Here is a 144,179-nt window from a genome sequence, read left to right as displayed (position 1 = left end):
TTGACTGGTAGCCGAACACAAAGCCTGCATAGTCATCATCTCTGTCCGTGTTCACGTACATCGTTCCACTGAAGTCCACAGCATTGAACTCATCAAAACCTGTCGGTGTGAAAGAAAAGTGATGTTAAATCTCAGGGCTCAGTTCAGCCAAATTAAGCCTTAAATGTTTTAAGAGAAGTAAATTAACATCAAATGGTTAAGAAGAAACATGTGCTGCTCACCGACTGCAATGCCTGGGTCAGAATTGGCAGTCTGAACCAACTCTTTACCCTGATGTCTGACCACCCAGTTGGGATCAATTTGAGTAGTTCCCTTGGGATCCAAGTGGACCATCTGGAATTTCCTGAAGTCTGTGGCACTGATGGCACTGTTCTCCGGGCACACATCAAGAATATCCGGGATACTGTCGTTGTCAAAGTCATCTTTGCAGGCATCCCCTCTTCCATCGCCTGTTAAAATAAGATATCAAATGAATAGGTTTGACCCAATTTATTTTTGATAGAAGCAAAATTTTTTCCTATTTTTCCATATGTTGGAAAAATCACTATGGCGGCTAATGCGAGTGTCATAATACTCGCACTGCAGTGAGCTGCTCCAAGCTAATATGAAAAATGAATGGGGAAAATAGCAATTCCTCCCAGGAAACTGGCTTTAATAGCTTTGCCAAGTCTACTAAGGAAAATCAGTCATCTTTTCATGCTGTGACAACTTCCACTGATACTTGTAACTATCTGAAGCCTGACGTCTATTAGAGCCAGACTGCAGGCCAAGAGCTCACAGTGGAAAGGACGCCAGTGGCTAATGAAGGCCACTGTGTAGAAGTAGCTAGCTGCTTTCTGTCATCATCTTTGTTATTTCACAAGGGGCTAAAACGATTCTATCACATAAACACTATCTGACGAGCTGTGAAAAAAGTGAACGTCAGTGTCCACGGCCTTCCTCCTTCGCGGTCTGTTTTCAGTTACAGACAGCTGTAAAAACTCCAGGTAACCCTGCTTAAATTGGGCACTGTGGATTAATCACGAGCGAAAGCCTAAAGGAAATAAAAACTTCACAGCCTGGCGTGTGCCCACCTGGATGGCTCGCTGAAGTCATACAGAATGACATCACCCATGCCAACCCAGTCGTTGACTCTTTCCACAGCCACCATATTTCACACCTGCTGCATGAAGCTAATTGCTAACTGCGAAAACATCTGGGAGAAGGCATACTAAAGCAAAATGTGAACATTACAGAGTAATGAGCGCAAAGTCTGAGTGCATGGAATCCATGGGAGAGAGAGCGTATGCAAGCAAACAGATGGACAAATACTGGCCCATTATACAAGCTATAAATCTAGCTATAATAATCAGTTCCCAGACTGACAAGTACAACTACAGTCTTAATCAGTCTCTCGCATCAAGCTAAATTACATTTAAGTTAATGTGTGTTGGCAAGTGTCATGAACTGGTCATGTGAGATTAATAGTTGTAATTAGCTAATGGTATTAAATGGCAATTAACTCATTAATGGTGAGTTGTTGTTTTTTTGTCAACTGCTGTTCCCAAGCTCCTTTCAGTGCTCATAAATATTCAGTTCCATGACAACTGGGCAACTTCTTCTGGTGATGAAGCTCATGATACAACTGAAAGCTCCAACAGCTGCTGAGTGGACCTTTTGTTGAGAATATTTTATTCAAGTGGAACTTCTGTTATCTCAACACTGTCATACTGTCATATTGCATGAAACCAAGAAATAATGTTTACTAACTGTTTATATTTTAACTGATACCCTCATATTACACTTAAACTTACAAAGTACAAAATTGTTTGGTTTTCCATAAACACTAACTGCTCCATAAAAATTACAGCTGCATCAAACCTTTTTAAGCCTGCAGCACTGAGTATTATAATTCCACCATAATGACAACAAACTGTATTGGATAGGATCCCTAATCTTTTATTCAACCTAAAAGTGCACCATCTACATTCGTTGGTTTATTGTTAGTTTTCCCGTTGCTAACTAGTTTGCTAATCTCGTGATATCATGCATTAAAATAATACTACCCCAACTTAACACCTAAAATTTCAGGACCCTTTTTACTGCCACTGGGCAAATGTGCAAAACAACAGCTGAATATCACGGGTGATTCAAAAGCACATGGCACACAGACTAGTGCGACCTCTAAACGATTTAGATGTTACATTCTCACCATCAGAGTCCAGCTGGTCTGCATTGGGTGTCAGTCTGCAGTTGTCCTTGTCATCAGGTATACCATCATCGTCATCATCGTAGTCACATGCGTCTCCTTTGCCATCCTTGTCATGGTCAGCCTGGTTGGCATTGGCCACGTAGGGACAGTTGTCCAGGTTGTTCTGATGACCATCTTCATCAATGTCTTGGTTATTATCACAATGATCTCCAACCAGGTCATTGTCTACATCAATCTGTTGGATAAATAGAGATGTTAACACTATTAACACTTCCTGCCCCTACTGTTGTACTGGAACATGTCATTATATACAGTATAGTTCAATACCTGATCAGGGTTGTGTAGCAAAGGACAGTTGTCACACTGGTCACCAACTCCATCCATGTCAGTGTCCTTCTGGTCAGTGTTGTACACATAGGGGCAGTTGTCGTTCTCATTCATGATTTCTTAGGACAAAAAGGGTAGTTGATGACATATTCTTGAGAATTTAGGTATAAACTGAGTAATTAGCAGTCCTAGAGGGACTGATTATGGTATTTTATCTGCATAGGCTTGGCTATTTTACCATCTCCATCAATGTCCACTGCACAGGCATCCCCTTCTCCATTGTGGTCAGTGTCTATTTGAGCAGGGTTGTGCTCATAGGGACAGTTGTCGCAGCGATCGCCGACTTCATCCTTGTCAAAGTCAAACTGACGAGGATTGTAAAGGAGGGGACAGTTGTCCTGTGGCATAGAGTATATGATTGTTAGGGAATTTTTCAATTATCATGAATACGATCAAAGAATAAAATGTTTCCATATGTCAAAAACTCTCGTACCCTCTCATCTAGAATTCCATCGTTGTCGTCATCCTTGTCACAAGCATCTCCTTGTCCATCTCTGTCAAAGTCTTCTTGTCCAGAGTTAGGAAGGCTAGGGCAGTTATCCTGAAAAAGGAGTGGAAAGTTCAGAAGTTTTACAGATAGGCTACATCAAATAAGGTGCAGGAGTTCAATGAAATACCTTCTTGCAGTGGTAAGTGGCATTGGCACCACACACAAGGTTCTGATTGGGCCAGCCATCCAAGTCTGAGTCTTCCCCACAAATGAAACCATCTCCTGCATAACCCGTCCTACACTCACACTTGTACATAGGGTCACTGAAGTGGCTGATGTAGATGCATTCGGCATATTTGTGACAGTTGTGGGTCTTGTCCTTGCATGGGTTCTCTGGCTCGCACACCTAAAGAAAAAACAGAGAGATTATAAGATTTGCCACCACATTCAACATGGAGGGAAATTGTTATCTGTCTGAAAAAGAAGGAAGACAGCCCTTTATGCCAATTTTGTTGTCAACTTCTGATGACATGTCCAAGCACGTATTTTACTACTCCTTGTAGCTTTTTTGTTTTGTTTGGAAGGCCACTCAAAATTTAGGGCTACTACAGGTTATGGGACAGATTTTGGACCAAGCAGTGTGGGGCACTTTTGGTCACAGTTGATTTTATGAAATCCCACTTAATGCATCATACATCCCACTACGACCCACTGTTTCCCCCTTTAATGCAGCACAAGGTATCCACAGCTGCCACTCATTACCAGAGGATGAACATAACTCCAATTTGGATGCCACTCCATGAGCTCATAGAGCAGAAAGTGACAGCAAGAACAAGCCTTTGATCAAAATGGTGAAATGGAGCCCCTTAATGCCAACAATGACACAATTCCCTTTTCCCGAATCAATTAGTAAAATTGGAGCATCATATCAAAGACAAGCAGCTGCAGAGGCTACAGAGTGACAAAATGGTCCACTAGGGATGTTGTGCAGATGCCAATCAGAGTGGCATGGCAAGTCTTTCAGCTCTTTAGGTCTCTGTGAATTTAGTGCAGAAGTGTGTTCCAATCAAGTAATTAATATGACATATATAGAAATTACCTGTAGCTGCTATGGCAGGAGTTGAAAGTGGATATACTGAGCTGTTTTCAAGATCTAGTGGGCAGAGCCAAAGTTAAGAAAGAGCTCCACATCATAAAAGCATTGATCCATTCAACATCTACAGTAAAAATATACAGTATAAAGAACTGTTTCAATCTGCCTGATCTCTACAATGAAACTACCAGAGATGTTTAACACATGTTTGTTGTTAAGAGTTACCCAACTCTTCTCCCTCTCCTTCTGCTTGCTGATACTGGGTCAAGGTGAGTCAAATTCATATATGGTGGCCCAGGGGCTCCCCTCCAACACTGTATAAACACTCTCACTGCAAGAATGAGGCTTATAAATCACCTAAGCTGCTGCTCCCATCATTCATAAATCTGGATCTGACATACAAAAATCCACACAACTGCTTTTGAAAAATCTGCCTGGAGCTAAAGGCCCAGATTGTTTCCTTTCCTTTACCACCCTTTGAACAGCATCCAATCAGTAGTATGTTATTGCCATTCGATGAGAGTAACTTCAACTCACCTGTTTGTTCTTCTTGGCAGCCTCCACACCCATACCAAAAGGCTGAGTGCCCTTGTAGCGCTTTGGACAGGGCAGACAGTGGAAACCTGGATCTGTGTTGATGCAGCGCTGAGTTCCACTCACTTTGTAGCAAACATCAGACACCATGTCACACTGGACGTGGGAAAGAAAAGCATCAGTAAAATGCAAATAATTATATGAATGAAGTCTTAAATACACATCTGGTATATGCACGTAAGAAAAACAGAAACCTTTACCTCATTAATGTCTTCACAGTGGGTACCATTTCCACGGAAACCAGCAGGGCACGGACCACACTCCCAGGATCCATCTGGAGAGCTGTTGCAATCCACTCCCCCAAAGCATGGATTAGACAGACAGCCATCTGCAAAGGATTTAGATGTCAAGAATGGATATAAACAAGGGATATTGATTTAAATATCACTGGACATATCTGTATAGTGTGTCTCCAGATGACTAAACTTTTAATTTGTGTTTTTTTTATCTCAAGATAAAGCCCATAGGGACATACTATTCACCCAAATGATAAAAAAGAAGGTCCTTTCTCTAGATATGCAGTCATGCAGAAAGTTTTGGTTTCATTTGCCTAGGTTTGGGATTTTTACCACCACAAAGATACAATAGTAACCAATGGAATATGATATTGGTTTCAGTTTGTGGCACTCATAGCATAAAGCATAGCTTTTAAGCCTGCGTTCACTCAAAAATATGTAATATTCATAAAGTTCAAAACTTAAAGTAACAAGGCTAAGAGTCTATAGCCATGCTAGCTATGATACTTTGCCATAGCATGCTAACATGCTAATGAGAATGTAATTGGTTTTACCAATATTTAATAGGTTATTTTAAGTCCAAACTAAACACATGGACGTTCACCAAAAGTAAACGTTTGGACTTAAAATCAGGGTGACACTAGAGGAAAATTCATCACCAAAGAGTCATATATCTTATATCTAGGCAGATTCACCCTCTGAGGAGCATGAATGTCTGTACAAAGTTCATTGCAATCCTTCAAGTATTTGGTGAGATATTTCAGGCTGTACCAAAAAGGTGGACCGACTGACTGACCACCCCAAGAGTCTGACACTTACATGGCTAAAAATATCATGTAACGTCACTGGTGCTCACCAATAGGACAGTCTTCTTTGTTACAGCTGTCACTGTCGTTGGCTTCCCCGATACACTTCTTGCCACCATGCTGAGGATGAGGGCTATTGCACTCACGCATCCGACTTTTGACACCCCCTCCACATGTTGCTGAACAGGTTGCCCATGGGGACCAAGGACCCCAACCACCATCAACTAAAAAGATACAGAGATAGATGTTCAGTAGTTATTCTTGGAAAACAAATATATAAATTCTTTGTTTTAAAATTTAAAGTCTGATATAAAAAAAAGCAAAGAGAGTCAGTAGCCTGGAACTTAATAGTACAAGAGAAAACATATTGAGCTGATTTGAGTCAACATTTCCTGAAAGACAGACAGAAGGCTTGTCCAAAACACATCGGGAATGTTGCCTCAGGAGAGACATGAGGGAGTCTGGTTGTTCAGCACAGACGCCGCTGAAATGAAGATGCTGCTTTTGAGTGTTCCCCTCACAGGCTGAAATACTTACTGGGACAAGGCTGGGCAGTGCAACGCTGAGTCTCTCTCCCACTTCCCTCACAGTCTTTGCCCCCTAGTTGTGGCACTGGAGCATTACAGTGTCGTATTCTGGTGATCTGTCCTTCTCCGCAGGTCACTGAGCAGGAAGACCATGGTGACCACAAACTCCACCCTCCATCCTGGCGAACTGGGTATCAAACACCAAACATATCAGGCAGAGATCACCCAAACACACATTGTATATTATCCTTTCCACTCAAATGAAAAATGGCCACCACATTTTCAACAAGTAAACATCTTGTCATTCTGGCGACAATGGCTCACTTTTAAAGATGTTCTAAGATCCTTGCGCCAGTACTTATGTCATTGTGAGTAAACTATGCTCCAGTGGTTAGAATGATTTAGTCACTTCCACAGATGCAGTGTAATGTTAGCTGCAACCAATAACACAAGCTAAACCAGCAATTTATCAAACACCCAATTCATCAGTTTCAAATCAAGTGAAATCTCTTGACACTCCACCTCATATATAGCACATCTAATGATCAAATTCATTAATAGTTTATATAGCTGCATGGTAGGAGGCGGTGAGTCATTGCCCTGTGGAACACCCTCCCAATGATTTATTTGGAATTAAGTTGACTGGGCACACCCTGCAACTCATGCAACCATGCGATCCAGCTCTTCACTGGGATTCAGCAGCACTTAAATGGATCCATTTTCAAGAGATTTATGGAGGCGTGAACTTGGTCTTTTTTCACTTTGGAGGATCTCATCTCATATTTAACTCAGTGCTGAGTTTTTCCACAGTTCCATCATGTGCCTCCCTCTTATATGTCATGCTGATGTTTGTTTTAGATTATCGTGTAGTTGAGGCAATTGCAGAAGCATACTTTAGATCAAAAAGATGACAGTAACTACTGGATGCCATATATTTAAATGAAAAATGAGGACTGGGAAACTATTTCAAGAATTTCTCACCACGGCTATCGCATTTGCCCAGACTGCACTTTCGTGTCTGGATAGAAGGTCCAGTGCACGGGTTACTGGTTGCATCACATGACCGACCCCTTTGTTGAGTTCCTGTCCCGCAGGTGACTGTACACTCTGTCCACTCTGACCAGGGGGACCAGCCATCTTCACGGTCTTTAGCTGGGAGAAGTAAAAGAAAACATTTTGAGAAACACTCTCATATCACCTCAGTGTAATAATAAAAGTAGCACAAGCTCACAACTGCACTCTTTTTATTCTTTATGTCAGCCTGTTTATCACGTGACCTAGTCTGAAAAACCCACAGTAGCCATTCTGAGCGTCTTATATTTTGACCAATAAATATGTGGTTCATTCACAAAGACAAACTGCCTGCAACAGTCCTGTGGTATTAAAATTTAATATGTGTGCAATGTTGTTTTTATGGCATATGAGCCATTCATTTAAAATAGCATACATGCATAAAACTGTATGTGTTTATAATTGTGTTTATATGCTGGAAGCAGCGTCTATTAAGAGGTTCTAACTACTTACATAAACACACGGGGCAGCACTCGCCGTCAAAAAATGAGGGGCTGGCACAGGCCACTGGGGGGCATGTAATTTGGTGACACACAATCTTGGACTCCTGTCATCAGGTAATATGACATCTATTAGGGTCATTGACATCCACAGTAAATCTGTTCATATTTTCACATGATTTGGCACTACCTGGCAGGTACATTTGGTGCAGCTGTCCACAACCCAGTCTTCCTTATCGTCAAACAGGCGGCCATCCTGCCAGCACATGTTTTTCTCTTTAGAGTTCTTCATCCTCCCAAGGGCCTCCTTCATGACTGTGTTCTCCTCTGTCTGAACATACAATAACAGACAGATTTGCAGTCAGAAAGGAGATCAGTCAGAAATGATTAGGACGCACTCATGAGAAAGGTAGACTGCATTCCATTAAGCATATGAAGGTATACACCTGCTGACAAGCCGATTGATTCTTTTAAGAGAGCACATGTGAGGTTACTTTTCACCAGGTGGAAAGAGGAACCAGCAGGAGAACTCACTTAAATATAATTCACACTAAAGTAACTTTACGTGTTGAAAACCAGTAAAGTCAAGGTACATCACCGTCTAACACAACGACCACTATACAAATCATAATAATTAAGTGCTAACTGTAGCATCATGTCACCCTTTCAGTGAACCTATCCTACCAACATATATCCCTTTCCACCTTAGTGATGCATCATATCATTTTGAGCCATCTTTCTTTCACATGAGGGAAAAGAAGTTCAGAGAAAACTTTAATGGACCAGAAAGAAGAAGTCAAAGAAGTACACCTACACAAAAAGCTACTCCATTGCATTAGCAAAAATACTTTTTCTTAAATATGCTTCTCATTAGTGCAAATTGCAAACAGTACATTTCTTCATCATTAATGCTTCTAGGAAAAGTGCTGTTTAGTTATGCACTTTGTAACCTCCAACCCAATTGGAGATCACAGGATCTCTGGCTGGACTCCTGAACACTTGGGAACTGTCAGTTGATAAACTACTGCCAAAGGTTTGTGTGCCTTTGTGCATTTGTGTATATGTGTGTGTGCGCATCCTCCCATTTGGAAAAGGGAGGCAACAGTTTGCAGCACTAAAATCTAAGACACCACTTGGTCTGGAAGAGCCTCAGGGACCCTTCTCATCCCAGCGTTTTTTTTTTTTCTCCCAAGGTTCATGCCCAGACTCTCTTATTGCTGGGAGGCTCCCAGAGGAAACACATGGGCTGTTTAAACACAGCCAGACATTAGACTGGACCCCATCGCTGCCAGGGGAACACTTCCTATATCCACATGTAACATGTCATAAAATCTGTCTGACTCACGCTGCCACAGATAGCAGGAGTCAAACGGGTTCAGCCATCACAGTCCTGACTCTATAAACAGTCCTGCGGCTACTTACTGTTTGCTTTCAAACCAATGTAGGTTACCTAGTAACCTAATTCAAACCTATTACCTACTGGCTGCCACGCTAAGAATGGTATAATTTATTTTCCTCAAATGTCAATTTTCTCTAAAATGTTGATTTTGTTCCCTTACACAAAGACAGATTTTATTGCTTTGACATTCATCACTGAAATTGGTCTATAAAGCATGGCGAAACAGGCAGTAGCTTGTCGAAAACAAACACAAGTCAAGATACGTTGATTTACGCTATGTCACTTCTACTACTTACCACTTTTTGCAAGCCATCAATAAGGTTACTGACAACTACACGAAGGCCGTTGAGCTCCTGGAACATGGTGCTGAGCTCCTCACAGGAGCGTTCGCACATATCTGCGCCAGCCTCGTCCGTCTTCTGACCTATAATGTTTGTAGTGATGGAGGGACTCACATCCACAATTTCTGTGCTCTCGCTCACGATATTAGCGTCATCTGTAGGGAGCAAAAAAAGAGACATTGTGGTGAACATGCAAGCAAGCAAATGAACGAGCAACACAGACTTGTGATGAAAAACATACTTTAGAGATATGATGATTGAAACACAAGAAGTCTGATTTCCTGTTATTCTGTAGGCGGCCAAAAGATCACAACAATGCAGTGATTACGATGTTTATTGTGTTCCCCAAAACAGATGTTCATTCAGCGGTGCTTGATTTGAAAAATGTATCTGTTTGAAATGGTGACGGTAAATTTTTCCACCGGAGATGACAGCAGGGTTGGCTATGGGAGGACGGGAGGAGATGGCATTGTGGAGTTCAAAAAGCAGAAATCTGGGTGTTCCTCATGTGGAACAACACAGTTGTCATAAATCTCCATGACCTTTTAGATAAGTGGACACTAGTATGAACTTAACAGACCGGAGTGACCACACAGATGGAGTTTACAAGGAGCCTGTGAGGCTCATGGTCTTGTCTTTACAGCTGATCAGTAGCACAGACACTTGAGAGATCCTTGTCAACACAGCAGAATCCAAAGTGTGTGAAAATCCCTTGAGTTGCAGCATTTATCATTCATTACTATCACATAGGGTTTTACACAAGGAACCCCTCCAGCGCATGATGTGAAAAGGAATGCAATCCTAAACCACATGGTTGTTTGAATGGCATAATGAGGCTAAACGTTGAGTCTTTGTACAATCTGCAAATCTGGAACAGGAAGTCCAGCCCAGAGTAAAGCGTCTGCCAGCTGTGATCTTTGTACAACACAGACAGGATAAAATACAACACAGTGAGCAGGAGAGGGCATCTTTTGTGGTGTTGAGTTGACATTAAACCATATGAAATTCTGTGACTCTGTTCTTTACGTCCCCCAGTTTATTCCCTTAATCTGTGATCTCAAAACATTGAACTTCAGTCATACCCGGATGAACTTTTACGAATGTGTGATGCACAAAAAACAAACACACAAGACACATATCAAATCTCCATGCAACGCCTGTCATTCAGCCAAAGCACAGCACATTATCTGCAACTGGTTTGAATCTTGCTATGTAAATTGGTGAAGATTAATAGTAGGCTGGGGACTCTAAATCAAGAAGTCATCCAAATTGCCCAATGATGTCCCACTGTAGCCAGTGCTATGTTTTCTTTCCTTTTCAGTCTGCTGGATTCATTCAAATCTCAGGAGGGCTTCACACTGTGCGTGCGTGTGAACGCGTGCTAGCTTGTCTGTGAAAGCGTTTACACATTCTTCTCCCCATGATAGACAGTCTCTTTTTTCCTCTCAAAGCAGATAGAGGAATTTTTTCAGCGCAAAAAAGCTTGGGTACTTTTAATACTGCTCATTAATGTCCAACATGACAGTTTTTATGAGCATGGGTTGTGTGGGTTTATGAGTGACTTTTGGCATTAAGATTGCTACCAATGCAGAACCTTGACTAGTACCAGCCAGTGTGCAGAAAACTTCCAGACCATAGTGACATTTGTTAAACAAATAAACTCATTCAGCTGGAATTCAACACTGCTTGTGGCAAAAGAAACGCACCGACCTCTCTAACACGCACGGCATATGGATTTGCTTTGTCACAGTGACCCAAAGACTATCTTTCTAGATCTGGTGACCCTTTCGCTTTTGTGATAACGGATGATTATCGACGTATTTTCTCAGATATCTGTATCTTTTTAGTTGCAGCCGCTCTTTGTGTGAGCCCCGCTGAGGATCACGAGGTACTGTTGCTCATGTGACCAAAGCCTCAGCTGAGAAAAGCAACCCAATCTGCCAATTCATGACTTCACCGTGTGTGTGTCGGTGTGTGTTTGTGTGTGCAGCTGGAAGTGGAAGCTCCTCACTCTGAAGTATAGCATTCACATTCTATTTTCTATTTTCTTTCCCAGGGCATTATCCCGAGTCCACTGCCAATGGAAATAAATGTAAGCATCTGTATCTCCTTTTGTTCACCACGCACACTCTCAACCTCAAGCCACTGCGTCGACACTGCTGTTTCCGTAAACATGAAGTAATGGTGGGAGATCTTGCCACATATCAAATATGCACGCTTTCTGACTGACTTCACCAAAAGAGTTAAATTCATACAGAGGGAGTTAACCGAGAATGCTAAACTGTTTGCCTGGAAAGTTACTGTGGTTGATACTTAACAAAACACAGATACCATGCATGGGAGGATCGCATGTGAAACGGTTTCCCAATCACATCTGCAAGGTATCGGTCTTGCAAATATAATTGTTTTGACTTATCATTTGGTTGATGAAAATCACACAAATAGAAATGGTTCCCACTGATCGTAGGAACTGTACAGTGATTGCTGGTTTAAACACCTTTAAACACACAAAAGAAATTTGTCTCTTACCTTGTTTAGTTACCTCGCAGTCTCTGCTCAGCAGGATGTCTTCCACTGTGGTGTCAAAGATGAAACGCACATTCTGCAGGAGGCCCTGTTTGGTAAGAAAAGATTTCCCTTGATTACTCTGGTTACACATTTTGGCTACTTTGGCGTATTTCAGAAGTGACATAGTGTGCATTTACTGCTGTTCAAGAATACGTTGTCTTACAGACAAACACATTTACTTTCAAGCATTGGCGTTCACTGTTGACATTGTCACACACATCCACACACATTTCTACACACAAGGGGCAATTTAGAGACTAAATATAGACTCCTTTCCACACAGAGAGACCAGGGTAACACTGAGCGTCTTTGCCACACTTTGAAGAGGGAGTATGTTAGTCTCTACTCCTGGAAACTCAGTTAAGACCACAATTTTGTTTCTTGTTTCTCATGAGGGGTGACAAAACACTGGAGGACAGCTGGAAAAGTCTCAAAGAGACTGAAGTAGAAAGGCAACATAAGCTCCTAAATCTTGGGAAATCCTACCAAAGAGACATAGTCTCTGTCTTACCCTGAAGTGGTTCTCCCTGATGGATCCCTTCGCAACATACATGCGGCTTCCCTCAGCCTGCAGGTGTTCATAGAAAGGCTCATCCAGGATGAAGCTGTCTATCAGGCTGCAGCCCACAAACAGGTTTGCATTTTCCCCATGAACATGAAGTGTGATATTCTTCCACTGTGAGTCCGACAGGTCCACATCCTCGAATGAAACCACGTTCTGTGAGCCGTCCACCCAGTATGTCAGGTCCAGTGAGTTGGCCCGTCCGTTGGACACAATCTCAAATTGGCGCCGGCCATCAGGACCCTCCAAACCAATCAGGGTGCCCCGTGAGGCGCGGTCCTGGCGTATGCTGGCCACAAACACAAAGCCCTCATTGTTTTGGATCTGACGTAGTATTTGTTTTAGTATGGGGGGGCTCACTGGGGGCAGGTGGTCGAAGCGGATGAAGCGGTAAGCAGGGGCATCTGAGTTTTGGCCCCGGAACTGTTTGGCCCCCAGAGTCTTGCGTGTGATGTGGCTGATTTCAAACAAGTCAAATGACGTCTCATCCTCCTGCTCACCTTCTACAAATCAGAGAAGAAAAAATGGAAACGGACTGTTAGCTACTTTTATTGCAATAAAAGGAGGACATATGGCAAAATGTTTAGAGGTTTAGAGATTTCACCTTTTCACTTTCAAAATAACTTCACTGGAGTAAATGATTGCACTTCAAATAGCACTTGGTTTCAATATTAATAACTATAATTATTAATATTCAGCATTGAAGTCATTTTAAAGTTCTGCACTTACCTTCAGTTATTGCATGGAGGAAGTGAAATGATAAAAGCAGCAAGAAGAGACTTCTGAGTATCATATCTCCTTCAAAACAACAGAAATGCTTTTTATTAGTTTTTATGTCGCTCTTTTTCTTTGGGTCCATCCAATTGCATTTTAGCCTCTCAGTGAATAATTCGTAAAAAGTGACATATAGAAAAAAAACTATTAATAATAATGCTACAATAGAAGATTAAACAATTACAATTCTGGTTTATCTTTTAGCGCTTTGAGTCAACAGGTCATCACTTTGTCTAGTGCTTTACTCTCCTTATCTCTCTACACATAAAAGTTTAATGACAAACAAGCCGCCGACAAACTTACCTGATGAATGCAGGTCTTATCTTTAAAATTCAGTCAGATGTCCGACAACAAGAAAAATAATTTTAAAAAATGAAATCGAGGGGGGAAAAAGACCTAATATGATGATTTTAGCCGATGATTATATGAATGAGACGTGGTATCTCCTGCTTTTTTCCTCGTGCGTAAAAACCGTAAAGTCCACTTTGATTCACTACATCCACAGCCCGGAGGACTTGAGGCGCAACTGTGACTGAGGCATCCACCTCCCTCCTCCTTATATAGAGGCTCGCAGATAGCCTGTCAATCAAAAAAAACTTTTGGGTATGAACAGTTTGAGGTCGGTTGTTAAGAGACAGAGTTACATAATTATCTTCCGATGGCGTAATCTTTCTTATCCGTGCTCACACACAGAGGCTGGTATGTGGGATTGAAGACCCCTCCTCTCCCCCCTCTTTCCCTCTCTCTCTCTCTCTCACCGTGATGCCAACCATCCCCTCCCTATCAAACCCACCTCCCAACTGTGTGTGGAGCTAATTCACTTTAACTCGGGGGTGGAGAGGATGGAGGCTATTTTACTCTGGGGGGACAACGTTCTGGTGATAAAGACCCAAAACCATGTTCATAAATGAATGTGGTCTTATGAATTCAAGGATTTGGCACCCACTTTCCCAAATAGCATATGTGACTCTTAAAACAAATGAGGCTAACTGTATTTTGACTAAAACAATGTTATAATTCAAAAGTAAAAAAAAATATATATCAATAACTCAAGGTGAGAATCCCAGCTATGTCTGCAATGTGAGACAGGAAAAAAAAACATGAAAATGACCTCTAATACAATAGATACTTTGGATGCTTCCACTTTGCTGGCAGGCAGTGTCTTGCGTCTGGAGATCGTCTGGTTTATGCCAAGTCTTCCCTCTGCGGTGTCAGGGAAAGAAAAGCTGATACAACGTCTCATTCTTGGAGCCCTGTAGAAGGATCGTAGGGCTGGATGTGGGTAGGCTTTTGTGTACCAATAGGATACGTCTCAGGGATGGTTTGCGTCAATTGGAAATGTGCATTCCATTTAGAGGAAAAAAAGAAGAGGGGGTTGAGGAACAGACAGTTTCTTACCAAATGGGGTGATTGCTTTTCAACAACATGGATTCACTAACCTGACAGAAATTAGAAACAGTAGTGAACAGTTAGTCAGACACACAAGATTATGACGATGCTCTCTGATGATAAAAGCATTCTGCAGTGACCAGAGAACATCAGATTAAAATTGTCAGGGGTGGAAAAAGTTGAAATGCTTTACAGACCTGCACTCATTAAATGTGGTAGTGCAACTGTCAGTTGTAGTTTCTCAACATGAGTTTTAATCAGTTTGAATAATGTTCCTTTTATATCATTAATCATTAAAGTTATAATGTCAGTAATGGAGGAAAAAGTCTTTAATAGCTGGTTCATTATAAAGCTGGATGTGACTGCAGCCTCAAAATATAAATTATACTAGACTATTTAATAGTAGGCTTTTTTATACAACAACCATTATTCTAAGAATGTAATTACTGTCAACAAGGTGCCTCCACTAATACCTTTCATTTCTAAAATATGCATTTACCCATTTCTGCCTGTACGACAAAGAGCAGTACAGAGTAATGAGGATCTACCAGAGAAGTGGAAAACAGTTCAGATAAAAAAGAAACTTTGGCATAATCTACATAACTTTTAAAGAGCGCAGAGCTACTGCAGTGCAAATGTAGGCAGTGGAAGTGAAACAGTAATGAGGTTTGATCCGTGATCCGTCATGTAATATTTAGAAATGAGAAGAGAAGAATAAAAGGTAGCCACCAATCTATGTTAGACTTGTTTACACCGAACTGTGCCATAAAGACTGTTTAGTGTCTGTTACTTATAAGATATTTGTGAAAACTTTCTGAGTCATTTGGATCATACCACGATCCAAATCCAAAGGAAAGCTTCCCTAGTATGCAACACAAATCCACATATAATGCTACAAACACCAGAGAACTGGAGGAGCCACAAAATAAAGGTGATGGATGTCAGTTAGGTTGATAAACAACTATAGTTTCCAGTTCTCTTCTCCAAGCTGTGACTTCACCGTGAAGGTTTATGTGTTTAAAAAAAAAAAAAAAAAAAAAAAAAAAGGTTCAGTGTGACTCAGAAGCACAATCCAAAAAGGAAATCTGGCACCTAAAATGTTTAAAGTACTGAGAACTGGAGAGAGTGACACATGTAACATGTAAATCTCACATCGTCTGTAAAATACAATAGTTTTGGGAATGATGAAAACAAAGAGGTCAGGTAGAAATAGTCTTTTTAGTTAAGATTCACTTCAAATAGCCCTTTTGAGTTGATCATGCCAACAGTTGAGTAATACCAATGAAACAAATCTGGCCAGAATGACTGGCATTGTAAAATATCGTTGCATAATCTCCCCCATGGAATAATGACTCTGATTGCATGACAGTTGCACTATAATGTACAGTAAGTATTTAAATATCTGGAAAGAAGCACCATTTTCTTGGGATGGTACTGTCCTCACTACATATTTACAGTGCCTTTTGCTTAATACAATGGTGTTAGTTTGTTTGTGGTTATGGCATCTCCTCCCCATTAAACTATTCTCTGGACTTAAGTATTGTGATTAGTAGCTTTCAGATTGTTATTGTTTCTTTCAAAATGTTACAGGCAATCTTGTCAAAACAAATCAAACTTTACTGATAATGAATTTGAGTGAAGTGTTTATGTTTATGTGCGTTTATCAAGGGGATTAGTTCTCCCAGCCAACTCAGATTCTTTGAGAGATCCCTCAAACAGTACAGTCTTTTCCTCCAAATATATAATCGTTTTGTATAAATGTTCTGAAATCTCTGAAGTTCAAATATTAATGGTAGCAGTGGTAACGCTAGCCATGCAAGCTGTGTGGCTTGGAACAAAACTAACTTCTGAAGGCTTGTGTTGATTGGTTGGTCCATGAAATTTGGTTCATGCATTCATTTTCCGCTCAGAGTAAAGAATAGTGACTGTTTTAGTATCAGGCAAAAATTTTATGTGTCCAAAAACGAAGTGTACTTTGAGTTTGGTGCTAATTAGCGAACGCTAGTATGCTAACATGGTAAACTGAGATGGTGAACATTGGCAATGTGGACTTGTTGACATTAGCAGTGCTAAGTACAACCACGCAGATCTGCAGACAATTGTTCAGTGATGCTACCTCGAAGAAAAAGATTTGAGTGTCAGACGTTTTCCTCTCACAATAGTAATTTGCACTGTCAAAATATTATAGCGTTTTCCTCGCCAAACACAGGTCATATAACTTTCACCGTCACTGACATCATTTGTTTTTGTCTCTTCCCTCACTTTAAACATGTGTGCTTGCTAGCTTATTTTCTTTTAGCAAACTTTAGACAAAATGTAGCTTCCTACCACGCACGTTCATTTGACCTCATGACACAGTTTACTGTTTATAGCTGATGTATGGAGCCACATCAGAGCAACCACCAATTAGCCTCTGGGCTCCAGAAAGCTATAGAAAACTGACACTGTTCTGAAATAGACCTTAACTAGCAAAATGATACCAGATACCATATTTGTGAGTGCAAAAGCACTAAAAGTGTTATACTGGCTCATGCGATGTTCTTGATTTATTGATGCAATGGCACCATGATCTCTCAGTCCCTCAGAGGTATCACCAGAAGGGCCTGCCTAAAATCCTGTCAAAAAGTCCTGATATTCTGTCTAATACGGGAAATACAGAGCATTTCCTCTCATACTGAGATGGATTATTACCGGTAGTAATTTACAACAAAATTGGAGTCACTGGACAGGACTCTTTTTACAGAACAGAACTCGATGAATTGTTCTCATAGGTTTTGTGAGGCAATTGAGACGTCAACGGGGAGCAAGAAAACTGTGGAAAACATTCAAGCTGATCTGTACCCACTATTAATCATTAAACTGCAACACTGCAGGACTTCTAGTTGACTTTCTGGCTTCGAAGGAACTTCTAACTATGTATTGACACACTAATGCTGTCCACAAGTCATATCACACTTTCAACAAACGTCATTGATGACGAAAGGGTAACTTTTGCTGTCATCAATGAATTTTACAGTGATTTGGAGCACCGACATAAAGAAATTGGGTACCTATGTCATATTACCATACATAACACATTATCTAGAATTGAGTACGTAACAAACAAAAAGAAGAACTTGCAAAACTTTTCCAGGACACCACATGTTTGCTTTCAGAGCATCTAATTCCAGTTTTCATATAAAAATGGCTCACATACTTTGGCTTGGACCAGGCATTACATCAAAGTGAGATAACCAATGTTTGACTTGTACTCCTCTCAAAGGTTTATATGTGACCTATGTGGGTGGAGTTTGTTGATACATGATTTGTAAATTCAACACAACTGAATATTTCCTGGGTGATATTATCCCTGGGATCATAACAGCATCATGGGAACACCTCAGTGTTATTGTCACAAAATCAGATGCTGCTGCTCAAAATGTAGACATGCCAAACCTTTGTTTGTGTTCTTAGCCAATATCCTAAGCGGAAGGATGAACAGAGAGAAAACTTGTTTACTTCCTTTATTGCCTGCAGGACTGTCGGAGTATGGCAGGCTTTGAGAACCCCATTAATTGCCTGCTGGTTGCTCAAGCTTTATGCTTTATACTTTGCTTGTCATTGTGATGTAATCAGGCCTCAGTCAATCCAGTGGGCTCAAACTTATTCCCAGATGTCTACTTGAACTGTTGGACTTTAACACAAGCAAAATGCCCCAAAATTGCTGGTCTGAAATACAAGCTGAGTTCCGAACGTAAAAATGAATGAAAGAAAGTACCATTAATATTAAGTGTTTCCCTAAATTTACTCTGACTCATACTTACCTACATTTAGGTTAATGGGTGGGGAATTGCCTAAAAACAATCACCATTTAGCTTCCACTCTCTTTCCTCACAATTGCATTTTCATTTCTGAGATGCAATCATTTGGTAATAACTTCCAGATTCCCATTTTCCTCCTTGTGCTGATGGGATGTGTAGAGTTATGGCAGAGCAGTAAGATATACTAAGCTAATTTATCTGAGCTTGAGCTTTTGAGAACCGGGAGAACTCTGTGCTTATTTCACAGTAAACGTGTACTAAGAAACCTAGAGGAAACAACAATGGGGCTGAAAAAAAGATTGATGTGTATGGACAGTTAAAGCAAGCACCGTGAACAGTGTTGTGTGTGAGAGAGAACAAAGTGAGACTGAGATCTCTTCAGTGTAGCAGAGAGGAGGAGGAGCTCTGGCCTTGGGTCCCTGGGCACAGAAGGTGCTGCAGCATAGCTAAAGCTCTGCTGCTTATACAAGCTCAACCTGCATTGTTGTCGCTCTTGGAGGTGAACTAAACAAGTTTATGCTCAAGTTAATAATTATATAAAAAGTACCACATATTTTTCACACCAAAGCTCCCTACACCAGTGGTAGAAAGTACCACTTTATACTTGCACTTCCCTACATCTCAGAGGTAAATATTCTACATTTTATTCCACTATATTTATTTGACAGTTATAGTTTCAAAGTTACAAGTTATGTGAATTGTACCCAAGTACCAGAAAGCTATAGAAAACTGACGCTGTTCTAAAATAGACCTTTACTAGAAAAATGATACCAGCGTACCAGCATATGGCTTTCAATAACTAGCTATTAAAATAATCTTCAGCCAGTGACACTTAAATCCTGCTTACACATCAGTAAATAACCATATGATATAATACAAGATATAATAATATAACACCAAAGGGTCATTCTGTCAGTGCTTACACTTTTGATACACAGTGCATTCTGTTGCTAAATGTACAGTAGTTTACAGAGCTTTAATCAAATTAAATTAAACAATGGATCAAACCACTGTGTAATGTAAAAGAGGCAATAATGACAAAACCAGAGAAAAAGCATTTTAGCATCTTTCAGCTCATTGCTTCAGTTTTTATGACTCACAACAGTTCTTATAAACACACTGTACCAGTTTTAGCTGGCCACCACCAAAAGGCAAAGACAAAGTCAATGCCTTACTATTTGGCACTACAGGGACCCCATCTCCAACATAGCAACCATACACACATAGTCACATCCAGTTCTTCTTCTTCAGACTATCAGCGCACATGCTGCTCATAAGGCCTTACAGAAATAACATCTTAGGACGTCATGGATGAGGACAACTTGGGTCCTTTCTCTCTTTAACTGTCTACACTTGTTATTGCATATGCTTAACCTCAGTCCCCAACATCTGGACATTGTAATCCCCCAGCATAAAGAGATAGAAATTAACCCAATAACTATCGTCCAAATTTCAGATGCCCGCCCAATCAAAATTCCTCAAAGCTCCAGTTTCACGTCTCTTCTGTTCAACATCTATATGCTCCAACTAGATCAGATTATGAATAGCAACAAAGTAGTCTTGCCAGTTATGTAGACGACAGATCTATGATATCACCAGGTGACTATGGTCACAAAAAATCAATCAATCAGACTTTATTTGTATAGCACTTTTCATACAAATAGAACGTAACATAAAAGCTGATTGAAAGAAATCAATAATTTGATGTATTAAAACGTTTTTTCTGTTAAACAAAGACAGAAACTAATGCCGAAGAAACTAAGCCAGAAATCTTAGTGTAGTCATGGACCTACATTTTAATAGCCACATGAAGACAGTCATAGAATCAGCCTACTATCACCTTAAGAATATGAGTTAGAGGACTTGTATCTCAGCAGACTCGACTCATGTAATGCTGTCTTTCTAAAAGTTGATCAGACAGCTGCAGATCAGGAGATGCTGCTCCATTATGAACAATCCAGATATCTCAGATCGTGTGACACAGGTCTGCTTAAGGTCCACAGAGTCACAAGAAACCCGGAAAAGCAGTTTTCAGTTTTTTTCCACCACATAGTGCATGTGGAACAAACTTGAGATTTGCTCAACTGTCACTTCTTTTCAAATCAAGGCCTGAGACTTTTCTGTGTGCCACTATCTCATCTTATTTTTATATTGCTTTTATAATGCCCTTTATCTCTTATGTAAAGCAGTGATTTGCCTCACTGTCGTGAGGTGCGATACAGATAACTTTCTTTAAAGTTTAACTTGTCTTATACTGTGTTGCTGAATCTGTCCAACTCTCCTTTGATGCACTGCAGGATGCCCTTATAAATCTTAAATTAGTTCTCTAAGTTCATGCTGGTTCCAGATCCAGATATAAGAATAAATAATAATTTTATATCTCCATTCTGACTGATTCTTGTTTTCAACAAGAAAGATCACAGAATACGAATATTTTGGCATCTGGCTTAAATGTTTGTTTAAGCTTGGCTTTTTGTACAGAAACAAATGCAGTTTCCCGATTTGTAGAAGATGATTGTTGAAGCAGTTCTCCTTTCAGTTCTGGATCAATTTACCATTCTGCCCTCACATTCGTTACTGAACATAAATTACAACACTCACTGCATTCTATATGATGAAGTTGGTTGGACGTAATAGCCGCTTACTTATTTATCTACTTATCTTATTTATCTTTGTTGCTCTAGCACGACAGCCCATACATAACACACTCCAGTGATTGGTCTCTAGGAACTCAGTGCCAGCACTGATTTAGGAAAAACTTTGCTCTCAGTGCAGCAGTCTCATGAAATAGTCTGCAGTGTCAACTAAAAATCAGCCCATTTGTATTTCTGTATAACTTCAAGAACATTCTCATTAACAGTTCTCTACTTGGCTTTCACTAAGCCTTTGTTTGATTTTAAACATGTGGCTGTTAATCTTTAATACTTTAATTATGTATTTTATTTAACTGTTAACAGGGCACACATGCTCTACCAACCTACTCTTTACACAACCACAGTGCCCTCTTCATCATGATGGAACATGTCAACCAATGCTTGGTTGGCAACCAATGGCTTGACTGATTAATATGTTTTTTTCATGGAGGTCTATGGCACAGAGAAATAAGATACAGTATACCATGCTGTGGCTACGCAGACAACAGTAGGATCAATTCATTGCTGAATTAGTCTTTTCATGGGATTTGTTGACAATAAGAGTACCTAATTATCCTTAAGAACAATGGCGTATTTATATAGCTTTAATGACAAAATGTGATACCATTTTGTTCTTGACATGGCTATTAAACGAAGCACCTGTGTTTAGTCAAGTTAAGAAGAGAATGTACGGCATTTTGATACAAGAGCACACTCATTGAAAACACACTGAGGATAGGTGCAGTTAGCAGGAATGATGTGTTGAGGAATACCAAATGTTCCAGGGGAGAATTTCCTGCTCATTATTGACTCCAGGTTTCGTAGCTGGCATCCTGCTTCTGTCGGTACACCAAAAGTTTTAGCATTCAGGGTAAACGAGTGTGATGCAGCCATGGTGAAGGAACAACATATGTCTACTTCCCTGTAACAGTGCCGGAGCAAACTTGATTTTGAGTCATTTTCCTTGCTGTTGAAATGTAGTTCATTCGAGGGTATGAAAACTTGGCACGCTATGAAATAGAGTAATGCCACAACCTGAAGTTATTCCTTAAATTTAAGTTAGTCAGGCAGGTGATAACCATGGTTGGTTGGCAACCACACAACCTGAAAACTAAGTTCAAGTAGAGAATGACAGATCATACATTTGGACTTTTATAATGCTCCCTTTGATGCGTTTTCAAACGCTGTCGGCACACTGAAATCTGAGCACTAACTCTGATCACATCATTGTCTTTGGAGCTTTTTTTGTCTGCAGTAATATCACAAATTACTAGCAGAAAGATTAACAAGCCATACAGGCTGACATGCGTACCAAAAACAACCATACACTGAAGTGGAGCTCAACACATGTGCTGTTAATTTTGCAGCATAGTTAAACACGATTAGTGAGGAAAACATAAAATTGCCTCTTTGAGGAAATAAATTCCGCCATAAAAACAAAGGAATTTGCTAATGGTAGAGGTTGATGTTGAAATGCTAACTTTGTGTCAGTGAAAGGTTGGAGTTAAGGTTGATGGGGCGAGTTAATGAACCTGAGATATGTGCAGAGACTTGATGGTTTATACTCGGGTGCCAAACTATCATCTCATCTCACCCTTGCACCTTGGCTTAATGGAGCTGACGAAGTATTTCAACTTCATGGAGAACCTTGAGAAAACATTGGTTCTTTGACTCTGATGATAGCCTTTTCTACAGCAATATTCTCATTATAAAGAGACTTTGTTTGGACTCGAATATGGCTTTGATGGGTATTTGCCAAAGAGGACTAAAAGTGAGTCAGGAATTAATGGAGCCAAATTATAATTTTATTGTATTTTTCAGTTTTTTAAAGATCAAGAAAAAGTTTCTATTTGAAAAAAATTCCCAAGTATCCCCAGTCTCGTTCAGTGATCTGGCACTTCGTGTTACGTGCTCCTGTTTTCCCCATTTTTCCCATTAACTCCATGAGGGTCTTGTGTTGATTTATCTGAGTGTTGAGCACCCGAATGTTTATGCCTTGTACCCTGGATGACACCATCTGCTACTAATCGGTATTTCCGTCGTTGTCTGCACAGAGCATCCAGGAACATCTCGGGACTGAGTCAATCAAGTACAGACACTAATTTCCCTGTCTGGATCTTCCCATGTGGCTCCATCTGGATATTTCACCGGTATTTGCTAGTCACTCTACAGTTTACCATTCATGTTCATCCTTTACAGTTATCTGTATACGGGAGTCAGAAAGATTGCTGTAAGAGTTACTGAACACTGGGACATGTGCTGCATCATTCAAGCCAAATATATGACTCTGTAATTTGTAGACCACATAAGGAGAAACACAGGCTGGATAACACTTTAAAGAAAAAACATGAAATGCATTTGAATAGAAACATGAACATGTATGGAAAATGTTGCACATGCAGACAGTGAGAGTTTGTATTGTATTCAGTGGTTCAGTTTATCTCCCTGTTACCAATGCAAGTTGTTGTACAATCATAAGACTAAGAACTTAGTTGCTGTGCTGTTTTTGCAAAGCTCTTTTCAAATATTTATTTTGGGCGCTACAGTGTCAGGACACAACAGCATTTTCTTTTGAGTTTCTGTTGATGTAGTTTGACATTCTGCAGATTGAATTGTTTTCTTTGTTTAGCTTCAGTGACTATTGCTGGATACAGTAACTACCACTACAACTATCAAACTACTGCTGCTGTTGGAGCTGTAAAATCAGTGTACATAAGTAAAAGTACATACTTTCTTTTATCAGCACAAAGTACGTCAAGTATCAAAAGGGAAAGTACTCTTTATGCTCACAGACAATCACTTTGTAGTTGTCTAATTAATCCTTGTATCTGATAATAGCTTGTCACCTTTCACGACTCCTGTGACATAGGTGATCAGAGAGGAGGTGTCATGCATCAGGTTTACTGCTCCGCCTGACAGCACTAACAACATTTTACCTCTTTTGTTTACAGTTATGGGTGCATTAGTGCTCTTTGCTCCTGTGGGACAACCTCACACAATATATCAAAGCTGTCAAACTTGGAGAGAGAAGGCAAAAAAACAGTCCCATACAAGTCTTTGGGACTGTCAGGGCAAAACAGTCAATTGTTGCAACCATTGCTCAATTTTGTTTTTTGCTCCTCGACTTTCATGCCAGGACACCGGGCTATTATCAAGTAGTCTGATCCTGGAATTAGTTTACACCAAGTGTAAACAGGTTTTGAAAGCTCTCATCACGGAGGTCATCTATAAGCTGAATCACTGTTGTCGGCAATAAAAACTATGCGTGACTCATCTTGTCAAAGATATTCATCATCACCCTGGCTACTTCTCTTAATTGATTCATAGAGCATTATATAATATTCAGAAAAAAAAGTTTGCGTAGGACTTGCATGAGTCACAGCTATATGACAGCAGTTTCTGACACGTGCACAAATATTCCCCTCCCTTGACTTTGGGTTTCACTGAGTTCATGAAAACAAAAAAGCAGAGATCCTCGGATGTCTATAGGGGTTCATTAAACTGCAAGTGCCTGTTGATGTATATGTTGGTTTTCTTTATATAAAGTACTCATGAGGGAAGGCCTGCATTCAGAGTTCAGGCCACAGAACAGGGAAGGACCAAACACTTTACAGACAATGTCGCAGGCATGCACAGACTATACTTGATGCTGCGATGGAAAATGAACATCTTGATGTAGTGAGTTCTGCACTGTCTCTTTCTCAAGTGTGTAACTGCTCTGTTCAGTGCCGTCTCTGCAAAGCTGGAGTTCTTCTCTCTGTCAAATTGAATGACAAAGGATTGTGAGAGATCAAACTTTCGGATCAGATTGCATTATGATGTGCGGGTGTGGCCATCCTTGAAATCCTTTTATTTGCAAGTAAAAACATGTCATTCTTTAGTGGTTAGATCAATGCAGGGAGTGCCCCCAAAACGACCTCACACAGACAAGGAATGCGTGGTTACACCAATATATCACTTTGTTTTGTGAACGTGTGCTTGTGTGCAGGTTAATTCATTCAAGAGGAGATACTAACTCCTAAACACACATGAGCACAGACACAGACACACACACATTCCAGCACATTAAAATGGAGAAAGAACATGGCTTCATAAATTTACTCCATAGACAATTTATTACGTTTTGTTCCAGTACAAAGTCTCTGGTGTTTGAAGGAACACTAAAGCTCACCGTGACAGGGCAGACTCATCCTTGCCAGTACATACCTATCTTTGTGGCATAAAAAACACGCGCGCGCACACAGACACAGACACACACACACACACACACACGCACACACACACACACACACACATAATGTGGTGTAAAGAATAGGTACCACCCCATAAATCCTATGCAGCTCTTCAGCTCTGCTTTCTTTAATGTATAACATCAGTTTTTGTGATAGGAAACCTGGCAGCTGATATTGTGGAACTTCAAAGCTATATTTCATCTAAACTAGCTGAAGCTGGTGGTGCACACAGAACAATCTTCACAGGCAACCTCGGTATCAATTAGAGCGCACAGTCCAAAAAGACAAAGTAAATCAAACGCAGAATATTGGACATGGGACAAGGCAGAGATGAGCAGTCTTCTGAAAATTCACGTCCGTCTGAGGGAGTTAAGACAAGACAGCCTATCAGTGGATTTCCCATTCTATCATCAGCGTCAGATAATACGTCAAATACAATATCTTTTCCTAACGGACATGGGGTGAGTGACGCTTGAAATTTTCATTCCATAGCAGATAGGTAGAGTTTTCCTCCTTCAGCCTGTCTTAAGACAGCTGTGGGTTAGAACATGTCGCCAGTGATAATGGCAGCATAGTAGGAAATTAATAGTAGGAAGAGTTTTTCTGGGCAAGAAAAAGTAAAAATCGTGGTTTAAATGTCAAAGAGAATAAAGTGATTGCCAGTGAAATATCCTTGGGATATTTTAATTAGTTAAATTAAGTTTATGAAATGAATCTAAAACCTAAACACATAGATGATGTATTAAAGTAGTTGCTTTGGTATGGCATATAAACATGACAACGAGCAAGTGTCAATTTATTAGTACAAGGACATTCTTAAAATAAATAAATAAATAATAATTAAGCAAATATGTAAAGGTAAATTATTCTGATTGCTGATTCTCAGTGGTTGATATATGGGTAGTTAAAATTAACGCATTTGAAATTTGTAGATAAAGAGCTCATCCTTCTAAAAATAAATATATTATAGACAACATGAAGAGGAGGAAGATTGGCTTCAAAAGAATTTTGTTCAACAGTGCCATTGTAGTCCAAAATCAGTTGTAAAGTTGTCAAACAAGTCTCTCTCTGACATTGAATTCAAAACAATTTCTGGAACAATACTGCACCAATTAACGTTTGTTGTAATATAGTCAGTGTGTGGTTAAAGGTCCAGAGTCAATCCATAAATCCAGTTATTTAATTTAATCAAATTTCTGGAGAGTACCGCCATTACAAACTAAAACCAGAAAGTTGGATTTGTAGTTAGGACTCTGCCTCACAACAAAGACCGTTGTGTAAGACTTTGTTTTATTGAGTTTGTTAGCTGACAGCGAACTTTGTATAATGTTAGAGTTAGATTGAACAGTTTCTTGATGTTATATGGTAAATAAACTTCTGATGTATATATGTGATGTATAGTATATAGTACGGGATATCCAGGACCATATTACTGCATTTGTCATTTTTAGTTCAAAAAGTGAACTCAATTGCAGAAGGCAGAGTGAACAAAAGAAGCCTTAATAACTTACTTAGAGGCAAGTAAACACAAAATGACAAAAAGGTGGCTGAGAAGTCCATGCAAAAACAAACTAAACCCATAAATCCAAGAAAAGTCCAATGAACAAAAATCCAGAACTTAGAAAAACTAGGAGCAGGAACACGGGGAGAAGCACCAAGATGGAACACAGGATGTAAGAAAAGATACAGATGACCTGACGCTGACACCAGGGAACACAGGGACTAAATACACAAGTGAAGACGGGACAACAAAACAAAAGAAGAAGAAGAGGTCCTAAAGTAGAACCTTGAGGTACACCTCACATACTTCTAATACAAACAAACATGTGGTAACACAACTGCATACATACCATGTAGAAAACAGACAAATACTTTGGAAATACCAACAGTTGAGTGTAGCTGACATGTCGTTGTGACCGAAAAGTAAATGTACAGCTAAAACAATGAAAACGGGTGTGTCAGTGTGAACAGTAGTAGCATCTGTGTGTTTGGCAGCCAAAGAGGTTGCACCCAGTTGATGTCATAGTATACTGATCTGTTAAGTAGTGGTCCCAGTCAGTGATATAGAAGCACATCTGTTCCACATACTGAACAAACAAAATTTAAGACTTGACCATCCAGAATGTTAATGAAGGATGAGAATAACTGTCAATAAAATTGTTTTTGGCAAGTTTAGCTGTAATCATCTGTAACCGAATAAATATTGCAACACAATAATGTGGTTAAATGAAAACATATTCAATCAAACTTCTGATATCTAATGATGTACACACTGGAAGTTGAACAAAGATGAGTGAGTTGAAATGGGCGGCTCCTTTTGGCAATTTGAAAAGAACTGAAAAAGCACGTATAACCAGAAAAACAAAAAACCCTTTAAACGTGTATCTATTTTTGATCTTTATTTAACCACCAACTAAAAACAAAACCCTTACGTTCTTCTTCCCCAGTAAAATCCTTGCCAGGGGGTTGGAACTGCTTTAATGAAACCTGCATGGTCTTTGCAGCAGCCTGCTGCAATTACGCAGTCATGTTGGGGACGCTATGCACAGCAGCACTGGTTTCATGAGACAGACGGGCCCCACTGCTGGAATGAAACAGTCTCAGCTTCCCATCCAGGGTCCCGCTCAGCAGCTAGGAGAGAGAAAAAAAAAGATGACATCACATTCAGCTTGCAGATGATATTTCCCAGGAACTGTGTCACACATCACTCTCCCTTTTTACGACTCTCTATTTAGAGGACCAAGTTGCATAACAGAACACCTGCTGTCTTAAAGAAGACTAGCAAGGTCAAGATCCATACTGTTCCTTATATCCTTGATTTTCCATACCTGTTATTTATCACAAAAAAACACAAAGCCACCTGACCTGAACTTTGTTATATAACTTTGTTTAATCAGAATTAGAGCTTGAGGTTCCTGCAGGCACTAGTAATGGTGAGTCAACTGTTTACAGATTAATAAGACGGCCACACATCAAAAAGCTCACAAGCTGCACACCCATTTAAATATCCACGTGTGCAGTCCCACAGTCTAATCAACGTGTGGATGTGGCGCACAGACAAGCACATGTACACAATCACTTTTTCACTATATTTCTTAAGAAGGGAGGATTATCTCATTTGTTTATCAGCCAGTAGACCAGATGAGCATGAAGGAACATTACCTCAACACTCTGACAGTCGATCAGAAGCAATAGCAATAGAAACCCGAACAGAATGAGGTTCATGATACATTTCCATATCTGCAGCTGCTTAAGGTATAAATAGTATTTGATATGATGGAACAGTCATAATTCAAGACAGGTGTTCACAAACGACTCATTTTATTTTCATATTTTCATACGTGATATGTAAGACCGGAGTGAGTAACAAACCATTTTAAATCCATGATATACTACTTCCAGCCACGGTCGTTTGTACTAGTCTAATCCCACTTAAGGTTATAAGGACTTCCCAAATCCTACAATGATGAAAAATAAGTGAAAACAACCCAACAAACTGCAAACTAAACGTGAATGCTTGGGTGAACGTCCAGATTTGCTGTGGAGCATCAGTGTCATTTACGGTGATTTTTAGGTGGCTGTAAAGACAGAGTATCTTTTCAAAGTATACTAACACTGGTAATCTTGGAAAACAAAGATCTGCCAAGCGGTGATAAAAACCACATTTGGTACAACAATAGTCCAACATTTTTTCCCATGTACTAAAGTTGTTTTATGCAGGAGAAATCATCTTTTACCAGCAAGCAGATGCCTGTGCTGGGAAAGGGAGTCACAATAGCTGAGGTCTGACGATGACTCAAACACGCAAAGGCTAGACTGGGGTGAATTTAATGTTTGTTTAATGGGTGATCGTCACAGTCTTTCTTATATAGACACAGAGGTGTGTGTGGACCCCAGAGACGAGAGGATTTCTCCAAAGACTCATCCAAGTTAGAGCACAAACACATTACACCTACATATGCAAGTTTTACTTGTCTTTTACTTGTCTTTTTCAGTGCATGAACACGTCTGAGACTCTGCCAAGAAACAAACAGTTTGACAACTCATTTCACTGGCTCTTCTATTGTCAAGGAGTGTTCTTTCACCATGACCTCCTGCTCAATGACCCTAATCAACAATAGTCAAGCTGTCTGGGTCCTGCCCCTGAACGGCTAAAAAAGCTACTTAAAACTTAAGAGGGTCAGAGAGCAGCTCCATTAGTAATTGCAGCTCTGTTCATCAACTCCCATCCAAAATCATTAGACTGTGTAATCGCCTAGGCATGACACCCCTCCCTGCAAACACACGAGTGTAGAGTTAAAACAAACAATCATTTGCCAAAAATGTAATAACGTCATTAACTGATTTACTACATTATATGCTTGCAGTAAATGTCTATAATCCATTACATTCCATCTGTGCAACCTTCAACCTCTGTTCACTAAGGCTAAAGCAAGCTAAAACTGGTGAGGACCGAAGGCTTCGGGCGACCTTCAGGGTCAGAAGTCTGAACTTGTTTTGAGCTGATTCACTGTAGACACAGCATGGGGTCACGCTGGGCCATCACAAGAAACACAGTTTCGTAGATTTAAAGATTTATTTGCTATGTCAACTGTCCTAATACAACCCTGTCACCACTGATATCAGTTTTCCAGTTATCCACGAGCATATGTTTGTCAAAAAAACCCAAAACAAAAAACATTTGACCTTTAATAAGCTCAATAAAAACATGGGTCATGCATGAGACACAATGTTAAACATTTGGGCTGCATCTTCTTTTACGACCTTTTTAGTATTTGTTTTGTTTATTGAAGTCTCATTCAAAACTTTTGAGGAATCATAAATCAGATAAAGAATCTGCATCCATCTGGTGTGTCACGTGTGTTACGTAATCTAAGTTATAGTCAGACGCACTGGCTCAATACCACGGAAAAAAAGACCACAAATCAATAGTTCAAAGCAGGAATAAAAATGATGATTAAGAATGCAATGTGGGTTCGATTTTTGGGGGATTTCTGGACAACAGAAAGTGTCCATCTGCACAAGCTGGTATGGGCAAAAACTGAGGCTTTGAAGATATGAGGAGTGATGTGTTTTCCCTCCCAAAGGATACCATTTGTCAGCACAGACTTGACAAATGCCAACATACCATGATGTTCTGTACTGTACATGCTGAGAGGGAAAGGAAGATCTACATGAGAGATTGAAGCAAGAGCAGAGGGTCACAAGGGTCACCCATTTTACAACCTTACAAGTACATGAACTGTCTGAAGCCAGTGGTGATAGTATTTGTAGAAATGTATGTATATGATCCCATGGAGATCTCTTTAGGCTCTTATTCATCTTAATGTATTCATAATAGTAATATACAAAGTTCTATATATCTTCCTTGAGTTTTATTTCTGTTTAATTAACAATTAGGAAACTGGTAGTGACGTAGGCAAAATTAGTAACTTAAAAGGGCAATGACTGGTGCTCATTGTCAGAAACTGTCCATACTGTCCATTATCATAAAAGCCGCAGAAAATAAACCGATCACTTTGGAGACATGCTATTCTTCACATATTTTTGGTATTAATCTAATGTCAGCGCTTATCAGATTTTTTTTATTAGTAAAGGCAATTGAAACAGTCCAAATAAGTAACAGTAACAGTAAATTTAGACTCGATGCTGTTCATCTATCTGCCATCTTAACCATCTAAAAAGAATGGTTCATGTTTATTAAGTCTGACACAATCACAGAACACATTATCATTTCAACGTGACAGTGTTGGAGCACTAACCCTGTCAGTATCTCAGCCATTTTATGTAATGCCATCACCAAAAAAACTGTATAATGAAATCTGTATGTCATTTACCCAGTTTTTTTAATGCTTATTCAGATTTTATTTTATTTTTTAAATCACATTGTAGGAAATATGCTTGTTTGCTTTCTTGCTACATGAAGAGGTCAATACCACCCTCTACCACTCTATATGATAAGTATGTAGTGGATTATCTTAGCTTAGCATGAAGACAAGAAACATGGGGAAACAGCTAGCGATGAGAGGGTATCAACATGCATTCAAAATGCAAAATATGAATATGTGAGATAGTTTAATGCATTAAAGCTGCACAGACTAGAGAATACACTGCATGCCATTACAAATTTACTCTACAGTGTCCTTTATATTTTGAGTATACAGGCAAAGAAAGAGCAACACTATTAACTAACACCAAGGCCAACTAGGAAAATACTGTCTGCTACATGTGAAAGGTCTTGATACTTAAAAATGTCTCTTGTGACTTTGCAACTGGACCGAAACTCTTTATTTTCTTGCTTCCTGCTCATTGAGGTTTCCAGCTGTGCTGAACACAGGCCAGTTGATTCCAGGGAAGCTGTCTCAGCTCAGTCTGTGTCTCACTCTAATGTGACATTCTGGACCAAACAGCAGAGTCCAGCTCTATATTTGCTGTCTGGCCACTACAGAGCGTTTTGCTCTCTGGGGTCGGGCAAAGAGGAAACGAAGAGATAAAATTTTAAAAAAAGGACGGAGGAGTGCAAATAGTTTTTCAAATGCCAAATGGCCACAAATGAAAAGATACAGTAAAAAGGTCTGGTGGGACACCAGCTGCATGCAAAGAGCAAAGATGATACATGCTGACATATGGAGACAAGAGTGCACCGAGCCTGAAAGCCAATGAGATGATTCACTCATTGTTCATCTTCCTAGTTGGGACGATGGAGCATGTTAACTTTTCAAGACAGCTGCCTGTGTCATTAAGCGGTCACAGTCCTGCACTAACTCCAAGGCATGAAGTGCAAATGAGGTCTAAAGTACTTGAGAGAAAGAGTTCTGAAACTTCTCACTTAATCAAAAGACTGAAACAGAAAAAAACCCATTTCATTCTGATTCTATTGTTGAATTTAAAAGAGTATTTCTTTTCCTCTTCCCACACACATGCATGCATTTAAAAACCAAACAGACATGTCAGAGTAAAGCAGCGTCTCCGGAAAGGGGGTATAGCGGTTTAGTGTTTTGCTCAAGGATGCTTTCACTGAAACAAACACACTTGTTAAACAACAGGAGACCCTTTTCACTATGATTTAAGTTTCCATCCTTTCAAACTAAAACTTTTTTCATTGGACATTTTTATATCAGATTACAAAACGTTCTTTTGTTTCATAGTTTCACAACGTATTTTTTTGTCTTTTCTCTTGCTCTTTTAAAAACTTCATCAAGAAGATAATAATCAATAATCAAATAATTTTCTTTTAAACCTAAACCAAAGAAATAAAAAGAGGCCTCTTTGCATTGTAATTTGATCTTTTTCAATAAAGATGATGATATCTTTAGCTGATTTAGTTAACACTGAAACATGTGTAAGAAAGTTTAAAACTCAGCCCCGAACAAGAACACCTGGTTTAGGATTATCCAAAGCAAAACCCCTATTTTATTTACTTTGGATTGTAAACGTAAATGTCTCCAGGAATGAATGTGCATCATCCTGTGAAAATGACTTTTCACAGATTTTCCAATTCCTATAGAATGAGTCATGTCAAAATGAAACATACAGAGACTTTAGTGCCAATGTAAAGATTTGGTCTTTTCTCGAACCACTTTGCATTACAAAATCTTTGTCATTCTTCATTTATATTCACTTGTTTTAATGTTCAAATTGCAGAGATTCCTTATGGTCTCCTGCTTTTTATTTACTGTAACATTTGCTTGACCAGAAAACGGTCATTAAAACTGAAAATCTCTTCCTACCCAATCAAAGTAGCAGAAACTCAAGTGTCAGCTGCTGTAAAAAATAAAGGGGAAAGAGAGGGCACTCAACTGGCTAATATCTGGCAAATACCACAAAGGCATTTCCACTTCTGATGTGGAACAATGTAATTGGAGCTATCGACAGCTTGGGGTGAATCAGTACAGAAATCTGAGTAACCCAAATAGAGCACAGCCCCATGAAGTATATTTCTCTAGTCTGACCTAGTAACCCATTTCTCTGAAGTCACTGTTAATTTGCCTCTGGCCAGAGCATTTCTTATTGCCTTTACTTATGTTTCTAAAGCTTGGAAGTCCCCCAAATCATTGAACAAAGTCACCACTACAGTATCACCACTGCTTTGTTTTCAGGCATTAATCAAATTGGACAGAGCTTAGTTTGCCTCACACAAATTTGTGTGTTGAGCCAAAAGAGACAAAATCCCTCATTACAAATGTGAAAACAATACTTTAAGTCAACTTTTATGGTGGCACATTTATGTGATCCCACAAGATTTTACAAGACAACAAACTGAAGTGACAGTAAAAGTTGGGATCTGTCATTACATACTAAAGTACAGGAATAAACCAGAAGGAAGGAACCCTGCAGGTAGATCTGCCTGCTTGATGGTCTCAGTATTAGGGTGGAAAACATGACTGGAAAATGAGTGGAAAAAATCCTTTGTATTATCTGTTCTCAGAGCAGTAAATATGGTGAACATCTGGCCCTCAAATGTGGCTAAAAAGCGAGCTGAGCACAAGTTGGGGACACTTTTTGAAGGCATAGGCTCAGGATATGCAGCAACGTTATCATAATATCACATAGACTGTGAGTCGGATCAGCCATTTCCCAGTACTTCATGAACCTCTAATCATTTTTCATTTAGACATCTCTATTTTGGCCACAAACAAAAGTAAAATAAAGACAGACATGCTGGCGTCCATTCCAATAAGAGATAAGAACAACTGGATCCACATTACTTAGAAGGTGCCTCCAAAAGCACAGAGAGACCCTTAATCTATCAACAGGTCAACTGTCTGAGGAATAGGAAAGGCACACCTCAGTAACCTTCTGTGTATATATCTATCAGCAATTTTACACTCAGTAATATTTGGAGCTAAGTAGGTGCTCATAAAAATATTGAGGACTTCAATGAGATTCTGGACTCTGTAGAGTTCAACTTCTCAGCATCTTGAACTACTTAGATACTGTACAAAAGTATTCTCTGACACAAACTGAACTATTGTTTCCAACAACCAAAACCATGTCATGAGGTTGAAATGTTGAGTTAAAATATTTCAAGCCATCAGTGAGCCTCATGTGAGAGCTGTATAACAAGACCCAACCATGTTTAGCAGCAGCATAAATCTACAGCAATGTGGGATGCATCAGCAACATTTCACTAATTCTCTACAAGTGTATTATTCCCATCGTTGAAATGTGGAGTTGTAAGACCACAGCATACTCTTCCATTTCCATCAGTTCATTTCAGGTGAGCTCAAGCCCAGGAGTCATAGCCCCAGCAATGTAAATGCAATGTGACTATGATTATTATTCAGAATGAATCCAAATGTCAATGATATGTGTTTAGATTTCAGTATAGATATGATGGGTGAGATCCATCTGCATGAACAGCTAGTGCTAAAAATCTGGAAAGTGTTTGTAATCCCAACTCGACCCCACCGTTTCCAAGATAAAGAATGAGCTGAACGTCTGTTTTAAACTTTAAGCGATCAGACAAAAAATCATAAATCAGAACATTTAGTGAGCTCACATATCAACAGATCCATCTCCATGACAACTGAGTAAACTCCCTTTACTAATGAAGACTGTGATACGGCTGAAAGCTTGTAACTAGACCTCAGGTTGGAATTGTTTAGTTAAACCACAATTAAATTTATTTTGGCAAACTTGTGTCCAAAAATAAAATTTTAGAGGATGTGAATGTCATACAGTTTTATCTCAATTCAAGAGGTCCTGAGAAAGATTAAATAGGGCACAGTAAATGTTTAATTTACTGATCAAGAACAGCTCTGTCCCTTTGGGGCTTGAAGGCAGGCAAAAGGTAGCTGTGCAGTGGTGAATGGACAAAACTCTATTCATATTGCTTGACAATAACTAGAGCAGACAGTTTGCAGAATACAATATACAATAGGTCTATACAGAATGGTTTGTGTAATAAGAAGCTGAAATTTTAATAAACAACAGTACAGTATTACTGGTCATTGGTTAGTATGATTTCATGAGCAAATATTTTTGTACATACTTATTCAGTATGTGTCAATGTAACATAAATCATAAATCAGGATGTGTTCATGTTGAAATCCTGATTTTTAGGGTGGGAAGATTTGTCAAGGCTCTTTATTCAGCCGCAGACCCTCTGGAGCCCTCCACATTTTTCATACATTTGTAAGTTTTACGACTTCAATCTGGTCAAGTCTTAGCAGGTTCTTGTAGTATGAGATGGTCAGTGACACAAATCTGAGAACAGAAACAAGTGATGCCCAATAGAAGATAAAAAAAAAACTGCGAAATTACACTGAAGAAAAAATTGTTTTGGTTTTTTGCACAAATTTGAACATTTTAAAGAAATATGGCCAGATTTCCATGTGGAAATAATTTGTTACAGCAACTATTCATATTTGCACCCTAATTTATCAAAGAAATTTTTAGTTTAATAAAGATTGAAGCAATATTCTGCATGTCCTATCAAACAAAACAAAATGTGCAGAAGTAGAAATGGGGAGTGAGCATGCTCTGACTGATGAAGTGTGTCTTCAAACTCTGCAGATTACTGCAATTCAGCCAGTAAATGGCCATGGATCAAACTTTCCACTTGGAAATCTGAATGTATCATTGTGCAAAGTTTAAATGAATGGAGTTACAGAGATGGACATGCAGATTTAAAACATGTGCCTCAAGTCCAAAAGGCAGTCAACAAGAAGTCTCATGAGACGTCCAGCAGAGGATATGATATTATATTTTAAAAGCTTTCTTTTTAAATTCGACTTACTTTGAGCAGTTCCAAAGAAAAATCATTAACTGGACAATAAAACATTTTCAAAAGGAATTGTTTCTCTGTAAGAAATGCCCTGGAGATTTTGTTGGAGACATTTCGAGGATACTGGTATGAAGTGATGCAAACTTTGATTTCTTATTTCCCTGTAATGGCAATTCAAGATAGATAAAGGTCTCTGTCCTCTGTCAAACTTCCGTTTATGTTTTTCTTTTCCAAGACTCCCTAAAGCCCTATACGTTTCTATCATAAATCTTCTACATAAATCTACCAGTTTAGATTTATAACAGGCCATGCAAAGAACAGATTGAAATTCATTATGGGGACAACCTGAAATACAGAAATCACACATACAACACTCTCATTCCATCAATGCTGAAATTAGTCTCTGTTGCATCCCTTTAGACAGAGTGCAACAAAGTGGCATAACATTAAACAAGAGGGGCGCCAGTAAAAAATGCTACCCAATCAACAGGAAAGTTGGAAAACAGTTCCTGGACTGAACAAGCACAAAGCTTGTATACATCTTTTGTCGACCGTGGTACCATGCAGCCAATCACAGGCTGGAACAACCCTGCAGGCAGCCAGTCATAAAAGTGGATGAGCACAGTGCACAAAGTAAGTCAATAGATCCCACAGGGTTATGGAACGGAAGAGCAGTAGTCATTATCTGATTGGACTACAAACCGGCCACCACTAGTTAAACCCACAGAGTGATTTGGGGGGATATTCATTTTTAATGAAAATGGTATTGGTCCAGGAGAACACTAAAAAAGGTTTGTTGTCTTAGTAATGTTTGTAGATGGTAGAAACCTTTTTGTTTGGGTTTAATTCTAGCAAGAGGAATTTATTTTCTTACTATACTTTCAATATACTGTGCAGTACAGACCAAGAAGCACATACACATACAAGCACACACTTCCATATATGTATATATGAAATGCTACAAAGAGTTGAGCTTTAGCTGTTTTTAGCTAAATAGTTATATTAAATTCTTTCACTTTCCAAAAAGAAAAAATCCACCTATCCTGAACTCTCAATAAGCCCTGCTATGCGACCTCAGTCTGAGGATATCAATTCTTCTTTGAAGTTCAGGCCAAGAAGAGATGATGCATACGTGTGCGACCAACTGACTATCAAATATTTGTAAAAAATAAAATAAAAAACAAAAAAACAGTATTTATTTTTGTTATCACAAAGTGCACTACATGTTTGTATTGGATCCTGATTTTCACTTTGCATTTCCAAAGTGAAATTCTTTGTTAAAACTCCACAAAGATATAAAGAGGTAAGTCGATTTTTTGGATTGAAGATGACATGTCGTCTGACTGACAATACTTTTTGCTATAACTTGTTGCTTCAAAACATGCTTCTTTCATACCTTTGAGAGATGTTCGAGATGTTTGTTAAATAACAAATCTGGTCAGTAGCTTACTGGGTTGTCAAGAAAGACTTATGTTTTATTTGAGATGATGAGTTTCTGTGTGATGGTTTTTTTAATAATTGAGGAGTAACAAGAGAAAGGAATAACAGAACCACAAAAACAAATGTTAAAGAAAGATTCTTACCTCTGGTGTGGCCGGGTTGAAAGTCACACTGAGCACTGTATCTGAGTGTTTATGAAGTTTGTGGAGGTAGCTGCTGCTTCGGATATCATACACATAGGCCTGGAATTAATGAGATGGACTACATGAACAAAAGCAGGAATGAACTGTAACCATGCAGTGATGTAGGACACCCATATAAAACAAGTGAACTTGTTTTAGATACAACAAGCAGCACATAAATGTGCTACACTTTTATACGAAGTCAATGGAAAGATACAAGCTGATTTGCTTTAGAGACTGTTTCAACTTTGAGGGAAAACTTGATTGTTATTTTATTATTACATTGCTTCAAATTTTCTTAATGATCAAAAGGCTTTTGCGACTATGTCCAGATATTGGCTAGACAGTGAGACATGGCTCTTGATGTTATCAGTAATCAGTCACGTAAAATGATGCAATACTGCGGCAGAATCAGTTAACATAATTGCTGGACTAAATCCAAATGACCCTGGAGATTTCAACTGTGTATTAAGAAAATGTCTGGGCTGGGTATCAAACTTAATTACGATTTGAGTCATAAACAAAACATGAATTGGAAACTGTTTAGTATCAAACGTTGCGGACAGAAAACTGTCTAAAATTAGCAAAGTTTCCAGATCAAAGTGCTTGTACAACTAAAGCTCCATTGTGTAAGATTTGGGGGACTCCAATACGGTAAAAACGGAATATAATATGCATAACTATGATTTCAAATAAGTATTATTATGGTTTTGTTGCCTTGGAATGAGCCTTCTCTCCAGATGGCATGGGTTGAACCACTATATTTGCACAATAGCCCAGAACCGACAAATTAAACACTACCCCTAGATAAGGTTTTTCGTGGCCACTGTAGTTCACTGGACCTTTAAGGCCACATTAAACACTGATGCACGAAGCAGTTTCAGTAAATTGATTCCAGACTGCACTCTCTGGTTGAACGTTTTGAAATGAGTTGTATCCAGCACCCAGCATCACTGATAGGTGTGGTCAGAAGTTTGCTCTGTTACATCTGTCACCACGCCCGACAGTGATGCCTGGCTTTTTTTTTTTTTTGGCAAAATAAAAACTCTAGGCTATTAAAGCTTGCCACACACTCATAGCACTCAAACATTGAGCACTTCAAAATTAAGACCAATTAACAATCCTGAAGAACCCTTATGGATATACAGTATTATTGTTTTTTTTATTGTATTATTTTCTGCTTTGATACAGTGAAAGTCGTGCTAGTAATCCATTTATTTGTGGGTGTAAACTGTGTAAAAGTGTGGATTTTATACTGTTTTGTGTGTATACGGTATGTGTTTGCATACCGCTTGTACACACATTGTAGAATGGTGATAAATGTGAAATGCGTTAACAGCTTGTTAGCACAGTTTCTAAATACAATCAGTGTATTTTAAAATGGTTTGCTTCAGTGCCATGAGCACAGATAAAAACAGATGTGGGGATGTTTGTTACCAGACGACGACTCATCAGATTCCTGCAGCTGTTTTGTATTATGTTTCCCTGCAAAATGCTTCAAGTGAGCTCTGTCAAACGGTCCGTGGGTAGAGTGTCTCCTGTCTAAGACACATGACGTGTGTGGTGCCTAACAGGGCATTAGATACTTTAAAGAAAAACGTTTTTTTCAGGAATAAAATATCACATGGATCCCCAGATATATCAACTTATATCAGTAACAGCAGTAACTGAAGCAGAAAGCACGGGTGATGTCTTGATATGTCTTGATTAAAAATCTAAAAAAAAAAAACAGCTATCTATAAGATAAATTTCATATCAGCTGATACTGTAAGAGGGGTAGTCTGGTGAAAATAATATATATTTTAAATTAATATAAAAGTTAATATCAATTATACTGAAATCTTACTCCACTTGATGGGTTTTGGCTTTATACTGTTTGGAAAATGTGTAATATGATCTAGGGAGTCTTTATTCAGGAGTATTCAGGTTCTATTTTTCCATGATTGCTTTTTGATATATTAGGACAAGTACAAATGTGTCTGGCTTATGGAGGTCTCAGGGCAGCAACAAATAAATACGGTGTAGCTCACTACCATACACTCTCCCGATTTCCCCGAAACGTTGGAATTGTCCGATCTCAACAGAGATGCTCTCAAATGTCCGTGCTGAGCTGAGTCCCCATAATTAATAATAACCAGCAGCATGCATATATTACTTTACTGCTTTCCACAAGCACATACACCAGAAGAAAAGAGAGATGGATAAGGAAAAGGGAGGCAGTCTTTTGAAAACGTCCTGAAAGCAAGTAAAAGGCACAGTCTGGAAAAGCAATTAAACAGTTCTGCTTCAACATGAATGCTGAATTTGACTTCTATGGAAAAAGGCTTGAGTCCAAATAAAAATCTCTGAGTCAAGCACAAACAGTCCTCACCTTAAATGGAGGTGAAACTGATAAAGATATGCTGCTGTTTTCCTGTTGTGATTCCCTTTTAGAACGTCAAGTAATATAAATTATATATAAAGTAATTTGCTGTAGTAGGTAAGAATACTTTATTCTGAGTTCAATCAGTCAAACACTGTTGATAAGTGGCTTTAATGGACTTATTTGCTTTGTCACCCCCAAAAAATATTACCGGTATGTCAAATTGTGCTTATAGACTACGTGACCGTCTGAGATAATGCAAAACTAGAGATGTGTATATACCACGAGTTTTACAACTTACACAGTTATCTTCAGAGCCTGAGGCAATGAACCGGCCACATGGTGAGATGGCTGACGAGCATGGATGGCAGCGATTCAGATGGTTCTCATAACGACGTACGCACCTGAGGAAGAGATGCACGTAGTGGTCAGATATTAATGAGGTTTATATTTGACCCTGAACTCTATGTGAAGTTGAACTCTACAACATAATCTAATAAACATTGCTTGAGAAGTGAGGCATCTTTCACGCAAGTGCAAGTTGTTGAAGTCATCTGTCATCCTGTGAAAATTCAAAGTCTATTAGTGTACAAAAGTCACGTTTTATAAATCTGAATCAGCTAAGGACGTTGAGTTGAGCATGACTCAAGCAAAACACAGGAAATAGAAGCTAATAGATGACGAATGGCCCCCTCATGCAACTTCTGCGCTGTTTGTTTTGGTTTGCAAAAGCATGTAATGTCTTTACAATGCCACTCACAGCTAGCTGGATTTGGGGCTCTATATGCACTGGCATGTTGGCAGGAAAGGGCCTGCGGACAGGATCTGGTGAGAGCATGTCTTTGACATTCACATGCTAATGTCATTATGCTGGACTAAAAGTAGGTCATATTCACTGGTGACCATAAAGAAATTTGATACACCCAGTACCAGTGAGCAAGTTAATACAACCACTAAGCAATAAATACAAACTTTATGGACCTTATGATGTTGAACTGATGTTAAGACTGTGTCAGAGAGGTTTGCAATGTTGCATTCACTGGCATTACTGAAATTTGTAAGGCATCCCAGTTGACGAGGCTATCTGTCCGTACAGCCTTTAACAGAGTAAGCCTCACTGGCTGCACTGGATGTAACTGAACACCTCATTAGACCAAGCTGGTTCAGCCAAAAACCTAGAGTGCCTTGACAATGCTGCAAAAAATGGCCACCTGAGTGAGGAAAAAGGGTTTGGACGGGAGAGAAGGCAGCTACAGTCAGATTAAATCATTCAGCCACACATGCTGGCAAGAGTTTGTGCACATATATTTTTTAAGAGAGAAAACTGGGGCTGACGCATAAAAATCAGGCATGACTGACAGCTAGTGCAGCCAATCAAATGGGAAAAAAGAGAGGGGGCTCAGTTGAGATTATGGATTTTTTGTTTTTTTTGTTTATTGTTTTAAAGACTCAATTTTTTTCTTCTAAATGTGTTCAGGTTAGGCTTGAATTTACACCTTATTTTCTGTGTAAAAACTACTCATGACCTCTTATCATTTCAATGCTTAGCAAGATGGATGAAAAGTATCTGCTTCTAAATCCCTACTAGCAAATTTGGACATGCTGACACAACCTGTCACTACCACACGGATAAGAAGTAGTTTAACAAGTTAGAGTAAACACTCATCTGGTTTTCTAGGTCAGAATGTGGATCTAATGTTTTGACGGAGAGGAGAGGAGATGCTGGGTTGAATCCCCCATACACACATATTCTCCGTGTTGTGTGAGTGATGACTATCCAGCATTTGCCTGATGACTAACACAGACTGCACCGGAGGGTCTGATCCTCTTGAGTGGGAGCCTATGCGGTTACTGAATCCACCTGGGTATTCAGTGTCACTCATCAAGCTAATCAGCAGGCTAATCATAGCTCATTATTTGCAGCCAACATATTTCACCTAATTTAACCGTGTCAATGCAAATCAGGTTAAAGTTTGCTTTTTCTTGCACAACTTAATATTTTTTAGTATAAATACGTAGTAAGTATATAATGTATTAGTCTGCATTCTTGTATAAGATGAAGGAAATTCCTCCGGATTTAAGGAGAATACATCACAAAACTAAAGAGAAACAGACCACCATCTGCTCTCTCTATCTTTAGAATCAGTATCTGAGTGGGTCTGATTTATGCTAAATGCTGGAGTGTGGACTTCTAAACTGGAGCGTTGTACACTTAAACACATGATTTGGAAATACAATGGTGAGTGAAGGAAGGAGGATTTAAAAATAATTGTTAAAAAGCCAGTGGTTTACATTTGCGAGTGTGGCAAACATTCAAAAAAACATTACGTACTGTTTGAGTAAAGAAAAAGGGTAAGAGGTGCTGGGGATTCTCAGGTAACACAGCAAAATAAAATGAAGATTGAGTTTCAGGAGTTTCCACTGAGTGAAATGTACATTTCCCATTGTGGTTTTTCTGGAACTTCTCTAGTTTGAGCAAAGACAGAATAGAGGATTAACCCAACTTGGTCCCAACTTAGAGCTAGAGCTTCTGTCCATGCAGTTCTGTGTCTAATAAGAACAATGTTCTATTAACTATTCTGTATAATGTCCATGGGAAAAAAACAAGTGTTTATGGACAGGCACAATAAAGTCATTAAATAAGTTAATGGCTACAACTGCAAAACACTACAAATTTTCTCAGTTTGTTTGTTGAGAGTGCCTGGTCTTATTGGTGTCCTGAGTGAGTTAATGTTACTCTCTGCCTGCGAGCCAGTGTTATTTGTTCCTGGTTGGATTAACATAATTACAATAGCTAAGGTTAGTATCTCAGCTTAAAAGGTCAATTTAGTACAATCAGAAAAACTCTCTCTTGCACCTGAGTATATCGAGCTCTTCAAATAGTTTTGGTTTTATGTGCTGAGTTTTTTCTTGAGATGGAATTTTCTTTGCAACGCTCAAATCATCCAAAAAAATATATTAAAACTTCTGCTAAGAATTTGCTGTTAACAGATTTCATTGAAATGATCAAAAGTTCTGATACATTTTCTTTTATAATTTATAATTTCTTCTTTTAATCTCTATCATGCCACTAAGTTTTGTTTTATTCTACTACTAAAATAAAACTGCTAAGAGTTTCTTCATGCTCCTGTTGTCTCTCAAAAAAAAGTTACACTGAATCAAATAATCTGATTATCATGACAAGCGGTCACATGACCATCTTATGTAAGCTTTACTCATGCCACACATTATCCAAGAATTTTTATATAGCTGTATTATATCATGAGGAAATTCTGATTAACATAAAACCTAGCACTGACTTAACTATTCCCATTAACTGAAAGCCTCACATAAAAAGAAATACATGGAAACGTTAATTTAGGGGAGCTCTAACTCTTTTTGTGGTTAGCACTGGCTGCAGAAACAGACACAAAGGGTTTATCAAAGAGGGAAATAAAATTAACAAGGAAGACAAAAAAAAAGTAATTCTACATATTGTTTTCAGACCTCCATATGTTTCACCTCAGAGGAACGGCATCTGCTGAGGGATGCTTGATGACAGCTCTCCTAACCAGAAGTTGACCTGGAAACCAGGCACAAATATTTATCAGATAGCAATAAGGTTTTGATAGAATCTGGGATGAGGAGTTAAAACATGGGAGCAGTCTCAGACATGAAAGAATGAGATACTCAATAATGCCTTCTAGCAGGCCAAAAAGAACATTTTGAAATCCAAGAGAGCCTACTTGAATTATCTGCCTTATATGGATATCTGCTACCATGGGCCAATGAAAAATATTCTATGCTACGTACTTTGGAAACTGAACAATTGCCGATTCACTCATCAACTGAGGAATGTTTGTATAAGAAGAAATGTTGATGTAATTTGAATATAAGGTAGTTTTCACTTCCAGGAATAGCAGAGGACTAAAAAACAATAATGTTTTTTTTTCCCTTAATGTGCATAAACATTTATTGCTCTTAAGTAATTTTGACTGATTTGATGAAGCAATTTTCTAGGCAGAGTATAGGGATTAGGACAGTAAAGCGAGCATGTAACTAATGGGGCACAAATTACAAACAGTTTCATTAAAGGAACTTATCACAACAAATGTAAAAGTTTTGTTTGAAAAATAGATAATACAAAAATAAAGAGGAAGTTATTTCAGTATGGTATTGTTCAGAATAGCACTATAAGCATTCAAAATGCCATGAAAAAAGTAAATATATAACGTATTAGTCTCTTTTGTTTTGCTTAAGTTGCCATACAGTACTGTACTGCCATCAATGTTGTGTTCAGGGATTCTGAACATATTTTTCCTTCTGAAAAGCATTTTTAGTAAATGTCCAGATATATATCTTTAAAGATATGCTGCTGTTTATCACATTTTTCTGGCCTGATTTTCACATTAAAGGTGCATCGATTACAAATCCAACAATAGACCATAGTTATAGTACCTAAGTGTGCGGAGGTCCCAAATCTTCACACCATCTGTGACTGCACTGGTAAGGAAGAGGTTGTATGAATCCGGTGCTTGTGTGCTGAACATAGAGCCCTGTGAAATATGCACAAAAAAATAAAAGTGACTAGTCAGCACATGCTTGACTGAAATAGATTGTAAATCAGCTTCTCTTATTGTCCAGTGCTGGAACATTTTGTTGCTGTATATCCTGTTTTGGCAAATGTTATCATTATTATTGTTATTCCAGGTAGCAATAAAAGCAGGATGTGATATTAAAGACAATCTGAGCCCACTGGGACTGGAAAGAAAACTAGAATGGAAGTCAAATTGTTGTTAATTTGTCTTTGTGTGTCATTTTCCATATTTTATGTACCACAGTGAGATAGGTTTCAGCTAGTTTCCACTGCACATCTATGCATAAATTCCATACATGACTTTCACACCAAGCGAGAAAGAGAGAAGAGAGAGGGAGAGAGTGAGAGTGAGAGTGAGAGAGAGAGAGAGAGAGAGAAAGAAAGAGAGAGAGAGAGAGAGAGCAGCGGTGGGGGTGTTTTTTGTTTAGATTTCCATTAAGAGTGTGAGAACGGGAGTCTGAGAGGGCATTTCCAGTTCCATTTTCCGAGAAGTCCTCTGCTCTGATGAGTTCCAGGTGAATTTTGCAGAGGAGGCGATGGAAATTTGAAGTAGGAAAAGCTGCTTCACATGCTGCAGTTCCTGTTGTTTGGTCCGCATCGGGACGAGAAAGCAAGGCGGGAGGGAAGACTGATGTTATGTGTGCAGTCTCCAGGCAGGGGCAATCCCTCTGATCCACAGGTATTAACCCTACAGGCATCCAAAGGCCTTTGGGCAGCCAAGCAGAGGACCCCACATTGACGCAATAGTCAAGCTGAAACAACACACTGCAGGCTTTCCACAATGTATGCCACACAATAGCTGGCGTGACAAAGAACAGGCACCTACGTGTTGAAGGAGTCAGCTGTGTGTAAGCATGCATCGCAGTTGAGTGGGTTAATGCCTTTAATCCATGCCACTAACTGCAGTGTGTCAAGCTAATCCAGGCTCGCCTGAGTGTCAAGCATGCACAGGTCAACATGCAGAAGTCAAACAGGGTCACTGTGTTGAAGCCTCTCTCTTGCACAAATATGCACTTTTTTGTATTCCAATAAGTTATGTAACTGTCTGTTAGATAGTTCAACATTTCCATAATTGTTATGATTAAAATGAATGCCTTTGTTGCTTTGACAAATCTGGAGGACAATCATATGACTATATATGGAGCGAAACCTGGACCTTCGCTTCTCTATAAAAGTAACAGATAGCTTATACAGAAATGTAAAGAATATGCAGAAAGCCCAGACGTGAACACATTAATTCATCACCGATATTTATAGTTTCATTTCAAGTGAGGCAGTATTACATTCTTCATAGCACTATAATGGATGTGGATACAGGCCTAAACTGTCTACTTGTTAGACACCAGCAAATTGGGCCCACATTGGTCCAAGACAGTGATGTGGGAGTAAGGCCACATAAACCCAAACTGCATCATGGAACACCATTACTCCAAGGCCATCATCCAGCATGGAATCTCCTCCTGCCATCTCCTATGGCAGTCTTAATCCTGATGCACCAGGGATTTACATTCAAACACTCAGCAAGATGAATGATACTGATGATTGCATGTCCTGTCTGTCTGTCATGGAAACTTTTGGGTAACCATGACATTTTTTTTTAACCACGACCTTCTTCATTCACACCACAAACTAACACTTTTATTCCCTCTTATGTAACACTATAACATCTGCCAAATAATAGTAGACCCTTCAAAAGCAAAGTGGAAGATGAGGCTCACACTGGAAATTGATGCCAAGTCAAGCAAATTCTTTGCTGTGTGGGTGAGGTCTAAACGTCACTCAGCCTGTCTGTGAAGTGACGAGATGTCTTAGCCTCTATCCGAAAGTTTTAGTAAGTTAGTCAAACTACAAATGTAGAAAAAGTCTGTGAAGTGGATTTGTCAAAAAGTCAGAAGCATAAGAAACTTACGTGTGACATTTTGAAAACAATAAACGTTTGCCTTTGAAAGAAAAGTGCTGTTTCTAGGATACCAATATGCAGCCAAAGTTTCTAAGATTAGAAAAAGGAAACAATGGAAGAAATGTTGTAATCCAATAAGTATGAAATAACTGTGCATTTTAAGAATTGCCCTCACTGAAACTGCTGTTGTTGAGTTGAAGCTGCAGACTGCAAGATAAAAACATTTCATGTAATTTTCACAACAGAGGGAAAGCCAGCTTAATGATTTCCAAATTTTCAAACAAAATGCTTGATCTGGTTACTTAGCCATAGGAACCATCTACAGCTATTTCTCAATATCCACTATTTTTAAATCTATATAAAGGCTTGAGATAATAAATAATTAGAAATATTAAATCCTGCTTCATGTACTATTTTTTATCTCTGAAGAATCCAAGCACAGAGGCTATTTATTGAACAAATGTCTTGTACTGTATGTCACATATGCCGTAATTATTGACATTACAGCTTATTATGTGTACAAGAAAGATCATTTTTACGTATAATACATGGAACTTGTAAATTCCAGTTTGGACAGTCTGTTTTTTTCACAGGAACATTTGAATGGCCTCACCTTGTTCTGTGTAACACAGTGGATGGCTCTGCTGTGGGCATCAGGCAGCTCTGCAGCAACTGTACCCTTGTTCATGTCAAATACTTGAATGGAGCGATCTGAGCCACACACCAGAACAATGTCTGAGGTAGCTTTAAGGAAAAGTTCTAATACTTATGTTTTTTTCTAAACTGTAGGCCTTATGTCAAGAACATTAACTTTCCCTCATTCGTCATGGCCAGTGGTAACTTTGAGTGCTGAGTTCAGCAAATAGCTGAGAACATCAGTTTGTTTTCTTGAAGACAGCTTCTATCACTCCGTGCTGTGACGCAAAAGTATAAAGCTTTTAGATGTCATCAGCTGTCTGCAAGTTTGCAAAGAATTCTTTTTAGAAATGCCTTTTGTATTTACTGAGTTTAAACAAATGTGGATTTTAGCAAACAATATTTAAGCAATTGAGAGAGACCTTCTTTTTACATGCAAAGTAACTCCTGACAGGATCTCACTCATCCCAACGCAGCTCGGTTCAGTGGATTTAATGCAAAGTAAATGCTCTGTAAACCCTAACAAGGGGTTGGAATGCAGACATTCCTAAAAAATTAAAGACACTTTAATGATTTACAGGTAAAATCAGCAGTGAAAGCCCCAAGGCAACATATGAAGACTTCATGAAGCACAGGCTGATTGCTGTGGTTGACATGGAAGTGGTCCAACGAGATACTCCAAAAAAAAACCTACCTAAGTGATGGGTTCACTTTTTTCTCAAAGTGGCATTGGTGCAGTTTAAACTTTAACACTTCTGCTGCTCATGAACAATAATAGTAAAAAAAAAAGGATACAAGAGAAGAAGTCACTGATTGCAGACATGGCAGTGATGTCTGTTTCTGATGTTGTTGTAAAGAATCTTGCCAGTTTGACGACACTCCGTTGCTCATATCTAAGAAGAAAAAGAAGAAGCTGCATCATTCTCTAAATAAATAATCGTGACTATATGATCAACATGTTAACATCATCACTCTGCACACCTATCATTCTTATTTCTGTCTGAGCTGTAGGAGAGAATTCATTAAGAGGCACTACCCTTAAAAACTGATTTTTACTGACACAAATATCTACCTAAAGAGAAAAAGGATGCACTACTGAAATAGGAGACCTTTTATTGTAATTTCCCTGGACTCCAGAATAAGCCCTGACAGCTTACAACACACAGACAAACAGCAGTTTGGGTGGTAATGAGTGTGGTAGCAGTTAAATAAAGCCAGGCCCCCAGTCAAATTAGTAACAAAGCTTGTTTCCATTCCCTTTTTACCTGCAATGCAAAGTTGTTGCAATAAAAAGCCCTTTCTATCCTGCAAGTATTGTTAATGTTCTCTTGAGCAAAGCATGCAACCTCTGATGTGTCACTGTACAGAGAGGCCAGCAGGCCTGTGGTCCTACTGTGCAGTTTTGAGGTTTGAATGTATGCCATTGTGATTGTGTAACACAATTTTTTATGTTCTGATGCTTTGGTCTAAATACAGAACGTGTAGTTGTCTGGACACAAACACAATCTGTGATTACAGTACCATGACCTATATTTCTTTCAGCTGTATTCTACCAATGGCTTTCAGGGAAGACAAGTTAACAAATATTAGAATACCAGGAGCACAAACAGGAATATAATATTTGAAAAAGAGTACATGCAGAGATCATACAGAAGAATGAAACAACTAAGATGTTAACACTGTTGGTTGACTTGTTTTATCAGCAAAGTTTCTAGGTAAAAACTGACTCAGCTTGGCACCAAAAGAGAAGAATCACTTATAATTACCTTTTGATGTCATCACGTGTAGTGTCCACATTATACAGGTACAAGTACAGAGATGGTCCAGATGCCAGAAGCAGAAATTTATCAAGGTAGTAAAACTGAGCACTTCTGATGGGTTTGGAGAATATGCTGTCGCCCTAAAGGGAGAAAGAACACAAAAGTCATTATTATCTCTGATTATCTCTTGAAATTATGGAGACAATAAAATAAAAACGTAACCTAATTTAATGTATTAGCAACATTAACTAATAAGAATACATTTTATCAATGTTTCTTCTTTTCTTGTTTAATGTTATCTTTTTTTTAGTTATTGGGAACTTTATTGATTATTACAAAGAAAAACTCCTAAATGTCTAGCTCTGTACTCCACATTGCCTGAAGGTGATGCAAAGTACAGTTGTAGCTCAGTCAGAAAGCAATAAAAAACTGTAATAGAAGGTACTGTTTACCTCTATAGATTTTTAATTGCATAAAATTATACATGCAACACCCTCAATTGTGAAGTAATAATCTGCACATACTGTAGTGTAGTGTCTGTTTTCCCACTAAACTGGTTAATATTGGCATTAATGGAAGAACATATACATCTTGAATGTTTGCTCTAACAACAAACGTCTCCTTATTTTTGCAGCTCATAGAGAAGTATTTCATACCATGTAGAAAAAGACAAATGTGTTACACAAAAGGAAGGAGTGAACTGAAGAATAAACACTCTTATGTTCTGGATCTGCCATTAACATCATCCTCCTTAACCCCCAAACTGCATAGTTCGAGTAAATCAGGGTAAAAGAAGTCAACAGTCCTGCCAGATCTAGTATCTGACATCTAAACACTTCCAACAACAAAAGCATTGTAAGAATACTACAATTACACAATGGTCATTTGAGGTTACTCATTTCAAGAGTTTTCAAGTATAACTGTGCAAAACTATGTGTAATTCTGGCTCACCCCGACAGAGCTCCTGTCACTGAAAAGACTTGCATTTGTTGCCAAGTTGTTTCACAAGAACACCAAGCAGTCAAAGGCTGCAGACCCGGCCAAGCTCAAAACAATCTCACAGAGTGGAGCAAAGCAGGGATGGTTAGCATCAACTACGGGGAGACCCCAGAGTTTTCACTTGGCATGGGGAAGCAGACGCACTTCTGACTGTCCCATTAAATGTGATACCCAATGAAGTAAGTAGGCTCTGCAAATGATCAGCGTTTTGGATGTCTAGCAGATGCGTTAAATGTCAAAGTCAGTATCTAAGAGTCAAGAAACACACCATTTCATCATCCCAATTAATTTGGCTTTCTCTGTTTTAATTCCATTGGGCTATTCTAATTAGAGAAGGAAATTAAGCAAGTTTTATATCAATATGTCAAAGACACAGAAATACACAGAAAGTTTCTCACAGAAGGTGTGCCGTGACTCAGAGTTACAGACAAAACAAATTAGATCATTTTCATCACAGAATCTCTAATTAGGCTACTTTATTTAATAATATGGTGCACCCTTTCCATCACCGCAATACACTACACACATCTCTCAGTATAGTACCCAAAACCTGAGACATTACACGTGTTCTTGAGAACAAATGAAAGCATGAGGCAAAACATTGTGGATACAGTAGCAACCACTGTTTCACTGTCATTCGAGTGTGGCAGCATTGCCTCATTTACAACACTGCAATTAGGGGAAAAAATCCTTCCAGCCATCACAGTCGTCCTGGTAGACAGGAGTGAGAGTGAAAAATGTGCATTGCATGTGTCTGTAGTTATTTGGTTTTATTTCTAAACCAATTTGAGTTTTCAGATCTTCAGAGTGAGGACATTTTTACAATATGAGGTCACTCTGACTGGTCCTCATTTCACTGTTTTTTATGGTTAGGACTTGGGCTTGGATTAATAAGTGAGTGAAGGTTTGATTAAGGCCTAAGGCATGTAGGCATGTTGTGGTGATGGTTAAGATTATGATGACAGGGACTGGATGAAATCCATAAAAGAAAATCAGAAAATACACAAGTGTGTGTTAGAGAATGAATGGGGCATTTACCATGATAATGGCAGGCTCTGGGCTGCCATGGGTCCAGATTCGGAGTGACTGGTCTTCTGATGCACTCAGCCACCACTGTCTATTGAGGCTCCAGCTCACACTGCTCACTGGCTTGTCATGCCCTGCATATAAAGAGAGGTTTGAAACCAACCTGGAAATACAGTGTGTGGCTGCAACATTTACTTTTATGGTGCTGTTCAGAGAGTCAGGCAGAGGGAAGAGACGAGGCTCTCGGTGACCCGCTGGTCACCTCGACTTCTAGCCTCTTATCTTTGCTGCCCCCTTGTGGAGACAGTGTTCTTGCTGCACTCCGGCCACTGAGCGAAAAACAGAGGCTTGACATGAAGGGGTATCCTTTCTCTGCCTGTGACTGCTTACTTTACTTTACTCAGGTCGCTCTCAGTAATACTTTAATCTTCAATAATGTGCAGAAGAATGAGAAATTATATTCGCTCGAACCTATTTGGACTCAAAAGACAATGTGCCATTTTCATATTCCTTTCTTTGCCATCACCTTGGTTTTACTGTCTGATGAAAATAAAGACAGCATGTACCGAAGTCTTCCTTTGGAATATCACCAAACCCTGATTTTCTGGTGAAACTCTTCGGTTTTGACAGTGATAGGTGAGTAAGTGACTATCTGGATTTTCCTGGAGTCTTTTATCTTAAGTCACGGATCTATTTCCAAGTATGTTAATCGGAATAGCCCATATAAATCAGACCTAAATCCAAGCTGAAGATAAAGTTCTTAGTATTAATGTCCTCCTTATCTATTGAAAACATTTGAAGAAAAAGCTTGAATTACTCTGTAATGCAAGCATAATTTTTGAGGAGGCAATTAATAAAGCCTGGCCATAAAAAACATATCAGGTTCATAAAACATAATGAATAATTGTTTCTGTGAAATAAGCACTAACATTCAAATGCACTGCTGACAAAAGGCCCACTGACTGAGGGAAATACTGCATAACCCGGAGGTTTTTAAGGTATGGATACTCATGTCTTCTTTATGCACCTGTGTAGACAGTTGGATTGCCAGTAAGGGAGGACCTGTACAATAATACTGAGCTGTCGCCAAGACCACACAGGATTTGTTTTCCGTCACCTGGGAGAGACAAGCAGACACAGAATCCTTTTATTAGGATTTGCCAGTCAACAGCTTATTTATTTCTGACAAAATTATAACAGGGGTTTTTAAACAGTGGGGAGGTGAAATGTTTTATCTGCAACACTAATACTACAGTGTAATATAACAACAACAATGAACCGTTCTTAATATATTACCAGTCATATTTTAGGAATTACTGTTTTATGTTAATTCATCCTTCCAGTGGAGGATGAACAAAGCTGAATGTGGTGTATAACTCTTTTTTATTTTATTTAAGCAATATGTCAACCTGTTACTGCTGATAAAGTATTAAGAATTCAGGCTCTGCAAATTTAAATAAATGGAAAATACCTATAACATCATGGAGGACTCTCCCGTGCTCCTGTTGAGCAGTTCAGATTTTCATAGACATAATCAGAATCTACTGTTTTAGGACAAGATCTATTGCTAGTACCTGAATAATTCAGCTGCAATGACACTGAATCCAGCCAAAGTGTTCATCAGGACATCTCTATTAGTGAATGTATGTATGGCTGCCATTTCTCACTGTAAAACAGACATACTTCACTCCTTTGCCTGAGAGTTATCTCAATGCATTCTAATTTTAGAATTTCCATAACATTACTGACCTCATATTTAAATATATGATTATATTATGTTTTATTACAGTCAGTGTTGCAACATCAAAACTGCCTCACCTGAATACTGAAGGCAGTAGACTGGTTTGTTGCCAGTGCTCAGCTGACTGTGTGGAGTAGTAGGTGGTGCACCGTCTGCTGGATAATCCCTGAGGAGTAAGCCTCTAAATGAAGAAATTTAGTATTCATATCAACATTAACATTTTAAAACTTTCTCAACATTGTATTTTAAAGAATGAGACTGCTTACGTATTTTTGGTAGCCTTTTTAGAGGGAGGATTCTTCTGAATATTTGTTTTAGGTGAAAACATAATTCTTCTGTAAAGCAAAGACAAAACAAAAAAATGAACAAGATGTTTCATGTGTGTGTGATTTCATATTGTACTTTTTGGATTGTGGCATTACGAAACAAGAGACAAGCCTGGAGGTTTTGTAAGGAATGCCTAGTGGAGAACTCTGACAGCAACCAGTGTAACCACCATTTCCAAGTGGCTCCTGGCGGAGGTTAAAAACTCTGTTCAATAACTCTGTCGTTGAAATAGCTGCAAAGCACTGTTGGCTGAAAGTGGTTTATGTTCAACATGTTAAAAACTTTAGACCCTGTGCTGAAAACTGGCAATGAAGTAGATGAATGTGTGGCAACCAGTTAAATCCAGGAGAATCCCAGAGTCCTATTACTGCTAGTTCACACTGAGGGGGATATCCAGGAACCTGGTTGCCTTCATAAAGTTACATTAAGAATGGCCAATTGGGATCCTGAGAGGATCCTGGGGTACACCAGGAACAAGTTGCAGGAAGTACATCTACTGGCTAAGTTTTGTATTATCTGAAAATCCCCAGAAGTGTTACTGTAAGTGCTCTAAGTCAAGTGTTATGACTTGTATAGAGCAGAGAATACTGTGGATATGTTTAATCTAGTGTTTTATAGTAATATGTGTGATACATTGTAACATGGGAAGTCCTGGGAGACAATGAAACATCACATCAGTGCAATGCTGAACCTAGTAAAGAATGAAAATAAAGAAAAATAAAAATAAAGTTCCATTCCTCACCTCACTTGAATTCACTTTACAAAGGTGCTCTTTAGCCTTGTTCGTTTTTTTGGCAGAAAACTGTGATTTTTTTTTTGTATTAGACCAATAGTTTCTCTGTGAACCTACCTTGGGGCACTGGTATATCCAGATGACTTCACTTTTGAGTGGAAAACCAGGGGCTGCTCTTTCATTCCTCCTTTGTAAAATAGATTAGAGGACACAGACGGATAAACACAATTAATCACAAACTTAATGGTCGACAGGATGTATGCACAAAGCATAGATAGAAGATACTAAAACGAAAGAGTATCATTCACAGATGAGTAGATGTTATAATAGTCAAAGGTCCAGGAAAAAAAAAATCTGCCCATTACTTTCCATAGTTAGGATAGAACTTTTATTGTTATACTGTGTTATGTTTTTAAGGATTATACTAGAAAAGGAGGACACAATATTATTGGATGACCACTTTGTGCTGTGAGCATTAAGTGCATCAGCCACAAACTGTGGGATGGTTCATTCTGCTCCCTGTTTGCTGTCAGTGCCTTTACTATATTACAATGAGCTCACTTTTTCCACAACCATTAAAATGTGTGAGGCTCTCCAAAAACTGTTCTCCTGTCAAATACAGGCAAAGTAAGAAGAAGTCACATAATCTCTGAGCAGCAACTTAGGACTTAAGTTGCATCAGAAAAAAAATATACGGATTTGGTTTACAGCCTTGACTCCAATTCAACCTAAGCCTAATAGATTAAACTGTAAAAATGTAATTTCCCAGGACTTATCCAACATTAATTCATCAATGGATTTAGTTGACTAACAATACTACAAACTACAAGCAAGCGTGGCCAAGTCAACTGTGTGAGTTTCTTTCCACGCAATCATATATTTTACACAGCTATGGTTTTTTCCAGTGACAGTAATTCATTTTGTAAAGCATTGCAGTTTAGTGGCAGCTTGTTATTGAACACAATTCTGAAAAACACAGCTTGAATGGTGCTGTGGTCTGACCCAGTCACACTGATGCGTTTACAGCGACAGCTTATTTTCTATATGTCACAATGACAGATGACATTTGAGATATTCTTTGAAGCTTTTTAAAAAAGAAAGGAGACCTATGGTTAATAGGTTTATATGAAGAAAAAACAGGTGTTATAAAGTTAGCTGTAGGAATACCACATGCCAGAAGTTTCAATTTATTAAAATATCATTAAACTTACAAAACCTCAACAGCTAACCAGCATCACCTGACTGTGATGTACCTCGTGTCTGAGTGCCAGACACCATCAGTTTTTCTGCTTAGGCTCTCATACAACTCAATGCAGGCACGGTCCCAACACAATAAATTTAATCCAAGTGAAACCAACCGGTTAAAATAAAAAAGAAGCACATCTGGATCTTTTTTTCCAATCCTCTCTTATCTGGGAGTGCTTTTCATCTTTGATCATCAGTGCCAGTGTTTGCTCCAGTTTTGACTTGAAGGGTATTTTCCTGTTAAGTACACTTGACAACCTAACAATTACTTTGTTCCCCTTTCCTTGGATTTTAAATTGTTTTTTTTGTTTTTTTCGATGTACAAGTTGTTTCTTTCTTTGTTCAGCCACAAAGTACATTACTGCTGACACTATTTATCCAGTCTTACTTCTGTAAAAGCAAATATCCTTGCTTCAACTTAACAGCTTTCATTAACCTGATGTTTAGCTCAGGTCAAGTACCAGTCAGTAAAAAGTTTTAAACATTTTTTTTTTGGTTTGAGAACAAAAGATCTTGTAACACTGCTTGCACACATGTAGCACCTTCATCCATTCTTCCACTGTACTGTGTGTGAGGTGATGTACTGGAAGTAGCATTTGATCCATAACAGATTATATACAGGAAACTAAGCATTTTAGGCCAGAAATCTAATTACCTGGCAACACAATCACTTGGTAATGCTCAGCAACCCTATTGACCCCCTGCTGATGTATAATGGTCATTTAGTTTTATGAGGCAGTAAAAATCTCATAATTTACGCTGACTTAAGACTAGACGCTATTTGAAGCAAAGTGAGAGTTTCAGACAAGTTGAGTCACATCTGCGTAAAATCACAGCGGTGTGTCTTTTACAGCTCTCATCTCATTTATCAGATTTAGCCTAAGCTGTCTTAACCATCGCAGTAAAAAGGTTTCATAATATTGAAATTCTTCAATGTAGCTCAAAACATTAGGATGTTTAGCTTCTGATGCAACAACTAAAAGAGCAAAGAAAGTGATAATTATGATTCTGGTTCTGTCTACAGTCACACAGTTCAACTATCTGCTGTGTTTAGATCTGCACCCGCAGACTAAGCAACTATAAGTGGTTGTTAGGATGGATGTTAGGATTAACAACATTCAAAATGTTCATCACTTTTTAAGTTTCTGCGCTTTTAAGAAGTGACAAGGCTCAGGCGAGCCCCAGAGTTTATTCTAAAATAAACCACTAACCCTTGTTCTCAGTCAGAGAGATGGCAAAACTCAGACCTCCCTCTGAGCTAGTTGTTGAATGTGACCCAAGAAAAAGACTAAATAATTCAAACTTCTAAAAATATATAAACCATAGCAGGTACATATGTCTCTAAAATATTGTTTTGACTGTAACCAGACTCTCTGGTATGAGTTATTGCCTTACTGACCTGTGAAAAGTGGGGCACACACAGTAGGAGAAAGGAGCGAAGGTAGGACTAAAATCAGAAGCACAGTAACTGGAGACTGGCAGGAATTACAAATATGGAGCCAAACTAAGGGTCTGACAGCCATAGAAATCATGTTGCACCTGAAGAATGTTTGGAACATATGTGTAGCATACTGGGCGGAAATGTACAAAGATGGCAAAGAATGTACGACTACATGCAGCTATATGAATCAAACACTTACCACAAAATCGCAAGTTAATTGTGAATAAGATTCACTAAACAATTAAGTACTCAGTACTGTATGGAACAATAGTCTAGTAGTAGTCATTTAGATAATACTGTACATGAGCACCCAGTATTTTTACATAAATCTGTTTCTTTGTTTGTGTTTCTTTTGAAATCATATCATTTTTTTAGATATCTGTGGCAGTTAGGGACACATGAAGACACCCGTTTTTCAATAGACCTACACAGTATTTACAAAGAAAAACATGAATTTGTTGATGCATCATTATCATCTGCATTTTTATGTTTACTGTTATTACTGATTTGATCACTTTCTATACAAAACAATTCAAAGAGAGTTTTGAACATGCAATCAAGGCTATTCAACTGCTGCTTTAGTATTCCCTTGATATCCAAACTATAAAACAACTTCCAGGCAACTACTCTTCACAATAAATAAATAAATAAACAAATAAATAAACCAGTGACATCATGTAAAGAGTAATGGCAGATAATTTTCTTCATCTCAAAAAGCCAACAGTCGTGGTTTACTTCATGATTATGTTACATGGCAGTTCGACGTGACAACAGCTATATCTAATCTGCACTCTCAGTTCTTTTTAAAAAAAAAAAAGCTTGTCGGACTTGTGCCACACTTAAATTTTCCTTTCCAGGAGTCTCAAAGGTTTATGGTGTATTTTGTATACAATTCTGCAGATATCGTTAAGAATACAGAGATGCATGGGGAGCAGCATGGTGAGTTTCACTGGTCCGTAAATGTCTGTGGTTTTTGGTCTGACATTGCAGTCACGCAGCACCTCTAAACTCCCCTGAAGATCTCCTACATAGTTTGGCACAGGCAGCTCCCTTCACTGCAGCTGTGGGGAGTCTGCCTAATACTGGCTTTCTCAGCGCTAACTCTCTGTAAGAGCAACATGTAAACCACAGTATACTGTACTGTAGGTCTCCAGCAGAATGTTTTGAAGCTGCCAGATCCCAATGATATGCCAAAGACCCACAAATCAGCTCACTTTACCTCCATCCACTACTGTAAGAAGCAACCGCACAACAAACCAGGCTAATAAGTGAGAATTCATCAATCTAATAGGGTTGTACGCTTACTGCTACATAACTTGAAGTACCTGCCTATGTGGCAAATGAAAAGTGAAGGGAATTTTTATTATGAATGCCACATCAACACCCCCCACAATGCAAAGGATGGAATCTTTTCCATGCTCTATATTTACAGATAATGAGGAGGTTCTCAGTAACTCTTGTAATAGCCAAACAGTCTTCTATAAACCTACAATAACTACAATTTAAGAGAATCATCTGTGTCCAAGCCAAACAGACAACGAGCCAGACGTGGAGTGAACTATAAAGTGGGTCATACTTTTAAAACCTAGAGTCATCAAACAGCAGTAGCTCCCTTTATTATTTTATGTGCATGAACGTAAGTGAGAGGTGAGTGAGTGTTCAGACGTCGACAGGGATGCTGACCTTTCTTTTTAGGATGGTTGGGTTCCTTCTTCTTGAATTCAGCATTCAGAGGAGAGTCAGGCAGTGGAGGAGAACTTAAAACGAGGGAGGGGTGAAATGGGGGGAAAAGAGTTACTGGAAATGAAGGAGCACAGCATTTTCCACCGTTGTGGATTATTAGTCTTCTTTTTCTCAGTACCATGATATTGTTGACTCATGAAAAAACAGATGGCAAGAGTGGTTATAATAGTTCGAGTTAATATGGAAATGTCAGAGTCAGAAGGAGTTACAGGCGGGAGGCCAACTGAAAAACAGGCCCGATGTCCTACTGCTGGTGAGGTCAGGTGACCTATGTCTCAGAGAAAGCAACACGTCTACAGCTGCAGTATTTCTGCACATTTTAACAAGCTGACATGATTATACTTTGGCTCATAAAGTGCAAATTTGTTAAAACAGAAAAACACAAAAGGTTTATTATTATTTAAATTATCACTCTTTATTGGTGCTGCTGGATTCTTCTAACTAATCATTTATGGAGGTACAGGTAATACCTGAGTGGATTTCATTCCTTCCCCAGAGGACGATTCTAAATTTCTGGCGTTTCTAAAGTGGTTCTCTTGTGAGAGTAATAAGCATTATTTTCTGGATTAAGGAGTACATCCAGCATGGAGAGCGTTATTAAAACTTCTGTAGATTTAAAAGCTCAGACATAAAATGTCTTTTCAGTAATTCACTGGGCAGAGAAAATTCAGGCTGGAATCAAATGATTACATGAGCATGATTCATGGACTGTTTCATAACACAGAATGCACTATTGCTATTAACTAACAAATAACAGAATAACATATTATTTATAACACAAGCAGCTGAGCTCTATACTACAGTAGGTAGGCAGGTAGTCCATAACAAACAAAGATTCCAGCCCTTGTTTAAGAAAAAAGGACCATTTGTCCTCCGGGGGGTCAACATACTGTACCATCACCATGTATTGACCTTGAACTCCAGGTTTACCTTGGGAACACTGAAAAGCCTTCACCACAAGCTGAGATCCTTTCTAGGTCACACAGATGTAACTCCAACAGGGCCACGCATGGAGTAAACAAAGAGCTGACTAAAAACACCATCTGTGTGACAATGGATCCAAGAACAAAAACAACTTGATTAAAATCACTGAAAGGCATATTTTTCATTTCTCTATTAAAAAGAATTGCAGACTATTTTTTTTTTTGCTACACTATAACACATAATTGCTTTTGTTTCCCAAGTGATATTGTGGAAAAACACAATCAAATCTTGTAAATAATAATTTTGTATGGTTATAAAAATAATATAGGAGCACCTTAACTCATAAAAACCTACAAAGATCTAGTAACTTCATAGGGATTGATTTCAGTGTTTCATATTAGGGGAAAGGAATTTTTTTAATAAATTCAGCAGTTAACACTTTTATTGTTATAAATTAGTCACTGACTGAAGAGATGAAGCAAGGTCTGACTCAAAGGATCACTTGAAACACGAGAAAAATCAGACAAAGGATTGATTATGATTGATTATTATTTGTAGTCCATACTATATTATTGGCCAACTAAATGACAGAGGTCCAATTGAAAGGACAATTCACCGCAATGTCTCACGCTTGTTTGTCAAGTTATTTTTGGAATTACTCACAGTATCCCTCCCTGGAGAGACTGACCATGACCCAGCCATTGTGATGCTCAGGTTGGGGTAATCTAGAAGAATGAAAATCAGTCATGGGTTTGAATACACTCAATTTCCTTCTTGTATCATTACATTACACAAATTTAAAATGTAAAATAATTTGGAAAATCAATGTAAGCAAACAAATCCTATCATTATTATTAGAGGATATAAATATATAAACGTCCTATCTTAGCTATCCTAGCTACTTAGAGAACTAGGGCTACATAAGTGGCCCGTGACTGAGATGCCTTTTGCAAAAGGTCATGTCATTCTCCTGAAAGACAATTCACAATCCAAAAACTGTGTCAATGCTAAAAGCATATGGAGAAAAAGTAGTACATTTCCTTTAGCAGCGTTTCCTAAAAGGAAATATAATCTTATGATAACATGTTAAATATTGAAACGTCAGAGTCACTCCACTAGTAACCTACCTCTGAAATACAATACTGTTAGGAGTTCTGAGGTAGCCACATCCACCACATACAGGCCATCAGAGCTTCCAATACATAACCAGCTGTTGTCCCTGCAGGGGCCCACACAGAAATGTATGGAAAAAGTGTTACAGGATTTCCCTTAAAAGCATTTTTTCAGATCATTTGGGGAAAGACGGTCTAACCACATACTAAAGAAAAACATACTGATGGGATGGAGTGGCAAGACATGCAACACCATAGGACTATAGGTTTTTATTCAGGTTTCCTTTGACTTCTTGTAGTCTAAACTATGCACACCCAGTGAGATGGAAACTACTGCCACACAGAGCAGAAATAAGTAGTTGAGTCTGATCGTTCTTTTTTATCCACTTCCAGCACTGAACTACATGCTGGGTGTATGTTATTGCTAGACACATTTGATATTTTAGTGCATCATTATTTTCATGCTGGGCATGTGCATTTGTGCAGGATGGTGACAATTAAAGGTATTATGTGGGGATTTTTTATGTGATACAGGCATCAATCCAATTGTTCTGAAGGTGTAAGTTTATGTTTGCATGGATGTTTGCAGAAAAATGAGCAGTGTTCATTATTGCACACCACAGTGGCTTTTTTGTTTTACCACTGGGGGCGCAAATGTCTACATTTTAAATTGTACACATGGTGGCTATGACAGACAGACAGACAGACAGACAGACAGACAGACAGACAGACAGACAGACAGACAGATAGATAGATAGATAGATAGATAGATAGATAGATAGATAGATAGATAGATAGATAGATAGATAGATAGATAGATAGATAGATAGATAGATAGATAGATAGATTGTATTGATCCTGAGGGATATTTTGAAGAAGGTGCTATAAATATTTAGATGACACAAAACTAGATATTAAAAAAGCCATAATATGTGATGGCTAAGCGTACTTTTATTCAACAATGAAGTTTTTAAAAAAGTTTTGAAGAAGTAACAACACTGACTACTTTGAGTCATCAGAACCATGTTTAGTCCTTTGGCATATCCAAATCATCATGCTTCGATTAAGGCTTGCAACAAACAATTATTTTCATTATTGATTAATCTTGTCTGACTTGGGATTTTATTTCAAGACCAAAACTAAAATCACACGCACTCCAAGACTGAACTACGATGAACTAGATTTTACTCCAAAGCGTCTGTTTGGGTCAAGAGTTAAAATGATGTAGCTCTGAGATCATGTGCTTTGTCAGAGCAATGAGGAATAAACGTCCATTTCATTCTACTGGTCTACAAAATACACACAGAATTATGTCTGTGCTTTTTTAAGTGCCTGCTTCCTGTCATAATATCAAATGTTTTAACAGCCTGAAACAGTTTATGCTACGAGCCTGCACAGTTTCCTGTGATGTGTGAAGTTTCCTGTGACTGTGTGGACACGTGCAGCAATTAGCCCATAAAGATGTGGCATTCTTTCCAGGCTTTTGTGACAGTATGACATCTATATGGTGTTAATGGCAGAAATGTGCAGCTTTTTGTTGATTTTTTCATGATAACTGCATTTGAATTGCTTTTGTAAGATTTTCCTGGACCATGTACAATTTTTACCTTGTGGAAAGAAGAACTAAATGGAGCCCTTGAGAATAGCCACAGTGTTGACAGTATCATGTCCTGTTTCAACATTAAGATTCCTTGTGACAAATGAAGTAAAACACTTCTTCCTCATGGTGAAGTCACATGATAAGTCTATTAATCCATTTCGAGCACTTGAGAGTGAGACTGGTTTTTATGCTGACACTGTGAAGTCAACCTTGGATCTTGTAATTTCCTGTGACGGATGAATGAAGTAAACAGTTCCTAAACATTATAAGATCCACCCCTGTATATGAAACTTATCCAGGTCTGCCAATTCAAAGTAAATTCTCCTGGGAGTCACACAGCATTACAAAGATGTGGCCTTCAGCACCAGGTTATCACTAACCCCAGCTAAACAGGGCCTATTTGGTGTGGCATTAGCTCAGCGCTGAGTTCATGGGTGGACAAAATGGTGCAACACATCCTATACCTACTATTAGCTATTTCACATTGTTTATAATTGCTATGGAGATTATTCACTTACTTCTTATGCTCATTGCTGGTGTTGGTGAATGAGCTACACACAGCCATTTTGAGGACAGGTTTTGAAGTCTCCACTTTATCTGCAGCTGATTGTTCTGGGACCCCTGGAAGAAGATATCAAAGGAGGAGTGCAAAGTAATAAATTATAATCCATTTTCTCTTTTAGGCGGCTTAAAGGAAGTATAGGATGTTTAGGAAAAGGCACAAAATCATTACTAAACCTATACTAGATATTATATGTCAGAGATCACTGACTATCATCACCAGTGCCCTGGTGCATCTGATGCCTTTTTTCCATCTTCTGAAGGTCCATTTTGGTCACTAGGTGACATCTATGGTCCTCAGCAAGAGAAAAGCACCACACCTAAACCAAACAGATAGAAGACAGCTTGTTGAATTTCAGTCTCTGATAGTGATTATGACCTAATGGGGCCGTGTGCCTCAGTCACTAACCTGTCCATCAGTCGAGCCTGTGATAAGGTGCCTATTCTCCTCCAAGAAGAACACACTGAGAAGTGGAGAGGCTAAAGAATTGAAGAATTGGATTTCAGTAAGCTGGCAGAGAGTATGACATTTTAAATCATTTTGCACACCTAACTACCGCAGCCACTATACAAAACATGACATGTCTTACTCACCAGTGCTTAAAGATAAGCCTTGACACCTACTATATATTTGAATACAACTAATTTACAGTATATACTAACAGATTACAATAATATTTGTGTTTTTACTATGCTGCACAAATCTAGTGGCCTTTACATGCCATGGTAAAATGAGTGATACCATACCTGAAAGCACAAAAGACTGGTAGCAAATAGCTTCAGTTTTTAAATCCCACACCTTAAAAGAGACAAGACTTACAGTTATTACAGAGTGCGTAATATTTGGCATTTCATCATTATCCCTAAATTAAAAATGTGATAATTTTGTTATTTGTAAATCTTAAGTCAGGACCTTAAAAGTGCGGTCCTCTGATGCGGTGACAATAATGTCTTTATTCCAGGGACAGAACTCTGCTGATGTTAAAGGGCCGCGATGGCTGGTCAGGGTAGAGATCACTTCGTGTCTCTGATATGGAAAAAAAATAGTGACATTTGGATAAGATCAATAACCTTTGAGAGATACTACGATACTAAACCATCACAAAGAAACAATATTACACATCGTTCGACAAAGTACAGTATTTGCGAACCATATGAGCAATAGAAAGCAGCACATTGACTCAAACCACAAGCCTAAATATTCAGCAAGTATGCATCAACAGTGTACCTTTGAGCTAAGAACATATAAAGTTGCTCCTGAGCATGCAGCCACTCGTTCATCAGAGAAACAGAAGGACAGGTGGACGATTTCACCAAGTAAAGTTCCGATAACTCTTCCAGCTGCGACTTTACCTGCAAACAAATCAATGAGTCAATGAGTAAGTTCATGAGCAAGGCAGACATGAGTGACTGATCTGGTAATATTTCACTAGGTGGCAGGCTGGTAAAGAAAATGATCACACTCAACAGAATGCAACATGTGGCATGTGTGCAATGGTGTCCTCTGCCGTTTAATTTGAGTAACAGAGGAGAAACTTTTTTTTTTTACTGCAGTGCATTGCATGCAGAGCTATTTTCTTACCCTCCTGTGTTCTCCTCTGGCACAGCTCAAGATCCCAGACGATGATATAATCAGCAGAGGCGGAGCAGAGGACAACAGGTCTGCTTCCTTTCCCAAAAGTCATGGCACTGATCTCACCATGATGGCCAGTTAGCTGCAGGGGCTGTGGACACACAGTTAAACATGCAGAGACATTGTAATAAATGCATTGTGTGCTAAAAGACTTTTGTTAACAAACCTTTAGCTCGGTGTCCACGTTACTGTAAATCAGTATGTCCTTTCCATGCAATGGTAGGCCACAATATGAGTGACAGCATGCGAGCTGGCGGTGTGACAGGAGTCTATCACAGGTCAAACACAGCTTCTCAATCATCTTTGCTCAAGCCAAACCGTCTGTGAGGTGTGTTTCCGCCGGCAAATATGACGCTAATTAAAAATTCCAATGTAATTAATTCCAGCTAAACATGGCTGGCTGTACTTTTTTGTTTGAAACAACAGTTAAAGTTACAACTGGAGTGTGTTTGGCTCATGTTAAGAGCAGAGGGAGCTCCTTCCACGAAGAAGTTTCAGGTGAACTATCGCTGCGGGTTGCTAGGACACCGACACACACCACATCATCAATGTCCGTTAGAGCAGATAGTCTCTGATAAAGCGACGCTCCACACACACAAGTAAAAACGTGGTCGGTAAATATATGCAGCCTCTCAAATTGAGTCATTCAAGAAAAAAAACTAGGTCAGTACTTTCTACATTCTGTGACGTACCTCTGAACAACACACGTTTCTGAAAGTAGTTGGTACATTTATCATATGTCTGTTTTTGTAGGCTATTTAACCGCGTTGGTACTCGGAAATACGGTCAGAGTGGGACATCCTCTCTCTCTCTCTGGGTTCTTGCTTGCTTGTACCTCTGTGTTTAATCGCAAGATGGCGCTCACTATTTACCTATATTCTACACAGCATGGACATGATGGTAGTCTAATAGTCTAATTATGAATTGTTTATTAATAATTGATTAATAAAACAGTGAAATCTGTATAACAAGTCGTATTTGATCATCCCATGATGGACTGATAATTATTATTTATTATTATTATTGTAATTATTCAATGGGACCATGTACAGTATTAAACATAAACATAAACGATTACATTTGATGTACTCAGTAAGCTTACAGCTACTTTTCATATGCAGTCCCTTCGACAATTAAAACACATTACAGCACAATAACAAACAGTACAAAGCAAAAAAACACAGGATACATTATACAAAATACAAAGTTACACACAATAGCACATAACGAAGATGATGGTGTAGATTATTGTTATTATTATATTATTATTATTATTATTATTATTTTTATAATTAAGTTATGATAATACCTTTTTATAATTATGTGCGTAATTATTTATAATAATTTATTGGCCCCTTTTTAGTGACTCACTGGGTCACGAATAATCAATCTACCAGACCATGCCTGGTATTTTTTTTTTTTTTCCTAAAATCATAAATAATTGTTGAGCAATTATTTATATAACTATAAATAGAAAAGCACCCGAGGACTCGAGCTCTTAAGTGGATTTAAAGTCATCCTGTTGGAGTGGCTGAAGGATACGCGTTTATAAAAAGCATGAATGGAGAGCGGCATTCTGGGAAGTGGAGTCCTCTTGGCAGCGAGCGGATATGACGGCCGCGTTGAGTGGGTTGTAGCTGGGTGTCGTCTGCAGTCTGCTGCGCCGTAGTTGGATGAATCAGTCGACGTTGACAGTCCTTGGGACATGACTGTGCTTTTGTAGTAGAGAGAGAGCTAACTGTAGCTAGACCGTTAGCTGGTTGTCAGGTTTTTTTTTTGGGGGGGACAACATTAGCCGAAGGAAGCGGTGTCCGAGTGCCAACGCGTTGTCTGGACAAGTGTTTTTTTTTTGTTGTTTTTTTCCCGTTAGCCTTAATATTTTTTTATACAGCGGCGTTGATGATGTTTTCTGAGAAAATAATCTAACTTAACTTTAGCTAGATGGCTAGCTAGCTTGTCATCAACTTGTGAATCTCATAACTTGGTCACCGTGTGGGCCACAACAAGCTCACAGGCTGTCAGCTAGCTGCTAGCCGTCATTTAGAAAGCCCGGTGGCATAACAACGTGCACCGGGAGACCGATCGGTACAGCCGGCAGTAAAACAAACAAACAACAACAAAAATTGCTAGCATATTGAAGCTAGCCGGTTAGAAATTGTACTATGAAAAAAGCTCAGTCTGACACATTGGGTTTTGCTCCTCAGAAAGACATCGTATACAACAAACTTCTGCCGTACGCGGACAGGTTAGACGATGAGTCAAATGATCTTTTGAGTAAAATCAAAGGGAACTTGTGCCGAGCTGTTCAGCTCAGAGAAATATGGCCCGGTGTTTTGTTTTGGACGAGGAAACTTTCCACGTAAGTAACACACTAATCTTTGCTATCCCAACAGGTGTTGCTCACCTCGAGTCTCTTGAAGTCAGTAAACTTTTGAATATTATTATTATTAATATAATAACGCTCTGTACAGCATTTCTCTGTGTGTTTATGTGTTTGACTGGAAGGCAACATTGAGTTTCTGTTTGCTAAGCTAACAGTTTGCTCTGTACAAACTCTCTGGCTTATCTTCAGGTTGGTGTATTGCTCAATAACCCGAGGCTTTTAAAATGGCTTATTATATGTGAGCTAACCTTAAGGGTTCTGCCTAGAAACTACAAGTTGCCAAGTGTATAATCGGCGCAATATAGTGTCGTTGACATTACGCTTTGCCTGAGTTCCGGTTTTAGACATTTGCTTTTTGAACCTGCAGGTCAGGTGATAAGTCACCAGATGAGTCCAATAGAAAAAGAGCAGTTTGATGGATTAGTGAGTTTCCTCAAGGAAACATCTTATGTGCATGTAGATAAAATATCTCTTGTGCTTCACTTGGTTTTAATATGAGGCACCTGTGAAGGTCAAGTCATACTGCCACTTCATTGAAGCTTCACCCAAAGCCAAAAAATTGCAACATCATATTTGACCCCCCCCCTCTTATATATCACACCGTGCCAGCTAAAATATTGTCAATAAGAGCATGGATTATTTAGAGTGTTGTTTCATTTTGTTGTACTCGGTTGCCGGGCTGTCTTTAATCCGTTTCAGTCCCCAATGCTGGCGCATTGCTCAGTCCAACAGTGAGTCACTGCCGGCTCAGAGAGATGGAAAGTTTACTGTGTGGATGACCCAGATTCTGTTCACTGGTATTTTTGGCATTTTAACAATGATACAGACACTTTTGTAGTTGTCAGTTTCAAAGGTCTCAACAAGGATGGGTGTTTGTTATATTATTTAAAAATGACAACAACAAAAAAAAAACAGTTTGCTTTTATTTATTTTTTTTTACATGGACATGAGCGTATGTTTGTGTTCACGCTGCTCACAGGGCCACTGACAACTCACGGATGTTGAAACTGAAGCATTAACCCCTAAAATCTGTACTTTTTTTATTTAGGTACATGAGACTGTACGGGCGGAAGTTCAGCAAAGAAGACCATGTGCTGTTCATCAAGCTGCTCTATGAGCTAGTGACGATCCCCAGGCTGGAGATCAGCATGATGCAGGGCCTTGCTCGGCTCCTTATCAATCTCCTCAAGTAAGAATCTGCCCCAGATGTTTGACTCAACAACTTGTTAAGCAGTTGTGACATTACATGTTCAGTACACTTACACTTTTCACAAAAAAATATTATTTTGAGTGTTTTATCCACCATAAAAATACTCATACATTGTGTGATCTTAAAGATTTTTTTTTCCATAGTGTAAGGCTCTATGATGAGCTAGGATGTCTGTGTTTATTCTCATCTATCTGTTTGTGGGACTCATTCAACAGGAAAAGGGAACTACTGTCAAGGGAGGACCTTGAGCTGAGCTGGAGACCACTGTACGAGCTGCATGACAGGATTCTTTTCTCCAAGACCGAGCATCTGGGTCTCAACTGGTTTCCCAAGTATGCCTCTGTTCTTCGCTGTTGCTGGTTGTGCGGCACATCAGATAATGTTTAGTAGACATACATGGAAATGAAAGTGTCATTTTTATTCAATCAATTACAAATGCAGCAAGCATTTTGTCTGTAATTTCCTACAGAGCAAACAGATTTCCTGTTACTTGAAAAGCTAATGAGTAAGAATGAAAGTGAAATGTATTTAACCTCAACCTGAACATACCCAGGGATTTCTGTCTTGTTGGGATAGACTGTTTTTTTCCCCTAAGTCCAACATTCCAACATTTCCTTACTGTCAGGATTACTTTTTTTTACGCACGGCACACAAAGGCCCATCTCTTTTAATGTGAATTAGCTGCCTTAGTAGCTAAGTAATCTTCCACTGATGACTTCTCTTACTATAATAATTTTCAAGACTAAACATTGTTAAAAGGCAAGGCTGTATATTGTTCACTTAGTTCATTTTGTGCTTTCACAGCTTTAATGAATAGATGGATAGATGTACAGTAGGTTATGGGTTTTTATTAGTTTGAATATGATCTAATTGTGCTTGTGTAATTGGACCGTATGTTGGAGAACAAGAGGAACATTTGCGTATGCCACATACCTGTCATAACTACTTTTCACAAGGAAAAATGTCCACTATGACCTTTTACAAGTAGCACAGTTTTGGGGAGAAGTTTAAATGTCTTTATACCTTGTGGAACACCCTTTAGAAATTCCCTATGAAGTTCTTAGCAAGCAGTGCGAGGTGCTCTTTTATGGTGCTATGGGAACATTGTACGCTGCACATCACTTTACGTTGACAGCCGATGGAAGCAAGCTGCTTCGGCTGATTGCCGGCTCACCTCTTTCAAAACTATACTGATACACACCAAATATGGTACTCTGATTACATGATAAGTTGTATAAGTTGATGCATAGTATTGTTCATATTTCTCAGTGATTGGCACTTTTTGTCGTGTGCTGAATGTGTTCTTTATGCCTTTTTCTCCTTTCACATTCAGTTCTCCACGGCCTCGTTCATCCTTTAAACTCATAATGCTAAAATTGGTTCAGAGGTGGTAAGGACAATACTTCTCTTTGTGTTTTACTTTGAATTCATTTTTTGAGGCACTTACTTGTTTTTTTTGTTTTTTATGTATTTATTTATTTTATTTTTTATACATTGCATGTGAGAGCCAAAACTGGACACCCCATACAGTATGCAGCTTGTGACAGAAGACTTAATCAATGTTAACATTTCACTCATATTGGAGACTGTCGCACTGCAGCTAATAGGCTTTTTTTTATTTTTATTTTTTTTATTTTTTTACCCCTTCTCCTACCTCCCATATCAACTATAAGAGAGTGATAATAGGCTTTTTCTGGGATTTCTGTCAGGTTGTTAAGGGCAGTATTTCACAAAAGGATGCCCACCATATTGGGATTAATTTATTTAAATTAATGACATCCCAACAATTATCTATACTGTGGCCCATGTTCAGGGGAGTTTTTGCTGTTGCATTTCCCTCCTCTCAGCTAAAGTTAGCCGTACTTGCACTACCACTCAGCACTTTTAGGTGTTACAGAGGAGTGCAAGCTCTTGTCACGTTTCCTGCCCTCCTCGAGTCGGGGTTAACGTGATGGTTCATTCCAACACACATACAAAGGTCATGTAGTGTAGTCTGGGTTCCCCTTTCTTGTTGGATTTGCAGTGCATGAGTTTTGCCCCTGGTCTGTGGCCTGTGTTTTGTGGGCTTACAGCGCTAAACATCAGGTTTCAGGAACTTGCATTTAGATAGCTGCAGTTTGGCTTGCAGAGTGTTTCCCATAATTCAGCTATTGTTAGATGATTAAATGTGGAGTATGTCAGCTACAAAAAGACTGAAATGATGTGGAGAAAAAACAGTCGCTGAGTGGGATTGGCAGGGCATTTCCAACAAGGCATGGCTTGAGCTTGCATGCGAGCAGATCGGTGGGATTGGGTGGGGAGCTCAAAAGCTGTGGTTATATCGGTCACGAGCTTTCAACACTGTTATGTGATCACAGCCCTGCGTTTGCAGCCTATATGTGAAGATAATCATGTCAGGAGTTTGTGATGTGTAAGATGTCTGATTAGTTTTGAATCCCAAACCACCTCTAACAAACTGTTATGTTATGAACGGACAGTCAGTGAATCTATCGAGCTAGATATTATATCGTGTGCGGCCTGTCAGGAAAGTCGACCGCTAATGGTAGCAATTACTATGTTTGTTTGTTTTTTCAGCGAAGGGATCACTGTCTATTAATGATGCATTATTCCAGCTTTCTCACTTACACACTAGCCCTTTTAGATTTTCTTGCTCACTGTACACCAGTCAGGTTTGTAAAGAAGTTTCTGTGTGCATGCAATCAGTGTCAAGTTGCATTGACGTGAAGATTGTTTAACTCTAACATCAGTGTTTCAGCCGTTGTTTTGACATGCCCTGACATCCCTCTGTCATTTTGTTTATTACAGCTCTGTGGAAGGTGTACTGAAAACACTCGTGAAAAGCTGCAGACCGTGAGTACATCTTGATTATGTGTGTCTTCAACTGACTCATCTTTTGAAATGTAAGCCACTGGAGGGTTTTAATGAGACACTGGATATTGTTTTCTGACATTGCATCCATAATGATTTTAGTAACTTGACAGATTTAATAATAGGGTGAAAGAGGTATATCCAAAACTACAATTTTCTAAAAATGTACCAATAGGAAAGAAACCCCTTGAATGTTGGCTGTGTTTTGGATGCTGTGGTGGGGGACGAATCCAAATGTTTCTTATTAAAGCTTCACTGAATTACTTCATCATTACTTCATCATTCCACTTTGCTGTCACCAGCAAGTCCCCGATTGTCTTCTCCCTAGTTGCACTTGTGCAGATATCTTAGGCAAGCACTGTGACTCGTCCCTCACTTTGCACACACTAATCCTATTATCTCATCTAATTCTGTCTTGTGTGAGAGTTTCCTGTTTCTGCGAGAAGGGAGAGTGATTTGTTGGTCAGCTGTTGAGACACCGTGGATCAGCTGTGAGGCAGAGGGAAGTAGCCTTTGGTTGGAAGTACCATTTTTTTTCAAGGTCTCCAATGGATTTGACTTCTCCGAACAGGTTAAGTGACCTGAAATAACCTGCAGGGGTTTACACAAGCGCATAATAAACCATGAAAATCCCCCTGTGGGACTATGAGCCTAGTGGGACTACAGGATTTACCCTAACAGTGAAAATGTGCCAGGTGTGTGCCTTGTAATCTCTGTTTGTGGAACATGGCACTCCAACATTGAAATTTCAGTAGCTGCTGGTGCGTGTGTATTACAGTCCCCTGTCTGTAATGTAAACATGACACAAACATACTTGATATCACCTCAAGACTCGATTACTGTAAGGCCCTTCTGTCCGGTCTTCCCAAAAAAACACTAGGCCACTTACAACTGGTACAGAACTCTGCAGCCCAAGTACTAGACCAGACAGACCAGACAGAGGGCACATATAACCCCCATTTCAAAATCTGTGCACTGGTTGCCCATTAGTTTTAGAATTGATTTAAGATTCTCTTACTGTTTTTTAAATCACTGAATGGCTTGGCTCCGACCTATCTTTTAGACACACTACAGAGATATGTACCAAGCACGTCCCTCAGATCCTCAGCAGCTGGACTCTTAAACTTAAGATTTACAGTTGTGGCCAAAATTATTAGATTATAGAACACTTGGCATACTTAAGAGGTTTCAGTTGTTTTTGTTGAATAGCTCATTAAAATGCCCATAAAATGAACCAAATATCTACAATGTCATCATTGTGCTCTTTAAACTATAGAATAGAGCCAACATAAGAAGATTTAGGTAATTTTCCTTTAAAAAACAAAAACAAGCTAGGCCTGTGTCTTGAGATGCAGTCCAAGCACTGTAAAGTACACTTTGGACCACCATGATGCCACCAATTCACCCCAGAACCAAAAAGGTAGAAAAAAAAGAAACATTCAAACAGACAAGTGAAGCATCTCAAAATTCTCAGTCTTAAGGACTGAAGACAGACCTCATGAGAACTGTGTGAAGAGATAAACGCCGCAATGACTAAGGGTGCAACAGTGTCTTCAAGAACTGTGCATTGGAAACTGGGTGAAGAACAGTTTGGCAACAAGTGAAGAGTGTATGTTGGACAAAGGCAGGGGGGGAGATATAAAAATGAGTGTCTTCACAGAGGGGGTTGTATTATGGTGTGAGTTGCCATTTCAGCCTCAGGTACAGGTGACTTAGTGAAAATTAATGGCATCATGAATAAGAAAGTATACCACAATAATCCGATGAGACACAGAATAGCATCTGGGAGTTATCTTATTGGGCCTGGGTTTATTTTCCAAGAGGACAGTGACCATAACCATTCTTCTAAATATTGCTGGAACTACCGGTGACGGAAAGAATCTGCTGAAACATCGAAAATGATGGACTGGCTCCTTCAAAGTCCAGACCTCAACCCCACAGAGCAAATTTGGGGTGAAATGGAAAATAAACTGGACAGATCTATTGTACATTCAACGGAAAGCCTTTGGCTTGAGTTGCTGAAGGCATGGGATAACATTAGTTTTGAAGTTGCGAGAGAGATGTGCTGCTTTAATTGCTGCAAAAGGTGGACAAAGTTCAAAGAGGATAAAATCAGTAGGACTCACTTCATCTGATGTTTGTTGTGTCTGCATGTTTCATGAACATTATGAAATGAAATCTGTGTTGTTTTGGAGCTTTGGAGCTTTTTAGCCTGGCTTTTATTTAAGGCCTTTCTTTCTTTTACTTTTTATCCTCTGCATTTATTATATACATTCTATTTGTTTTATTGTTGTAGTTTTTATGTTTGTTGACTTGGTTTAAAAAAAAAAGAACATTTTATAATTGTATGGCCTAATTTTATCTTGTTTTATCTATTTTGCTGGACTCTATTCATTGTTGTCTATCTCTGTTGTATTTTTGCTCTGTGAAACACTTTGGTCTGCATGAAAGGTGCTATATAAATAAACACATTTTGAGTTTGATGATTCACAGTTGTATGCTATCACTTACATTCATATGAATCTAGACAAGATTCAAAGTGCTAAGTTGTGTAATGATGTGATTTGTAAAGAATTTAAGAGGCTTGTCCATCTTTGCAGCAACTTCTAAGCTGTGAAGCTGGTCAGGATGTGCTTCAAGTGTTCATATACCTATTCATAAGCTCAATAACAACACCTGTCATCGACTTAAGACTACAAGAAATCTAATTGTTATTGTCTGTTCAGATACTTTTCAGAGTCTGCTACTCAGGAGATGCTGGATGAGTGGAGACCCCTCCTCTGTCCCTTTGATGTCACCATGCAAAGAGCAATCAGCTACTTTGAGCTCTTTCTACCTACGACTTTGCCTCCAGAGCTGCACCACAAGGGGTTCAAGTAAGAAACTTCTCATCTTCTCCTATGTATGGTTAAGATCCAAGATATCGCTCCAGTCTGAGGGCAGTTTTAGCGAGTCAGCCTTGAGATCCGATAAAGAATCACTCGGCTTCTGAAGCGAGAAGAGATGAATGAATGATGTGCGACGCAGATGACTGCCAGCCACTCACTGCTACATAATGAAACAAGCGCCTCTGTGAATATGTGGCGGGTGTGTATTCCATAAAGACACATTGAAATGAGCGCTATTTTAAAAAAAGAAAAAAAGAACCAAGACTCATTTCTAGTTTTCCGAACCAATAGGATTAAAAATCACACATTGATTCTTGTCACTAATTTCCAGTTCTACCACTTGTTAAAGATTGATAGAGCACATTTTTGTATTAATTATCATATTGGCTGACTTTCCATTCCTCCCACGTCATGATTACACCACGGTGTAGAGATGTGGTGAGTGATTTCTGAGGCCTCTTAATGCTGTTGGAACATCCCTTAAATGTCACCGCCTACCTAATGCCTTAACAATGTTGCAGAGTGCTGACCACATGCATCCCCTCATGGCCACAGTCTCTCTAAAACATTCACTTCCATAAGGGGAATGAAGCAAGTGATTACTCTGAGTTTTTTTAGGATCATGACTGTGTACAATTCAAATCTCATCCCAGTAGAAATCAGCCCTAAGAAATCTGTGTAGCATCTTGCATGCCTTGAAGAAAAAAAGGGCCTACTAATTGGGTAATTCTTTATTTTGAGGGATCATTATATCTTAAATATTTCCTGTGAATTATTTATTGTAAAAGAGCTACGTGATTTGGCCATAATCATTGTGGGAATTTAGACATTTTAACTTACCTCTCACCTTTGATTCCCCTTCTTTTAGAACATTCACCATCACCTCATGTATCCCTAATGCTATCATTATATTGGGTTGCTGGTAAAAAGCGTCATGATGTCTATACATGAAACAGTGCATACAAAAAAAAGTAATATTTCTTTATATTGGCATGTTCCTCTGACATGCTGTGCACTCAGACAAAAAAAACTAAATTAATCGTAATTAATGTATTGTATGAATATTATCTGTAGATCTCATATAATAACAAGCTTGGAAATCATTTGCAAATTATTCAGAATTATGGACCCATAAAATAAAGTGCTACTCAGTCTTGTTTTATACAGGTATGCTATTGAAGTAGCCACTGAGGACTGTAAATGAGTCCTCATGGTGAAAGATGACATTCATTTATTATAAAGCACATTATCTTGCTAGTCCCAGTCTTCGAGGACCCACTCCTTACCCTACTTTGACTTTTACCCTTGTGTCTGTTAAATGTTACATGTGTGTATTGGTTGTCTCCTGCTTTTGTAAACATTTGTTGTCGTTGACAGGTTGTGGTTCGACGAGTTAATCAGCTTATGGGTTTCTGTGCAAAATCTTCCAAGCTGGGAAGTGGTGAGAAGCCTTATTTGTTTTTAAAAAGCCTCAATGTTCAGCAGTCAGTATCTCTTCTCTCTAGTACGTCTTCCCAGTGTAACACGTTGTCTACATCTTTGCAGCATCTGGTCAGTCTCTTTGCCCGCTTGGCCAACGACAACATCGGCTACATTGATTGGGACCCTTACATCCCTAAGGTTTGTTGTCTTCATTTCTTTCCACCACCCATTACACAATTTAGTACTCCTTTTGAAATTCGTGGCACAGGCTATCATGTGCAGTGTGACCTTTGTAATTTTGGCTCATGGTGTATGTTTCATGGCCACTGCTGCTCATCAGAGAAACAAACTATCAAGTTCCCTTGTTTATCTTCCTTCTGTTTGTGGCTGACAAGAAGTGACTTGCATCATGGTTGCATTTCTGCTGAGTAACTGTTTTGATCGGTGCTTTTTGACGACACCAGCATGCGTTACTGATAAACATAAACATGAACTCCTGACCCAGTTATATCAGTCACGAGCTTTGATCACGTTTAGTCCGCGTATAAATAGTCAGACATGGAGATCACGTAGATCAGAATTGTTTTTTTGTTTCTCACGTTTCAGATTTTCACAAGAATTTTGAGGAGTTTGAATCTCCCTGTGGGAACCAGTCAGATGATGGTACCTCGATATGTCACCAATGCCTACGACATCAGCCATGTGGTGCTTTGGGTCTCATCCCTCCTGGTTAGTTCATTCTCATAAATGATACATTATATATTATATAAAGAGTTATACTTTAACATACTGAATTTTACAATGACTCTCATTGTGTCGATTTCAGGGAGGACCCAGCAAACAAGCACAAGCACAGCTCAGTGGCCTTTTCAACAGTATCGCATCCTTCTTCCATCCGTCAAACCATGGCCGCTGGTTGGTGAGTCACCTCTTTATTTCTTTTGGATCATTATGGAATCGAAGAAAGAATGTGGACTATATGAGCGACACTCAAAATTACAGTTTGGAAAAACAAAGTTTTAGTTTAAAGTTTTAGAGTTTAAAGGTACAGTGTGAAGGATTAAAGTGTGATTGGAATTTTCAACCAACTGAATAACCCCTCCCTCACCCTCAAAAACATGAAAGGGCCTTATCTAGCGCTAGTGTTTTTAGTTCTGTGTGTTCTGGGCTGCTGTAGAAACATGACAATGCATCATGTTGGACTCTCTGGAAGAGGAACTGCTCTCTATACATATGAAGGGCTTATTCAAAGACAACAGATATACAATGACTTGTATTTTTTTGTGGCGTACACAGTGCTCTGCCGTGTTCTGTAAGTAGAGGCTCCTAAATCTGACACACTGGAGCTTTAAAACTAAACAATCCTGTTTGATTCAAATATATCTCAACTCTGATTGTTGCATGGAAATACATGACATCATCATGTTTTCCAACTGAGGCCCACCCGTCCCCAACTAATAAGTAGAACACAGATAAAACAAATATACAGAAATCTCTGTCAGAACACCTTATGGCATGTTTGAGCCAATCGCTAATAGTAAGGTTTAATATAAGAGGATAAAAATATTAGTCAACACACACGCACACAACATGAGAATGTTTAATCATTTGCAGTTTACATTTAACATCATGTGTATGCCTGACTTGAGCCTCTGTGAGTAGCAGGAGAATTTCTAAATAACTAAACTCATGAGGGTTTGCATACTTCCAGTGAGTTTAGATACATTACCCATCAAGATTGTTCCCACTAGAATTCCAGCACAATGTTAACACAGCATACCGTGGCACACGGAGGCAGTGTTTACAGTAACAGAGGGCGTAGTCGCTTGTCGTCATTTTTTTTTTTTTCTAGGAACGTTCCTGAATCTCGTCGGCCGTCAGAGTTTACGGCAGTATCAAATTTCAGAAATGATGAGAGGGCATGTGACTGAGACGGTTGCAATGCTATTAAAGGTCACAAGGCCGCATGCCTTTCTGTTTTGAGGATCCCCCCTCTGCTAGATTTGAAACAGCACAGGCAGCAACGTGTCCTCATACACAAACCTTTATTTTTGGCAGGGGGGGAATGAGTTTGTGTGTATTCTGGGCTGTTGCTTGGATACACGTGAGATGTTCATCCACTCGGCTGTTGTTGTATTACATGTAAACTCTGTGTTGCAATCAGCCAAGAGTAAAAAGTGCTACTGAAGTGATCTATCATGTGATGTATCAGAGCTAACCAAGAACACTCGCTTGGTTTGTGTTTACATGTCCATTATGTCAATTCGTCCAGACTACATGGATGCACATTGTCCCACACATGTGTTTCCACACAGGTTGGTCACACCTGTGTGTCATGTCTCTGTCCTTACTGTCCCTCTGTCCTCATGTCCAGATGAAACTCATGAAGCTGCTCCAGCGTCTCCCGGCCAGCGTGGTACGCCGGCTCCACCGAGAGCGCTACAGAAAGCCCACGTGGCTAACACCAATACCAGACAGTCACAAGCTCACAGAGGAGAATATAACAGACTTTGTGGAGAGCATGATCCAGCCGGTCCTGCTGGCCATGTTCAGCAAGACGGGCAGTCTGGATGCAGCACAGGCCCTGCAAAATCTCGCTCTAATGAGGCCTGAGTTGGTCATTCCCCCCGTGCTGGAGAAGTAAGTTTGAGAATTTCTAGGATGAATCTATCACCCAAGTTCTGTTTCTTCACAATCCACACCACTGTTACCAGTGTTCTGCTCCGGATAAGAGTCAAGGCCACATTTTGAAATGAACACAAAGAGATGACTGTTTTCTGTCTTGACCGTAGAACATACCCCGCTCTGGAGACTCTAACAGAGCCCCACCAGCTGACAGCCACTCTGAGCTGCATGATTGGTGTGGCCCGGAGCCTAGTGTCAGGTGGGCACCGCTTTCCTGAGGGACCCACTCACATGCTGCCCCTGCTCATGAGGGCTCTGCCAGGCGTCGACCCGAATGACTTCAGCAAGTGCATGGTGAGCTTCTAGCATTACTCACGTCTATCTTCTTCCTGACTGTTTGGTGTTTGTTTGTTGTTAAATTCTAAAATCTGACATAAACATCACTCCTGTCCCAACAGATCACATTCCAATTTATTGCTACATTTGTGACTCTTGTGCCTTTGGTGGACTGTTCGTCTGCCCTACATGAAAGAACAGACTTGACAGAGGTGAATCTCTCTTTTCTTTTTTTTTCTTTCTATTTTTCCTCTTTTTGCCGTAATTAAATGCAAGGTGTTAAATCCTTGAATATAGCCATTTATGTTTTTTTTATGACTTTCAGGTAGAAAGAGAGATGTGCTCGGCCTCAGCCGAGTTTGAAGACTTTGTGCTTCAGTTCATGGACAGGTACGTGAAGTTTTTTTCAGCACCAAAAGTAACGCAGTTATGACAGCAGATTACATTTTATGTATTTATATGTAATGTGAATGTTTTTAGTCGTGGGTTTATGTTCACATCCTGTAGTTTTCAATTCATTTTATTTATGGCTGACATCAATTGAGTAAACATATATGGAAGGAAGCTCTGTAAAAATGTTGTGCTCTCAAGTTTACGCAGCAAAAGTTTATTTGAACACAGTTAAATATGCGTGTATGAAACCAAACACTTGTTCCAGTGCACGATTGTAGGATTGATGGATGTAAACAAAATGTTGCAATGTTTTACGTAATGAATTCATACCATTTCATAGCATCCTTGGATCAAGACTCATAACCAACAGTATTTAATCTGCTCAGTATTAAAGTGAAAAGATAAACATTTTAACATTTTTTTTCTTTATTTTTTTTCTGCACAGATGCTTTGCCCTGATCGACAGCAGCACTCTGGAACAAACACGAGAGGAAACAGAAACAGAGAAAATGACTCATCTGGAGAGTCTGGTAGAGCTCGGCCTGTCTTCCACCTTTAGCACCATCCTCACACAGTGCTCCTTGGACATCTTCAAGGTTCACACACTCGTTTCATTTTCTCCTTTGTGTGCATATATATATGTACCATATGTTTGTATCCATATGAACTCATTTGTCACGTTGTTTTAACAGGTGGCACTGGATAAGGTGTTCAACTTTGCGACCACAAACATCTTTGAGACGCGAGTGTCTGGGAGAATGGTGGCTGACATGTGCAGAGCTGCTTCCAAGGTGAGTCTTGGCGGCTCATGCAACTCTTGCTGTGAGATCAAAGCCTCAATCTCTTTTACCGTATTAGTTTACTATCTTCATCCTGGGATCTGTTTTCAGTGTAACCCCGCAGAGTCACTCAAGAAGTTTGTGCCGCACTGCTGTAATGCCATAAACCAAATCGCTGTCAGTAAGTGCTCATCACACACAAATCAGCGTTTCTATGAGGAGTTTTTTTTTTAAGGCACGACAAACATTTTCCTCCATGTGTCTTTGACATTTGCCTGACACGCCATTGTTGTTATAAATAGATGAGGAAGTGTCGAATGAGGAGGAGCTCGACAAGGAGCTGTTGTGGAATCTCCAGCTACTGTCCGAGGTGATTAACACGGCTCATTTCTTACTAATTCAATCCCTATGTTCCGGTATTTGCAAACACCTATCTATAATTCTGTTCTCCGCTATATTTTCCCTTCAGGTGACTCGGGTGGACGGTGACAAGGTCCTGCCCTATCGATCAGAGCTGGTCCAGATTTTGCAGTTGACGCTTCACCTCAAGTGTAAGCAGGGCTACACTCTAGCTTGCAACCTGCTGCACCACATCCTTCGCTCCTCAGCCCTCATCTACCCCACAGAGTACTGCAGTGTGCCAGGAGGCTTCCATCAACCAATCAGTGACTACCTACCCATCAAGGTACGAATTGATTGGTTGTACATTTAAGGAGCTTAATCAGTCTTATATTTTCTTTAGCAGCAACAGTCTTGCTTTATTTATTGTAGTTGTCCCACATATCTATCAGGGAAAAACACTCACCTCCCCCCCAAAACAGGCAAACTCTTTATTATTACAGACATTTGTCCTTAAACCAGGTAAACCAAACAACTCTCTGTGGCCCGTCAGTGTGACCTAATTTGATAAATTGTCTGCTTCTCTCTTTAGACTGTTGGTAAGTGAAGATAGCCGGTACTTTGATCCCATTAAGTCTCTTCCTTGGTAGAGACATGGATAGTAGATCACTTGGCTGGATTACTGTCTCTTGTACCACTGGAGAGATAAGACGTCTCACTTAAAGATGCCACAATTGCAGCACTAGTGCAGGCCCTGGGCAATGTGTTATGTTGTGCATCAGACTTGAACTGGTTTTAATTTCTTTTCAATACAGTGATATACCTCAGACCTTTTACTTAATCAACATTATAACCGCAATGTCAATCAGGATCCTGTTTTTCAAATAATGGTTTTATTCAGTAACTGTTAGTTTTTGTTTGTCAGAGAGAGACTTGGCTATATTTTTAAGTGCTGGAAATGTCTGCATAAATGTCTGAATGATGAGCTTTGCTCATTGTGTTCATTCCACGTAGGACTGGGGTCGGCCTGGGGACCTGTGGAATTTGGATATCCGGTGGCATGTGCCCAGTGTTGAGGAGACCTCCTTTGTTTTTTATTTACTGGACCTGATCCTCCAGCCTGAACTTCAGCGCCTTCAGAGGTTTGCACAGGGAGAGCAGGACATGAGCAGGTGAGGAGGAACAAGTCTAAAATGATATTGTGATGTCTGCTAAAGTCACTAGCTTGTTGCACTGGATTCAGTCAATTTCTGTTTGTTTTGTGTGGTTCAGTAATGTGTATGTATATATAATGTGTATAAGAGTTCATTTTGTGGTTTTTCAGAGACGATGTCCTACAGAGCCTGACCATTGTTCAGCACTGCCTCCTAGGAGCTGGGGGTCTGATGCCTCCACTAAAAGGAGAGCCCATCCCTGAGCTGTAAGCAGTTGCACTCATACACTATATGTCCAGACTATAAAAACCCGACACTGTTGGTTAACAAATGTTAGGTAAAGTCTCCTGTAGTACCCTTCAGGAATCAAAGGCTCTCTGGATTTGCAAATTGAACGATTGGCTTATTTCTGAGGACAGTATGATGGACTTAATATGGAACATATGATGTTTTTAGACCAGTTTTCAATTCTGCAAAATGTATTTCAAATTGAATTAGTTAATTTGGCTTTGAACCTGCTTTTTTTCCCCTCAGGGTCCACAGCATGGTGAATCTAGATGAGACCACCCTCTACACGGGAACAGAGTATGGTGCGTAAATCACTTTTTAAGACCTTTTCGGATAATAAACATGTTGCTCACAATAGATAAACGATAGCGTTTGTTATATCTGTATAATCTGACACCGGGATAGTATCTCTTCTGCAGATAAATCAAGAGAAAACTACAGAGATGCCGTCTGTGGTGTGATGAGACAGCTGCTACGTAAGTTTGATCTCTCTTTGTTCTACAGGCACATCCCTAACCAAATTGTAGTCACATTGATGTGAGCAGGCACGCTCACAATATACCTTTACTTCATCTTGCAGATTACATCCTGGAGCACTCTGAAGATGACACCAAGTCTCTTTTCTCCATCATCAAGGTGGGCAGGCACTAACATAATATCTTTATATACATTTAAGTCTTGACAATATTTGTTTGTGTTGAATAATGTGCTAATTACGGGGTTCAGTCTATAGAGTGAAATTGCTTTGTTCCCACGCATTGGTTGATATATTTGGCTCATGTCCACACACACGTGATATTTTTTTTTTGGAAAACCACAGTGGGAGCAGTGTGTGTAAGTTGTCATACGGTGAGTAGGACATAGTGTAGATATAGCCGGACTTGAACTAAGTTTGTCATACTCACACACACACCTCTGGACACAGGATGGTGTTAATAGCGTGTATTCCCTGTATCCCCTTGTCCCATACTCATCAGCATATGTGCCTATGATACCTTTCAGATCATCAGCGACCTGCTGCATTTCAAAGGTTCTCACAAGCACGAGTTTGACTCCCGCTGGAAGAGCTTCAACCTTGTGAAGAAATCAATGGAAAACAGGGTGAGAAATCTTGTCATCCTGTGAAGGCATTAAAACCCATGCACTCTCCCCCTCAACGTTTACCTTAAAGTTTAGCTTTAAAGCTGACATTTTAAAATGTACATTTTTTTTGCTGTTGTATTTGCAGCTTCATGGCAGAAAGCAGCACATCAGAGCTCTGCTAATAGACAGAGTCATGCTCCAGCATGAGGTAAGTCCTTCATAGAGAAATGACTTTTTCTTGTTTGATTTGTATTTTACCATTTTATAACTTTATAACTTTGTTTTATCAGCTGCGAAAGCTGACAGTGGAGGGATGTCAGTACAGGAGCATTCACCAGGAGCTGATGAGAGATCTGTTGAGGCTTTCCACAAGCACCTACAGTCAAGTGAGTTCCACACGACACGGCTTCAACAATTAGACATCCAGGCATTTATTAGCTCTTATGAAAAAGTAAAATAATACAATAACTGAGACTTTTTATTGCCTTCCAGGTTCGCAGCAGAGCTCAAAATGTGTTGTTCACTGCACTGGGAACCTACAATTTCTGCTGCAGAGATCTTATCCCCCATGTCCTGGAGTTTCTCAACCCGGACAATGGCAGCGTCACTCAGCAGCAGTTCAAAGTATGTCCGTCCTCTCTGGCACATCTGTGTCCTGCCCTACAACATAGAAGCTCACAGAAACGAGCTTCTATACATCTCAAGAATTCAATTTTCTCATTTATATTCTTTCGTATGTCTCCAGGGTGCCTTGTACTGTCTTCTGGGGAATCACAGTGGAGTGTGCCTGGCAAATTTGCACGACTGGGAATGCATTGCTCTCACATGGCCCGCCGTTGTCCGCTCTGGCCTCAGCTCCGCCATGTCTCTGGAGAAGCCCTCAATCGTGCGGCTCTTTGATGACCTCGCAGACAAAATCCATCGCCAGTATGAGACCATCGGCATCGACTTCTCTGTAAGAAAAACATCAAGAACACAAATGGAAGAAGATAGTTGTGTGAGGAAAAGCCAATATTTCAATAGTCTCCCCCTTGTGTGTCTGCTCTCCGTCTCTCAGAATTTAACAAAGCACTCTCTCCTCGTGGGGCTTGTTTTAAATTTCATTCCTTGCCACATATTTTCACAAATTATTTCTTACACTATACATTTTTATCTTTTTTAATCCCTCTAGGTCCCTGCTGAGTGCTGTGCGGTGGCCAAACAACTTATGATTACGGGAAATCCTTTTCCCAAGGATCCTGTTCCTTCAGAAGAAGAAGCAGCAGAGGGTCTAAAGAGGCAGGAGATCAAGAACTCTGAGTCTGTTGAGTAAGTTCACATCAGCAACAAGATACAAGAAACCTCACTGCACCAAAGACCTCTTCTTTGAGCAATTATTTTGATCTAAAATGACTTGACATATAGTGTCCAGTTTGCCATCACAGTCTTTTGTCCTCAAAGAATGAAATACTTGAAAATATTGACACATAACCTGTTAAGATGATGTCCTTACTCTCTACTACTGTGAGCCAGATGGTTACATCAACAGATGCAAATACTAACATTGTTCTATTTCTTTGTAGGAAATACAAACAGCTCATTGGTGATCTGCTGGGGTGCATCAACAACAGAAACATGTAGGCTAACTTAATATTTTATAATAACAACATTTAATATGGTTTCTTTTTTGAATGTATTTATTGCTGTGTGTAACCTCTGCTTTGTTTATCGTTCCAGGCCTTGGAAGTTTGAACACATTGCAATCGGCTTCTTGTCATTGTTGCTGAGAGACGACCACCAACTCCCACCGCCGGCCATTACATTCTTTGTCAAGAGCCTCAACCATGACTCCCTCTATGTCCGCAAGGTATGTCACGCATACATTATGAGACATGTCGTAGTGTTGTGATTCTTAAACAAACACACAGATGCTTTCCTGTGGATGTTTAGTTTTGAAATGTCTTATTTTCTCCATTAGGTGGCGATATCAGCTGTGGCAGGGATAATGAAACAAATAAAGAGATCACATAAGAAAGTCCCCGTCAGCCCCTCTGAACTTTGTAAGCATTGTTTGTTTTTTGTTTTTTGTGTGTGTGTGTGTGTGTGTGTATGAACATTACAGTTTTTGTATCTCATTTTCATTCTCATGATAATTTCTAAAGATCATCTCCAAAAATCTTGACTTATCTTTGGTAGGTGGAGTGAAGGAGCTAAGTGATATGGTAGCAGGGGACCGTCAAGACAACCAGTGGCTCCAGTACAACAGCAGCAACCTTCCACGCACACAGCAGGACTGGGATGGCTGTGTGTTTGTGGAGAAGACTCACTGGGGATACTATAGCTGGCCAAGGTTCTTATTTTCTAATACTTGTTGTTTTATTTACTTGACTGTCTTTTGCTGTCTTGGTATATTTATTTGTTTCTCTCTGTCTGTACAACAACATCGTTTACCTTTATTTATTTACCCATGTCTTCTTATTGTTCTCTAGAAAACTGTTGATGTATGCACCCCAGGAGGAGCAACCCAAACACAACCTGACCAGAGAGGAAATGACAGAGGTTTGTACACAGCCATACACACGCAATAATGTAAAGTAATGTTGACTGCATCTAGGAAAATTAATTTTCATGCCCTTCCCAACAGCGGGAGCAGATCATCTTTGACCATTTCTCGGACCCAGTGTTCATCAACCAGTTCATTGAGTTTCTCTCTCTTGAGGACCGTAAAGGCAAGGACAAGTTCAGCCCTCGCAGGTTCTGTTTGTTCAAGGTGAGACTCCATGAGAGTAGTGTTTGATGGCAGGAACTGACTTAAAAAAAAAAAAAATCAATAAAGACATTAATCTGCTCACTTTCTCTGCTTTTCCAGGGATTGTTCCGCAACTTCAGCGACGCTTTTCTACCTCTGCTCCAGCCGCACATGGAGCGTCTGGTGGCTGACTCCCACGAGAGCAAACAGCGCTGTGTCGCAGAGATCATCTCTGGACTGATCAGAGGCTGCAAGCACTGGAGCTACTCAAAGGTATGTATTCTTACATAGTAATGTGGTTTGATGTTCCTTTCACACGTGCTTTGCAGAATGTACTCTTACATACACTTGTGTTCTTTTACAGGTTGAGAGCCTTTGGGAGCTGTTGTGTCCACTGCTCCGTACCGCCCTGTCCAACATCACAATTGAAACCTATGCAGACTGGGGCACCTGCATTGCCACGGCCTGTGTAAGATTTTCTCGTTTGTTTCCATCATGTCTTTATCCTTCCATCTTTTAAACTTGTGTCACTCGTATTTCCTTCCATATGACTCTGTTTCCGTTCATACAGGAGAGCAGGGACCCACGTAAGCTACACTGGCTGTTTGAGATGCTAATGGAGTCTCCAGTCAATGGAGAGGGGGGCTCCTTTGTCGATGCCTGGTGAGTTGAAAGGTTGCTGCCTCAAGCAGATGTTGCTGTGACTGACAAACTGTGATGATTGTGCTTCATTTTTTCCTTTGCAGTCGTCTCTATGTGCTGCAGGGAGGCCTAGCTCAGCAGGAGTGGCGTGTTCCAGAGCTCCTCCACAGGTTGCTACAATACCTGGAGCCCAAACTCACACAGGTCTACAAGAATGTGAGGGAACGAATTGGGAGGTGAGGTCCTTTTTTACCCCCATAGTGAACATGAATGTACTATTTCTCATTATAAACTTTTGTGTATTTTTTTTGTGTCTCATGCTCTGATTTGCTGTCCTTCCAGCGTGCTCACATACATCTTCATGATTGATGTCAACCTGCCATACACTCAGCCGACCACCTCCCCGCGCATCTCTGACTTCACAGACCGAATACTGCTGCAGCTGAAGCCTCTAACCGAGGGTGATGAGGAGATCCAGAATCACGTGACTGAGGAGAACGAGGTGGGAGTGCAGGACGAGAGGACGCAAGCCATCAAGCTACTCAAAACAGGTGGGTCAAGGGTCTATCGTCTAAACACAAGCGTCACAACGAAGTACTGTTTTTTGTAGCAATGGTTTAGGCATTAATTTGAAGCAGTGTTTTTTTTTTTAACATTTCCTGTCTTCATATATTTCCAGTGCTGAAATGGCTCATTTCAAGTGCTGGTCGCTCCTTCTCCACTGCTGTGCCAGAACAACTACAGTTGCTTCCTCTGCTCTTTAAGGTGAAACATTCACTCACTCATTCATAGCCTTGATCCACTAGCTTTGGTACTTCCGACTTTCCCTGGATACACACATCATAAAAATGACGTCCGCCCTCCCGTTAATCTATCTTGGCGCTCTGTTCCAGATCGCTCCAGTTGAGAATGATGACAGTTACGATGAACTGAAGAGAGACGCGAAGACCTGTCTTTCTCTGATGTCTCAGGGACTCCTCTACCCAGAACAGATCCCCATGGTCCTCAGTGCCCTACAGGAGGCGAGTTATCTGACACCTGTGGCTTAGTCCACTTTTCATCTGCATCACACATGGCACATGAGTTTCTTACAGGCCCTCCTGTTTTTATAACCAGTAACCAAGAAGTTTTTATAACCAAGAAGCAGAAAGTTGAAAAATCCAAAGGGAATGACAACTGAATGAGACTTTTCAAGTCTGCCCTGCTCAAAATTCAGTTTTAAATGAGTCTGTGACATAACATATTGTGTCAGTACAGTAGTGTGCAGCTCCCTGAAGAACAACTGACGGTATAAATTTAATCTTACTTAAAAATAAAGATGACCAATAATAATAATATAATATGCAAATTTGATTATCTAATGATTAAAAACTGAAGCTATGGATTGGTGTGACACATGCAGAGATCACTTCGACTTGTTTTTTTTTTTTCTGATTTAATTGTTGTGTAACCCATTTGATATTGTATAAACTTGTATGAACCCAAAACAGGAGCTCCGTTGCAAAAAAAACAAAAAACACCTAAATGTTGTATTCATCCAGGGCATGATCTGTTCTTCTTGTGGAACAAATGCTCAGAGCATATTATTGATGTAGGGTGGGTTTGTTGTTGTGTGTGTGTGTGTTGCAGATTGCTGGCAGCAGCTCCTGGCATGCTCGCTACACGGTGCTCACATACCTCCAGATTATGGTTTTTTACAACCTGTTCACCTTCATGAGTGACCAGAAAGCGGTGAATAATGTCCGGGCACTGGTGATAAGACTGCTGGAAGATGAGCAGCTGGAGGTAATGAAACACTGTTTAACCTGAAAATCATTCAAATGTGAAAGCTGAAACATGTAGTCAGTGTGGAAAAATGGTCACTAGAAGATTGTTGAAAGATGGAACAAACATATGGCGGTCTGATTATATAATATTCACCAAGCTATTGGACAATACATGCTGGTTTATGCTCGCAGGCACTCACACTGTCTTTCAGCTCCACTGTAGTGATTCAGCACTCTCCTCCTGGCTCTCCACTCCCCCCCTCCGGTCCTCTAGCTGTTGCTATGGAAACCACAGGCTGCAGTAATCTGTTGCTATGGAGATAACGTCCAGATTGAAGAAGGATGAGAGGGAGAGGGATGGAGTAGAGACAAACGAGAAGTGGGGGATGGATGAAAGTAGCCATTTTTATTTGGCCTCTTAAACTTACCTACGCCTGATATATAGGCCTGAGCGAACTCACACTTTCATTACGCTCATTTCTTCAGAATCAGCTTTATTAGTCAAATAGAATCTGACTGGTGCAAAGATACATTTTATGCACACAGTAACTCCTTTTTGTCACCTTCCCTTTTACGAGAGATTATACAAAACTGAAAAATGTGTAGAGGAGGGCTGTCTGCCCTAGTGATCCTATTCAATATAAGAAGCCTATCCTCACTGCTCAGAGATTTGCATAATACCCGTTTAAGAGTTTCCCTCTGAGAATGGAGACATATTGTAAAATGGGCAACAGACCATTTTCACACAACACACACACACACACACACACACACACACACACACACACATCCACCCCCAGTCCCCAGCTGGCTGCTATTTCCATTCAGCTGGACACGAGTGGAACACCCTGCCTAATGACATTGTTGCTGTGGTGTGGGTTATACAGTGCAGGAAGGTGCTTGGGTTTGTGTGTTAGTTTGGGGAAGTAAATGCAACAAACAGAGTTGCTACGCAAAAGGGAAATTATGCCATGATAGCCAAGAAGAGCATCTTACTAGTGTAATAGGACTTGATTCCTGATTGAGGATGCATATGAAGTTTGTGTCCTTGTAGTCCAAATATTTATTATTAGGGAGGGTAATTATTAAAATAATAATAAAAAAAAATTGTGGAACTGTGGAGCAATGATCTACTCAAAGGGAGGGTGCAGGCATTACCCTCTGTTGCCCTAATACTAATTTGTAATATGCCAACATCTGTTTGATTACAATGTAGTATCAAATATAAGTATCAAGTATCCAGTTAACAAAAAAGTCGGGACTCAGTTGGACCATTCTAATGTGTGTTGTAATTAATACTTTGTTGTACACTTTTACACACGGCCTTCCATCTCTTCTTTCTGCCTTTCTTTTCTAGGTAAGAGAAATGGCTGCCACTACACTCAGTGGCTTTCTTCAGTGCAATTTCCTGTCCATGGACGCCCCCATGCAGGCACATTTTGAGGCTCTCTGTAAGACTTGCTTGCCTAAGAAGAGGAAAAGGGACCTCGGCTCTATAGTGGACACTATACCCTCTGCTGGTGAGGAACTTATCTAGAGTTAACTACTCAAGAATATGTCATGACACACTTGTTTTCTTTTTAATCCCTCCTGTTATGTTTTTGTAGACTTAGTGCGGCGCCATGCTGGTGTTCTTGGATTGAGTGCTTGTATTCTGTCAAGCCCATATGATGTGCCCACCTGGATGCCCCAGCTGTTAATGGACCTGAGTGCTCACCTAAATGACACACAACCCATTGAAGTATGTGTAATCACCTGCTAATCACCTTATATTGTCGCAGTGGGATTATCTTTCGACCTTCAGCAAAAACCTGTGGGATTTAGCCTTTTTTTTTTATTATTGTTACCTTTCAGATGACTGTGAAGAAAACCCTGTCAAATTTCCGACGGACTCACCATGACAACTGGCAGCAACATAAGCAGCAGTTCACAGATGACCAGCTGCTGGTCTTGACTGACTTACTGGTCTCCCCTTGTTACTATGCCTAAAACCTGGTAAAGCATTTTAACTACACTGTTCTCAAAACATAAATATCACTTCATGCGTTCACAAGCACACCCAAAAGACATTAAACTTGATAAAGATTCATTGCTGAATGTCATATTTCTAAGTTTTGTTTTTTTGTGTTTCATTTGTATCAGTCTGGGACAACCCCAGATTAAGATACCAGCCTGCATGAAGGAGGAGGCCCCATTTCTTGACTGACAAAAGATCCAGCATCGCCCTGGAAGAAGAGAGCCACACAAAGCAACTGAGTTGTGGATCACATAAGGATTGAAAAGTTGTGTATTTATGTATTTAGCTCATTTACATTTCTACTATACTTAATATTTAAGGATCAGTCATAGCAGGGAGGAATGACCTGCAGTTTGTAACATTACTGTACAGTTTTTTTTTTCCCTTTTTTGTTTTTTTTTGGTTTGTGTGCACGGATGTATGTGTGTGTGCGCGTGTTTACGGGATGCTTGAAGACATCTGCCAGTGTCCCACACATTTCTCAGGATTCAATCCCAAGTATCAACTCTGAGCCAACACATTGTCCAGTGTAGGACACACTCTTTACTATCATGCAATAGTGAAGTGTTTGTTACAAGCCACAGAGAATTGAACAATGGTCTCCTTTAGATTAGACTGACACCTGCAGCACGATGTTTGTGTGGCTGTTTGCTCTATACATGGTCATATGCATCATGTGCGTTCATGTCATGGTATAGCAAATATGCACACAACATATTTATTTATTTATTTTACTTTTTTTGAAGTGCTAAGTTTTAATTTTTTTCATAGAAAGTGTTTCTGAGTAGCTGAGCTTTTTTAGCAGTGGAGCCTATTCTCATCACCTTGCAGAGAAAGGGAGAGGGCAAGCTCCCCCCTGCTGCTGTGCTGTGTGACGCGTTTGCTGTGAGGACCTGAGCACAGTTTTTCATGCGATTCGGTGCAAGAAAATAACCAAACCGCCTATCCATAATTGTGACCTCTTCCCTCTTATTCTCTGATATTTACCTTTTTTTTTTTTTCTAAACCTCACTTTGGTTTGTGTATGTTTTCCCCTGATGACTTGAAATCAGTCCAAGCATTGAAGCATTTAGTACCTCACTTATGTATAGTGTAGTGCCAAAACTGCAGTGAATATTATATAATTTTTTTTTTTTAGATGTACTGTTTTGCTTATTGACTGAGACGGAAATAAATTGTTTGTAACAAAAACCTGCATTGAATGTGTTTTTGTCTTCGAAATGTTGAACACACTAACAGAAAATATTGTTGACCGCATTACAAAATCATTTATTTCACTTAATCTGACCACGTGAATATAAACCTGCTGAGAGTGTGGCACGTGATACTGTCCCTGCTTTAAATATGCACAGAGAATCGTCACTACGTGTCGCTTAGCAACCACGTTGTTTAGCTACTGTTCCCAAGGACAGCAGTGAAAAGCGGGAAAAAATTAATTAATTAATTAAAAAAAAATCTATATACATTAAATTTATTTTAACTCATCATGCCGAACAGCACCTGTTATAAAAATCATTTTAAACCCGTATATGTTACTAAAATAGAGACAATGGGGGCAACCGTTTGTCGTTACAAACGTTACAGTATGTTGCCATGGTGAGAGAAGAAGAGAAAAAAAAACGTTTGCCGCGGTAATATATCTGATGTCACAAAATGTTGCGCAACCATCCCTTTCAAATATTGCAGCACTGTATTAAAATCGTGTAAAAGAAAAAAAAAAGCATTCTTACTATTTGAAATGAATATAAGTATTGAAGTGAGGTGAGCTACAGATGGACTGCTTGAATGCAGTGGTTGTGCTCATGCCCAGATACGTAGGCAGTGACTTCATACTCATTTTTCAGTGCACGTCCAGCGGCCGTCGCTCCTGTATAAGAATGGATATATCGCCAAGAAAACCAATATGCCATCACCTATTTGCTGTAGGCGCCTAAAATATGAATAGAGTCATGCGAGGAAATGTATTTTATGTCAGTATTTGTCGGTAGACTGCTGTGATTTGGCTGTTTTTGTGTGTGTGTGTGGTTTTTTTTCATCCTAAAGCTGCGGTGCGTTCACTTACTATCATATTGCTTTAAAAATGAAGACGGGCTTTATGAAATGATGAAGATGATGGACGTACGATCGATTGCAGATGGTAGGTTCTATTTTCTTAGCGTTTTCTTTTTATTATAAATTATCCGAGCTTGATATCTATATACATTAAGACAACAGTCGTGTACATATTTCCTCTGGCAGACGCTCTGTGTGTGTGTGTGTGTGTGTGTTTGAGGGGGAGAGGGGGGAGTAAGGTATAATTGGCCAAATGCAGTGGTGCATAGCTATAGCCTACTGTAGGTTGTGTCTAACATGTAGTACATCAGAGCTTCTTATTAAATATGTACCTGTTTACACAGGCTGATCATTTATCTACGCATTGGTCCCTTTGTTCGACTGTGAATGTATTCAATGTGATCAGTGTAATAGCTAATATATGACTGTATCCTTTGTAGCACTCTACCAAGGTGGCAGCAATGGCGGAGGCAGCAGATACTGTGATCATCATGCACTCCTTCTAAATAGAAGAAATGAAGTTGAAATCGATGGCTTTGGGATCCTTATAAATTGTTAATAATACAATGAACACCACTGTTACACCATCAGACCTGGTGGATGTGCCAAAACAGCAGAACTTCAATGGCACCCTGGGCACACAGACCCCATCAGGTTGGGCCGTGATCCACACTGCTACCTTGACCTTTTGTTCACTCCTCCTCATCTTCATCTTCTGCCTGGGCTCTTATGGCAATCTTGTGGTGTTCCTGTCCTTTTTTGACCCGGTGTTTCGCAAGTTCCGCACCAACTTTGACTTCATGATCCTCAACTTGTCCTTCTGTGACTTGTTCATATGCTGCGTGACCGCTCCCATGTTTGCGCTGGTGCTCTTCCTGGACGCAGGTGGGGGGGATGGTGTGTCAAAGAGTTTCTGCTTTGCCTTCCACTTGACCAGCTCGGGCTTCATCATCATGTCCCTGGAGACGGTAGCTGTCATTGCTTTGCATAGACTGCGCATGGTTTTGGGGCAGCAGCCCAACCGCACTGCCTCCTTCCCCTGCACGCTGGCCCTCACTGCCCTGCTGTGGACCTCCAGTTTCACCATGGCTGCCCTCCTCACCATGCGAGCATACCCACGTAGAGATGGACCCTGCTTGCCCCACTTTGGTCTTGGAGGTGGACAGGCCAGGGTTGTATTGTATGTCTACCTGGCAGACTTTGCCTTTTGCGTTGCTGTGGTGTCTGTGTCCTATCTGATGATTGCTCAGACACTGAGGAAGAATGCACAAGTGAGGAAATGTCCCGTCATCACAGTAGATGCCACGTGCCCTCCACCCCCACCACCTCTCATTGCAGCAGGCTTTGAGAGCATGCAGTGTGCTGTTCAAGGCCCCTCTCTGTACCGTAACCAGACTTATAACAAACTGCAGAATGTTCAGACACACTCTTATGCGAACATGACCAACCAGCCTCTGGTTCCAGGGGCTGCTCAAGGAGCCACCTGCTGTCAGCTGGTGTCAACAGTCAACCTGGCCACAGCCAAAGACTCTAAGGCAGTTGTTACCTGTGTAGTCATAGTGTTCTCTGTGCTGCTGTGCTGTTTGCCGATGGGAGTTTCACTGGCACAGGATGTTTTGTCGCCAGAAAGTAGCTTTGCACATTACCAGTTTGAACTGTGTGGCTTTGTGCTCATTTTTCTCAAGTCTGGCATCAATCCCTTTGTGTACTCGCGCAACAGTGCAGGCCTCCGCCGCCGTGTGTTGTGCTGTATTCAGTGGGCAGCACTGGGCTTTCTCTGTTGCAAGCAAAAGACTCGCCTACATGCGATGGGGAAGGGCAGCTTGGAAGTCAATCGCAATAAATCCTCCCATCATGAGACCAACTCGGCTTATGTACTGTCACCCAAGCCACAGAGGAGACTGGTTGACCAGGCGTGCGGGCCCAGTCACTCCAGGGATTGCGCAGGTAGTCCGAAGGCCACAGGTGTGCGCAAACCTCGCCCCCCAAGTACTTCTACACCTATCAACACCCGCATTGAGCCCTACTACAGTATATACAACAGCAGTCCTTCTGCAGGGCCCAGCTCCCCCACCAGCCTGCAGCCTGTCAGCTCTCAGACATTTGCCTTTGCCAAGTCTTATGTAGCCATGCACTACCACACTCACCAAGACGCATTACAAGACTTTGAAAGCACCTCAGTGCACCAGATTCCCATTCCCTCAGTCTAATCAAAGAGCTGCTAAGCAGAGGTTTGGACAGTTTCACCATGGCTTTAGATTGAAATGTGAATCAAAAGAGGATTATGAAATCAGCCCATTTTATGTATTTGGAATCTGTATTAACCTTTTGTTCTCTTCTACAGTGAAAATACATGTTAAGTTTTATTGAGTGGAACCAGAATTATATGCCTTGCCATGGAAACTAAAACCAAGCAATAGATTTGTAATGAAAGTGTCTGTTCCAAAAAGTTATTTACTGCTATTGAATTGACTTTTTCCTTCACAGGTATTGCATTTTCACATAAATCTGCCCCAGTGTTGCGCACGCATGTGCCATTATAACCCAAGACTCTGTAGGCTTTCATTGCAGCCAAAGACTGCAGTCGCTGGTTTCACTGCTGCCTTCTCTCTGGTTGAAGTTGCTGAGCAGTGATATCAGCTGCTGTAGTGTCGGCCTGTTATGAAACCCTGCACGGGCCCACACATGGCTGTCGATGGCATGTGGTAGCACTTTGATGGACTTTTGCTTCTTCAGAAAAATATATTTGTGAACCTCATACACTTTTCAACACAATAAATGTTTGGCAAGTGCAGTGGATGTGTGCTTTGACTTTTTTAACTGGAGCTAAAATGATTGTGGTAATCGCTTTAGAGAAAATCAATGGGCAGCTATTTTGATAATTGACTAATAGTTTCCTTTAAAAAATGTCAAGCTTTTGCCGGTTTCAGCTTTTCAAATGTGAGTATATCATTCTTCTATTTGCCATACATGATAGTGAAATATATTTGGGGTTTACTATTGGTCAGACATAACAAGACATTTGAAGACGTCCACTTGGGCTCTTTCTGCTACATCTTTTAGACAAAACAATTAAAGTTAGTAGTTTTTGTTTTTCAGAACTCATATCTGAACACCGACTCATGTTAACGTAGACCTACAAAGAGATGATACCTCAGAGTAACAAAACAGTTTCAATTGGGATTCCATGTCTTATCACTAACACTACATTATTTTCTCTTAACATGTACAAGTAAAAGCATTTGAACTACAAATTTTACCTTAAAAAGCATTTCACCATATATCCACATGCTTAGATTTTAAGCATGACCTTGTATTCTTTACATTATACATTTAAGTTACAGATGAAGCTTCACAGACCTTCAAAGTCAGTCTGCTATTTTTTCCAAATAAAAATGACTTCATTTGGGTATAAAATTATCTGCAGTAGCTTTCTTTTTGGATAAATGAGAAAAAGTGGAAAAGACTATACAATATGTGCAGCATCAGCACCCTCTGGTGGTCTGAAATCTAGCATAACGACTGACTACAGTAGATGTCCTCCACTGGAGGATTAACACACTTCATGTTCTTTACAGGAGGAAAATAACAATGTTCTTAATTATAACCAATAAAAATACAAAATTAAAACTCAAACCATTATGTTTTTAGCTTTGTGGTAATGCAACACTATAAATGAGGTGTGTTCATGTTTTAGTTTTATTCTTTGCTGCAAATGCATTGTTTTTTTTGTTTGTTTTTTTATCCCTGTGATACAGCAGTGATCAGGATCCCAGTGTGCATCGTCATAAAACCACAGAGTACCTCTCATAGGAATCCACGGACATTCTGCATATCCTACGAACTCATATGAAATTTGTTTAATCAACCGCTCACTTTTTGTTTCTAGTCCACAGCACCCACGAATGCATAAGTTACACTCACTCATCCTGTAAATTAACACGGAACACATTCTCACTGCTGCAGACTTGCCCCCCCCGCGCCCCATCTGCAAGTGCCAGTCAAGCAGGTAATCTTTTCATATCGCACACACACGCACACACACAAATACGGACCTTAAAGACAATAAAACCCCTGATTCCCCTGATAATTACAATGCCCCTGATTCATTACTCCTTTGCTTGCAATTTATCAACACAAAGTGAAGCATAGATATGACGTACAAGCAATAAATCCACTGCCTTGTGGAGTGAGGCATCTGGCCCTATTTCACTGTGTTTTCACAGCTTGCTTGCTGGATTAAGCTATGATGTCGTATTGCCCAGAGCACAGATCAGGGCATGGGCCATGCTTCCTAGGCCAAATGAAGTCCAGCCTCAGGATCAAGTTTAACCTTGATTTTGGATTTTAGCGCAGTGTCATGGGCATTTCTCTTCCTCCAGCACACATCTTCTGTTTTATGACAAGTGTCCTCCTTCTCTTTAAGTGCAGCCTCTCTCCATCTGTTCTCTCTTTGTCCTTCATGCGCTATTGCTGTCATACGATCTTTGTCTGTTTAGTTGGAGATTGACAGAAGTCCGTGTTCATCAGCGGTGTCGAGAATCCTGCATATGACCGGAGATTCAACCTAGGAGAGAAAAAACAGACGTCACCTTGGATGTGGTGCCAATCATCTGGGTTGACCTCCTGGCTGTGTACAGACTGATAGTTTGATATTACAAGGATTTTAAAAAGGCAATAAGAATATTTTAAATGTTCTAACAGTAAATACTGTACAAATTAGATTAAATTACATTAAAACAATCAAGAAAACAAACAAATATTTGTATTCTCTTAGTTGTCTGTGAACAAATTAAAGAAAAGCTCACATGCAGGAAAAACACAGGTGGAACCAATCAACACTGACGATGGCTCAGTTACAGCAATTAATGCTGCTATTAGTTCCACCTGTGTTTGACAAGTTATGTCTGATAAGAAAAAGGTTGATTCAACTCAAGTTTCAAACGACTGAAATTAAATGAATCATAAACTGGTCACAGTTGGAATGGCATTTTCCTTTAAGCTAAATAAAAGCAGATAGATAAGCACCCTAGCTGAGGTTCAACATTAACCTGATACACTGCTACTAAGCATGTGTTATTTCGGTGACTGTGACTCATTGGTTACTAGTCAACTTACCCCAAGGATGTACTGACAAGTCTGAGGCTCCAGCATGTAGACAGTGACAGCATGGGGAGACTCGGACTCCTTACATCTGACAGAGAGATGAGAAATGAGATGAGTGAATCAGCTAGGAAACATCGGGGTATTGTCTTACTCGTGTTCTGACTTGGGGCAGTGACCCCTCCTTCTCCTCCAGTCATGACCGTTCACTCACTTGAGCTTAACAATGACCTGCCTGGGATTCCCTGTCAGATCACACACATCCCCGTGGCCGTAAAAGTGGGAAACCAACCTATTGTGGAGAAAATGAACAAGAGAAAAATCAAGTGTATTCACGGTAGTTTAATTAACATCCAGGCTGGGGTTCAAAAATATGAAGAACCTACTTGACTTTCTGCACCCCATCGTCTTTAAGCTGGTAGGACCGGGCAACATTTTTCTTGGCCCACTCAATGTGCTCCTTAGCGTTCCAGCTCCCGACCACCACAATGTTCTTTCCTTGCTCTTTTTCCTGGAGCAGTGAGAAACATTTTTGATTACCATACTTACTGCAAATGTTAATGATAACCTAATATTCTAATCGTGCATATATAAATGTTCTGCCCACAAACATTTCCAAATTTGATAGCCACGTAGAGCTGAAACAAATTCATAAATCAATTAAAATGTCTAACTATTTGGAGAATTGTTGTTATGATTCGCTGTTCAAGAACAAATTGAGTAACAAGTCCTCGCAAGAACTTTTTCACTTTTATTTTTCTACTTTTGTCTTAGGTAATAATAAATTGTCTTTGGGTTTTGGACTGTCAGACAGAACAAGCAAACTTGCAAGAACTTAGGTAGGAAACAGTGATGTTTTTACTTTTTATAGATCAAATAATTAATAAAATTATTGGCAGGAAATAACTAGTTGCAGTTCTACAGTCAAATTTAACAGATTAAACTGATACTAGAGTTAGAAGATACTAGAGAACGAGGGGGGACATACCTCATGGTATTGATGGACATGCTTTCCGTAACAGAATTCATATTTCCACCACCCTACTCCCTGAAAAACACACATTAAGATAATTACATGTCACTGAATAGTTTAGTTTAATAGTTTAAAACACTGCTCAGGTGCAATAGGTGAACACGCCTCACCCCATGCAGACAGTACGAGCCACTGAGGAACTCCTTGATTAGCTGGTCATCGGTCAGACGAGAGATGTGTGTGGTGCCGACAGTGACCTGGGTCTGACCTCCAACAGTCATGGGTTTGTGAGTGGAGGTGAAGGCCTCCTCTCTCACTGGTGGCGTCTCCTCCTGTGACAAGTCATAAAAATATAATAAAGCCGGGCGTTGTCGGGAAAAGCCCTCCGTCATCTTTCTGCGCATGTCTCACCTCTCTGATCTCTGTGGTGGCACTGAAAGGCGGTTTAAGCTGCTCCTCTTGCTCTTTATCCAACTGGGCAAGCCGCTGAGGCCGCAGAGGGGAGCCTGCCAGAGCCTGGCAGAAGATGGCATTCACCGGGGAGGACTTGAACCTTCAATGGATATATGTCAAGTTTGGAAACAATAAGATGTAAGCAGGAATGTCATCTGCTGGAACAGAATTCCCAGGCATATTCCCGTGAGCATTTAAATGTAGCCATTCTCATCTACCTGTATTTTGGGTGTGAACAAAGCAGCGGTGTCAACACCACCACCTCATATTCACAGGTAGTGACCTCAGCGACAGACAGGATCTCATGCTTGGCCTCAGGGTGACAGATATACAGCACGGCCGTGGAGCGGGCTTGGTTCTGTTTGAGCACACAAGGAGTCCCATTTCCCATCTCCAACGAGAAGTATGGAGTCAGCTGACCTTCTATATTCTTAGTGGGCACCTGGACACCAGCAGGTGGAGAAACAGAAAAGAGACGACAGATGTGAGAAGAGTCAGCAAGCTTGGCAAACGTGGTTTGTTATTGACGTTTTATTGTTACTTACTTCTGTTTCGGCTGATGATTTGACATTTTCTGCCTCTTCGACTTTATCTGAAAAAATAATTTCCTAGTTTTAGTACAACAAGGAAAATACCAAGTAACATATGAATCACATAACAACACATACAATGACTTTTGCAGGGACACTCACCTGTCTCTGTCGACTGGCTCTTCTGTGCCATATTACCCAGGAAGTACTCCTGAACACTAATCTTCTATGGAAAAAACACATGATTACTGCCTTATCATTCATGTCAGCTGAACATTATGTTACCCACTCAAACACTGACCTGTCCAGTCTCCTTCTCTTCATGGTACTGTCTTATATGCTTTCCATGGCACACTTCATATGTCCAGTATGACTCGATCTGTAATGTTGGCAAGCCAAGGTAAAGTTAAGGGTTCAGTTTAGCAAACATGGTCAGGACCACAGCGGAAAACAACGGTTAAGTTTGGAGTCATGCACTGCTAATGTAGCGTGAACACAGTTTCAGTCTCTCCACTTAAGAGAAGGAGGGAAATTAGATGAGAATGAAATCTGAAAGTCTCACTCTGTATGAACAGCTGCTTCGTTTGAAAAGTGGGTCCAGCAGTTCAGCCGGACTTGGTCCGCTGTACTCCTTACCATCATCCTAAAACAATAAAAGACACCAAACAAAGAGTAAAGAGAGATAAGGCAGCGTAGGGGAACTGTGTCAGTGAGCACAGAAGCAATAAAAAAATAAATAAATAACACTTGGCTGGACTGAATAGACATTGCCATCCACAGCAGCGCTCTTCTCAACAATGTGGAATATGCGTGCATGTCATACATGCATGTCTTTTTTTTAAGTTGACAAATTAGTATTTTAAATCTCAGTTTTCGCCAAAACAAACAAAATATGATGGATTTAAAGCTAGATCAATGGAAGATTGATTTAATGTGCACAGGCTGGTCTATAGGCTGGAGCACATTTGTGTCATGTCATCTTTTGTTAACATGACATGTGTTTTATTGGCATACAGACCTGGAGAGGAAACCAGTGGGACAGCACCTTGCATTATTGGACCAAAGTTGAGCTGATTTGCCTAATATGTAAATAACTTAACATCATATCTGTGATATGATATGCTATTATAGGAAAAACTCCTCATTCAGTCACACTCCTTCATGAAACAAAGATATTACAGACACAAAGCAAACAGTCCTGCACCTGTGAACTGAAATGGTTAATCCTGCTTACCTCGTCTCCAGCTGTCAGTGAAGGCAGCAGACATTTATACTTCTCCTGCTCTGTCGTCGTCATAATGACAAAGTCATCTTCCTTGTAAAGTGCACCTGAAGCTGGCTGAAACACAGACAGACGAGGAAAAAGGAAACGAGCTCACTTCACACATCTCTCTGTCCACTTACAGTATTTGTTCCTCAAAAAACAAAAACAAAGGAGGAAGCTTACCAGCGTGAATTCAGGCCCGGGCCAGGTGATTTTGAAAGGTATTTCGTCTGTGAAGGTGGGATACCCTCCTCTGTTTGCAGAGACGCCGCTGCAGACCTCCAGCAGCCCCCCGAGAACCACCATCAGCAGCCCGGCCACCATCTCTCCTATCCGGCTGCTGAGCTCCTTAAATCCCGCTCGTCATGTAAGACAACAGTCCGTCTCGCCTCACACCGACAGCGGCCCGAGCAATAAACGAGAAGCTATGCAAAGTCCGAGGCAGTGTGTTTTGACAGACGTCGGATGTGACTGTTAGAGACGGCTGTCAATACAGCAGAAACTACAGGAAGTGAAATGTTTACTTGCCACGTCGTGTTCCGGCTGAGCGCTGCGCTGAAATAACAGCAGCACCACCTAGTGTCCACACGAGGTATTGACAGAGAGAGAGACCGGAAAAACAAACTAAACCCACCATGCTTTGATCTAAGACCAACTTTTAATTCAACAACAATATAATATTATAATTTTTATGTTGTGCTATTTCTCTACCCTCCTTTTCCAACATGCACTGCTCAATCACACCAGAAATGTGGCGACACAACAGCAAATACAGCTGAGCAAGTTTCTCCAAGGAGTCAACAACTATTTGACAATGAATACTGTGCAGGCTATGTTACTTGCAGTTTCTAATATATTAACATTTGAACAGTGCCTATGCTTTTAAATTGGAAATGTATCTATAACTGTTACTGTTGTTTGTCTGTTTTTTTTTACCACTATGACGTGTGCTGCTGCCTTTCTTGGCCAGGTCACCCTTGTGAAAGAGGTCTTGATCTCAATGGTTTTTTTTTATCTGGTTAAATAAAGGTTATAATAATAACATACTTAAATCTACAAAGTAATTGTGCAACATAAGGTCATGCTATGTAAGCCAAATTCTGTTAAAAATGTAACGTTTAAATTTGCCTAAAATACCAATGTTATGAGAATTTTTTAAGAAGAACCTTTGAATAAGGAGGACTGGATTCAAAGTATCAAAGTTTAAGTTGAATTTAATATTCATGTACAAGAAGGAGCGTTTAACAGTGCAACACACAAGAGGGTTACAGAGAAAAAGGCTCCCCGAGGAGCTATGTCAGGTAGTTTTTATACAATTCATTCAAAATGGGCTGTCTCGAACATCTTCCCACTAACGATTTCCTTTTTTGGTTTTCCCCTTAGTAATGAACATTATGTTTCTTGTCCAAAATGACACTTCCCTTAGTCTGTCTCTCATGTCCTTGAACATTTTTTAATTTCCTTTCCCAGGCAGCTTCAACAAACACATGCTAGATAAGGGAAGTACACAAGATATGCAAAAAGACAAAACACACATACACTCCCTCTAAGAGTTAAAACATCTGCAGCCCAGTACAATCCTAATTTTTATAACAACCAAATATGTCAAGCTAGATGTTGGGAAGATATGTTTACAATTTGTGGAATTAGATGATTTTTCTAACCATGGAACAGGTAAACTAGACGTTAAGATGTTGTAATGAATGCTGAAATATATATCATCTGAATTAAAAACAAAAACAAAAAACAAAGCAAATACAGTGTAATATAACTTATATCTATTACAAGCCAGTATAGAAATAAGTGTGAAATTTGTGTGGCGGGTCATTGAATATTTTATGAGCCATGAAGGTAAAAGAGATAAATCTCGATCATTTATTGTTTTAATTTTCTGGTGATATGATCTGAAATGATGATGGTGAGAGTAAACACTTAGTCTATCTCAATATGCATATTCATACAAAAGGTAAATGAATGTAGTTCACCAAAATAAAACACAATTTGAGGTATCTGGTTGAAAAGGAATCTATATGTAACAATGGGTATCGTGTCCTTGCAGGCAAGCCTCATCTCTGCCTCCCAGTGGATGGATTCAGAAGTTTAATTGTGTCAGTGTGCAGCCTGACTATACTGAGTTGATTTTTTAGGGTGTCACACAAAAAGCACTCCATATAGAACTGATGAAAATATGACAGTATGAAGAGACAAAGTCACACTGTTCCTTTAAGACACTGATTTACAGAGCATTTCCTGGATATTACATTGGTTGACTTATACACAAGGCAGTGACAAGAGCAGCTCTGTGCCAACGTGCAGTGTCCTTACTCTTTTATCCCGAGACTCTGTTGATTCAGCACTGCTGTGTGTTGAATGACAATAAATACTCCTCCCCCAGCCTGAACAGCTCACATGGAAGCAGCTCTCAGTTAACAGATAATTTAACACACAGACCTTGAAAATATGTGGCGTTGCATTTCACTGTCAGGGGGAAATGTAGAGACCGCCTTGGACTGATGGAAACCTGAGGTGGGCATTTTTCCACCTGTTGGTGGAGCTGTTGATATGAAAATGTGCAGCGCAGGAGCACGGAGAAAGGAAAGATATTATAACAGGTTTAAAAACAAAGAGTGAGAGGATGGTAGGAGGACGAGATATGGAGGAACAGGGATGGATATAAGCAAGAGAACATTCTACAAGACCATCCACCCTTTACAACCACTCCCCTCTACATACATATATACATACATACAGCGTGTACTTACAGCTGTCTCCTACATATAGATGCAATATTTATGTGCACTAGAATGTGTGCATATAGTATGTACTGCATGTGAAATATATTAGATCAAATAGATTAGATGATAGGTAAGTAGACAGACAGACAGAATATACTGTGTTTCCATGGTAACTAATATTTCTGCCACTGCATTTTGATATGATCTAACAGGGTTAGTTTTTTTTTTTCTTGTCAGATAAACAACATAAGTGGAAATGATCATGTTTCTATAAAAATGTTAAAAACTATATATATATATTTTTACATTAGTGTGAAAATCTTTGACCTTGGAAAGTAGAAATAAAAGTTCTTAACTCAAGGTCCCATTGCAAGTTTATGGAGCTTTCAAAAGTATCTCACAGTCTTCCAAAGTTTTTCTCAGCTGTCATGGAGTTGACTCACTCGTCAGCTGCCATAATATTCAATCTGCTGAGGAAGACCATAACATGCTGTAGAAAGCTCTAGAAAAGGGTAGTCAATGGACCATTAGTCTAGATTATAAGACTTTTTTGTTAAGCAATACCCAGTGGTATTTTGGTAAACACATGTAATAAGATAGATAAGATACCTAACACTGTTGTACTGATAAATCTATTGCTTGCAGCTGTTAGCTTAGCACAACAACTGGAAGCAGGGGGAAACAGCTAGCCTAGCATTATTAAACAGCAGCACCTTGGTTGTTATAATGACTGCACAAATGAAATATAACATGTTCATTAGGGGTATATTTTGCTGCCATAGTGTACAGACATGAAAGTGTTAAGCCATTTTTTAAAAACAGAATTTATAAGTTTGTATAGTACCACCTAATATACAAAAAGATTAATAGAAAAAAAGCATGTTTTTTTATACAGAGCACTGTTATACCTTTTTTTTCATTTTTAATTGTCCTTCAAAATGGAGATAATGAGTGTCCAAGAGACATAAAAATAATTAGTATTGGAGATACGAGCAGGCAAAGTGAGTCAAGCCTTTAGTGTCTCTTCTTCTGTGGTTGTTCACAGACTTTTTTGATGCCTGACTGGCAGGAACTTACATGAACCCAGCACTTTGAAATGAGCATTTTCATTTATTTTACTGCCATCCATGAAGTGAACTTGATTTGCATAGATGCCTTCCACATACTCTCACCTTATGCATAATTGATTCAACTGTCATCTCCCCAACCATAATAACATCATTCCAAAGGGAGCAGAGAGAAATGAATCTTGACATTTGAAGGTCTCGAGCGAGATTAAGATATCTCCTGAGCTGTCACCCAAAAATACACATAGAATATGTCTGGCGACAGATCAATATTGTCACTTTTGTTCGATTTTCTTAATGATATTCAACATTGATTTCAGTTAAGTATTTCTATGTGTTGTATTTCTTTTGCATTCTTATAGGTTGCTAAAAGTTTTTCTTCCTAACAACACGTAAAATTAACCAGTTATAGTTCATTGTAGTCTTCACAGTAATGCTGCACACTTGACAAGCGCATTAACATTACATCATGCCTTTTCTCTGCTGCATAAATCACACAGACTCAATTTGTGTACTGATTTTGTTGGACTGATGAAAAAAGACTCACACTGTCAGACTGTTTTGAATAATCTTCCACAAACTGGGAGGTGTGTTTACCAGCTTAACGACCTAAGTGTCAGAACATGTGGTATGCTTCCTGATATCCGTTTTAAAGCATGCCTGAGCAAACTCTCCTAGTTCTGTCTGCTGTGCATGTACACAGCTGTCACTCATGCACCTGTTGTGTTCGAGGCAAACTAAAACACTGTCTTACAGGCTAAATGAATCTTGTAAGGGAGCTACTACCTGAATAAGTGATGCAAAGAAGCAAAACAAAGTCAACAAAGTCAGTGGAACATGAAAGAAATGGATTTAACCATGCCAGTGGATCAGAGCACTGCTCTCCACATCCCTGCAGAGAAAATAATGAGAGAGTATTTTTGTTTGGATTGATCTGGATGGGCGCCAGACATTCACAGAGCTGGTTGACGCTATTTGGCTGTGATTGTATGATAATATAAGACAGGGGTCAGTGGAGACAGACCATCCTTGCAACACTGAATACATAATGGCAGAGGGCCATGATTAAATTTATATAGCATAGAACCTCAAGTTTTACAGTGCTTAGTTTATTTTTATTTGGATGTGATATTTTGTATTTACAGTCAGACTTTTCTTTCAGAAAGCTTACAGCTTGGGGAAACCTCCAATTACAGCTTTCTTCGCAACTGAAGCAGCCCATCCGACCATGACCATTCTTAAAGCTGACCATGGATGTTTATGTAAATACTGTTTGCATTGTCTGAGCTTTAAGCTGTTCCATAGAGTCTTCAGAGATGCTCTGCCTGAATACAAAAGGCAGCGAAACCCCTGAAGTACATTTTGTCTATAAGCAAGAACAGAAAGTGGGTTAACTACTTGAAAATGCACCCTAAGCAGTGAGCATAAGCTAGAAGAGCTTAGGGAAGCGAGAGAGACTGAGACTGAAAGTCATTTAGTGTTTCTTCACAGTTTGAGAGTGATTGGCAAAAATTCTGCAAGGTAAGGAACAGAGCTCTTGTTCGACTGGATGGGGAACAGATCAATATTAGCACTTGTGTAGCTAGAAATGCTGGAAAACCCGAGCAGGATTAGAAAGTAAGCCAGAAAAAGATTATGTTACATCTGGAATCTTAAAAACAAAATATGAATATTCATTTCAACGACTACTGTAGAATGCACATTGGTATTTGCTTGAAAATAAAACGTATATCTAACATGCTAATCAAGCTTTGTTGGCTCCAAACAACATCTGTGCAATGTTAGACACAAGATACTGTGTCTTTTACTTTTTCTTCTGAATTTAAATCATGTCTTAAAAAAAATCCCTCTGCACCAACACAAACTATTGACAGAGCAAATAAATACATCCCTGTCTCAACACATCTTGACAATGAGTAGTACAGTATGTACTGCATTTACTGAGTCATTTATATTCGATTGGCTGCTTTGGCATTATTGATGCAAAGAAACCCTACACAATCCATCATCATTTGAATGCAGTGGCGAGATCTCTTTGGCACCAATTTGGGCCACAGATGGGTTTAATTGGCTGAGATATGTGAGAGATGATGGCTTCTTCCATTTTATGTATGAGCACAGTGTTGGCTGATGTGTAAAGCATTTGGATGACAACTGATAAAAATGAGAAGATAAACATAAAATGATAACTGAGAAATGATTTTGAGGCTAAAGTTGAATGATTTTTAACCTTCAGTATGTGTGTTTCATACATGTTTAAAGATCATGAAAAATAAGCTACAAGAAAATAGACATCCACTAAATATACAAAGCAACTATTACAAATGATTGATCTAACATAGCATGACATGACGTAACGTACCGTAACGTGGCATAAGATAGCTTATTGCATAACAAAATGACATGACACAACAACACAGCAAAACATCACATAACTGTGGCATGATTGAAACATCAGACTCATACTGAGAAGTTTCAGGCTATAATATTTATGATGTACAGCTGATACCCAAAACAGCTGATGCATGAGTCACTGGTTGTGAAGCATGAATGAAAAAGGTGCACTAATGGAGCACAACTCAATTGTCTGAACTAACTGTATGCTTCATATAATGTAACATAACATAACATAACATAACATAACATAACATAACATAACATAATAAAATATATAAAATATACAATGTATAAATACAACTGCTCATCTGATACTGACTGCGTGAGTCTACTGCAGGCACTACACTGATGCTAAGTTAAAGTTAAATCTTGATGAAGTCTAGTCAAGTTCTATGAGCATGTGGTCTAACCATGAGTAGTGGTGTATTATTTAATCTTTTGGATGGTTTCATATTCATAGCATTCATAGTGAACCATATGTATTAGTATGCATGTCAGAAAATATTGTAGGCAATAAGTGATCATTGTACTTAGTATGCAGAGCATTCCCCTCTATTATACTTTGTTCTAATGCTCTTTATATCTACTGAGAGTGACTCTAATTGATTAAAAATTGAGGTTCATGTCCTGAAGTAGGTAGTCGACAAAACACATTTCCATAATGCACATCATTCTGTCTGATTCATCCAGCTGTATTTGGCTTTGTAAAAATAGAAATACTAGTATTATACAGCCTTGCACTGTTCCTGTTATCCCATGGGACCCAGCACCCTTCGATGAATCATCTTCTTTCACTTCCACTATATGCAATACTTACTTTCTAACTCACTTATTTATCTGTTCTACACCAGAACATAAAATATAGAAACAGTAGTGTTGTAGCTCCAATGCTGTTCTCAATTATCTTTTAACACTACACGCTTTCTTTTCAGGTTTTCCTAAGTTCATCCCAAACATCAGTTTGCCAGCAGTCATACAGCACACAGTCAACTATTTAGTAAACAATGAAGACATGCTGAAATTATATTGGCAGGCTGGTATCACACCGCCTCTTTTCCAAATGGCACAAGAAATCTGACCTTTTCATGATCTCAGCACTGTCAAAAGATGACCTTTGTGCACAGCATCACATAGTCAATGTGTATGAGTTGGAGTCTTTCGACAAGGCAAAAACCTTGCTTTTTCAGAATTGCTTGTCAGTAGTAACATTGTGAGCAAAATAATAAAAAGAAAAACAGCAATTTTTAATGTTATGACTTGACCATATTGCCGACCACCACTGTTATTCAAATCCCAGTTCAGTTTGTCTGACAATAAATTGGTGTCTTTAGCAGGTTTTGGTTAGAATCACAGGAAAATACATAAGTCATTTGGCATTGATAGAAGCAGCAACTGAGTCTCTAGTGAATAAAAGAAAATTCAATTCAACACCCACATAAAATCTGTTAATGTTTTTTTTTTTTTTTTTTTCCTGGACATTCTCACACCTCTTTTTCAGGGAGTTGAGAAACTTAGTAAATCAATAAACTTATACTTCTTGGTTTGTGGGTGTAACCTGAGGGAATTGCGGGAGAAGGAGGAAGAGGTTGAGAATGGGCAGCTTGGCTTCCCCGGTGGGTCAAGGTGAGTCTGTTAGCCTGATGGCTTGTTCACTCTGCAGATGTCACCTGGTCATTATCCTGAGGCAGCCATCTGCCAGTTGGTCCTACAGGGCCTGGCCACTCAGTCTTCTGGGCCCTGTGTGACTGGCAGGATCCATGCTGCTTTCTTTTCTATCCTGACCTGCTACTCACCTGCCTCCAGTGTCCAAAAGGCCATGCTGGTCAGGCCTAGAGGGAAGACAGAGGACACACACAGAGAAACAAAAAAGCAAGCTTTGAAGTCTCTGCCATAATGTAAACTGGGATAAATTAATGATGCATCCACAGTTTTTACCTGGGCTCCCCTCACAGCTGACTGCTTGGCTTCTCACCCTCAGTGCTGCTGGGATGCAGAGGTATGCTGCCAAAATAAACTCCAGCCTCCCTACTCACCAATTTTACTTGCTGGTGGTTTTACCTAGAAGGTGCTTGACATGATTATTCTGTCTCTAAAAAAATCATCTATTGAGATACTTAAGCTAACGAAGGGAGTCATTACATCACAAAGTTAATTGTCAGCCCTTAAATCTTGTAGAAAGTGTCTTGCAGTGGGTAATTATGTTTGAAAATTAGAGCCTTACTTTTGGACACACTTAATCATGCCCTCCTTAAAGATGTTGGACTTGACTGTGACTTCTGCTTTTAAGGTGCAATTTTGACTTGATAGGGTTTCAAATTAACCTTCTCTTCATGGCTCATTACAATTAGATTTAGTTCCTGAAGTGCGGAAAGCAATCTTTTTGGAAGTCACTGAGAAATGAACTAGATTCTTGAACATGTTCATTTGTTGGCAATGTGTTAATACAAACATGCACATTTGTATGAAATTAGACTTCATATAGTTGTTTAATGGTATTTCTTAAAAAAAAAGAAAGTATATATTTTGTATTTTTTAATTTTATATTAATATAAATTTTTTGGGGGGGCTTTTTTGAGCTTTATTTGATAGAGACAGCTGAAGAGTGACAGGAAATGTGGGGAGAGAGAGAGATGGGGAATGACATGCGGGAAAGGACCACAGGTTGGATTCCCTGGGCCGCCGCAGTAAGGACTGAGCCTTTGTACATGGGGCGGTTGCTCTACCGACTGAGCTAAATGACACCCTGTTTAATGGTATTTCTAAGAGTGAAGTGAGAATATCAAAGCTAGAACTTTGCTTAGCATTAATTCTGGAAACAGTGTGACAACACAATCTGCATAGAAGCAGAAATGTGAGAAAGACAATTTGTAATTCTAGGGGGAGTTATAACCTTCAACTTAAGAGTTTTATCATCACAGATGCCCCCGCAAACAGCCAGCGCTACATATTTTCCGCTCCACAACAGCACTTTGGAAACCTATTGCTGAGGCTCTGTCCATTCTTTATACTGTCATTGGTCAAACTAAACTTAGCTAAGCTATGCTAGTGGCCTCATCAATGGCTTTGAAATAAATGCATGCATTATGGTATCAATCTTCTCATCTCACTCTCGGACAGAAAGTGAAAAAGGAAAGTTCTCAGTTAAATTTTTCTTTAATCTATTTTAAGCCCATGGTAAAAAATATATTTAACCATATTTAACTTTTAAATTGAGTTCATATGAATGTTTTACTTGTTCTTGACTAAACTAAAATAGTACATTAACTGCTTAGCTGTATATCAAATGAGATGCAAATGCTCTTACAAGGAGCTTGTATGTGATTAACTATATTTTATGTTTTAATTCATCACTGTCAACAAGAGAAAAAGTGTTCCTGAAATGAGAACTGACAGAGGGGCGAATGTTTGCTGAGAGTGGATTTTAGCTCGTGCAGGCCACAGAAGGGAAATGCTTTGTCCACTGTTAAAGCTAAAATTGTTTTTTTTTAAACTACTTTTTATTGTCAAGTGGGTGCATAAGTGAAGTACTTTCATCTTAAAAAAGTTCTCTCTTCAACAGTGTTTAGTTCAAGCACTTCTTTCTCAATCCCGCTGTGTCACACATGCTGATATCAGGGACTGTTTGAGGACATATTCACAGGTAACCTATCAGATAAAGCCCATAAACACACTCATCTTCTCCCTGCCAGTAATGTCCAGGAGGCTTTCAATTTTTTATCATCTCCACACTTTCATCATTTCGCCACAAAATACCTTTACGGTATAACACACACACACACACACACACACACACACACACACACACTTGCACACCTTTGATCTCGTAGCCTCTGTGATTCTTCTATTTCATCCTCGACCCAGTTTGAACTCGGGACCTGCAGTAATGTGCTGGACATGAATGGCTGCGTGGGCAATCTGCTCCTCCTTTCCTTCTGTTGTTTTTTTTTCTCTTTTGGATCAATTATGCTGTTGTTCTGGAGGACGGCACACCACAACTTGCGGCTTGGCTGCATTTCCAGACCCTTATATAGAAAGGAGAGCCATGATTGTGGGAGGCCCACCCTCTAACCTGCCTGTACCTCTGGCAGCAAGAACGGGCCAGCTGGTACTGTCAGCAACCCTGACAGATGACCTGCTGAGCAGATACTTTTAGCTCATGATTCACCCATCATTATACACATATACAGTATAATGTACAATGTACTGAAACAAAGGCCTCTCTTGTTACAGTAGCACCCACAAAGTGCCTTTCTACCTAACCTAAGATTTACTTAAAAGCTCATCTGTAAAGCATCATGGGCCATTTTGGGCTTTGTTTTGTTCTTCAGTTGTATTTTATTCAACACTGTTCATGTACACTAGAGTTGAATATGAAAAAATGTTTTCAATTATAAATAAGATAAGTACCATGTTTGAAAAGCTGAATAAAAGGGCAGAATTCATGCCCATTTCCAACACAATTTGCAGAAATTCTTTCAGCAGGAATCTATTGTTGAAGAGGAAGAAATACTAAATGTCGCCACAAACAATAAACCATAATATAATGTAGCCACAAGTCATGTTGTGTTTCATTTCAGAGCACTTCCTTCAGTGGAAACATTCTTGTTCTCTTGCTCTCTTACAGTATGTCTTCGCTATCACTGTTACAATCGCCACCCACGCTAGATAACCTATGGCTGGATGCCATATAGTTTGTGCCCATCCTGGAGGCTGTTAAATGGCATAGTGAGAAAAGTATGAAGCATAATGCAGGTTGGGGGCGTTAAGGTGCCAAAAAATGTAAATTAAATCATGCCATGCAAAGTACAGATCACACATACAGTAGCAGTGTATATTAATGTATTGAAATGTTTCTTTCCTGCTGTACTTGAAGCCCTTAAAGTCTCAAAGGAGACAAATAAAAGAATACAATATTTTTCATTTGAGTTGTAATGTCTTTGCCATGACCCATACATGTTCTAGATAGACTGTAATATTTTTTAATCCTACGAATGACTTCTGTAGAAGTCAAAACTAGCCAATGTGTTGTTCACAGAAATGTATTAAGGTTGAACTGAATTGATTTATTAAGCATTCAGACTCTATAAACACATCTAGGGTGAAAATGTATGCAAGAGGATGGAATAATTTACTGCAATTGAATTTTGTTCGATTTTTACAAGACTCAAGCCAATTAGGACTTAGTTAATTAACATTTTCAAGTGTATTGCACTGCATTTATACTGTACGTATCCTGACTGCTGATGTGTATGAACATGTAGATGAATCTCTGCTCAGCACAGCAGCCATAAAATCCCCTCCTGTATTAAAATGCTGTCTGTTTAAATAATACGCTGTCTGTTTATGTGACGTGATGTGATCTGACACTTTATTCAATATGAACAGAGATTACTGTGAGCAAAGATTGAATTTGAACTGCATAAATATGAATATATCGAGCTTACACTCAGCGGCAGAGTTTAAATTTCTTGAATGCAGCCATTTGAAATTGAAAGCGCATACTTGAAATTGAATGTGACAATTATTGAAATTAACCAACTTTACCAACAATTACAGTCCAATTCATATTCAAATTCTTTTTATTCCGACTGAGATCTGAGTGCCTGAACATCTGGAAGGAACTTTTGTTCCCTGAGTGACTGGAAGACAGCTGCATCCTCGAAGGCTGCCGACAGTGGTCTGACACTCCTCACTTAGCCAACTGCAAGCCATGTGGCAGTGTGCCTTTCTTATCCCCTCAGCCAATGTACAAGTCTTCTTTTCAGTTGGTGAAAGGGATGCAAATTGCATCTTATAGCTGTGAACGGAACTCTTGTGGGTTTATTACCTTGCATATAAAACTGTCCTGCCTCCTTGCAGGTGTACAGTTTTTTTTTCTTTCAGTATGTTTGGACAGTAAGTAAGTAAGTTATGTAGCAAAATGGCTTGAGTGCACACATGGACAGCATTAAAGTACAATATAAAACAATGGAAACAAAACGGGTCCATTTCTACAATACAACAAAGAGACACTAATGGTAACTAAGTGTAGAGAGTAGGGCAAGCGTTGGCTGAGGAGATGAGTAAGGCACAATGCCATGTGGCTTGAGGTTGGCAAAGCACTGTTAGCTCACAGTTGGCAGCTCTGGAGGAAGAAGGTGTCTTTAAGCTGCCTTTAACATCTGCCAAAGTAAAGTCTCAGTTCAAGCTGTTCTCTCATACTCTGCTTGTACTAGGTGCAGATGCAGAGTAAATTTAAACCATTAGACTAAATGGGGCATAATAGAAGACAAAGAAAACATCCACTCTAGGTTTTGTTCTTGTTTGGACTTTTTACCTTAACCTTTAACTTTATTTAACTAAGACATTAACACGGAGAGAAAATACAACCTAAATGTAACCACAACAGACAGTTGAGGACAAGGAAATTTATTAGAGGCTAACAGAGGTGACCTTGGGATGAATGCAGGTTGTCAGAGATAAATCACTGCATACTGAACAATATGGAGGTTCTTCAAAGTACTGATAATGTTGAGAATATATATTTTTTACAGTTTTAATCAGGATAGATTTATTTCACATTTGTGTCAAAGATGAAAGACTAATTTCCTTTGCCTGCAGGGTTTGTCAAATGAGGACATAAATATCCTCCCAATGTTACAAGTATAACCAGTACTGTACTATCATCTTTCTCTGTGGAGGTGTTCTGATGACAGTAAATGTGAGATTAATTTAGTGAACCTATCGCGTTTGTTTACACTTAATTTCACAGTAATGCACACCAACAGTTTTTAAACGAGGACCCAGTGCAATCTGCTTATAATTTAAAGATAAGACCCGCTGAGACTGATTCGACACAGTATCTAAAAAGCTTACTTTGTACCAGATGCAGACCCATCGGAGCTGATTTACAGGCAGAGATTACAGTACAAAAAGAATTGACTCAGACTAAAGGCCTTGAATGATTTTATTCAGGTGTGCAGACAGCATTCATACAGATATGGGATACAGTGAATAATACATGAGGGCTGCACCGCGGTTAAACCACATCTGTTTATTTAGCTCGGTTTACATGTTTTTTTGATATTGGCATTGATTCAGTAGTTATCTCTTTAGAGGCATCTGCATGTGAAATTAGTTCTCCTGGCTCACTAAAGCAGAGGATCAATAAGAGAATTGTTAAATACACTCAGGAATGGTTTATTGAGCTTCCCAAGATCCTAAGGAAAGTCTCTGATGTGCTCATTTGATCACAGATGTACAGAGCCTAGGCAAATGTCAGCAGCATAAAAGCAACTGTTGAGAAAATCCGACACATGGAAGCTGTGGCTCTCAACTCACTGGCAATGCGCTCATTTGTTTGTCAGCATGTATGTGAAGATATCCGCAACACCTGCAACAAATGTCAGATGTGGCACAGATGCTCATGGTATCGGAGCTGCACGTTGCAGTACTCTACAAAGAAATGTGAAAACAATAGTGTAATATGGGCACATGGAAATGTTTTATTGTAGCAAAAAAAAAAAAAAAAACAACAACATGAAATTCATGCATTGTTGTATAAAACCAAGGAGACATTTCTTGTAATGTTCTGCCTGCTGTATGAAACACACTGTGCGGGGCTTTTAGAGCTGTGCATGGTATAAAGAGCGCACACTGTAATTCCCTTAAGCACTGTGCATTACAAAAGGCTTTATAAGTAAAAACCCCAAGCGATCCACCGGGGAAAAACAAAGCTCATTTCTTGTTGAAGAGCTGCGACCACCTAAAAAACAAATAAAAACAAGAGGATTGTTAATGAATAAGATATTCCAGTACAGTCACACCGGTCAGCATTCTGTCTTAATATTAATTTAGGCTCTGACATTAAAGGAAAGACAGGTTTATTTGCATTTCATCTTTCAATAACAAGGTAATTCAAAGTGCTTTACATAACATATAAAAGCATTAAGAGAAGAAACACATAGGGGTACCAGTTCAACCCCTGGGCACTGCAGATGTGCCACTGAGCAAGGTAGCAAACCTTTAACTGCTCTCAGGCAGCCATGATGTGATTGCCCATTACTCTACTATCTCTGCACATTTGCATGTCCCTTTTTATGTGTGCGTGGTTGTATTTCGGGGCCAATAAAAAAAAAAATAATAATAATTTTCTTCTCTTTTTACACTAATGAAAACATAGTCCTGCACAAAACATGAGAATAAAATGCAGTGGAAAAAAAAGTAGCAATAACCCCATTTAATTTAATTAAAGCGAGTGGCAAACAGAAAAGTCTTGATTTAACAGAAGTAACAGTTAGAGCAGATCTCAAGAGTTTGTTCCACATATGTTGTGCATTAAACTGAAAGCTGCTTTCACTATGTTAATTTAGTCTCTGTGGACAGTAAGTAGACCTGTCCAAGACAAACTAATAAGTCTGCATGGTTCATAACGGAGCAGCAGGTCAGAAATGTAATTTGGTCCTAAAGCATTCAGTACTTTATAAAGCAGCCACAGTATTTAAAATCAATTCTCTGACACATTTATCCACTGGAGTGGTGTGATCCACTCTTCAGGTTTGAGTGAGGAATCCGCTGCGGCTTGCTGATCGACTTTTAAAGACGCCTCCAGTTCTTAGTATTCTTTTAAAGTCGGTGTACAGTACTGTACTGTACTGTACTGTAAAGGCAGTTCTGAAAATTCTTTGAAAATACATTAAATATGTTAGTAATAGTTGCTGAAGACTTTCGTCACCAGTTTTCTGTCCAGGACTTTTCTGTTTAAAAGTTTGTCCTGTCACATCTGACACTTTTCAGTCGCTTCAAAATTGCTGCTTGACTGCTTCCATGAGTGGAACTTTACATGGACTAATCAATAGGTCTTAATGTGGCTATAGGTCTGAGTTTGACTACACTGAGATTTTGAGCTTGATTTATGGTGCACTGACTTTCACCTCCAAAAACAACTATTTCCATTTTTAACTTTGTTTAACTGAAGAAAGTTTCTGCATCTCCACTCACTGATTTCTTTAATGCACCTACTGACTGCTTATGGGATCTTATCTACCTGGTGATATCATTCTATAAATCCCTGTGTTTAAAGGAAGAATAAATATTAAATCTTATTTGAACAGTAGTGTAAATTCTACCAGCACAGCGCTGTTTGCTCCCAACGCTCCTTCCCTTTCTGTTTGTCTGCACTCTGATGAATTTCCTTTCCCTTATTTTTTACCTTTACCTTGTCAACATTACCATCAGAGACATTAATGCAATACCATAAATATATAACCCTGTCACAAGAACATGATAATATTTTACAATGCATTTCTCCAATGTAAACAATAAAATATTTGCCAATGTTTTCTGATCCTCCACCATTATCACATGTTTTGTACCCTCTCTAAGAGGTTTCATGGCAGTATAACAAATGTCCCATAATTCCTCTGCTATCCAAACTGAATTTATACTTGATACAAATGGATAACGGCAACAGAAAATAACTTTACTTTTCAAAAAAGAGTGCAAAGAGCGAGTGAACATATTTATAGAACTGGACATAACCATTATATATCACCTTGTCGCATTACTGAATCAGAGATTACTTCCATGCAATCGCTGTGTTATGAACAGTTTGGGGTACAGATGGCTTTGCTAGATGTGCGTTACTGAAAGGAGAAGACATACAATAAATACTGAATGCATTGTGATTAACATTTACTTTTAACTTTTAATATAGGTGTGAAAATTCATGCTTGATTAAAAATTATTTTAGTCAATCAAAATAAATAAATAACGCAAGATAATCTTCATCAGTGCGTCTTCTATGTTTCCCTTCCTCACGGTTAAAGACTTTATATATGCACTGTTGCATCTTTGTGTTCTTAAATGTAGCTTTGTTACATTTTAACTATGTGACATAAAGGCTTGACTTGCCTTCCTGCTTCAACAGTCTTAACACCATGGAGAGAGTCAACACTGGCATTACCAAGCAAGGCGCGGAATGATTATTGTGACAAACATCTCCATTAGTATGTATAATTAAATACCGTAGAAATTTCAAGATGTAGGAGATATTAAGTGTCTCAATTAAAATCCTAATTCCTAAGGGGTGATGCCCCTTTGTATTAAATGAGGCAATCAGTTAATTTAAAGTTAAGCATTCTTTCTTCCTCCCTGATCCACCATCTGCTTCACCCTACAAAAAATAAATACAAGTAAATAAAGGTCTTGTGAATAGCAGTAGGGTACCAAATCCAAAGTTAAATATACAGTATATATAATATTTGACATTTCAATTACAGAATACAGAATCTATTTGAGTAGCGAAACTTTAGCATGATTAATGAAGACATTGTTCCAAATTGACAAAATATAAAATATGAGTAATAACATGAAAGTGTCTTCTAAAGCCATGGAGACTTCTAAGATCTCTGAGTCACCGTGCTTCTCACACATTTTTGTCATGTTGACGTGAGCACTCAACTAAATGAGCTAACATCTTGTGAATTAATTCACATTAAATAAACATGTCCTTTTCATTCCTCATGATGCTCATTTTATGATTTGCATTACATTAATAATGTAATTCTATGTGTATGTGTGTGTCTGCTGCCTCTCTCCCTCCATGTCCTGCCTCTGAGTTCCCGAGTGCTCTCATTGAGTACTGCTCTTTTCTTGTCTCAGACTCATTTCCAGGTGCTCCAACTGCAATCGCTTCCGGTTTTTCCAAAGATGTTGGAAAACTGCCGCTGTTTGGGACAGCTCATGATGAGATGAAGATACGTCTCTTGAACTGCTTGAACTAGAGGATCAGTCCAGAGGGGCCAAGTTCTCAGACAAATTGTAGGTAAATTGTGGTAATCTGCACAAGACCTAAACCACAAATGAAAGCACTGTAAAGGTCAGTACTCTGTGAGAGATGTGACATGCCCCTGTAGCCACAGATGATATACGTGAAAGATGTGCACACAGGAAGCTTACATGTAAAACAAAAAGAATAATAGAAGACAGAGTTTTTATAAGTTTGGTCAGTGCGTCTCTTTCACACTAAAAATATATGATGATGCTAACTTTCTGAACAAGTTCATTTAAGGCAAACCCTTAGTTTGAAATGTTCTACTTCTGTCAAAACAAGCAATTTTCACATGTAGCTATTCTCGCCTCCTCGCCTCCAGAAAAACAGCAGGATAGGAGAAAAATGGAAAATGAACTAAATAAATGTTTTTGGGGGGGTAACCTGAAACTGCCTGGTCTCTTTGGCCCCACTGAACAAACATTATTTTTCTGACATGTACGCAACTGAAGATTCATAAATAATTCAATTCGAAGACACGTATGTTTTACGTTAACAATATACAGTGGATGTTAACTCTGTCTGTAATGAATTACAACTAAATGAAGCTCTTTTAGTTTCTAATACATTGAGTGTAATTTGTTGTTCGTTTATTTTATAAGATTAGTGCTTCTGTCTTTGATAACATATCTATCCAATTGATGTGTAGTGAACTACGCAGGATGAGAGACTGCCTTTTGCTGTCACACTGCATCAGATCTCCATTTAATCTCCATCAAGGAATGCAAAAAATAGATCACTGACCAAAATCAGGAGGGGACCATCATGAAGTGCTTTACAGTACAAAACAGTCTTATCACTAGATACAGGATATGACTATCTGTGCTGTTATGTCATTTTGAATGAGGAAGATATAATTCAGGTTGCAGGATTAACATTAAGGTTGACCGAAAGCAGGAAAAAATCAGTACAAAAGGCCAGTTCGCCATTATTTATCTTTTCTAATGGCTTGATTCGCTGGTTGAGAGGAGCCTTGGGGTCATTTCTTTGAAAACTTTCCAACTCAAAGTTCTGTGATGTAAGTATTTCATTTATTTGGTGATACAGTAGTAAGAGATACAAAGTGAAATGAAATGATGGACATTGAATATATATATATCAAAACACTGTAACCAGAAAGTTAGATAATAAATTTTCAGAAATAATGTGTGAGATTGATTTAATAGCTGGGTGCTGAATCCTCTAAAACTAGGTTAGCCAGCTGTTGGCATTAGTTTCATTTTTACTGCACTGATAACTCTCAAGTGAATAAGCCTACTTCCCAGAAGGTTGAACTTTATTTGATCCCTTTAATAATTTTACTGTACTTATGATTAAAATGTTTTTGTTACATTATATGGCAAACAAGTGGTTCCCAGCCCGAGGGTCCCAACGCCCACTTGGGGCCAAGAGTTTACAGGGGCGTCTTGATTTTAATAGGTAATAGGTAAGTAAACTTAAAAAGAAAAAAATAAATACAGTTGGCCTGTCTCTCTGTATTTAACTAAATTCTGTGAAGAAACCTAAAAGAAAGTTTAGATTATTATTTAATAAGTAAAATCAAATAAAATCTCAAAGGGTTAGGGCACAGTGAACTGAACACAAGCTATTTTTACAGACCCTTCACTTGCTAATAAACAGCTCATACAGTACATAGTTAAAACAACCAAAGAGCTAATAGAACAATGGCAAAGTGTCAAGAAAAATATAAAACACTGAATCTGTCAAAAGCAAAGTCTATATACACAAACTAATGAAAGATCATTTATTATTAACATAATAGAGTCATTATTAGATCTTCTATGCCAGTGATTAGAGTCATTGGCATAGAAGATCTTGAAAATTAATTGAGTGGTAAATAATTTCATTACAGGTTAGGACCTGGGATAAAATATGTAAGTATGTAAATATGTATATGTAAGAATGTAATAGACAGCAAGGATGAGTTGAATCTGAAATAAATGCTGCTGCAGGGCTGCCGATGTGCAAAAGATACAGAATGACAATTTAAATCTCCCAAGACAGGCTTCATCAATCAATCTGCTTGGGCAGGTTGAAGGATGATATTGGCGAAGTGTTACAATTTTCATACTTAACAGCATTAGTGGCAGCAAAAGCTGTCTGCTGAACCAAAAATGTGAAGTTGACGCCTCAGATGCAGCTACTTGGAATAACACTCTGCTGTTGTGCTGAAAACCTGCCAGGATCAAATACCCAAACACTAACAGCCATCATCGCTCTCTGGCATCACCATGACGCTGATCTAGAAAAGTAGCATCCTTTCATTAAATGTTCATGAAACTTCTACTCCAACATCTGTTGCCACTTTGTGACCTGCACGTACTGTTAAAACTGAATCATCAGGCTTAGTAATGACACACTGTCAGAGACAACTCAAAACTTATAAATTAAACATGCACAAAGAGAAATCACCAGCAGTGAGTCAAATGTGCAAAAAAAAACAAACCCAAAAAACGTGTTGGATATTAACTAGGGCTGTTACCTTTAAATTTTAATGTGGGAAAAAAACTTAGGTATTTTATCTGTATGAATTCAAAATTCACAGTAAGCACAACACACACTACATACTGTACTCCAGCAGGGCCTGTTCCTAAAAGAAAATCCATCTGATCCATGTGGCTTTTTAGGAAATTAGGCTGTTGTTCTCTTTACAATACAAAACAGAGAAAACTAGCTCATCATGCAGGGGAGAATAATTTGTGATAGCACATATTCATATCTAGAAAAAGTTAAAGGTAACTCTGCTTACTCACTGTCTTTTTTTTTTTTTACACGGTGACCATCCTAACGAACCATGTCTGCACAGTAGGTGTAACCTGAGCAGCATGTTAGCTTCAGTCCTCCATCTGTGTCCACATAGGATGCATTCATGCACAGCATTGAATTGTAGGTGGCCTGTGTTTGGCGAAGCACAGAGCCTGACACACAATACTGCGCACTGTAGTTATGTGTGTAAAACAGAAGAAAATGGGCTACACTTTGGGTCACATTTATCTATGTATGGTGCGAGTAAAAAGTGTGACATTGCGTAGGCTGTGTAGACAGACGGGTTGATGAAATGAAAGCTATTAGATTTAGCTAAAAGCTATCTATTTCCCCAGACGTGTGTGTGACGGAGTGCCGGAAAACATGGGAACACTGTCATTCTAACAGGATGGAAGACATGCAATTACAGACATAAATGGAGAGCACCTGTTTCAGGTTTGAAAAACATTATAAATAGTGAGAAATACATGTCCAAGGTTATATTAGTGTTCTGTTTCCAGGGCTGTAAGCACCACTGCCTAGTATTGTTTCGAATTTTTCCAGCTTCGTGTAGCTTTTTCATTTGTACTCATTGCATTGTGGGACAGTAATTCCACACTCAAAAATGTCATGTTTCAGCGTGCACGTGTTTATTCCTGGTGGTAAAAAGGTACATCAGTCATTTTTTGGCCACTGCTGGGCAAATAAGACTTTGACAGATTTAAGAGGGTTTATGAATCCATATGTGAAACTTTGAACACCGTGGTTCTTTTGTCCTCAGGAGAGCTGAGGCCAGTGTTGGAGAATGGTTGGCGAAGAAGGCTCCGTTCCACTGGGCTCTGAGAGCAGCAGACCCGATCGATGCCTCTTTGATCGCTTGCACTAGCTCTCTTTTCTCCTGCCTCAGCTCACCAGGGGGGGGACAGGCTTATTCATCTGAATTGTAACCGTCAGAAATGGCTTTGGTGAGATGCTGGTAAGCTGCTGGTTTAGCCTCCTGCCTTACTCATTTCGGGCACATAACCACTCCTACATGAAGCTCAGAACGACAGATATCCCTCTAAAAATTTGTGCACCAAAATATAGTTATGGTCTGCCGTTGCCTGGGGAATGCATGTGTCATCTAGTCACTGCAATTCAGAATGACATTTCTTCCAAAAGATTGCCCCGAAGCACAGATGCCATGTTTGTTTACACATGAATAACCCATCACTCTTCTTGTTTGTTCACTACGTCAATGACGACAGCCCCAACTACTGAACCAAATACAGGTGTATAGAGAACAGGAAAGATTGTTTATTTATACAATGTTATTATCTAAAGAAGCAGAAATAAGCTTAAAGCATCAATGCTGCCTGAATGACATGATCCATTCATTCATTCAAGCCGTGCATTTGCTAACAGGTATTTAGTACAACTTTTAAAGGTCAATAATGCATAAATGAAGTGATCCTATATAAATGATCACATGGCATTTTAGCTACAACAAATGTAATTAATTAATGATTTATATTTTTCATACGTTCCTGACAAATTTGACAAAATAGGTGTCAAAATTTCCATGGGTCTGACAACAGAAAATGTTAATTTCACAAAGGTCTGTTACACTATGATATACAATGTGTTCTATTACTTGAAAACTGTTTTCCTCATCTGATAGTGAAGTGTTGTTTATTCTGAGAAGCTTAAGAATCATAAATACCACTGATATGAGACTGGTGATGAGATTCGCCCATCATTCAGGTCAACCATGATCTCATTTGTTTATTTATTAAAATGTACTTTACTATACCTAACCAAGGCTTCTCATGTATAACTGTTTGCTTTTTAAAATACAATTTGTTGCTTCTCCCATTTACAGCAAGCGACAACCTCTGTGGCTCTGACTGCCATCTACTGTGGGTAACACACTGACTAATACAACCCCACTTTAAATAACCTAAACTATCCCTTTAAATAGCAGTAAATAAATAGAGTATTTGTTGGGGACAATTTTCAGCCAAGCACATTTGGTGGTTTTATAAACAGACAACATGTATTAGGGACAGGCATGTCCAAAGTCCGCCCGAGGGCCAATCACGGCTGGCGGTCAGATTTCATGCGGCCCAAAGCTTCCTTTTTATATATTATTTATTTATGGCATGATTGGCTTAGATTCGGTTACAGTGTCATTTCAAAAAAATTTTAAAAAGATAACTAAAATCAAAATTATTACAGAACAGTATTTGCATTTGTATGTAACTTTTATTCTTAATTTTTCTATTTTTAAAATGTTCGCATTGGCTCCCAGGCATCTTCACATCGTCAAATCTGGCCCTCTTTATAAGAAGTTTGGACACCCCTGTATTAGGAGGATCAATTTATTGTTGTTCTGATTGGGGTATGCATTGATTACTAGAGGAAAAAATTAAGGAAACACAAATCATTAATTGTACAAAGGTGCTGACAACATCAAAATACTATGATGAATTATTAACATCATAAACAAATAATGAAATATCCACATTGCTTCATTTATCACATGGAAAACAATGTGATAAGCTAATTCTCAGCCTACTAAGAATTCCAGTGTTAACAAAAAGGTTAAGAAAATAATAACCTAATAATCACTCTTTATTAGTGCTCTTACTACAACGCATTACTTTGCATTACTTTATCTTATGTGTCAGTGGTGTGAATTGATCATGAGTTTATTATTACTGTACATGAATTCTGCATGTAAATTAGCAATAATTAGGCTATGTGCATAGAGTAAAACTGCAGTTCTTAAATCAGTTAATGCACACCATGCCAATTTTATTTGGCTGACAGTTTGTAGGTATTAAAGTAGGTATTAAAAAGGAGCAAACGTGATGTGTACATTGCCTTTGATCTCAAACAATGTAGAGTCTGTGAGCTGAATACTGACTTGTCTTGCTTCAAGGCAGCACGGTTCATCTGGCAAAAAATAGCTGTCAGACATTTAAATAACAATTCATATTGTTTGCAATTATGGAAATAGCTCCTTTGTATTTGCAGGTTGAGATTTATGTGAGATTAAATGTAGGTCCTGCTCCTGCCCGTGGTTAGTATGTGCCGTAACCAACGATGTATCCCTCCACATTCATGTGAAAGAGCCTGTGGTGAGTTAGTTTCTTAGGTCGGGGTGACTTTTGTGCTTTCCTGAATAATTGCTGTGCTGGGTTCAGTGGAGTTGAAAGTCTATCAGATTTAATTGATGGAGACCCTCCAGAATCAATGAGGCTAGGAAAGCAGGGCAGCCCCTCTCTTTGGCAAGCCAGGAGGAGGCCATTGGTGGAGGCAGGATGAGGGCTGTGTGTGATGTTCATGCGTAAACCTGGGGCTTCAGAGTAATGGTGTGTGTCTACCCCGGTGCCACGCCACATAAACTTAGGACCTCCCTGTCAGATCCAGACACAGGGCCTATGGCAATGCACAGGATGAGTCTGTAAAGAATGGACTCAGCAGCCAAACTGGTTCTTTGTTATCACGTGGTTGTCACAATTAGGACATGTTATGTAACACGCTCCATGATTTAAATGCGTGTATTTGCTTTGTCTTAATTTTATCAGGATATTAAATTACTTTTAAACTGACTTCATGGAAATGTGGTTTTATACACCATCTTCATACTTTTATAATAGTACAGACAATATATTGTAAGACGGGTGTCCTTTAAACTTTAACGAGCCATAGTTGGCTGTTTGTAGTCACAGTTATCTTGTAACAGTAGCTCTCTTAGAAGAGCAAACGGCAAGTGAAGGAACCCCTGACAGTCGCTAAATTGAGCAAATTACAGAGCGAGCACAATCATCTGCTATGGTTAGAGGGCCAGTGAGCATCACTGGCAGTATCCTCAGAGCTCCTCACTGCAGAATCAGCAGTGTCAATGGACTGTGGCCAGTCCCAACGTTGGAGCATCTGGGTAGCTCAGAATGCTCACTAAGCGACAAACCAGAATCTTGACCTATTTCACGGAGTGATCAGTCATGAACTGGAATCAGAAATGTATCAGTCTGTCTGACAAAGTTGGACAAATTTGCTCTTTTACTGTTCCGGTAGAGCTATTTTAACTCTACAAAACTGTGCTGTGGGATTGATCGCCTATGTAACGTAAGTAAAATCAGGATCTACTGGATGTACTGATTTCTTTGTATTCTTAATAAATAATTGTATAGGTGCATTTCAGAGCAAGGTGACAGGGCATACATAGGATAAAAAGGGCAAAGAGTGCCCTTCTAGTGTTATTTGGTGAAGTCACTAATGGAAGAAATGAAGCTGAAACTCAGACAGCAATCAGGAGTAAATCAACCTTATTTTTTTCCCCTCTCCATGAAGCCTGCCAACCTCCACCTCACCTGATCGGCACCAATCACAAACAGCATCAGTGGCATAGCAATCAGCAACAGAACCAGCCCAGCTGTTTGGGTGCATATCTTACAAGGAAACTAAAGCTGTTGAATGTTCTTGTGAATGTTCTTGTTTTCATTTGTCCACGTCTACAAAAGCACATTCACGTGTTGTTCGAATAGCATCAGCTGTTATTTTTAGACGACTTCAAATGAATCTTTCTGCACGTCATGAATTACATTTACATAAAACTGAAATGTCTGAAAACCTTCCCCGACCTCACCGTCGCCTCTCTGAGTGGGTAGACAAATATACCCAACCTCTGCATTGCCAGAGGTGCTCCTGAGGTTGAGCTTAATGTATAAAGATGGGGAATGTGGAGAGCATGTAGGATGAGACGTTCCTGAGTTGCACTGGGCACATAAATAAGGGAGCAGCACAAAGCTATCCCCCAGGACTGCTGTCAGTTGGCATCTTAACATGCTGGATACTAATGAGAAACAATGCCACATCACGCACCTTATGCAACATGCAACACCCAGATGGATTGAGTCTTTTTTACAAGCTTACAGTAAGATGCAGGTCTGTAGCATAATGTTTGTAGACATCTAGCATATAGCCAACATACAATCTATTACCAATACAATTTAACTCCAGTTCTTAGTGCTAGAATGAAAGACTACAGGCAGCTTTTTATATTATCTATAGAAAACGAATACACAAATATACTGGACCTTTCGTCAAAAGACATTTTTTAGCACTTAAGTTTTTCTCAATTTAGTTGTCAACAGTCCAAAAGGGTAAATGTAAATATAGAAAGAAACACTGCACTGCACTGAGAGTCCAATTACTGCTAGTGCGGTGTGTTTTAGTTTTTTCCTCATTTCAAGTTGTCATAAATCATTATGCTCTGGGGCAGTCAAGTCCTCTTTGACAGATCATTTGACTTTTGAAGAAACTTTACATCCAATTAAATTCACGATTTACAGACACCATGCGTTGCAATTATAAAGTGTTAAAGGGGTATTAAATATAGATATGCAATCAAAAGACTTCATTCCTGATTCAAAAACTAAGTTGAACCAAGCTGTTCTAAATGTGAAGAAATTGCCTGCCACATAATGAAACTAAAGCCCTGTGAGACATTTCCAGATAGTAGATGATGCCAGTACATTATTCAAACTGAACACTTTTATTGTGCAATGATACTAGATTTGTCTGAACAAACAATGTCCCAAAACTCTTTATCTTTATTTTGGTCATAAAACAATAGATTGTTATTTTGGGTAATATATTTATTTGGTTTATTGCCAAGAATAAGATGAGTAGATTGATACCACTCATGTCTAAATAGTAAATCTGTAGCCGGTTAACTTAGGTTAGCACAAACACTGGAAACAGGTGGAAACAGACTAGTTGTTTCCAGACTTTGTGCAAAGCTATGTTTGCCAGCTGCTGCCAGTAGCTTCATCTTAACTGACATGAGAGTGATATCAGTCTTCCCATCTTGACAACTCTTTGCAAGAAAGCGTAAGCGCATTTCCCAAAATGACAACCAATTCCTCTTACGTTTTCACTGCTGAATACTACTCTGGTTTTTATTTTTTGAAAGACATAATGTTCCAGGAACATTTAGTTTTAGCAGCATTATTACTTGAAACTTAGCATCATTATAAACGGAGAATAGTGACTACATTACATCTTCAAAACTAATGTTCAACAATAAAAATGAAATGAAAGTGAATCTGCAGCTACAGTTAGAACTGTATTTCTACCATGGCTGGCAGCTGTTTTCAGCAAAACAGCTATAAAAACCCACTGTATGTCATTTCCTTAGCACCAAACATGAAACAAACACAATTATTGACTAGCTGGTCAAGATCTGCTAAAGATCCAAATATTTTCCTCTGGAGTTTCCTCTAGTAGAGATCCCAGTAGAGACTTAAAAACAGAGATAAAAGAATAAAATAGAATATTTGACTCTTGTTTGCAGGCGACCAGAAACACAAATAAAAGATAATGTTGCTCCATAACTGCTGGATGTGTAAATAAGCAACTGTTGAGCTGCTAAAGAGAGGGTAGACAATGAGTTATTGCATTTGCAATGGGTTCTAAATATAAGCTTTTTAGTCAAAACCCTATGTTTCATCAAACCTAGATCTGAGCTTTTGCACATTGCTCAGGTTTAGAAAATGGGCTCGAATAGGAATAAGAGAATTGCTGTCCACAGGCTCTGGCTGTGGATGTCTAATGCAACCCCTTTTGGCATGGCACAGCTGGTTGGATCAAGGTTTCAGGAGTGAGGGAGAAGGATAGGGGTGGAAGTGGATTCCCAGTTACATGACTGCACAGGACCAGGTTGCCAGTCTCTTGCAGCTGACCACACACAAGTGACACAGGTAATAGCAGGGTAATGCAATGGTGATCGATGGCTTACAGCCATAGATGCTGCCAAAGAGATCCACAGAGAAGAACATATTCAACCAAACCATTAATTTGACATAACATGGAAATCTATACACGGACACATATTAGCATTCACTGTTATTCCCTCTATGTGCAAATTAATCTGATCAAACTGTAATAATGTAACAGCGCAGAATGCAAAAAGCAATTGTAAACAACAGAGAGACAACAACAACAGATCAAGATTAATTCAGTTTGAATGGAAGGCTTGGCTTAATGCAATTAGCATAACCTTAATGCTCACTGTTTGATTGGCTCTCGGAGGGCCTGGATCTGCTCTTGTATTTTCTTATTTGAGACCTGGAAATTCCCTAGTGATGCACAGGCAATGGAACAGCAATAACTGTTTTTCACAGCTTCAGATCAGTGACTCTAACATGCAAGATGACTGTGGCAGAAAGGGCTCCATGATGAGAGGGGGTGAAAGGTGCTTAAAGGTCCATCCAATAAAGTTTGCTGAATGTCATGTTTTACTTTTACTGTTACTCCACGAAGACCCCCAATAAGTCAAAACAGAAAAGAGGTAAATATGAAAACATCTGTAATGTAATAAAGAAAGTCAAACAGGCTTCATTGAGTTTTTCAAATTGTCTTAGTAAGCTGTGGCCTATTTATTGTATTTAAATATTATTATTATCTAATTTGACTGACATGATTGATGGCAGGGCTCGACCAGGGATTCACATCTGGGTTGAATCAGGTGAATGTGAAGTTTTTCTAGGTGTCATGTTGAGTTATAACCTGTAGATGTTGAAGAATCATAACTGTACATCTTTTGTTTTTGGAGCATCTGGGAGCATGTACACCCGCAAGAACAAGATATTAATTCATCACCCTGTCTGTATCAGTCTGTCTCAGTTTCATATTGTGGTTGTTGAGTAAAAATACTGCTGACTTAATATAACATGATTTCTGTGTATCACAAACACCCAAGTGCTGCTGTATCAGTCCACTGACTTCTGTAGGAAAAAGAGTAAGTCTAAGTACAAACCTACAGACAGGAAGAGCAGCTGCAGATCTCTGGATTTGTCTTTTTGGATGAAAACCTGCACACTGCTAACCTTTATGTCTTAAAAGTGTAGTGACACAGAGAGACGGAGCCACTGGCAAACACCAGCTTTTCCAAGCAGAGAGTTGCTGGAGTGTGGGCTGCAGAGAGCGAATACAAAAGCTACATGTGCAGTGACGCGTAATAAAGACATGTCAGAAAAAATAAATGTTACATTTGATCACCAGATTCTGACACTGATGCTCAGTTACTAATTAAATATAAAAGGATTTCATTTTCTGCATTACAGGGATTATAGGGTACACTAGGCAGGCACTCAAATGACAAATCTAGCATTTGTATCAAGATAATCCATAATCATCTGAACTGTGAATAAAGGATTTCTTTTTTTTGTTTCACTTGAAATATTCTTCTTTTACACTTGCACAACAGATTGACATGTGACCTTAAACTGTGAATAATTAGAGCATCAAGTTTAAAAAAGAATAGCACATCACTCCATAGTGATGTTTTAAGATGTGCTATTTAAATGTGCAGTATTAGCAGTTTCACATAATGAGCAGTCAATTGTGTGAGCAACACATGATTTATTTTGCTCTGAAATATATATATATTATATATTAGATTTTTTTTTGGTCTTTTCAAGCTTTATTTTGATAGAGACAGCTGAAGAGTGACAGGAAATGCGGGGAGAGAGAGATGGGGAATGACATGTGGGAACCCTTCGCACATGGGGCGGCTGCTCTACCAACTGAGCTTGACACCGCCCCTGAAATATTTAAAACATATTCAATGTGTTAGTTAATAAATTAGTAGGAGACATGTGCACTGACACTGATTAGTAGTACATAAGTAAATTAATACTAAATGAAAGTTAATTTAAGAAAGACCCTCATATCTGAAACAAGCATTCACGCATCCTATATTCTTTGATGTACAGCCAGGAGAAAGAAAGCGGTTTCACTTAGGTGCAGCTGGGTTAAGAGTAAGACTCCAAGCTGAAAAAAAAAAAGGTTGAGGTTGTGGTTTATTGTCAGTAGAAAGGCTTAAAGTAAAGCCAAGTAAGTTTTCACATAGCACAAAGAATTTGTCTTTTGGTGCATGAAGAATGTGTGATTAGATACGTACAAGACCTTCAGCTAAAACCTACAAAGTACAGTACCTTTTTAGTTCCCGTCACATCACATTTAAAGCAAGATTTCCATCCACAAACTGCATCATTTACATAATTCACTAGATTTGTCAGCAGCTGTTATTCTGGCTCGTATGCATCTGCCCGCCAACTCTGTGGAACAACTAATTTAGGACCAGTTGTCGATATACTGTACCAATATGGCTCTGTCTCTGGTTTTCCCCACGGTGATCATTTCTGCTGTTATTTAGAAGAACATTCTGAAGCTAAAGGGACGTTATCCTCTCAGTACAGATATTTGTGTTATGTTTACAATGATTTGTAAATCTAAATTCTAAAGTTCTATCAACTAGGACAACTCTGCTACCCTCTCAGGACCAGCTGCTGGCATAAGCGGGCTTTGTGGTTGCTTAGGGACACACCTGCTTGGAGGGGCCAAACATTAACTTGGACCTAACTTTATACAGTGTTAAGTTGACTGACTCCTTCAGGACTTTCAAGCAATGACAGGAAGAATCACGAATTAACCCTTTTCATGTGCTCTCACGCCACACATCCATTAACCTACAGATTCATATCTGTCTCTTTCCTCCTGATAGTCTAGAACTCACTGCTGCATGGTGCTACTTGTCTGTCTCTCTGCTGTCTGGCGCTGCGCACAGTGTCGCGCTTCGACGTTATCAGTTATCAGTTAGATTTTGCCTGCGTCACAGAGCTGTATTGTCATTTTGAGAGTCGGTTGGTAAAGAGTCGGTTTTGTGCGAGAACACGTCTGACAAGCTTCATCCTGTGGCTTATCTTTTTGAGGCCACAAACAAAATCTTGCTTAGAGCCACTAAAAACCTAGGGCCGGTCCTGTGCCGCCTCACTGTAATATCCCACCTTGACTTTAGTCAACATTTTCACCTTTCAGCTTCCAGTAAATGGATGTTGCTCTAATTATAGCACAGCAGAACGTCTTTAAAGAGTGTTTTAAACCACAGTGGTGTGAATAATCTTAATTACTCAGTTTCAGTTCATTACTCATTCATTTATTCATGTATTCACTGTCTTTACCTGATAATTACTTTACTTGTTATTAATGGTCATGTAGGAATTGAGTCAAAGTCAGTACGCACTGAAGGAAAGAAAGGAAAGACCCAGTTGACAGGTCGCTTGTCCATTTTAGCAAATCACTGTTGTTGATGTAAACGCTCTGTGGTCGGTTTGACCAAGTACAATAAATCTTCCTATGACGAGAAACACATAAAGTTCATAAAACATATGAAAATGAAAGAAATGCATTATTCACAGCCCTGAACGTTTGCCATGGTCTGAAGCCATATTTAGATTTTAGAAAAATCATTTATACCTACCATCTCAGAACTTCGACACTTTCATCTGACACCAAGGGCATTTTAGATCAAATAACAATGGCTCTCCCTGATCAGTAGGCTGAATGCACCACCCAGGAAGCTAAGATGTGACACCTGTCAATGGCAATGCACAAGAGTCAGTAGCCGACTGGTTATAAGCTGTGGACTGTGAGAGCAGGGGCTGCTGAGCCAACATGTTATGGAGGTCTTTGATCAGTTTGCATCCCTGGCCAGTGAGACGAACAGGCACCGAGGCAGAACAGGCCCTTTGAAGATCTCAATCATCTGTTACTGATAAGGCTATTATGTTGTTGCTCTTTGCCTTCAAGGCTGTAATCAAATGTGACAGAGACTGCCCTGCTGCTGCTCCCACAGGGAGGCAATGAGGTGTATACCAGCAGGACTTTGACAGGGAAAGCTGAGGGTGGGGACACCCAAAGAATTATTAGATGTTTGTCATTTTGGTTGCACAAATCTGGCAACCGGCTGCAGTGCTAGCAACCAAATTATGCTAGTGTCTGCAGGCAAAATCTAGCAAGGTGTCAGCTGGATACAGTAGAGTTTCAGTGATACATGATGATGACATGTGGCAACAGAATTGTCCTCGATCCTAGGGGTTGCAAGTGCAATTTAACATTTTTCTATGTTTAACATATAAAATTCTGCATCAGCTGTGCTGCAGGCTGTTTTGAAGGCAACAGATGCAATTTTTTGTATTTGAGCCAATACACACGTCATTACGCTCGATGCCTATAAGCTGTTACGTTAGCTTCACCTGTGGCTTTCCACTTCAAGCTGTCAAACCCAAGATCTGTGACCCCAAAAGAATACCTTTCCTTCAGGAGAAGGAAGGCTTTTATTTTGAAATGGCAGCTTGAATAAATCATGAACCCGTCTTAATGAATATGCCATGTGTGTGCCGGCAAACTTGTGCTCAGCTGCCTTTAATGTGTGATTAGTTGTCTCTCAGATGAAGTCTTATGCATAATTCTCTCAGCTATATACTGCCGCCTCTGTGTGTAAACATGAATCAGAGTCAAATAAGATCACTCAGATTATGACTAATTACTGTCTGAATCATCTCGACTGTGCAGTACTGTGTGTTGTATGTTCATTAATTATGTTAAAAAACAGAGTATATCCTCTAGCTGGTGTCCTGAAGATTTATTTTTGCTGCAGGATGTTTTTTGTTTACGTGGTCCATATAGTCTCCACGATGCTACGCAAAGCTCATTTCTTCTTCATCTTTTTTTATATTAAAACAAATCAATCTTTCTGACATCACAATAAGCTTGAAGTAAACAAGAGAGGAATAACAAGCATGTGGAAGACTTGAGAGAAAAAAAAGAAGAAGCCAGTTTTCACTCTAATCTTCTCCATCACACTCCTAAAATCCAATGGATTACGCCCTGCACCCCTGAGCTCACTATCACAGTGGAGACTGTTGGTGCATGAAACATCTCTTATCACCTTCATTTCATTTCAGCTATTCAAGCCAAGCTTTTTCACCCAGGCTCTTTAAAAGGTATGCTGCACAACTCACAATGTTTCAGCAGGGCACATGAAGGGGTTTTTATGGGGAAAGTAGTAATATTTACTTTTGAAATTAGCGCTGTAAAGATAGAGAGAAAAAAAAAGGAGGTAAAATTCCTGCTGAGAAGAAAACGAGGATGGTAGTCGGTAAACAATACTATACTTTAGGAAATGGGAAAGAAGCCAGACAGGGCAGAGCTGAAGGTCAACGATCCATCATCTGCTTGTTAAATAACTAAAATGGAAATCAAAGAACAATAAAACAGGGAATCAATAGCGGCTGAAGCTCAGGGATCAGACCCACTCCTTTGACAGGGATTATCAGCCAAGCTCACTGGCTTTTAAATGGCAAGCAAGGCAGAGAGCTCTGCCAGCAATACAACTAGCCACAGCTATTTCACGCACATTTCTCTCCCCTCTGTCTCGCTGTTCCTTCAGGCAATGACCTTTGCAGTAATATTTCCATAGACATGCTGTTAATGGACAGGGCTGACATATAAGTATGCTTTGACATCAAGGATTATATAACCTCCACAGTCATTGACAGTGTGTTCAAGAGGAAAAGTGCCCCAGTCTATTACAGATTTTGGTCTCAGGGCAGTTGTTTGCTCACTTGATTAAACGATTAGCAGTAATTAGATAATGACATTGTAAGTATGTCATTGCAGTGTAAATACAGAGTTGAAACACAACAAAATGATGATGGTGTTGATAGTGATTAGCTGATTGTTCTCTTGTTCCTGACTGCTGTATTTATTTATTTATTTATTTATTTTTCTGCACAGGTAAACATTTCTGACATTTGATAAAATTTCATTTATATAGTGCCAAATCATAACAGAAGAGACTGAACAATTCTCACCATGAGCAAGTACTTGGCAACAGTGGCAGGAAGACAGAAACTTTAAGCAGAATCCAGCTAGTAATAATATTATCATTATTACTACTATTAATCATGTGTTTGTAGTAGTAGTGCTACTACTCATAATAATGATAATAAAGGCCTGAATTACAATAATCTGGGCATGATGAGATGAAACCATGGATGAATGTACAAGGTATGCATGAAATTTCCCTGCATTTTAAATTTTTGTGATGAAAAAGCGATGTTTGTCACACCGTAAGGGGGCTTCATCATATGTTTGTCCTGATATGTTTACTGTTCTTTTGTTCATACTTTGTAACACACATATTGCAAGGCATTCCCATGGTAAAATGTAATGGAAACTGCTACAGTATCATACAGGCATTTAAAAATCAAGTCATATCAAACAACCTTGTCTAATCAATTATCATGATGACAAATGATAATGAGTAATGCATTTTACTGAAGTGTGGAATTTTAGCATTTTATTTTAATCTCAGACTAAATGCAGCTAATTCAAGTAATTTTTCATTTTTATTTCTTATGGCAAAAGTTTACCCTTCATGTCCATTACATAATTCATCCAATTTATCGAGACCTGTGCTCTACCTCTGTGAGTAATGGCTAATCAATAGGAGTAATGATCATTAATAGTTCACATTAGCTATAATCTCATATTGGTTTGGTTGGATGAGCAGCCTAAATAGGCATTTGAAAGTTGCTGAAAGTTCAAACATTTGCAGATATGGCCTTCCTCTCAAAATGCACAGGCGGTTCTTCTATTATTGACCATGTTTATGACACCATCCATAAGATATACAGTGAAAAAACAACTAATGTAGCATACAGAATATAGATTAACATAAACTCATATTTATCAGGTTGATTCTGATCTAATCCTGTTTGCTTAAAATAAGATTGGTGGTCCGACTGGTCTCGTCTGTTCATTTACCTTAGTATACCCTACCTTACTTAATGCTGACGCTGCATTCAAAGTGTTTGGTCAACAGGTTCTCAACATTCAAGTGAGAATGCAACTTGTTCAGTATGCATTCAGTTTGATTACTGAAAACATGGAAGCTTAATTACACTCATTGTTATGCGTTGTCACTTCACTGGTCAACATGCTGCTGAATTTCAATAAGCTCCTGATAAATTATGTCTGTGCTAAACACTCTGAGGGAGAGACGGGCAATTTCCCAATGTTGCTCCAAGGACACAAATATCTAAATTACATTCTAACATGTGCTAAATGGGAACAACACTGAGGATAGTTGTAAAATTGGGGTTGCAAATTGTTTTGTAACAATTCATTCTTGACAAGTTAAGTTAAATTTGGCTTGTGTTGATCAGTTTAATGTGTCCTTTCTTCTGAAGTGCATGGTCTTTTTCACGTTTGCATTTTCTTTTACCAAGGCTAATATCTGTACTATTTTCCATAATAAAGAGTTTGCAATGATTCCACTGTTATTATTTCGCTGTAGCTGCAGAGTCAACAAACAAAATGACAATTTGTCCTCTATACGGTTGATAACAGTATATACAAATATAACTTTGGTTTCCAACATTACATACAATGAAGTAGGTTAAAGCAGTATGACTCATTAATAATTCATTTGAATGTTTCATCTGTATGGCTGCAAAAATAAAGCTTTCAACTTGAAACAAAGCATGTTTAGATGAATGGAGATAGAAATGTACTATCCCCAGGGTGATGATGGAAATTAGCGGACAACACTTTACGACCAGTAGATAGCTGGATGAACAATGTGGAAAGACAACATAAGAAATGCAACACAGAACAGAACAACAATGTGAGTTACATATCTCATCATTAAGTGATTAAGTGTATTATTACCACACTAAACAACCTTCCTTTAATGTCACCAATTTTCACAAGGGAAAGAAAAAAAAAGGAATCAATTGATCAACATTATTATCACATTGGAGTCCCTCCGATTAGATTTTAATGAGTAAATGAAACTGTAATGGAAAAGCGCAAAAGTAGTTTCTATCAAATGCACACAGTCCAACATAACTAAACTGGCTAGCTGCAGCCCTTTACATATGGATCACTGTGCAGCTGAGTTCACAGATTTACACACAAGAAAAACAAAATATTGTCAGCCATTACCTTAAAATGGAATGTCAGCGTAGCAGCCACTTTGTAGGAATATATCAGGGATAATGCAGGCCATCAGAGAAGCAGTCAGGTCTTCGGGCCAATGGTCCATGAGCTGTTTAATGAGGACTCTGGGATTCTCCCTCCACAGCTCACAGGGCCATATGGCTTACAGCAGCTGCTCGCTATGACTGCTGATCGCATGTGGCGCTCACAGCTCAGGGCAATCGTAACTATAGCACCATTTTATGGTAGCTATACAATTAAGTGTTCAGAAAATATGCAAAACACTCACATTCAAAAGTCTCAGCATCATCAAACTTTACTCTAACTTCTTTTCTTCTCTTTGGGGCAGCATACTTTAATGTTTAATTGTTATTTTCTGCTTCCTGTCACAGGCACTTCAAGCAGTGACATGCTTCAACACTAGTAAAGATTACCATGAGGAAAAAACCTTACACTTATAGTAATTTACAGCTTAATCTGCTACAATAATCACAGTGACAACACACAGACTGCATGCAGATTTAATTTCCTCATTACTGTATATCCTTGTGAGATGGCTATTATTGATATAAAATAAATAACGGTAACATGACAATAGCAATTACCATGTCACCATGTTCTATTAGGAGCAGCATCCGTTAACACAGCAGGAGAGCTCCTTAACAAACGGCATGAATTAAGGCAGAGACATTATCCAAAAGGTGTGGAAAAAAAGTGAGAGGTTTCAAGCTTTTCCCAAAAAAGATTTCCTAAAAACTCACACCACAGGCTTTTAAATAATGTGCTGTACAATTAAACACTACAAGTTTACAACTTCTGCTTTAAACAGCTGTAAATAATTGATGAAATATGTTCTATCATGCAGTTCTGGGGTCTCCACGGTGTCTTTTACCCACTTGTTTTGTGCGGCACAGTTTTGAGTTCCCCAAAATTTCATCTGATCTTTCAACTTGTAACAGGAAAGCAGTCGTTAGCAGTTGTTACTGTACTTTAGTGCTCTGACGATTGATGTATTCCTGTATTTTTTATCTGAATACGGCTTTCTAGGACGAACAGCAAGCACTGTTTCCATCAGTGCTGGAAATAAAAAAGGCACACGCAGTACCTAATCAAGAATGCTACCATGCATCTTCTCTACACAATACACTTTGCCACACATACACAAAGCAGGGCAGGCTGTTCTACAGAATGAGAATGTCACGGCTCACAAAGAGCGGAGTGCCCCATTTTCGTCACCCAACTGTGGAATTGTAAGATATGAAATGAACCTCCCCCACCCCCCCCTCTCTTGCATCAATATAGTGCAATTATGGGCTTTAGAGAAATCATGCTGGTTGCTCATGCAACCAGACAATCCATACTTCTGTCACTTGCCACATCTCAAATGCAATCAGAGACACAAGAGTGAAAGCTATACTGGCTAACACATTGTGTCTGTGTTGAAACAGAAGCATTTGCACACTCTCTATACACCATGAAGGACCCACTGTCCTTTACTGTATATGACTAGCCAGAAAAGCTGCAATAACCATAGCTAAATGCATTAATTCAGAGAAAAATATTTGATTTTTAAGGTAAGAAAATCATAAAGGCTAAAGGGAAAATTGATATAGTCCATGAATGCAGTGCTGGGAGCTTCAATTTTCATGGTTCCTCAGAAATCATACACCAGAGTGTGATGAAGTCAGGGCTTGATCAAAAACTTGGAGAGAGGTGAAATGGAGCAGAACTAAGCATCTGGAAACAGCAAAGAATAGTTCTCCCAAGGTGCTCTGCAGAACCACTGGAGAGCGGGGCCAGTTTACTTGGTCTCTCACTGGGAACGTAACTGTGATTAATGACTGCTATTTAAATAACTGTTTGTTTTGCCACAAGAGGACACCAATGTAACTGTGCAAGACATTTAACAGAAGTGGTATTTTTATCTGTGTATTTTTCTGGTTTTGGTGACTTCCTGTGATAGTTTTAACGACTATGCACTTGAACAGTTTCACACTCTAAAACCTCCAGTTATTCCACTCCACATCACTGATGGATAATTCATCAATGCTCATTTGCTGGGTTAATTGATTCAAAGGGTTCATTAAGAAATTTAACTGAGCAAATTAGCATTGACGTGCGACCCGTTGTCATCAGCATCAATCATGGTGGAAGTAGGTTGAAAGTTATGGGCAGCTTTGATTTCTCATGACCTGGACATGAGGTCAGTCATTAAGCCAATCTTTCTCATTCTGCACTCAAATCTACTTCATTCACAGTGTGAGGGCATGATATTTTTTATGTTGAAAAGATGTATGGAGGCATCAACAGTGGCTTGTCTGTAATAAATATGCAACATCAGAACAAAACCAAAGATGACACTTACAGAAATCAGTCTGTAAGTGTAATTTTTTTTTACAGTACTCTGTACTGTGCCTGCCTCATGGTCAATGGTTGAGACTTTATCTTCAACGCTATGATGCCTGGAAACATAGCCATAAGGTATTTGAAAAATATTGTAGCAAATATACATAGACATATTAAAATAAAAGCAAAAATAAGGGCAAACGTGAAATCAGGCAGTAAGTTCCAGATGAAGGGAGGAAGCTAACTGTAAAAGCAGAGTTACCTTCAGTCTTGGAAGCAATCAGAAAACCCCTGACTTAAGATCGAAAGCTCTCATGGGATGATCATCATACCTACAATCCAGATCAGAGTCAGGTCATTAACTGCTTTAGATGTAATCAGTAAAATCTTTAAATCAGCTTTTGCACTGACTAGTAACCAGTGAAGAATAGGGATAATATGATCTCATTTCCTTAAATTTATTAAAACTCCATTAATGAACTTTGTAATTTCCCTAAAAACTGATACATACTGGATAATACTATTTTTATTTTTTTCTTTGAATATCTTCAGAGAGGTTGGTTAGGTCACTGAAGCCAAACAAAGTGACAAGAAGGTTAGTAATAGTTTTAGAACATCCACACATTTGCACGGCTGCCTGGTTCTGTGGATATAAGACGATGAATCTCTCTTGGAAAGTCTTTAATATTTACAAAGCCTTGGTTCTTTTGGGGAAAAAGATAATGGAGTGAGGTGCAAGAGAGAAAAAAGATAACTGTAAGAGGTATAAGAAATGTCATTTCCTATCAGGCAGTAATCTTTCTCTATAGATTTATGTGAAAGTAGTTTGGCTGCACTGACGGCCCAGGGCAGTATGCCTGACCTGCAGTACAAACTCTTTAGAGAAATCCAACCAAGTCAGGACTAAATGCAATCATTTTCATAAGAGAGCACAGTGGAAAACTGCATGAAAGCATATTCTAAATAAAGAAACTAAACTGTAACTTAATTTAGACACTTTCAGGTCATGTCAAACTTTTAACCAGTGCAACTGAAATGCCTGGTGAGCTTATTTCCCAAATGGTTACCAGATTTCTTCTCACACTTTCTTTTCATTTATTAGCTCTAAATCACACAATCAGTTAGTAGTGTATACGTTAATAAAATGAGGTTAAACTAAGGCATAACAGACGATGTTTGTTGGTTTAACTGCCCGAAAAATCTATTTAAATCTGTTTAGCAGATTAAAAAGTACAAAAGAAGTAACGCAACACCTGCTCGGTTGACCCTTAAATTGGGGCGTAATTGTAGGCAACACAGAATTCTCATGAGTCATGGTTAAGTACAAGTATGTCTCAAACAGTTTGGGGAATGTGTTACACCTGATAAAAAAGGTGTAACAAATTCCCAAAACTGTTTGAGCAATCATATTCAACAGACTTTAAATTAACTAAAAATGATATGTAAGGTCCACCAAGGCCATTCTGCAAAACCATGCAGACAACAGCTCCACTTCAAATCAGTGTCTCCACTCTTCCAGAGCTAGCTTGTTGTAGTTCCAAGGAGAGCCGGTTGTTGTGAGTGCCTGTTGCTGGATCTGGAGGATGGGGTGGTAAAGCTCTGTGCAGGGACTCAGAGAATAGGCATGGTGAGTCGAGGGCTGGGGGCTAGGACTCAATGTCAGAGATGACTGTCAAAGTGTATTGTAAAGGGTGATGAGAGCATCCAGGTCTGGGGAACCTCCCAGGCGGCGAGCTCATCTTTAATGAGATCAGACAGGCCATTAAAATATGCATTGTGCTTACTTTCTGCTGCGATATTTCTGCACTTGATGGTGTAGTCGGCCACAAACCTACCTCCTTTACTTATATTTAATAGACACTAGACTGTCTTTCTCCCTGTTGAAAGGGGAAAACCTTCTTGAGCTTGGTGGTAAACATCTTCATAGATCGACTGTCCCTCCTACTCTGCTATAGGTTCTGCTTGTGAGCTGGGAAATTATGTAAGCTACAGTATACGGGATCACTCGGAGGGATAGGAGGAGGACTGGAGCTATAAGATTAGCGGTTTCCAAGGTGGAGCTGCTGGATCTGCTCATGGATGGATTCCAGGATAAACTTATGGCAGGCCGGAGATATCCTGGAGACACACTAGGTAAGCTAACGCTCAAGGCAATTGATCCTGCTGTGCTCCCTGTTGTTTAGGCACATAATTGGCTTTCGGTTGAGTCCATACTGGCTAGATCATACCATAAAGGTTCATTAAAAAGGTTTGAACCATTGACAGTATAAGGAATGGACGTTGTACCCATGATGTCACCCACAAGTTCCTGAAGAGCCTCAAGTGGCCATTTGAGTAACTGCAGTTTTTGGCACTTCCGTATAGGTGTCACTTCACAGCCACAGAGGTTATTGCTTGGTTCGAACCCAAAAGCATGACTCTGAAAAGTTAAAAGTTTAAGTTTATTCTAGGTCAACAGGCAAAAGTCAAACCAGGCGGGGAAGAACAAGCTAGAGAGCAAAAGGCAGGCAGGGGGTCATAAGAGGGAAAACTCAAGCTGGCAAAGAAAATGGCTGGAACACAAAGGCAAAAGCACAATAGATGATTTGGTGGGGAACGAATGGGAGCAGGCCGATATGTTACTGGGCTGATGGGGAAGTGGCAACAGGTGTTCAGGAGGGTGGGGGGAAGACAGGGGTTGCTGCAGGGCAGGTGGGACAAGCAGGATCTGAAATAACAGGGGACTTAGTACATGGCAGGGGAATAAGCAAATAAGGAAAGCAAGACTGAGGAACTGGCTGACATTGTGATAATTGGTGTCTGGTTCTGATCCACTGATAGCATAATGTGCTAGAGTCGATAGAGGACTTGAGACTGTTTTTCAGCATCTTTACAAAAAACAGTTGGATGCACCTTCATGGCTTAACTTTCATGTAGGTTTTTATTCCAGGATTCAAGGTTAGTTATTGTTTGGACTGAACAGTTTTTTTGTTGTTGATTTAAATGAAATTGCCACCTTTATTACAGCGCTCAGTCTTGTATTAAATTAACATACAAGGTCACTAAAGATGTAAAATACAAAATATGCAGGGGAAGCAGCGGCTCTGTCCCCTTTCTTTGCTGCGACCACTGCACGTTTAGTCTGTCAAACCAACAGAGAGACTTGTGGAGGGAAAGTGAAGGTGATGGATGTTACTTTCAAAAGTATTATCTTGCAAAGTTTTAGGCTACTGCTGCATTTTTCACGTGGCAATTTTCCTCTCTGATGACTATGGGTGCAGAGGTAGGAAAGTGACTTTCCCCACTCAGTCCTGATTTCTTTGTAGGAGCCATATTCTGCTCTTAAGCAACTAAAAGCATAAAACGTTAACAGAATCTTGATGCAATGAAGATTCTGTCGATACAGGAGAAAGTAAACTAGATTGCGTTGACAACTCAACTGTGACCAATTCAAAACTTCCACTCTATTTGCCATGACGCATGGAGATGGCAACGGTGAATGTATAAAAGAAAAGCTGCTGTTCTTTTCATTGGAGATACAAGAGTGGATTGTACAACATGTTACTTGGAACAAGACGGAAAAAAACAAGGATAAAAATAAGTTGTTGGACACAGTATGCAGTTTTATTTTATGCTTTTGGTTTTTACACTGCTACCTTTATTACTGTATCAGTTGAAACTGATAACGTGACTGAATATTTGTTTAAAGCTATAAGATTTGCAGTAACCTTTGCAGTACAATTAAAATATGCAAATAAAGCTGATTTAAAACCTTTTGGGTGTTCACATCTTTGCTCATCTCTCCCCAATACTCTCTTTCCCTTCTTGCTGTCATCGGTGGGTCCTCTGTGCAGCGTTCCCCTGCAGACAGCCGGTGTCAGGTCTGATTGTCAGTTTAACAGGAAGATCTTACTCTGCAGCTGAGGCTTCACTCAGTGGCTGGTCCCTCCAAGCCACCTAATGTACCTATACTGTACAGTACTGTATACCGCCTGCCTTTGGGGGAAGTGCTATTTTTTGTCACATCAGCTGCTCAAATCTTTTGGTCTTTTATAGATAATATTAGTTACACAATTACAGTGTAATTATGTAGTATCTGTAGTATCTGTAGTGTATGAATAAAACACCCACTGATTAACTATATGTGAGTACCAGGCAAGATGCCAAAAGATTAGGGTGCTTTGATTTGTTTCATACTTTTTATAAAAAGCATGACTCAGGAATTATAAGTTAATGGCTTTTGGGCGACAGCACTCTATGACAAAGACTTGAAAGTGTGCAACAAAGCCCTCTTATTACACTGTAACTCCAAGCTATGTGGGCTTTAAAATAAAGTGTACTATGTTTAATGTAATTACAGTTTAGTTACGTTAAAAATAATTTTTTTAAAAATCCTTTACATTATTGAAATGACATATAGGCTAAACCTGGTGGTACCCTGTTTGCACTCTGTAATTACACTAGGTAATTTAAACAAAATATTTACTGTAATTTGTGACTGTAATGTAGAAGAATGGAATATAAACTGCTTTGCCATTTTGAAATTAGCTTATTGCACATGATGTAATATGTTAAATGCAATGTTATTTAGGTCTATATTGACCTGTGACATACAAATGGAAGGCAGCTCTCTTCCTCTGGTTACTCTGTGAACCTTTTAATGTTGTAAGTCCATCCAACCTTGCGCTGTCCCTGGATCCGTGCCTGGAGGGGAGGGGAACGTGTCATCTCTTCATTGGCAGAGAGAGAGAGGTGAGAATACCATCACTTTAATTGTCTCCATTTTCTCTTTGTTATATTCCAGGATATTAATTAGAAAGTGTGGCCTAATTTGTAGAAAGGTTAGCAATGGAGCAATGCCTTCATTAGTACAGAAAACTGAGCACATAACCAGACTCCCCCCACCTTTTTTTTCTCCGCTTCTGTCTGTTGTCTAACTCTTAATTACAAACATGATGGACATGAGGGGATATCAGGCATGGTTCCCCTGACGCACACTGTTTTTCTGAGGCAACCCGTGTTTTGACTGGTTTTGAAATGCTGATTTGAAGTGTCACATCAACAGCATTCAACAGAACACTGATCTCATCTGTGATCTTTAATCATCACTGAAAGGGGTTGTAACTACTGGCAAACACATTATTTAATGGATGTAACACAGCTACACAACTACAAGCACATTTGTGAATGGCAAGCTCAACAACAACATTGCTTACATGTCCACATACGTTAAATATGGAGGCAATATGAGGTGCTTCTGCTGTCTGTTACATTGGAAGAGGTTATAACAGAAAGGACCTGGCATTTTATCAGTGTGTAAGAGCTTTGTATGCTGGCTGTTTAAGTCTTTTATATTATTTCAGAGGTAAAAACTGTGTGCTTTAGTGGCTGGCAAGGTATCAATATCCACCATATTGTCACTTTCAGATGGAGCCATCTATCTCTTGGAAAGAAAGCCAATAAATATATTTCAAAAAATGTGGAACTATTCCTTTAAATTGAGTGTCAAAACTGTAGGTCTTGCTGTCTGAATAAACGCAGGCAGAGCAGAGCAGAGAGGATGAACTATGCGAACAGTACGACTATGTGAAGTTGGTCTGGTGTGACATCACTGTCTGGCAGCGGCAAAGAACAGAAATGTCTCCATAAATCTGGGGAAATGCCAGGAGAAGAGCAGATTATGAGGCCATAACACAAGCCCGTCAGTGCATTTAAGTGTTAATTATTCATTTTCTCTTCCCTCATAAATTTTAACTGCAAGCTTTTGTGATTAAAACAAAATATCTCCACGAGAATATCCTTCGGGAACTGGCATCCTGAAAGCCCTTTAAAGAATAGTGAATAATGATGGTGCGCTCACAAAAACGATCCCTGGAGGATCCCATCTATTTTTCACTGTGCACGCCGCAGATGAGCTGTTGTGTTTAAGTCCATCTGGGCCCAGATAGAGAGTGAACAAACAATCCCCGGCCGCATAAAAAATACAGCAACTGAACTGTATGTGGTCATAAAATATGCTCTAGCCTCTGGGATCTCTAATTGCCTAATGATCAATAGTTAGTGTACATTATACGGGCTCTATCAGGTGGAGGTGTATAGACAGCAATTTCCTCTTAATTCGTTTAGAGGATGGTTAATTTGATGGCTATTCAAAGACAGTAATAATCTACTTATCCTTCACACAGCTAATCTCCAACAAATAACCCCCCTCCTCTGTATTTCCAGCACACACACACACACACACACACACTGCTTAATCAGGAACAGAACATAACCATTTTTTTTTACCACTTCATTAGCAGATCAGACATGCGAATCTTTACATAATTTTTGGATTGTATTTGTATTCACTGCCAGACATCCACTGGTGAATCAGAAATTACCAAAGTTTATGTCTATGTCCATCAGTAGCTGCCACTAGATGTCACAATATCAACACCAGGCAATACTACCTCACCGGGCACCAGATATCCAGCCCTGAATCATCAGTATTGTTACGTAAATGCTGCTAAAGGTAAAACACTGTAGATCTTGCTCTCTTCCCTGAAGGCATACCTCCTACCACTTTTTCCCCTCGTCTCTCCATTCCTCTTGAGCCAGCAAGATTCTCCTTCAAAGGCTAGACACAAGCAGTGCAGATCAGCCTTAACAAAAAAATAATATACGACGGCAAAAAATGTCCTCAAGATACTGTTAAAATGTAATTAAGCGATAACATTGGCAAAGGAATACTGTGGTGACCCCAGAGTGAACAATGTGGGTTCTTATACACTTAAAAAAGGGAAAGTATATAGAATCATGTCCCCACCTTATCTGCAGCCTAAAGATTTCATGTCAGTCACCTGAATGTGGCTTTGATGAGTGACCCCGGGGAATTAAAACATCCTCATGCTGTTCGGACATGAATGGAAAGATGCTGATTATCTACTGAAGCAGGCTGCTGATAATTAAAATTGTGGCATGGAAGGAATGTTTGTGGAATAAGCTTGCATGTGATGAGAGATATTCCTTACATATGGATATATGGAACATATGGATAAAGGAGAGACAGAGGTTCATTTTTGTCCATATGGATTTGTGTTGAGGCTACCCTGCATTGAATTCCACGTGGACATCATGGCTGTTCCTCAGAACCTGGGCCCATTTCCATAACTTTTATTTTCCACGCCTGTGCCTGGGTTTGTACTGACCCTGCATGTCCTTTGGGATCTTTGATTATTCGTACACTGAGACCTGAATGCAAAACCAGTACCTTTTGATTGAGAGGCTGCACACAACTATATAGAAGGAAACATGGGCAGTTTCAAGGTCTTCTTAACCAGGAAGACGTTTGACGTAACCCCCTTTGCCTGTTCAGGAGATTATAACCAGAGGTTACAGCTTTGAAAAAAGGATTACCGCATGATAGAAATCTACACCATTTCAGTCATGACATGCATATTGGAGTGTGATGTATGGATGTTTGAGCAATACAGAGGAATGGGATGTATGTACTGTATGTCTCCTAGTTTGAAGGTATGGCACAATGTGCCATGCTTTGATTGATTTGACTTGATTCTGTGAAAGAAGTAGTCAGGTCCTTGGCTTAAAGGTCCATTGTGTGAGATTTACTGGTTCTATTTAAAATAGTTTTTGTTTTGTCTTCTTCTATAGAGTCCGCTATGTTGCACTGCCATTTTTCTACAGAAGCCCAGAAAGGACAGACTAAACACTAGCTCTAGAGTTTACATTGTGTGTAAGTGTCTTGCAACCACTGTTGTTTCCTGTTGTTAGTCCTAGTTCTTTACATAAAAGTACTGTACTGTAAGTAGTACCTAAGTAAT

General features: G+C 39.3%; 5 protein-coding genes across 15 annotated transcripts in view; 2 read left to right on the top strand and 3 right to left on the bottom strand.

Moving 5' to 3' along the window:
• Window positions 1-13,966, bottom strand: part of thbs2a (thrombospondin 2a) — a 17,347-nt gene extending 3,381 nt beyond the window's left edge. For both annotated transcript variants that reach the window (XM_010756607.3, XM_010756614.3), the window contains exons 1-19: window positions 13,723-13,966; window positions 13,375-13,443; window positions 12,595-13,148; window positions 12,045-12,129; window positions 9,471-9,670; window positions 7,966-8,106; window positions 7,789-7,882; window positions 7,246-7,416; window positions 6,275-6,451; window positions 5,788-5,961; window positions 4,896-5,023; window positions 4,639-4,791; window positions 3,196-3,414; window positions 3,012-3,119; window positions 2,757-2,916; window positions 2,519-2,637; window positions 2,192-2,426; window positions 222-449; window positions 1-99 (exon numbers count right to left, since the gene is read on the bottom strand). The exon at window positions 1-99 is cut by the window's left edge and continues 173 nt beyond it. In XM_010756607.3, coding sequence (XP_010754909.1) covers window positions 1-99; window positions 222-449; window positions 2,192-2,426; window positions 2,519-2,637; window positions 2,757-2,916; window positions 3,012-3,119; window positions 3,196-3,414; window positions 4,639-4,791; window positions 4,896-5,023; window positions 5,788-5,961; window positions 6,275-6,451; window positions 7,246-7,416; window positions 7,789-7,882; window positions 7,966-8,106; window positions 9,471-9,670; window positions 12,045-12,129; window positions 12,595-13,148; window positions 13,375-13,438 — 3,109 coding nt within the window. In that variant the 5' untranslated portion in view covers window positions 13,439-13,443; window positions 13,723-13,966. The remainder of the gene's footprint in view (window positions 100-221; window positions 450-2,191; window positions 2,427-2,518; window positions 2,638-2,756; window positions 2,917-3,011; window positions 3,120-3,195; window positions 3,415-4,638; window positions 4,792-4,895; window positions 5,024-5,787; window positions 5,962-6,274; window positions 6,452-7,245; window positions 7,417-7,788; window positions 7,883-7,965; window positions 8,107-9,470; window positions 9,671-12,044; window positions 12,130-12,594; window positions 13,149-13,374; window positions 13,444-13,722) is intronic.
• Window positions 13,967-24,810: 10,844 nt separating this feature from the next.
• Window positions 24,811-64,691, bottom strand: wdr27 (WD repeat domain 27). 6 transcript variants are annotated; one of them, XR_003461607.1, is made up of 25 exons: window positions 64,310-64,691; window positions 64,093-64,234; window positions 63,739-63,863; window positions 63,424-63,537; window positions 63,258-63,309; window positions 62,920-62,990; window positions 62,722-62,830; window positions 62,468-62,570; window positions 60,365-60,456; window positions 59,901-59,962; window positions 59,244-59,356; window positions 58,254-58,327; window positions 54,002-54,071; window positions 53,091-53,159; window positions 52,902-53,005; window positions 52,111-52,200; window positions 51,096-51,217; window positions 49,065-49,198; window positions 48,094-48,191; window positions 47,276-47,397; window positions 44,624-44,721; window positions 40,488-40,590; window positions 37,786-37,884; window positions 27,906-28,104; window positions 24,811-24,998 (listed from the first exon to the last, which is right to left on the bottom strand). XR_003461607.1 is itself a non-coding variant. In XM_010756743.3 (24 exons), exons 1-24 carry the CDS (start codon window positions 64,442-64,444, stop codon window positions 27,991-27,993), a joined length of 2,415 nt encoding a protein of 804 aa, XP_010755045.3. In that variant the 5' UTR covers window positions 64,445-64,691; the 3' UTR covers window positions 27,858-27,990. The 6 variants fall into 6 exon arrangements, 3 of the variants coding, with proteins under 3 accessions (XP_010755045.3, XP_019131200.2, XP_027130287.1); XM_010756743.3 differs by lacking the exon at window positions 24,811-24,998 and having other exon boundaries at window positions 27,858-28,104; XM_019275655.2 differs by lacking the exon at window positions 24,811-24,998 and having other exon boundaries at window positions 27,858-28,104; window positions 62,731-62,830.
• A 1,032-nt stretch (window positions 64,692-65,723) lies between these two features.
• Window positions 65,724-90,255, top strand: psme4a (proteasome activator subunit 4a). Of its 4 annotated transcripts, none has more exons than XM_010756626.3 (48): window positions 65,724-66,502; window positions 67,575-67,715; window positions 67,952-68,068; window positions 69,070-69,126; window positions 70,542-70,586; window positions 73,331-73,480; window positions 74,870-74,933; window positions 75,038-75,112; window positions 75,521-75,643; window positions 75,741-75,833; window positions 77,289-77,554; window positions 77,707-77,893; window positions 77,998-78,087; window positions 78,201-78,265; window positions 78,714-78,864; window positions 78,961-79,059; window positions 79,159-79,228; window positions 79,350-79,417; window positions 79,517-79,732; window positions 80,401-80,558; window positions 80,711-80,806; window positions 81,075-81,130; window positions 81,248-81,304; window positions 81,409-81,464; window positions 81,831-81,929; window positions 82,057-82,119; window positions 82,202-82,297; window positions 82,404-82,535; window positions 82,657-82,866; window positions 83,083-83,219; window positions 83,474-83,527; window positions 83,628-83,757; window positions 83,869-83,950; window positions 84,087-84,240; window positions 84,380-84,449; window positions 84,535-84,660; window positions 84,760-84,912; window positions 85,004-85,108; window positions 85,211-85,302; window positions 85,386-85,517; window positions 85,624-85,832; window positions 85,961-86,046; window positions 86,175-86,303; window positions 86,911-87,066; window positions 88,405-88,567; window positions 88,655-88,788; window positions 88,902-89,042; window positions 89,190-90,255. In XM_010756626.3, exons 1-47 carry the CDS (start codon window positions 66,306-66,308, stop codon window positions 89,034-89,036), a joined length of 5,544 nt encoding a protein of 1,847 aa, XP_010754928.3. In that variant the 5' UTR covers window positions 65,724-66,305; the 3' UTR covers window positions 89,037-89,042; window positions 89,190-90,255. The 4 variants fall into 4 exon arrangements, with proteins under 4 accessions (XP_010754928.3, XP_019131207.2, XP_010754934.3 ...); XM_019275662.2 differs by having other exon boundaries at window positions 82,657-82,908; XM_010756632.3 differs by lacking the exon at window positions 69,070-69,126 and having other exon boundaries at window positions 82,657-82,908.
• Window positions 90,256-90,606: 351 nt separating this feature from the next.
• On the top strand, window positions 90,607-95,698 carry gpr75 (G protein-coupled receptor 75). Its single transcript, XM_010756744.3, has 2 exons — window positions 90,607-91,201; window positions 91,557-95,698. Exon 2 carries the CDS (start codon window positions 91,683-91,685, stop codon window positions 93,324-93,326), a length of 1,644 nt encoding a protein of 547 aa, XP_010755046.2. The 5' UTR covers window positions 90,607-91,201; window positions 91,557-91,682; the 3' UTR covers window positions 93,327-95,698.
• erlec1 (endoplasmic reticulum lectin 1) lies at window positions 94,798-99,971 on the bottom strand. 2 transcript variants are annotated; one of them, XM_010756647.3, is made up of 14 exons: window positions 99,623-99,971; window positions 99,410-99,514; window positions 98,738-98,818; window positions 98,477-98,554; window positions 98,338-98,401; window positions 98,191-98,237; window positions 97,864-98,087; window positions 97,604-97,745; window positions 97,363-97,524; window positions 97,208-97,267; window positions 96,606-96,730; window positions 96,434-96,511; window positions 96,235-96,310; window positions 94,798-95,683 (listed from the first exon to the last, which is right to left on the bottom strand). In XM_010756647.3, the coding sequence occupies exons 1-14, from the start codon at window positions 99,761-99,763 to the stop codon at window positions 95,612-95,614; spliced, it is 1,455 nt and encodes a 484-aa protein (XP_010754949.1). In that variant the 5' UTR covers window positions 99,764-99,971; the 3' UTR covers window positions 94,798-95,611. The 2 variants fall into 2 exon arrangements, with proteins under 2 accessions (XP_010754949.1, XP_010754957.1); XM_010756655.3 differs by having other exon boundaries at window positions 98,338-98,398.
• Window positions 99,972-144,179: the final 44,208 nt, after the last annotated feature.

This window comes from Larimichthys crocea, chromosome III, assembly GCF_000972845.2.
Source record: "Larimichthys crocea isolate SSNF chromosome III, L_crocea_2.0, whole genome shotgun sequence".
Lineage (NCBI taxonomy): Eukaryota > Metazoa > Chordata > Actinopteri > Sciaenidae > Larimichthys > Larimichthys crocea.
This window is presented reverse-complemented; position numbering and strand designations above follow the sequence as displayed.

Excerpts from the sequence above, each read along its gene's own strand:
- wdr27 (XM_010756743.3), bottom strand. The coding sequence starts at position 64,444 with ATGATTGAGAAGCTGTGTTTGACCTGTGATAGACTCCTGTCACACCGC. Across the intron at positions 63,864-64,092 it reads CCAGAGGAGAACACAGGAGG|GTAAAGTCGCAGCTGGAAGA; the intron begins GTAAGAAAATAG and ends ATTTGTTTGCAG. Across the intron at positions 62,831-62,919 it reads CAGGCTCGACTGATGGACAG|GTGTGGTGCTTTTCTCTTGC; the intron begins GTTAGTGACTGA and ends TGTTTGGTTTAG.
- psme4a (XM_019275662.2), top strand. The coding sequence starts at position 66,306 with ATGAAAAAAGCTCAGTCTGACACATTGGGTTTTGCTCCTCAGAAAGAC. Across the intron at positions 73,481-74,869 it reads CTGCACCACAAGGGGTTCAA|GTTGTGGTTCGACGAGTTAA; the intron begins GTAAGAAACTTC and ends TGTCGTTGACAG. Across the intron at positions 77,555-77,706 it reads ATTCCCCCCGTGCTGGAGAA|AACATACCCCGCTCTGGAGA; the intron begins GTAAGTTTGAGA and ends TCTTGACCGTAG.
- gpr75 (XM_010756744.3), top strand. The coding sequence starts at position 91,683 with ATGAACACCACTGTTACACCATCAGACCTGGTGGATGTGCCAAAACAG.
- erlec1 (XM_010756647.3), bottom strand. The coding sequence starts at position 99,763 with ATGGTGGCCGGGCTGCTGATGGTGGTTCTCGGGGGGCTGCTGGAGGTC. Across the intron at positions 97,268-97,362 it reads GCTCGTACTGTCTGCATGGG|GGAGTAGGGTGGTGGAAATA; the intron begins GTGAGGCGTGTT and ends TGTGTTTTTCAG. Across the intron at positions 96,311-96,433 it reads CAGGTCATTGTTAAGCTCAA|ATGTAAGGAGTCCGAGTCTC; the intron begins GTGAGTGAACGG and ends TCTCTCTGTCAG.